This window comes from Lontra canadensis, unplaced genomic scaffold, assembly GCF_010015895.1.
Source record: "Lontra canadensis isolate GAN:19392208 unplaced genomic scaffold, GSC_riverotter_1.0 scaffold88, whole genome shotgun sequence".
Lineage (NCBI taxonomy): Eukaryota > Metazoa > Chordata > Mammalia > Carnivora > Mustelidae > Lontra > Lontra canadensis.
In genome coordinates, this window is record NW_022631082.1 from 7986877 (window position 1) to 8131055 (window position 144179).

General features: G+C 41.8%; 3 protein-coding genes and 1 pseudogene across 3 annotated transcripts in view; 2 read left to right on the top strand and 2 right to left on the bottom strand.

Moving 5' to 3' along the window:
• The first annotated feature begins 5994 nt into the window (after positions 1 to 5994).
• Positions 5995 to 53586, top strand: LOC116854198 (adhesion G protein-coupled receptor E2-like). Its single transcript, XM_032835912.1, has 19 exons — positions 5995 to 6095; positions 7798 to 7851; positions 8159 to 8278; positions 16405 to 16560; positions 19288 to 19434; positions 20129 to 20275; positions 20363 to 20409; positions 20534 to 20611; positions 21008 to 21185; positions 24146 to 24253; positions 24421 to 24644; positions 24850 to 25029; positions 26112 to 26309; positions 26589 to 26824; positions 36874 to 36940; positions 37574 to 37665; positions 39370 to 39538; positions 39622 to 39732; positions 53563 to 53586. Exons 1-19 carry the CDS (start codon positions 6026 to 6028, stop codon positions 53569 to 53571), a joined length of 2391 nt encoding a protein of 796 aa, XP_032691803.1. The 5' UTR covers positions 5995 to 6025; the 3' UTR covers positions 53572 to 53586.
• Positions 53587 to 53626: 40 nt separating this feature from the next.
• LOC116882853 lies at positions 53627 to 69736 on the top strand (annotated as a pseudogene).
• Positions 69737 to 76231: 6495 nt separating this feature from the next.
• On the bottom strand, positions 76232 to 116100 carry LOC116854210 (adhesion G protein-coupled receptor E2-like). The gene is made up of 20 exons (XM_032835930.1): positions 115942 to 116100; positions 113941 to 113994; positions 107401 to 107547; positions 105374 to 105424; positions 104952 to 105086; positions 101286 to 101441; positions 100567 to 100731; positions 100001 to 100047; positions 99789 to 99866; positions 99189 to 99366; positions 90417 to 90524; positions 90035 to 90258; positions 89652 to 89831; positions 88070 to 88267; positions 87559 to 87794; positions 78980 to 79046; positions 78501 to 78592; positions 77355 to 77523; positions 77161 to 77271; positions 76232 to 76411 (listed from the first exon to the last, which is right to left on the bottom strand). The coding sequence occupies exons 1-20, from the start codon at positions 116075 to 116077 to the stop codon at positions 76361 to 76363; spliced, it is 2583 nt and encodes an 860-aa protein (XP_032691821.1). The 5' UTR covers positions 116078 to 116100; the 3' UTR covers positions 76232 to 76360.
• A 19374-nt stretch (positions 116101 to 135474) lies between these two features.
• The window catches only part of LOC116882854 (adhesion G protein-coupled receptor E2-like), a 39771-nt gene continuing 31066 nt past the window's right edge, over positions 135475 to 144179 (bottom strand). The window contains exons 3-7 of the mRNA XM_032883483.1: positions 137552 to 137617; positions 137052 to 137143; positions 135936 to 136104; positions 135741 to 135851; positions 135475 to 135492 (exon numbers count right to left, since the gene is read on the bottom strand). Of these exons, the coding sequence (XP_032739374.1) occupies positions 135475 to 135492; positions 135741 to 135851; positions 135936 to 136104; positions 137052 to 137143; positions 137552 to 137617 (456 nt within the window). The remainder of the gene's footprint in view (positions 135493 to 135740; positions 135852 to 135935; positions 136105 to 137051; positions 137144 to 137551; positions 137618 to 144179) is intronic.

Below are 144179 nucleotides of genomic sequence, written 5' to 3' on the forward strand. Positions count from 1 at the left end.
CTGGGCCCTTGGCTGGAGAATGGTCACCTAACTGAGCTGGGGTTTCCGGTTTATGTCAACACCACTGTTTGCAGCCAACTTTCCTGCTCTAGTGCTTGGGAACTCTGCTGCTCTAGAGCACCCCCATTCTTTCTGTTACCCTGGGGATCCTGACACCATGCTGTCACACTTGGGACCACTGCTTTGCCACCTGAGCACCTTTCAGACAGGGACATCCCCCACCGGAGAAGACACTCAAAATAAATAAATAAAATAATAAATTCTGGTTTTGTGCTTTGCTGCTTATAATACTTTGCAGTGGCCTCCTTAAGAAGGCTCCCTCTCCACATGGTATCCTCTGGTATATTGCCTCAGATTCACGTTTCTGCACCTCCTACCTTACAAATAGTGATCACTTTTGTATTTGTAGAATTGCAGCAATTCTCATCTCAGCTCTCTGGTTGATTGCACAGGTATTCAGAATGATTTGATAACTCTCTAGCTGAATTCCAGGGATGAGACAAAATTAGGATTCCCTACTCTTCCACCATCTTAACTCCTCCTGTTTAATTTTAGCTGTCAGTGGACGTGTAAGTGGTTTCTTGTGTTCTAATTTGCATTTGTGTGTGTATGTGTGTGTGTCTCTGTGTGTGTGTGCGTATGTAAATAATGATGTATTAGATGGTTGCCACAATAATTCCTCCTATCCCTCAATGTACATCTCTTTTCAATGTGACTTTGCTGCTCCTCCTACCAAAAGGTAGGATTTATTTCTATACATAGTGAAGATGAGTTTGATTGTGTGACTTTCTTTGGCTAATGGAACATTATCAAACATGGTGGGAGCAGAGGCTTGAAAAACACACACTGGGGTTTGCCTTATTTTAGTTATGGCTAGAGTTTTTTTTTTTAAAGATTTTATTTATTTTGAGAAAGAGAGAGTGAGCAAGTGAGAGAGAGAGCGTACTCAAATGGTGGGAGGGGGAGAAAGAGATAACTTTATGCAGTCTCTTTATTGAGTGTACATCCTACCCCAGGGCTTGATCTCACAACTCTGAGATCATGATCTGAGCCAAAATCAGGAGCTGGACACTTAACTGAATGAGCCACCCAGGCACCCCAAGTTATCGTTAGATTCAAGAGCAAAGTGTGAAGAAGCCTATGCCAACCTCTCCTCTAGGATGAGAGACCACACGAAGAGGGTCTTGTTGATGGTGGGCACCAACCACCAGGCATGCACTTGAGGCCATCTTGGACTATCTGGCCACCGGTAAGCCTCCAGATGACTGCAGTTGTGTGAGCAGCCCTAGGTGAGACCATTAGCAGAACTGCTCAGCTGAGTTCAGCTCGGATTGCCAACTTACAGAAGTAAGAACACATAATGTAATGGACACAGAAGTTGGTATCAGAAATAGGCTGCTGCTGTAACAAAAACTTAAAATTTGTCATTGGCTTTGGAATTTGGCTGCATGAAAGCAGATACAGAGGGGTGAAGAAATTTCAGCTTAAAACATGGTAGGGGAGGGACCTCCTGCCAGGTTCTGGAAGAAGCCTATGTGGTTATGTGGTATGAGAACCATTGACAAAAATGCTATCATGGTAACTTGGGAGACAGACCATGAACTTATGGATCTGGTTGAGGAGGGAGGATTCCCTGATCTCTGATCCTACCCCCAACCTTCTTCATGACTGCCCTGTGGTGGTCCCAGAAGAGTCTGGTGGTTGGTGAGAAGCCCCTTTGTGTCTGATGCTCCCAGATTCTCCTCCCTCACACCAGCCCATACCTGGTCTTTAGCAATTAGCTAAAACTTCTAGCAGAAATCTCCACCTCTTGTCTGGTGGCACTGTCTTCATCCTGTGCTACAGGTGAGTCAGTGCGCCTATCCATCTCTCTTCTAGATTTGTGGCTAATGGTTTGTCTGTGACCTCAGCTCTCTGATGGGTTCAACGAAGTTATGTTTTTGTTGATTATTCAGCCTTTTCCTATGCTGTGGTAGTAGCATTTCCTGGCAGATTTCAACATCCAAGGTGGAAGCCAGAAACCAAGATCTTTCCTAAATCATATGTCTTTTGGGAACTTATTATTTATGATGTCACCTTCCTCTTTTCTGTAAGTTCCCTTAAAGCAGTGATCACATAGCGTTTGTTCAGTGCAACTTCCTTTAATAAAAGAACATAGGCCTTCATCATGCTTGCTGAGCCTATGTGAGTTTATAATGGAGCAGCTGCTCCCTGGTAACCCATCAGGCTGCAGGAGCCCATGCGCTGCTTCCTCTCACCAACACTGAGTCAAAGCCATGGCCTCTGAAAGTGGTTACCACCTAGCAGTCTCCACGCTGAGTGCAGACAGCACAGTGCCTGGCATTCGTGGGGAATTAACTACCAGGCACGTAGGCACTTTCTAGGCATCTGGGTCAGTTTGAGGCTGTACTTGCAGACTTAGATGGTTTCTCCTCAAATTCCTTTCCTATGTGTTACCAGGCACCTAGCGAGTCTCTCTATCCCAGTTGTTTTCTCTGCACCCTCTCTAGTTATACAAGAGAGCAATGTAACCACATGATTTCACTCATATGAGGAGTTTAAGAAACCAAACAGATGAACATAGGGGAAGGGAAGGAAAAATAAAATAAGATGAAAACAGAGAGGAAGGCAAACCATAAGAGACTGTGAACTCTAGGGCACAAACAGGGTTGCTGGAGGGGAGAGGGGTGTGGGGGGGAAGGGTTACTGGGTGATGGGCATTAAGGAAGGGACTTGAAATAATGAGCCCTTGGTGTTTCACACATATAAAAATTCATTGAGAGGGGGACTACCGATCTATGCCCTTCACACATTTCACTGAATGTGTCTTATTACCTCCACTGCCCAAATGATGTGAAAACTATTTACCCAGCTGGAGAATCTTTTCTGTTATTTTTGCTTTCCCCCCAGATTGCTTTTGTGCTATCCTGATAAATGAAAGAAAAAAAGGGAAATAAGAAATAAGACTTTATTTTTATTAGTTTCTTAGGGAAAAGAGGTCAACACTTGGGTAAAAGGACGGAGTACTTATGTGGGGATTTTTCATTTTTCTCCCCATGTGATTGCAACTGTCTCTCAGAACAATGTATTACTTAAAATATAACCCATGGGAAATTTTACTAGTTACCAAGCACATTTAGATATAGCCTTAAGAAAAACACACACTGGCAACAGGCCTCTGGGAGGAGAGGACGATATATGGCCTTGAAGCAGAGCAGCTGGGAATGCCCGGCCCGCTCAGGGAGGAATGCGGCTTGCTTGACCTTAGCTTTGTATCAGTCTCGCTCCTTTAATCATGGACCCATTATTGGGGCATAACACCAGCACTCTAGGGAGAGGACTCCTGAAAGAGGAAGCAATTTTCTTTCTTTCTTTTTTTTTTATGAAAGAGGGAAGCTTTTTTTTTTTTTTTTTTTTTAAATTTGACAGAGAGAGAGAGATCACAAGCAGGCAGAGAGGCAGGCAGAGAGAGAGAGGGGAGGAAGCAGGCTCTCCGCGGAGCAGAGAGCCCGACGCAGGGCTCGATCCCAGGACCCTGGGATCATGACCTGAGCCGAAGGCAGAGGCTTTAACCCACTGAGCCACCCAGGCGCCCCGAGGAAGCAGATTTCTATTATGGTCTAGCTCTGGGCAATGGCAGACTGAACAACTGAGGAATTTCTCCTTTAGAATTTACCCGTTCTGCTGGAGAGGTTATTGTTTCCTTCCTTCCTTCCTCCCTCCCTCCCTTCCTTCTTTCCTTCCTTTCCTTCTTCTTGTCTTTTAAAAAGATTTTATTCATTTGAGAGAGCAAACATGAGCAGAGGGGAGGGCCAGAGAGAGATGGAGAAGCAGACTCCCTGCTGAGCAGGGAGCCCTACTTGGGGGCGCTATCCAGGGACTCCAAGATCATGACCCACACCAAAGTCAGATGCTTAACCAACTGAGCCATCCAGGTGACCGAGGTTGGTTTTTAAGTTTTGCAAATGGCATCAGCAGTCTGCATATATTTTGTCTCCTTTCTGGTAGCACCTGAGGTACTTTGAGGGCTTGTGGCTGTTGGTAACTGGTTCCTCAGGGAGTCCCAGGAGATGGAGAGGAGAGGTTGAGCCCAAGACTCCATGCAAAGTGGGGGAGCCTGGTCTGGGGAGCCTCCAGAATTCTGCCAGAAAACTGGGGGCTGCAGGACCAGAGCCACCTAGTGTGGAGGCAGTGGCCATATGGATAAGAGTTGTGTTGGGGTTTGACTCCTTTCATTCACCACTCTTCTTGCCCCAGGGCTGTCTGTGCTGCTGCTCTTGCCATTGGGAGCTGCAGCCCTGAACCCTGGAGGTGAGCCTGGCCAGCTGGCTCCATGAGTGATGGAGGGTATGCCAGCCTGGGCTCTGTGTTCTTTCACTATGAAGGGAGAGCCAGGGATAGGAGGCTTATTCTGTGAATGAACCTCTTCCTCTTTCTCTGGAGATGAGAGAAACTTTCTTCCTCCTCAAATACCTAAAGTTTCCTGAATTCTTCCTTTTCCAACAGCAGCTAACCTTCCCCTCCTCCACTCTCTGGTTCCCAGCTGGCAGCTGGCATCCTGCATTCCCTGGGGCTTTTGACCACAGTTTCCATCCCCAGTGTCTGTGGTTGGAGGTGCCCTTCTGACTCCATAGCTCTCAGTGCCCCTTCCTGTTGCCGTTATGCTGATTCATATTTCCCTCTGGGGAGATCTTCAGCAATCCCATGATGGGTTGTAAAGGTACAGAGGCTTGAGGGTGTTGGAGGGGGACCTCCAAGATTGTGGGACATTCAGTCCTCAGTCCTAGGAGCAGCACAGAAGCACTTTGTCAAGAGAATATGGGCCAGAGGAAAAGTGGTGGGGAAGGGGCAGTGCTGGCATGTTGCCAGGGAGATGCAGCGTGAATATCTCTGGCTTGTAACTAGAGGGCTTGTAACTTCTGTCCCTCCCTCCCTCCCTCTTTTTCTCCCCTAACCCCCTTCTTTCCACATTCAGAGAAAAGATTATATGGGGACACAGGAAGAAAGGTGGCCATTTACAAGCCAAGAGAGAGCTCTCACCAGAAACCAACACTGCCATCACCTTGGCCTTAGAATCCAGCCTCCAGAAACAGTTTGAGAAAACAAATTTCTGTGGCTTAAACCTCCTCATTAATAACCTATTACTATGCAGCACTCACAGACTGATACACAAGAAAATGGAGAAAACAAAGAAAATGTAAAAAATGCAAACAAAGAAAATTACCATAATTCTATCACAGACACTAGTGAAATATTTGGAGGTAATTTTTCCTCATCTTTTAAAGCATATAAAGAATATTTTCTTTTATCAATGAGTGTGAATGTCAGACTGTGTTGAGTATTGCATGAACAATGAATCTTGGAACACTGAAAAAATAAAATAAGATTTAAAAAAAAATACCTACCAGGGTTTGGGGATGTTGGGGTTGCATGAGGGAGAGCTTGTGGTGATGGGATCTTTATCTGCTTTATTGCAGTGACAGTTACAGGAATCCACATGTGCGATAAAATGTCACAGAACTATAGATGTGTTGTGCTGATGTCAGTTTCTTGGTTTGCATATTTGATTATTTTTACATAAAAATACATAAATACATAAAATGTATATTTTGCAGGAAGCCAGGAGAAGGTCCTCTAGGTATTGTTTTTGAAATTTACTGTCAATCTCTGTTTACTTCAAAATAAAACTTTAGAAATAAAGAAGTCTGTGAATAGATAATCACTAGATAAAAAATGATCTGTTCAGTCTGAACCATAGACCTCTAGGGGCCAAAACACTAGAGGAATTATCTTCATAGAAAATTGTTTGTGAGGTCTTCTTATATCAAAAAGGTAGAAACCGTTGAGGCTTTCAGTAGGAATACTAGAAAGGCTGAGGAAATACTTAAAAAGAGAAGTGTGAGTTTCGGAGATGTTCATGATGGGGGAACACAGGGCAAGGAAGCATCCAGACTAGCAGTTTACCAAGTAGCTCATCTAGATAAGTAAACAGGAAGTCTTTTCAGCACACCCAGACCAAGAGCAGATGGTATCCTCCATGGCTGGGCTCACTGGTGTCTGCACCATGAGGAACGGGCATCTATGGTTGCTGCCAGGTAGGCAGAATTACAACAATGGTGATAGGACAATTAAAGCTACTCAGAAACTATCCAGTTTGAGAATTCTCTCTGCTCTTTGCTTTATTTCTAGCTTTTGCTCTATTTCTTCTTCTTTTTTTTTTTCACTCTGTAAGCATAAACAAGGAAAAAGTTTTAATGCTATTAATTATATTAAATTCTCAAAGAAGAAAGTAGGTGGAACTTATTTCTAGGGCGATTTTTAGAACTTATCAGAGCTTTCTCATTTTCTGGCCTATATGAGACCTGGTTCTCCAGAGAAACAGAACCAAGTTTTGGCATATTACATATTTGTATAAAGATGTGTATATGTGTATGTGTATGTGTGTGTGTATAGACAGATGAGAAAAATGTATTATTAGTTTAAGAAATTGTTTTATGAGATTGTTGAAGTTAGATAGTCCAAAATCTGTAGGGCAGACTGGAACCCCATGGATGTTTCCAAGGACATTGATGTTGATCTTAAGTCTGAAGTCAGAAGCAGAATTCTCTTTCTTGGAGGAGGTCAGTCTTTTTAGCGCTTAAGGTCTTCAACTGATTAGACGAGGCCCATCCAGAGTGTCTGCGTTACTGAGTCTACTGATTTCATTGTTAATCTCATTTAAATAACCACCTTCACAGCAGCATCATGCTTCCCATGAGTGGAATGACAGACTCTGACAGGTGATCAGGTGATTGCCTGTAGGACATATTCCTTCACACCTGCAGTTGTTTCCATACCATGAAGCTGGTCCAGTGACTCATCACTCAGGACCAGATTAAGAGATAAAGGGAAAGGCTGTGCCCCCAGTACACTGTAGGACAGCCAGGAGCTCACTTTGAAGGAACCAGAGAAGCCATGGATGCTGCACCTGGAGAAGCCACTTAACCAGGAGATGGTGGCTCCAACTGCTAGTGTGATAGTTCCTACCCCTCACCTGTCATCAGCTCCCTGTCTTGTGATGCTAGGGCTCCCTACCCATCCAGTATGACTGTGAGCTGGGACTCAGACTTGGAGTTGGCTGACTCCCAAACCCATGTTCTTCTTGTGTGCCCCAAAACATGTGGGTTAAACAGGGGAAAGTCATCCTGGAAGAGAAATCCTCAAGGTAGATTTCTGCCATTGCCAGAGAAAATAGGACCTGGCTATGGGCAGAGCACACCAATCTGTGGACTTTGTACTTCAAGATTTACCCTCTCCATGGTGCCTGGGTGACCCAGTCAGTTAAGCATCTGCCTTCAGCTCAGATCATGGTCCCTGGGTCCTGGGATTGAACCGTGTCAGGTTCCCTATTATGTGGGGAGTTTGCTTCTCCCTCTCTCTCTGCCCCTCCCCCAGCTTGTGCTCTCTCTACTCTCTTTAAAATAAATAAATATTTATTAAGAAAGTATTTAACCCCTCCATTGGGAGAGGCTGAAATTTCTGTGTTGTGTTCCTGACATCACCTCTGTATATTCTGTGCCCTTACCTGTAGTTCTGAGGCTCCACGATGGTGCCTGTTAGTGACTGACTCCTCAGGGAGTCTGAGGAGAGGGAGGGAAGAAGACTGGTTCTCAAATCTTCATGAATCACTAGAGCCTTGGGAGGGCCATGGGTGCAGAATCAGAGCCACTTCCTAGGATGAAATGGCCCTGAGGACAAGGGTTGAAATTGGAGCTCCATCTCATTACTTTGTCATCTGTCTGTTTTTTTCTGCTCCAGGACTCTTGATGCTGCTGCTGTTGCCATTGAGAGCTGCAGCCCAGAAGACTAGTGGTGAGTCTGCCCAGCCAACCCTACTGGTGACAGAAGCTGGGGAGTGCATGAAAGGGTCTGGGTCCTCAAATGAACAAGGGGAAAAGGGGGGCATATCTTCAGGTGAGGTTCTAGTCTTCTGGAGATAACAGAGACTATTTCTACATCCCCAAATGTCCAGAACTTTCTGTCCATTCCTCTTGCAATGGCAGCCGTCCCTCTCCTTCCTCCAACTCACCTGCTCTCCCACAGCTGGCTGCTGACTCCATCCATTTCTTGACTCCTCCTTCTGACTATGGTCTCTGTCCCCAAACCTCTACCTCTACAGATTGTGCTCGCTGGTGCCCTCCAAACTCCACATGTGTCAATGCCACTGCCTGTCGCTGCTCCCCAGGATTCATTTCGTCATCTGGGGTGATCTTCACCAGCTTATTGGAGAGTTGTGATGGTACGGGGGCTTGGGATGGTGGTGGGGCATGGAGCTGGGTGTGGAGGGAGATGTGTTCTCTCTGTGCCTCAGTTTGCTTGTCTGTAAATTGCAGACAATCATTGTACCTACCCCCCATGGATGGAGTAAGATTTAAAATTCATGTGTGTGAAGAACAGGTAAAGACTAGTACAGACCAGACTGTCAAACACAAGCTATTTATCATGGTCACTGCTATTATTACTGTGATTATTCTCATAGCACAAGGAAAGGAAGAAGTGGAAGAAACAGGAGAGAACAATCAACCAGTGCCTGGAAGATTAGACTCCATCTAGTGGGAGCTTACTGGGAATAGTTATTCCTGATACCTTTGAAAAGTTAAGAAAAAAAAATACCCTAAAATTTCCCGGTAGTTTATATAGTGGACTTATGGGTGATTTTCTTTATTTTCATTTTTTTACATTTTCTTTCTCTTCTAAGTATCCATGTTCCATTTAACATTTGGGGGAAAGTAAATTTTTAAAAAATCTTATTTTATTTAAATTCAATTAATTAACATATGTTGCATTCTTAGTTTCAGAGGTAGAGTTCAGTGATTCATCAATTGTATATAACATCCAGTGCTCATTACATCACATACCCTCCTTAATACCCATCACACATTTACCCCATCCCCACCCTCTCTCCTCCAGCAACCCTCAGTTTGTTTCTTATGATTTGTCTCTCTGACTTTATCTTGCTTTTTCTCTCCCTTCTCCTCTCCTCCTCTGTTTTTTTCTTAACTTCCACATTTGAGTGAAATCATATGATAATTATCTTTCTCTGATTTTATTTTGCTTATCATAATGCCCTCTAGTTCCATCCATGTTGTTGCAAATGACAAGATTACATTTTTTTGAGATATATCTATCATCTATCTATCTATCTATCTATCTATATCTGTCATCTATCTATCTCACATCTTTTATTATCCATTCATCTGTCAATGGACATCTGGGCTCTTTCCTTATCTTGGCTATGGGAGACACTTCTGCTATAAACATTGGGGTGCACATGCCCTTTCAGATGACTACATTCGTATCTTTGGGGTAGACCTAGTAGTACAATTGTTGGGTTGTAGGGTAGCTCTATTTTCAACTTTTTGAGGCACCTCCATACTATTTTCCAGAGTGGCTGTTGCAGCTTGCATTCCCACCAACAGTATAAGAGAGTTCCTCTTTCTCAGCCTCCTTACCAACATTTGTTTTTTCCTGAGTTGTTAATTGTAGCCATTTTGATGGGTGTGAGGTGGTATCTCATTATGGTTTTGATTTGTATTTCCCCAATGCTGAGTCATGTTGAGAATTTTTTTATATGTCTGTTGGCCATTTGTCTTCATTGGAGAAATATCTATCTGTTCATGACTTCTGCCCATTTCTTGACTGGATTATTTGTTTTTTTGGTGTTGAGTTTGATAAGTTCTTTATAGATTTTGGGCACTAACCCTTTATCTGATAAGACATTTGCAAATATCTTCTCCCATTTTGTCAGTTGTCTTTTGGTTTTGTGGACTGTTTCCTTTGCTCTGCAAAAGATTTTTATCTTGATGAAATCCTAATAATTCATTTTTGCCTTTGTTTACCCCACCTTCAGTGAATTGTCTAGAAAAAGTTGTGGCAGATGTCAAAATGTTGTTGCCTGTGTTCTCTAGGATCTTGATGGGTTCCTATCTCACATTATGTCTTTTATCCATTTTGTGTGTAGTGTCAGAAAGTGGTCCAGTTTCATTCTTCTGAATGTGGCTGTCCAATTTTCCCAACACCATTTGTTGAAGAGACTGTCTTTTTCCCATTGAATATTCTTTACTGCTTTGTCCCATTTCTGGGTTCTTTACTCTGTTCCATTGTTCTATGTGTCTGTTTTTGTGCCAGTACTATAGTGTCTTGATGATTACAGCTTTGTAATATAACCTGAGGTCAGGCATTGTGATGCCTCCAGTTTTGGTTCCCTTTTCAACATTTCTTTGGCTGTTCAGGGACTTTTTCTGGTTCAATATAAATTTTAGGATTGTTTGTTACGGCTCTGTGAAAAATGTTGATAGTATTTTGATAGGGATTGTATTGAATGTGTAGTTTGCTGTAGGTAGCATATACATTTAAACAATATTTTTCTTCCAATCTATGAGCATGGAATGTTTTTCCACTTTTTAATGTCTCCCTCAATTTCTTTCATAAGTGTTCTGTAGTTTTCAGAGTACAGATACTTTGCCTCTTTGGTTAGGTTTATTACTAGGTATCTTATGGTTTTTGGTGCCACTGTAAATGGGATGGATTCCTTAATTTATCTCTTCTTTCTCATTGTTAGTGTATAGAATTACAAGTGATTTCTCTGTATTGATTTTATATCCTGCCACTTGGCTGTATTGCTGTATGAGTTCTAGTAATTTGGGGGTGGAGTCTTTTGGGTTTTCCACATAAAGTATCATGTTATCTGTGAAGAAAGAGAGTTTGACTTCTTTGCCAATTTGGATGCCTTTTATTTCTTTTTGTTCTCTGAGTGACTGCTGAGGCTAGCACTTCATGTACTATGTTGGACAGCTGTAGTGAGAGTGGGAATCCCTGTCATGTTCCTGACCTTAAGGGGAAAGCTCTCAGGTTTTCCTTGTTGAGAATGATATTTACTGTGGGCTTTTCATATATTGCTTTTATGATATTGAGGTATGTTCCCTCTATCCCTATACCATGAAGAGTTTTAATCAAGAAAGGATCCTGTACTTTGTCAAATGCTTTTTCTGCAACCATTGAGAGGAGCATATGGTTATTCTCCTTTCTTTTACTAATCTGGTGTATCACACATTGACTGATTGATGCATATTGAACCACACTTCAGTTGAGGAATAAATCCCATTGGCTGTGGTGAATAATCCTTTAATGTACTGTTGGATCTTACTGGTTAATAGATTGGGGAGAATTTTTTTTTGGGAGAATATATATATTTTTAATTAACATATAATGTTATTATTTGCCCCAGGAGTATAGGTCTGTGAATCATCAGGTTTACACATTTTATAGCACTCACCATAGCACATACTCTCCCCAATGTCCATAACCCACCCACCCTATCCCTACCCCTTCCTCCACCTCCCAACAACCCTCAGTTTGTTTCATGAGATTAAGAGTCTCTTATGATTTGTTTCCCTCCTTACCCCCATAACCTCCCTCCCTGCCTCTCAAATTCCTCATATCAGAGAGATCATATAATTGTCTTTCTCTGATTGACTTATTTGCTTAGCATGATACATCATTGATACCCTTCCATGATATCCTTGGTATCATGGCACGATCCATTTTGAGGTATCAAGGCATGATACTCTTCCATCTATGTCATTTCAAATGGCAAGATTTTGTTTCTTTTCATGGCTGCATAGTATTCCATTGTGTATATATACACCACATCTTCTTTACCCATTCATCTGTTGATGGACATCTAGATTCTTTTCATAGTTTGGCTATTGTGGACATTGCTGCTATAAACATTCAGGTGCATGTGACCCTTTGGATCACTATATTTTTATCTTTACGGCAAAGGCAAATACCCAGTAGTGTGGTTGCTGGATCATAGGGTAGCTCTATTTCCAACTTTTTGAGGAACTTCTGTACTGTTTTCCAGAGTGGCTGCACCAGCTTGTATTCCCACCAACAGTGTAGGAGGGTTCTTGGGGAGAATTCTGTATCCATGTTTATTAGGGACGTTGGTCTTCAATTCTCCTTTTTTGGTGGGGTCTTTTTCTTGTTTTGGGATCGAGGTAATGCTGGCTTCATTAAAAGAATTTAGAAATTTTCCTTCCATTTCAACTTTTTGAAACAGCTTTAGAAGATAGGTATTATTTCTTCTTTAAATCTTTGGTAGAATTCCCAAAGGAAGATACTGGCCCTGGAGTGTTGTTCTTTGGGACATTTTTTGATTACTGTTTCAATTTCCTTGCTGGGTCTGTTCAGGTTTTCTATTTTCTTCCTGTTTCAGTTTTGGTAGTTTTTATGTTTCTAGGAATGCATCAATTTCTTCCAGTTTACTTAATTTGTTGGCGTATAGTTGCAGATAATATGTTCTTATAATTGTATTTCTTTGGTGTTGGTTGGATCAATCCTCTTTCAGTCATGATTTTATTAATTTGGGTCTTTTCTCCTTTCTTTTCCAATAGTCTAGGTATTCAAGTTTTTCAGTCTTATTAATTCTTTCAGGACTTTATCAATCATTAATTCTTTCAAAGAACCAGTTCCTAGTTTTGTTCATCTGTTCTACTGTACTTTTGGTTTCTATTTCATTCACTTCTGCTCTAATCTTTATTAATTTTCTTCTCCTGCTAGGTTTAGGCTTTACTTGATACTTTTTCTTCAGCTCTTTTAGGTGTAAGTTTAGGTTGTGTGTTTGAGCCTTTTCTTGTTTCTTGAGAAAGTCGTATAGTGCTGTGTACTTCCCTCTTAAGACCACCTTTGCAGCATCCTAAAGTTCTTGAAGAGCTGTGTTTTCATTTTCATTTGCTCCCATGTATTTTTAAAATTCTTCTTTAATTTCCTAGTTGAAACATTCATTTTTTAGTAGGATGCTCTTTAAATCCATGTATTTGTGTTTCTTCCAAATTTCCTCTTGTGATTGAATTAAGTTTTAAAGCATTATGATCTGAAGATTGGCAGGGAATAATCCTAATTGTATTGGTTGGACATGATTCTTGACCCAGTGTGTGATCTATTCTGGAGAATGTTCCATATGCACCTGAGAAGAATGAGTATGCTGTTGATTAAGGATGGAATGCTCTGTAAATGTTTGTGAAGTCCATCTGGTCCAGTGTGTCATTCAAAGCTCTTGTTTTCTTGTTGATCTTCTGCTTAGGTAATCTGTCCATTGCTTTGAGTGGAGTGTTAAAATCCCTTACTATTCTTGTATTATTATCAATGTATTTGTACAGCTTTTTATTTATTAGTTTATAAAATTGGCTACTCCCAAGTTAGGGGGATTAAATATTTAAAATTGTTATATCTTCTTCTTGGATAGACCCTTTAATTATGATATAAAGTTCTTCTTCAGATCTTATTACAGTCTTTGGTTTAAAATCTAGTCTTTATAATACAAAGTTTGCTACCATAGCTTTCTTTTGATGTCCATTAGCATGATAGATGGTTTTCCACCTCCTCAACTTTCAATCTGGAAGAGTCTTTGGGTCTAAAATGAGCCTCTGGTAGACAGACTTATGGCTAGGTCTTGCTTTTTTATCCCATCTGATACCCTGTGTCTATTGATTGGGGATTTTAGCCCATTTACATTCAGAGTAATTACTGAAAGATATGAATTTAGTGCCATTGTGTTACCTGTAAAGTCCCTTTTTCTGTGTATTGTCTCTGTTCTTTTCTGGTCTTTGTTACTTTTGGGCTCTCTCTTCACTTAAAAGATCCCCTTTAATATTTCTTGCAGGTCTGGTTTAGTGATAAAAAAAAAAAAATTTTTTTTTTTTTTTTTTTTTTTTTTTTTTTTTAGGTTTCTGTTTGTCCTGGAAGCACTTTATCTCTCCTTCTATTCTGAATGACAGCCTTGCTGGGTAAAGCCTTGGTGCATAATTTTCTCATTTAGCACCCTGAATATATCATGTCAGTCTTTTCTGGTCTGCCAGTGCTCTGTGGATAGGTCTGCTGCCAGCCTTACGTTTCTACCTTATAGGTTCAGGACTTTTTGCCCAAGGAGCTTTCAGGAATTTCTCTTTATCTCTGAAATTTGCCAGCTTCAGTATTATATGTCAAGTTGTTGACCCGTTTTTATTGATTTTGAATCCTCCTGGACTTGAATGCCTGTTTCTTTCCCCAGAATAAGGAAGTTCTCAGCTGTAAGTTGCTCAAATAACCTTCCGCTCCTCCATTTCTATTCCTCTGGGACACCAATTATTCTAACATTGTTTAGCTTTATTGCATCACTGATGTCTGGAATCCTCCCCTTGTGATCCAGTAGTTGTTTATCTCTCTTTTTTTTCAGTTTCCTTATTCTCCATAATTTAATCTTCTATAACATTGATTCTCTCTTCTGCCTCTTTTATTCTGCAGTCAGAGCATCCATCAATGATTGCATCTCATTAATAGCCTTTTTTATTTCAGCTTGATTAGATTTTAGTTCCTTTATTTCTCCAGAACCCTTTCTCTAATGTCTTCTGTGCTTTTTTCAAGCCCAGCTAGTGTCTTTATAATCATTATTTTAAATTGTAGTTCCTACATTTTTTAATATCCATATTCATTAAGTCCCTGGTAGTGACTACTGCCTTTGTTCTTTTCTTGTGGTGAGTTCTTCTGTCTTGTCATTCCTGCAAAAAGTGGTCTCTTTTTTATTTGTAGACTTGCAGCAATTCTTTTTTAAAATCTCTGGCTCATTTGCAGGTGTTCAGAATAATTTGATAGCTATGTAGCTGAATTCCAGGCAAAACGAGGGTCCCTTATTCCTCTGCCATCTTCCTCTTCTCCTTGGGAGGAAAGTAAATTTTATCATTAAAAGAAAGGTGTTGTGACTCCTGCCCAGCCCTTCTATGCCCAAGAGGTATCCCTAATGGATTCCCCTGGATTTGCATTTGTGTCTCATGGAGACTCGTGGCTGGGTGAGCATGGCAAGGAGCCCTGCTGATGGTGTGCCTAGAAACCAGCTCCTTCCTGGGAGCACATCTATCAGGTGGAGAATTTCTCATTGTCATGTCTTCCCCTCACACATGCCTCATTCCCACTTGTGCCTCACTTCACTCCACCCCACTCCACAACCATGAAGGCTGATGTCCAGCCATTGCTACCATCTAAGAAGAGAGGAGGACAGATGGGAGTGAACATGAATGTGTTAGGTATGTGTCTTCCCACATCCTGTCATGTTCTGGTGCTGACATCCATATCCTGGGTCTGTGGTCTTAGAAGGGAGGTCCACATTTAGGGCAGAAAACTGATCTGGGGGAGACCATTTGCCTGCCCTGACTCAGCATGATACCGTGAGTCCTTTCAGGCTCTAAAAGTCTTTCTGCCCCGATTGGAAGGTACAGGACCAAATAATCTGTCCTTGCATTTTGATGCATTCTTGTCTTGCTTGTTCTTATTAAACTGTTATTTATAAACCAGTGGTGTGTGGCTTCTGTTGTGTGGGTCCCTGAGCTACTCAAAGAGGACGTGGCTTAAGGGAATCTTTCCTCTCAGGTTTAGAGAGGAGGAGATAGGAGGCCAGAAAACACCCCCAGTGACTCCACTGTGAGAATCTGCATTCTACTTCTTCATTTCTTATCTCCAATGCTCTGATAAGAGGAAATTCTTCCAGGGCTGGAGGTAGCAAGACTCATCCAGAGACATCCTGGAGCATCTCTTTTTCTTTGTTTTCTAAGGTTTTACTTATTTATTTATTCGTTTGAGAGAGAGTGAGAGTGAGAGACTGCACATGAGTGGGAGGGGGAGGGGCAGTGGCAGAGGGAGAAGCAGACTCCCCACTGAGCAGGCAGCCCAATGCAGGGGTCAATCCTAGGACCCTGGGATCATGACCCGAGTTGAATGCAGATGGTTAACTGACTGAGGCATCCAAGTGTCCAAAGTGTCACTTCTAGCTCTGAGAAGGGGAATTGACTGGGACACCCAAGTGCCCATCTTGAAAATGCCTGACACTGGAGCTGGGGGAGTGCTTGATGAAGCCTGTGGGGTGTACTGAGGTCACCATGAGTAATGGGAGATGGAAGCTATCAATGGGCAGGGGCCTGACCATCTGGCTTTACCCTCAAATGGGAAAGAGTGTTACCTTAGACAGACTCTAGCCATGAAACCCTTCACTTCAGTGCCGGTAACCTTGACTGGAGCCCACCCCCAGTTCCCCAATAGTGCAAACAGAGACTCAGTGCCTCACAAGGCCTATAGAAGGGGATGCAGACCTCCTTCCAGCCCCCATGATGGCACAGCAGAGTGTCTAAGACTAGGTGCCATCAGGCCCATCTAGAGAGCAGAGATGAGCAGAGCAGTGAGCAGGTGTTTAGAATAGCAGGCTCCAGCTCATCCAGAAAACTGTGAGCTGAGTTCTGTCCAGTCTCTATGGCAGAGAAGTGCTTGAGGCCAGGGCCTCTGCCCTATGGAAACTCACAATTTGTTGAGGTGACCCTTTGTCCTGTTGTGTTCCAGATATCAACGAGTGTGGATCACTGTCAGCTGTGTCCTGTGGAGAATTTGCAGATTGCCAGAACACAGAGGGGAGCTACTACTGCATATGCATTTTAGGATATGAGCTTGCTTCTGGGGCAAGAATGTTCAAGAATGAGAGTGAGAACACATGTCAAGGTGAGAATTGACTTGTATCTTCCATCTTCTCCTCCATGAGGTTTGGTGTCACTCAGCTCACTTTCTCCAGGCACCAGAGAACATCCTACTATCCTGTCCCTTTCCAAAACTCAAGGCTCAGAACCCTATCCAGAGGGTCACTTCTGTAATTCTGAAATGTCCTCCTTGTCTATCTGGGATCTTATTTTCATAAAACAAAAAGAGAGATGGCATCAAGATACTTCAGAAGCTGAGAGCATGTGTGTTCTAATACAATATCTATCTTCTTTACCATCATCAATGACTGCCATGAAGAGTCCTGCCCCCACTGGAGCCCACATGGGTTTGGCCCCCACTAGGAGCCCTCTCAAAGCCATGGGCCCTGAGGGATCCAGGAACCCTGTCCAGAGACATGGGAAGAGGGATATTTAAGGGTGGGTTCATCTTCCCCGGTTGGCCTTGCCAACAACCCCACCTGGAGAACACACATCCTAGCACCTTGATTTGGGTTTTTGTCTGCTCTACCACCATGTACTTCCCCATGCAAGGCTTTGCCTGACTCTCCCCAGTAACTTCCATTCAACAGCCTGTGACAAATTGGATGACCAGGATCTGGGAGGCTGTTGTGTTGGTGGTGGGAAGAGTGATGTGGACTATCCCCACACACCTGGAGACTCATATGAATGGAAGAGGGTCTCATATGGACTAAATGGCAAGACAGGACACAATTGGAGACCAGAGTCCCAAGTCTGATCCTCTTACAAAGGGGTCAACCTGGGTCCCAGGTTGACTCAGACGACTTGGTGACAGAAGATTAAGGCTAAACTCCCTTGACAGGATCCACAGGTCTGTGTCCTTTCCTGGGACACAAGGCCAAGAACCTGCCACTCCTTGCCATCAGCACGTGTTCCCCATTCCAGCCACTCAGCTCTTGCCTACCTAAGGACTTGCTCAGATGTGTATTCTCAGCACTTCCTGCCAATCCAAGCATACCTTCAGAGGAATCAGAAAAGTCACCTTCATCACCCCAAAGATGCTTGGCTGAACATCAGCCCCCCACTATCCTCTTCAGCTTGGTGCCTGCTGTCTGGGTGACCCAGGACTGGCTGGCATCATCTTCATCTCCCTTCCTCTATAGAAAGCTTTTTCCTTGAGGAGCCTGGCTCAGATGTGGGTCTTGGTGCATCTCCATGGAGCTGAAGTCTCAGACAGTGTGGTTGAGAGAGCGTTGTCCTGCTAGGGTCACCGGGTTCCAAGGACAACTCAGGCAGCAAGTTGTTGCCCTGGGAAATTAGGACAAAACCATCACTGGGAGCTAAGTCCTGCTTGGGGAACACAGCATTTCCCCTGCACTTGGTTCCCAGGAAGGCCCACTCTGGACTTGTCCAAGTCCTCAGGCTGGAACACAGGTGGCCATGATGTCTTTGCCTTACCTGGGAGCTGCCCAGAGAGGCCAAGGGAGCCAGAGCTGGCAGATGAGGAGGACTTGGACCACTTCTGGCAACATCTGGAAACAACATCTGGGCTACCACGCTCACCCATCACTCATCTTCATGTGAATTAGAAAAGGCACCCACTCACTGAGGAGGAGAGAACAGAGGTTTCCAGATGCTTCTATCCCAGGAAACAGCTGCAGGCACCCATCATCCTCTCCTTCCCCCTGCAAATGTGAATGAATGTCACCAGAAACCCCGAATCTGTAAAAGCTGGGGCATCTGCACCAACACCAAGGGCAGCTACACCTGCGAGTGTCCACCCGGCTTGCAGCTCAACCCGGGCAACCTGAATCTGTGCACAGGTAGAGGCCCTAGCAGACACTGTGAGGCTGTGCTGGAGCTGGCAGATCCCGTAGCCCCAGGAGGAGGGAGAACCTCAGGTTCCTGAAACACTGGGGGTTTGCTCTGCCCAAGGATTCACCTTCCAGGAAGGTCCCACCACAGAGCAGGGAGGCCACAGGGCTTTCTGGGCCTGGGGCTCCCTTGTGGGCCTCAGTCTCTATAAGCACCCCCACACTTGCCCCTTCTAATCTGTCCCATTCTAGCAGGAAGTGTCACTTCTAGCTCTGAGAAGGAGAACCTCAGTTGCCAGCTGAGGAGGAAATGACTAAGAGCCTTGACTGGGAAGTCTAGCTCTCATGACTCAATTTCCCCTTTGCCATAGTTTTTGCCTGAAAAGGAGGATACTGTCCCTCCTGAGTTCATCTTGAAGGAAGCTGTCATAAGGAGCTTTGGGAATGGAGAGGCAGCCTTATTTTCAGGACTGGTGTATGCTCAGTGCAAGCAGTGAGGAGATGGGGAACCACGCACGGCTGGACAGGGCAGGGCTGACCCTGTGGGATCTGTTCTCATAAGGACAGGGGTGCAGCTTGGGACAGCAGTGGTGCCATTACCCCACCCACTGAGTCAACACAAGGGTAGCTCAGTGTCACAGCCTGCCTGGGTAGAGGCCCATTTTTGCCCCCTGACACCCAGTTCATCCTGCACCATATGTGAAGGGACTCAGCTTTGTCTGGAATGACACACATGGTTCTACCCTGTCCGCCTTGCAGGGATAATCTGAGATTATGGAGTTTTTACAGGAGAAGATGCTATCATAAAATTTATTTTGACTGGCTAAGTGGCTGGTACATGGTGTGTGTATGTGTGTGTGTGTCTCCTTGGTGTGACGTACTAAAGAATCTTAGAAAAGGGGCAGGCAGGATGGATGCAGTGACTGGAGGGGACTCTGACCCTCTGGCTTTGTCCTCAGATGTGAATGAATGCACGTCGGGGCAGAACCCATGCCACAGGTCCACCCACTGCCTCAACAACATTGGGGGCTACAAGTGCCGCTGCCGCCCTGGCTGGAAGCCTGTTCCTGGGTCCCCCAATGGCCCAAGCAACACTGTCTGTGAAGGTACAGAGCTCAGACGCCACATCCTGGAGACCCACACGCAGAACATCTGATCCCATATTCAGTGCACTCATAGTGGCGTTAATTATTTTGAGGCTGGAGGTGGGGGTTCTGGGAAAGGAACCAGGGTACAGAGGAGCAGGCTCCTTGGAGACCACAGACAGCAGCTAATTATCACCTCGGGCAAAGGTATTTCTATATTCACAACCTGCACATCCGTACAGGGCTCACGTGCTACATGTCAGGCTCCTCACACTTACCCTGGATGGAAAACGATTTGCTGGATGGAAAACGATTTGCTCAATGGGAAACGATTTGTAGGGGGGTGGGGGGGGGAGGGGGGGGGGGGTTCCGGGGAAGGACCTAGAATGCCCAGGAACAGGCTCCTTGGAGACCCCAGGCAGCAGCTAATTGCCACCTGGGACAAAGGTATTTCTATATTCACAACCCGCACATCTGTACATGGCTTCTCAGCCATCCGGCCTGCCTCTGTTTCCCTGCGCAGGGCTCTGCCCCGACCCTCCCTGGTGGGCTTCCATGTCATGCTCCTCACACTCCCCGTGACCCCTGCATCACTAGGATGTGGGGTCAGCAGGTGATATCACCTCCAGCCAAGGGGGGGGGGATACTAACACAGGGAAGAGGGGGCAGGACACAGAGGGGAAAGGCGTCCTGACTCCGAACTTTGTGTCCCCAGATGTGGATGAGTGCAGCTCTGAGAAGCCTTTGTGCCACGAGTCCACCGTCTGCATCAACACCGTAGGCTCGTACAAGTGCCGCTGCCGCCGGGGCTGGGAGCTCAAACCCGGATTCCAGAATAAGCAGCCCAACACCACCTGTGAAGGTATCTGGTCTGACCTGACCCCTGATCCCGCCCCCGACACACACAGACACTCTCACGCCTAATGAACTGCTGCTCTATCCCCTGCAGAGATGTCCTTCCCCACCTGGACCCCACCCCCTAGAATCAAGAGCCAGGTGAGTGGCCCCAGCAGGGACCAGGATGCAGGAATCCCTCCGCGCAGCCCACCTGATCCACCCATTCATCCCAAGCTCCCGACTCAAATGTGAGGCTCTCTGACTTGTGTCATCTCTATCCTAGCGGCTCTCCCGTTTCTTTGAAAGAGTCCAAGGTCTGGGGAGACACTTCAAGCCAGCCTTGGCTCAGGACACCATCCAGGTAAGGGCAGATCCCAGGAGAGGCAAGCTGGAGGCATCCCATAGAGACCTGGGAAGCTTTGGTCTGGGAGGAGGCAGCCCCAACATGATGGCTTCCTGTCTCAGGCCCCGCCTTTCCCAGGGTGGGTGGGGACCTGCAGGCATTCCTACTCACTGTTAGACAGCCCCCCGCACCCAGAAATGACTTTTCTTCTTGCTGTTTCTTGACATTGGGCTAATGTCACTCTTGGCATTTGTGAACAGGGTTGACTTTTGTGTGGCTGGATTCCGGGGGCAAAGACCCAGGAAATGTGATCCAGTACCACCTTCATCTACCAATGAGTCTCCAGGGTCTGTTGTCTGGGGCGGAGTGGGAAGGGTCTTCATGCTTACTAGCTCTGTGTCCCCATTCCCCCAGGACCTCATACAGGAGGTGGATGAGCTGCTCCAGACCCCCGAGGACCTGGAGGCTCTGCCCCGCTCAAAGCAGCACTGTGTGGCCACGGACCTGCTCGGTGGCCTGGAGGATGTCCTGAGAAAGCTGAGTCAGGCTCTGCCCAGTGGAACATTGACCTTCAATGCATCTGCAGGCACAGGTAAGTACTGGGGTCTGCCCCAGGCTCTGCTCTGCCTGTTCCCGCCACCTTTGCCCTGCAGCCTCACTGGACTGTGTGACCATGCTTGTATCTCAGTGTTACACTCATAAGCCAATTAAGATGGTAAATGAATAAAACTGCTAATCATACACATTTTCATTGTAATATAAAGAATGGAAATTTAATATTATTTGATATTTAAGTATACTTTGTTTTATTGAGGTAAAATTTACATGACATAAAATTCACCATTTTAAACAAAATGTACAATTCAGTGGACTTAGTACACTCACAGAGTTGTACAACCATCACCTCCATTTCTAAAATATTTTCATCACCCCAAAAGTAAATAGTGTACCCACTAAGCAGTCCCTTCTCATCTCTCTCCCAGACCCTGGCAGTCACCAGTCTGTTTTTTGTGTCTGTGGATTTCCCTATCCTGAACATTTCATAGCAATAGAATCACGCAATAGGTGATCTTATAGTCTGGTTTCTTTCACACAGCATCATGTTTTCAAGGGGAATCCCTGTTGTAGCCTGTGGCAGTAATTCTTTCCTTTTTAGGGCCGAATAATATTCCATTATTGTGGCTACAGCACCTTTTGTGTATCCATTCAGCTTTTGACTATTTTGAATAGTGTTTCTATAATATTGGTGGACAAGTTTTTGTTCGAATAACAGTTCTCAGCTCTTTGCATACCCACATAGGAGTGGAATTTCTGAATGATGAGGTGACTCTCTGTTCAACTTTTTGAGGAATGACCAAACTCCTTTTCCAAAATGGAGGCACCATTTTACATCCCCACAAGTAGCAGCAAGGGTTCCCGTATGCACAGTCTCAGCAACACTTCGTACTTACATTTTGTTTTTGTATAGCCGTTTTAGTGTATCAGGTGATATCTCATTATAGTTTTGATTTGCATTTCTCAAACGACTAATGATATTTACCATCTTTTCATGTGATTGCTGAATATTTGTGTGTGTGTATGTGTGTGTGTATTTTTTTTTTTTTTGAGAGACATCTATTCAAGTCCTTTGCATATCTTTTTAATTCATTGTTTGGCTTTTGGTTGTTGAGCTGTAAGAGTTCTTTATATATTCTATAGTAGACTGTATGAGACATGGGATTTGCTCATTTTTTCTCCCATTCCATAGACTGTCTCTCCACTTTCTCCATGGCCTTTTCACTCTTGTGAACAGATGCTTCTGTTTTGATGAAATCCCTTTCCTCTATTTTTTCTTTTGTTGGGTATGCATTTGGTGCATTCTCTAAGAATCCATTGCCAAGTTCAAGCCCATGAAGATTACACCTGTGTTTCCTCCTAACTGTTGTAGTTTAGCTTATAAATGTAGGTCTCTTACCCATTTCGATTTAGTGTTTGTGTGTTGTGTGAGGTGGGGTCCTTCTGTTCTAAGTGGAGATCAGATGTGCCCAGCACCATTTTCCAAAGAGACTTTTCTTTTGCTGCTGAAGGGTCTTGGCATCTCTTGTTGCAAATCAGTTGAGCACTCAATTGATGTGTCGGTTTATTTCCAGACTTCCAATTTTATTTTACTTGTCTGTATGTCTATCCTTATACCAGAGCCTACTGTTCTGGTTACTATAGGTTAGTACTCAGTTTTGAAATCAGGAGGTATAAATACTCCAATTTTGTTTTTCATTTTCAAGATTGTTTTGGGTATTTTTTCCCCTTGCAATGCCTTGTGAACTTGAGGACTGATTTTTCCATTTCTAAAAAAAATGTTGTTGGAATATTGATATAGATTGCATTGAATATGTAGACCTCTTTTGAAAATATTGCTATCTTAACAATATTAAGCCTTTAAAATCATGAATACAGAATGTTTTTCCAGTTACATAGGGTCCTTCATTTATTCTTTTTTTTTTGAAGATTTTATTTATTTATTTATTTATTTATCAGAGAGAGAGAGAGAGAGAGAGAGAGAGAAAGAGAGCTAGTGAGCACACAAGCAGGCAGAGTGGCAGGCAGAGGTGGAGAGAGAAGCAGGTTTCCTGCTGAGGAAGGAGCCTGATGTGGGACTCAATCCCAGGACCCTTGGATTATGACCTGAGCCAAAGGCAATGGCTTAAGCCACGGAACCACCCAGGCGTCCTTCCTTCATTTATTCTAACATATTTTTTTTGGAGTTTTCAATGTACAAGTCTTGAACCTCCTTGGGTAAATTTATTCCTAATAGTTTCTTGAAGGTTATTTTTTTTTTACATCTGTGATCACAAGAAATATTGGTCTATAGTTTCCTCCTAAAGGCTTTATGTGGTTTTGTTATCAGGGTGATGGTGGCATCATAAGATTATTCACATAGTATTCTATCCTTTCCTACATTTGGAGGGGTTTACTAAGGATATTATTAATTCTTACTTAAATAGTTGGCAGAATTCACCAGTAAAACCATCTGGTTTAGGCTTTTTATTTTGGGGATTTTTTAAAAAAATATTTTATTTATTTGTTGACAGAGGGAGAGAGAAACAGTGAGAGAGGGAACATAGCCGGGGGAGTGAGAGAGGGAGAAGCAGGTTTCCTACTGAGCAGAGAGCCCAATGTGGGGCTTGATTGCAGGACCCTGGGATCATGACCTGAGCTGATGGCAGACGCTTAATGACTGAGCCACCTGGTGTCCCTATTTTGGGGAATTTTTACCTGTTAATTATATTTCCCTGTGATAGTTAAACTTTATTAAAGTTCAACTTTATTTGTTCTTCAGTTACTTTTGTAGCTTGTTTGTCTCTCAGAATTTGTCACTTTCATCTAGGTTATGAGTTTGTTGGTGTATAGTTGCTCATAGTATTGTCTTATCCTTCGTAAATTCGGTGTGTGTGTGTGTGTGTGTGTGTGTTTGTGCGTGCACGCACGCATTTGACTACCACAACATATAGAAAGTAATGGCGTTATAGCAACCACTACAGGCAGAATTACTAACCTAACTCTTACCACTCACAGACCTGTCCCTGGAGGTGCAGGAGCAAGGACACAGAAATGTCACTTTGAGTTCAAATCAGGCGAAGATGTGGCTGAACTGGGATGTGGTGCACAAATCTGGTGACTCAGGTAATGGCTGAGATGGGAGGACGGTCACAAGATGCCCAAGGATGTAACAAACAGGGAACAGAAGATAAAAGGGAAGGGGAGATTTAGCAAGGCTACAAAGCATGCCTTTGAGGGGGAAGGGGCTCTGTTGGACACACCAAGATATTAACTTAGACCTCATCTTGCAGGTCCTTCTGTGGCGGGCCTCATCTCCACTCCAGGGATGGGCAAGTTGCTGGCAGAGGCCCTCCTGGTCCTGGAGTCTGAGAAACAGGCAGTTCTGCATGGGGCACACAAGCGTATTTTGCCAGGAGTTTCCTTGGTCCTGCTCTCAGATGTCATCTCTGCCTTTACGAACAATAAGTACACCCAGAACCTCAGCTCCCCCATCACCTTCATCTTCTCTCATCATGTGAGTGCTGGTGTCATGGGACTTTGGGTGTGGAATGAGCCTGGGTCCTGGGCACAGCCTTGCTGCCTAGCTCAGCCTTGCAGTTCTGGGTGGGGGCTCCCCCATGAGTGCATCTTTCCCCAGGAAAGCCCTTTGCAAGCCAGCTTTGGATAAGCATTTCTGAGCACCAGAAATATGAGCTCCCACCTACACTCTCTTCCTAAAGTCAGTGAGCCCTGGGCCAACACAAAAGGTGTTCTGCGTCTTCTGGGAGCACAGTCAAGGTGGCTGTGGTCATTGGTCCACTAGAGGCTGCAGGATGGTGACCACTACAGACACCAGTACCATCTGCCAGTGCACCCATCTCAGCAGCTTTGCCATTCTCATGGACCACTACGATGCACAGGTGAGAGCCCGGAGAGGGGTTGCATTCCATGCCTATTGCTCTGTAACATATTGCCTCACGTGTAAGGGCTTTAAAAAAACATAAAGTTATATCTCATGGTTACTTTGGGGCAGCAGCCGGGCATGGTGTAGCTGAGTTGTGTGTTCTGGGTCTTACAATGCACCTTAGCTGCATTTTTCTCTGAGGCTCAGGTCCTCCTGTGAGCTCCCTGGTTGCTGGCAGGATTCAGTTCTTTGCAGCCATAGGACTGGGGTTCCACTTTCTAGCTAGCTGTGAGCAGGGGACGCTGCTCAGCTACCAGGGGCTGCCTGTATCCCTTCTCTGGTAGCCCTCACACAGTGTCTCAGCATTTCTATTCAGAGGCCAGCAGGAGGAGATCTCTCATCAGAAACGCTCTCAAACTTTGAATCTTTTTCTCCAAGAAGAGCCCAGAGCTTTTGGGGGCTTACTGATTAGATCAGGCCCACCCAGGATAAGCCCCTCTTTTAGAAAAGTTTACTGATATAGGACCTGAATTCCAACTGCAAAGTCTCTTCACAACACACAAATTGGCTTTTATTTGAGAACCTGGAAGATGTGTGTACACCTTTTCTTTCTGCCGAATTAGAGCTCTACTTACCACAGGGGTCTTCGGGGCAGGAGTGCAAAGGGTTATAGAACAGAAGGTATGGTGGTGGCAGACATCAGAGGGACAGGGAAACCAACGAGTACAGGTAGATTAGCAACTATGTTTGCCTGCTCCCCTGGCCAGGTGAGCTGGTTACTTCCTCTGGATCACTGAAACAAAAATCTCATGCAGGTGACCTGTAAGTAAAACAAACCTTTGTGAGTTCTGGGGCTTTGTCTTGAGTAAGGACTCTCCTAGCCCTCAATTCTTGCAGGATCCGAATCAGGTCAGAATCCCATAGAATTCTAGCAATCCGAACCTGGAGGAATTTACCCAATAACATAACAAGTTTACCTGGGTCCTCACTCTTGATGTTGCTGTGCCAAAGTATTTTTTTAAAGAATGGAAGAGTCATTACTCAGAGCAGGAAAATGTGATGGTGATGTCCTCCTTGCTTCTCTTTGCTGGGTCCCAGGAGGAGCGTCCCGGGCTGGCTGTGATCACCCATGTGGGGCTGGGCATCTCTCTGCTGTGCCTCCTCCTGGCAGCCCTCACCTTCCTGCTGTGCAAAGCCATCCAGAACACCAGCACGTCGATCCACCTGCAGCTCTCAATCTGCCTCTTCCTGGCCCACCTGCTCTTCCTCACGGCCATCGACCAGACCAAGATCAAGGTACTGACACTGTCACTGAGGAGGCCCTGCCCTGCCCCAGGGGTGCTCAGTTCATGGAGCTGTGCTGCAATGATACCTTACCTCAAATGGCTTTGGGGCTCAAGGAAGTTTTGAAGACTAAGTAGCCTATTTCACATTGACAAAACTAGAAAGGAAACCTTTTCTTAACAACTTCTTTATACACATTAGACTTCTCCCAAGTGGCAAGATATGGGAAGGATCCTGGGGCCACCCTCCTCCCTGACAATCCCTCCTGGTGACACTTTTCTCCTCCCCCAGGTGCTGTGTGCCATCATTGCAGGTGCCCTACACTATCTCTACCTGGCCTCCTTCACCTGGATGCTGCTGGAGGGTCTGAATCTCTTCCTCACTGCACGTAACCTGACGGTGGTCAACTATTCCAGTGTGAGGAGGTTCATGAAGAAACTCATGTTCCCTGTGGGCTATGGAGTCCCAGCTATAATTGTGGCCATTTCTGCAGCATCCAGGCCTTACCTTTATGGAACTCCCATGCGGTAAATGCAAATTCCCTACATGATCATGGCCACCACTAGAACCAGAGTAGCATTTTTAAAAAATTATGCCTCAACATAATAAGAGAAGGCACATGAAGTAATAATCCTTAGGACATTTTTCTGGTAGAAAATTATAATAATTAAGTAGCATGTCCTTTAAAGCTCTGTCTTTTGAATAACAAAACCGAAGCCAAAGAAGTGCTTAGGACACCATTTAGAAAAATTAAATCTACTTCTTTGTCCAAATTCTTTAGGATGTTCCAATGTTTTTATTTGGAAAAGGAAAGGTGATTTAAATAATGAAGTAATAGATTGTATTATAGTTAAGATTTATATGGTGCTTACTTTATGGCATGCATTTTTATAACCATTTTTGTATGTGTTCTCTCTCTCAATGTTCACACTAATACTATGAAGAAAGTACAGTCATTTGACCCATTTTACAGATGAATAAACTGAGCCACAGATAGTTTAATTAGATACCCCAGGGTGCATGGCTAGTAAGTGACAGAGCTTATACTCTATTATCTTCACATTTAATACTCAGTTTCACGTTTATTAAAAAATTTAATTTTATTTTTTCAGTGTTCTAAGATTCATTGTTTATGTACCATACCCAGTGCTCCATGCAATACGTGCCCTCCTTAATACCCACCACCAGGCTCACCTAAGCCCCAATCCCTCCCCTCCAAAACCCTCAGTTTGTTTCTCAGAGGGTTTTTTTTTTTTACATTTTTATTGAAATATATTTCACATACTGTAAAATTGACCCTTTAAAACTGTACAGGCTAGTGTTTTTTAGAGCAATCACAGAACCATTGTGACAAATTAATCTTTGTGGCAATCACCACAAATGTTAATTCTGGAACACTTTCAACTCCTGCACAACACTCCCTCCTCATCCTGCTACCCACCTCCACCCCTGCCCCGGCTATCACTGATCTACCCGCTGTCTCTAGGGATCTGCCTGTTCTGGATGTTTGACGTAGATGAAATCGTACACGTGGTCTCCTGTGACTGTGTTCTTTCCCTTTGTAAGGTGCTTTCAGGGCTCACCCACATTGCTGTTGCAAGTATTGTGTCAGTTCCTCTTGGTGGTGAGATTGTTTCTCAGTTAATTTTCCATTACAATGATACTGCATTTTGTGTATGTGTCATTTAATAGGCTCTTAGATTGTTTCCAGGTTTTGCCATAATGAATGAGGCTGCCATAAATATACATGTGTAAGTTTTTGTGTGAATGTATATTTTCATTTGTTTTGGGTATATATTCACTTGTGGGATTGCTGGATCACATGGCACATCTATGTTTAACATTTGGACAAACTGCCACGCGTTTTCCTAAGTATCTGCCCCCGTTAGCATCACACAAGCAGTCTTTACGTGCGGGCTCTAATTTCTAAACATCATCAACACTTACTTTTCTACATTTTGGGGGGGGGGTGAATGTTAGCCCTCCACATGAATTTGAAGTGATATTGCATTGTGGTTTAGAGCTGCAATTTCCTACTAACTAGTGGTACCGAGCGGCATTTCCTGTTCTTATTGACCAATCTGCCTATCTTCTTTGGAGAAATGCCTTTTCAAGTCTCTTGACCATTTTTAAATTGGATTATTTGTCTTTTTATGGTTGAGGTTTTGAGTTCTTAATATATCCTGGATGCTAGTGCCTCCTTGATATGTGATTTGCAAATATTTTCTATCAACCTGTGTCTTTTCAGTTTCTCGATAATGCCCTTTAAAGCAGGAAAGTTTTTAATTTTGATGAAGTTCACTTTTTTTCTTTTGCTTATGCTTAGGATGTCACATCTAAAACCATGTACAACCTAATCTTCCTACATTCGTTTTCACCTTCTAAAATTATATGTTCGTATCTTATAAGCCCACTGACACAGTTTTGTAAGTATTGCTCTATGCAGTGATCATTTAAAACAGAAAAACAAAAGAGTTACAAACAAAAATATAGCATTTTTCATAATTTCTACATAGTTCTTTTACTGGTGCTTTCTATTTCTTTGGATTCAAGTTACAATCTAGTGTTCTTTCCTTTTTTTTTTTTTTTAAAGATATTTATTTATTTATTTGACAGACAAAGATCGCAAGTAGGCAGAGAGGCAGGCAGAGAGAGAGGAGGAAGCAGGCTTCCTGCTGAGCACAGAGCCCGATGCAGAGCTCGATCCCAGGACCTTGAGATCATGACCTGAGCCGAAGGCAGAGGCTTTAACCCACTGAGCAACCCAGGCACCCCTCTAGTGTCCTTTCCTATCAGCCTGAAGGACTTATTCAGTATTTCTTGTCGGACAGATCAGCAAGGAAGAATTATTTTTGTTTTTCTTGAAATGCCTTAATTTCTTCATTTCTTCAAGGAGAATTTAGCTGGATGTGGATGTCTTGGTTGACAATCATTTTTCTTTTTGACAATTTGAAGATATTATTCCACAGCTGTCTGACTTCCATAATCTCAGACAAGAAGGTTTTGCTCATCTTATTGAGGAGCGCTCTCTCTCTCTCTCTCTCTCTCTCTCTCTCTCTCTCGCTTTTCTTTTTTTTTTTTTGAGAATGAGAGGGAGGGGGATGGAAGGGCAGAGGGACAGAGAGAATCTTATGCAGGGTCTATGCCCAGGAAGGAGCCTGATGTGAAACTTGATCTTATGATCCTAAAATCATGATCTGAGCCGAAGTCAAGAGTTGGATGCTTAACTGAATAAACCACCCAGGAACCACTTACTGAGGATCTCTCTCTCTTTTTTTTTTACTTTTTTATTTTTTTTAAAACTACATTTTTTTCCCAAGATTTTTAAAAAAAATTATTTGACACAGAAAGAGAGGTCACAAGCAGGCAGAGAGGCAGTCAGAGAGAGAGGGAGAAGCAGGTTCCCTGCTGAGCAGGGAGCCTGATGTGGGGCTGGATCCCAGGACCCTGGGATCATGACCTGAGCTGAAGGCAGAGGATTAACCCACTGAGCCACTCAGGTGCCCCAATCTCTCTCTCTTTAATAAAGATTTTATTTATTTAATTGACAGAACAAGTGAGAGAGAACAAGCAGGGGGAGCAGCAGAGGGAGAGGGAGAAGCAGACTCCCTGCTGAGCAGGGAGCCTAATGCGGCACTCAATCCCAGGACCCTGGGATCATGACCTGAGATGAAGCAGCCCCTTAACTGAATGAGCCACCCAGGCATCCTGAGGGTCTCTTGTATGTGAAAAATCAATTTTCTCTTGCCACTAAAGATTTTGTCTTTGTCTTTGTCAGTAGGTCTATGATGTGTTTTGGTGTGGATCTCTTCGGGTTTATTCTTTTTTTTTTTAAATTTAAAAAAGATTTTATTTATTTATTTGTTTATTTATTTTTATTATGTTCAGTTAGCCATTGTGTAGCACATAATTAGTTTTTGATGTAGTGTTCCATGATTCATTAGTTACGTATAACAACTAGTGCTCATCAAAGTTCAGGGTCAGATGGCTTCCTGGGGGAATTCTACCAAACATTTAAAGAAGAAATTTTACCCATTCTACTGAAGCTGTTCTTTGAGTTTATTCTACTTGTAGTTCATTGGGCTTCTTGGATATGTAGATTGATATTTTTATTCACATTTGGAAAGTTCTAACTTCACTCTTCAAGCATTTTTCTGCCCTTTAGCTTCGTCTTCTTCTGGGACTCCATTACGTGTGTGTGTTGCACTTGGTCCTGTGTCACAAGTCTCTGAGGTTCTGTTCATTTTTCTTCATTCTATTTTCTTTCTGTTCCTCAGACAGTATAATTTCTAATGACCTATATTCAAATTTATTATTTTTTTTTCTTTTACCAGCTCCAATCTATTGTTGACCCCTTCTTTTTTTTATCACTTTTAAAATTTATTTTCAGCATAACAGTATTCATTGTTTTTGTACCACACCCAGTGCTCCACCCCTTCTGATGAATTTTTCATTTCAGTTACTGTATTTCTCATCTAGAGAATTAGTATTTGGTTCCATACATGATACCTATTGTTTCATCTATAGTCTTGATTTGGTGAGACGTTGTTGTCATATTTTCCTTTAGTTTTTAATTGTTTCTTTGTTTTCTTTTCTTTTAGAGAGAGGAAGAGAGCAAGTGTGCAAGCGTGAGTGGGCGAGGGACAGAGGGAGAGACAGAGAATCCCAAGCAGGCTCCAAACTCAGTGTGGAGCCTGCTGCAGGTCTCTATCCCATGATCCCAAGATCATGACCTGGGGCCAAATCTAGAGGCAGATGGTTGACCGAATGAGTCACCCAGGCATTCTTTCCTTTAGTTTTTTAGACATGGTTTAGTGTTTTTAATATATTTAGAATAACTGATTTAAAGACTTTATCTACAAAGTTTGAAATTTGTGCCTCTTCAGAAACATTTTCTTTTGACTGATTTTTTTCTGTCAGTTGCATGTTTTCCTGTTTCTTTGTATAGACCATACATTTTTGGTTAAACTCAATATTTTATCCTTTCTGATGGAGGCATAATATTCCATTGAATATATGGACCATTACCTTCTTTATTTATATCAATTTATAATTTATTTATATTTATTTATTTTATATATATTTATATTTATTGATTTATTTATATCATAGACTGGACTGGAGCAGATTATTTTGAGTGAAATAAGTCAAGCAGAGAGAGTCAATTATCATAGGTTTCACTTACTTGTGGAGCATAAGAAATAACATGGAGGACATTAGGAGAAGAAAAGGAAAAGTGAGTTGGGGGAAAATCGGAGGGGGAGATGAACCATGAGAGACTGTGGACTCTGAGAAACAAACTGAGGGTTTTGAAGGGGAGGTGGGTGAGGGATGTGTGAGCCTAGTGGTGGGTATTGAGGAGGGCACGTATTACATGGGGTGCTGGATGTGGTGCATAAACAATGCATCTTGGAACACTGAAAAAAAATAAAACCTCAATGTTTTAGACAATATATTGTAACACCTCTGTTATCAGATTCCTCCACCTTCCCAAAGACATTGTTGTTTCTGGTTTGTTGATGTTTTGTTTGTTTGTTTAGTGACTTTCCTGGACTAATTCTGTAGATTGGTCATTCCTTGCAGTGTGTGACTTCTGAATTCTCTGCTAGCTTTATTAAAGTTCTTATTTTTATTTTAAATTCTGGGTTCCTAGGGTGATGGTCACATCTGGGTCAGTAGAGTTTAAGGGCCACCTAATGTTTCTTCAGAACATTTACTTAATGCTTTGCATTCTTTTACAAAGGTATCTGTGTGACAAGGCATACCTTCAAACTTAAGATAGTTTACATAACAGCCTTAGTTTTCACTTTCTGATTGCACAAAACCCCAAGGTCAGTCAGAAGTGAGAGACTAGTGCTTTCTTTTTTCCCCATGCCTTTTTAAAAACATTATTTATTTATTTATTAGATAGAATATTTGGAATTATTCTTCTTTTTAAATTAATATATAATGTATTATTTGCTTCAGGGCTACAGGTCTGTGAATCATCTGTCTTACACTGTTCACAGCACTCACCATGGCACATACCCTCCCCAGTGTCCATAACCCAGCCACCCTATCCCTTCCCCAACACTTTTAATTTAAATTTAATTTAATTAAAATATAGTGTATTATTAGTTTCAGAGGTATAATTTAGTGATTCATCAGTTGTTTGTAACACTCAGTGTCATTACATCAAATTACATCAAATACATTACACCTTCCTTAATGCCCATCACCCACTTACCCACCCATCCCCCCACACACCTTCCTTCCAGCAACCCTCAGTTAAGAGTCTCTTATGGTTTGTCTCCCCTTATGATTTTGTGTTATTTTATTTTTTCCCTTCCCCAGTGTTCATCTGTTTTGTTTCTTAAATTGCACATATGAGTGAAATCATGAGGTATTTGTCTTTCTTTGACTGACTTAATTCACTTAGCATAATACTCTCTATTTGCATCCATGTCATTGTAAATGGCAAGATTCCATTCCTTTTGATGGCTGATTGATATTCCATCATATGTATAGGCCACATCTTCTTTATCCATTCACCTGCGGATGGACATCTGGGCTCTTTCCATATTTTGGCTGTTGTGGACGTCGCTGCTATAAGCATTGAGGTGCATCGCCATGACTTTTTTGAGTGAGGCATATCCTTGTGCATCCTTAGACTTAGAGGAATGTTTCAGAGGTTTTCAAAATTTGTTATGGTCCTTTGGTTCTCCAGTATTTCCTTTTAAATTGCTGGACAAATTCTTGTTGATCCCACTTAAAATCATAGGCCTAGACAGCTGGTGATGTGAGAGTAGTTTGCTATTGTATTGGTAACGCCCTAGAGTAGGCTTCCCTTTCCCTCACAAGTTCTCAGTCAAATCAAATAGCCACCACATTTAGAAAGTAAAAAGTGAGGGGACTACGAGTTAGAAAAAAGTATTGGTTGTGTTCTAGGAGAGATGATGAAGCTTTTAACGGAGCTCCCAAAAATAGATCTCTCCATTGTCTTCGGTGTTCTCTCCTTTTGGCTGCTGCACCACTGGGCTCCAAGTTAAACCTTCCCAGATTCCCTTCTCCCCAGTCTTACTGAGGTTTAGTAAGTTCTCTTGGATAGACTATATTCAATTTGTTCTGTGGTTTTGGGTAATTGCCAGAGCTTTGAAATAGGTGGTTTTCATTGTTCTGTGTGTATTTTTGTTGTTTTAAAAGAAGAGCAAGTTCCCCAAGGTCCTTACTCCTCCATCAGGAAGTCAATTCCCAGGAGCTTCACTGCTAAGCACAACATGCTACTAAAGCTTTTGTTCACCTACATCAGCTGAGCTTTTTCAGGTGTCTTTCAGGGGTACTTCAGTTCTTTCATGCCTACATTCTTCTTCTTTTTTTTAAAGGTTTTATTTATTTATTAGAGAGAGAGAAAGAGAGAGAGAAATAGCAAGAGAGGGCATGAGCAGGTGGAAGGGGCAGAAGGAAATAGAGAAGCAGGCTCTCTGATGAGTAGTCAGTCCAATGCTGGGCTCCATCCCAGGACCCTGAGATCATGACCTGAATCAAAGGCAGATGCTTAACTGACTGAACCTTCGAGGCTCCCCTTGCTAATTTTCTTTTTAGTCTATACTTCAGTATAGACTTTGGTTGTCCTGAAATGGACTTGCACACTCTCTAGTGTTCTGAAAGGCTCTGCTCATTCTCTACTTTATCCTAATGTAGGATCAAAAGTGAATTTTGTCACTGTGTATCCATAAAACCTTCAGCAACAGTCCTAATCTCTCTATGCATTAGTTACCGATCTGTGATCATAAGAGAACATCTAATTTGTGCTGTTGTTAAAATTAAATTGAATAACTTAACAACCAGAGACAAATAACTCAGTTTAGAAATGGGCAAAATAGAGAAGTCAGTTGGGGGAAATCAGAGGGGGAGATGAACCATGAGAGACTGTGGACTCTGAGAAACAAACTGAGGGTTTTGGAGGGGAAGGGGTGGGGGGATGGGCGAGCCTGGTGCTGGGTATTAAAGAGGGCACCTATTGCATGGAGCACTGGGTGTGATGCATAAACAATAAATATTGGAACACTGAAAAAGATAAAATAAAATTTAGATTAAAAAAAGAGGGGGGATGCAAGATGGCAGAGAAGTAGGAGGCGCTGTTTCAACCAGTCCCCTAAATTGAGTGGATTATCTACCAAAGAACTCTGATCACCCATGAAATAAGCCTGAGATTAGAATTATACACTTCTGGATCTCTACAGGGGCAGAAGACACCAGTGGACAGGTAAGGCAGAGTGGGAACATTGGACTGATATCAGAAGATAAACGAAAGGGGGAGAGAGCCACTAGAATCGACCCATTGGAAAGTAATACACCCCAATAGGAGAGTGCCCTGTGATTGGAGACCAGCATTAACTTGGAGTCTGGTTGAAAGCACTCAAAAAGAGCAAAAGATCTTAAGGGGAAATTGGTGGAATCCGGCGGTTAGGGACAGGGGCTTAAGCCCATGGACCCAGGATGGCCACTGCTGGTGCTGAGCCAGAGAGAGTGCAGTGAAGAAGTCAGGCATTGGTCCCTGAGCTGCAGGCTCATGTGAGAATGTCTGGGTGGCGGTGCGCTTGAGAGAGTCTGGTGTGGACACCAGCCAGCGCTCTCTAGAATCACAGCCTTTTGCACTCTGCACACGCACTGCGTGAACAGGGTCTGAGTTGCGTTCCACACCCTCCCCTGAGAGAGGTCCGTGCAGGCACTAGCCAGTGCTCTCTAGGACTGGCAAGAGTCTGAACACTCCCAGCCAGGGCCAGCAGAAAATCTCAGTGTGCTCTCTCTGGTTGGGACCTCTCTGGCTGTCTGGACTTGCCCAGACAGCAGCGGCACAGGTAGCCACTGGAAGCCAGATCCCTGGACTAGTACTTCTCGTGGTTTTGGTAACACTGGGGTAGAAGCGGGAGCTCCTGCAACCCCTGACACTGTGACTGGGGACGTGCTCTGCTGGCAGCAGAGGGGGAGTTTATGTGCTCTGGAGCACCCAGAGGGGAACAGATTGAGGCTTCTCTCTGAGACGGAGGTCTGGGTTCAGTTTGCTTTCCTCTAAACCTCCAAAGAACTGCCAAAAGCTGCCAAAGGGAGAAAAAAAAATGGACAAAATAAGGGTGGTTGTCTGGCTCAGTTGTTGGAGCATGTGATATTGGGTTGTGAGATCGAGCCTGTGGGGAGTAGCAATTAAAGAAATAAAAAACTGGAAAAATGGACAAAACATTTTAATAGACACATTTCTAAAGAAGATGTGTAATTGACCAATTAGCACATGAAAAGATGTTCAACAACCTCGGTCATTAGGAAAACGCAAGTCAAAAACCACAATTAAGATATTAATGTATACCCATTAGTGGAAATGGTTAAGACAGACAAAGTGCTTGCAAGGATGTGGAAAATTTGGAACACTCACACATTGCTGGTTGGAATGTAAAATGGTGCAACCACTTGGGAACATAGTTTGACAATTTCTCACAGGTTTAATATACAGCTACCACATGCTAGGCATATACCCAAGACAAATGGAAACATGTTCCCACAAAAACTTGTACATGAATGCTCATAACAGCATTATTCAAAATTGGAAACAACTGGAATGTCCATCAACTGAAGAATGGATGAACAAAATGTGACATATCCATCCAGCAGAATATGACTAAGCTATGAAAAAGAGTAAGGAATATTACTCATCCATAAAAACATGTTGCACTGTGAACGAACTTTGTGAGCTTGATACTAACTGAAAGAATCCAGTCATGAAAGACCACATACTGCACAATACCACACATATAAAATGTTCAGAACAGGCAAATCCATCAAGTGAGACAGCAGAGTAATGGTGCTCTGGGTGGGATGGGGAGTGGAGTGTGTGGAGGTGAGAAAATGTGACTGCTGATGTGAGTGAAGTTTCTCTTTGAGGAGTTGAAAATGTCCTAAAGTTAGATGTTGGTACTGGTTGCACAACTCTGTGAATATTCTAAAGATCACTGAGCTGTATAGTATAAATGGGTGAACTTTATGGTATGTAAAATATAACTCAATAAAACCATGAAAACTTTCAATACTAAGTTGGTAGGTTTGGCAGTCGATGGAAATCAATTCAAATGAACAGTGCAAGAAAGGCTCCTTAAAGCATGTTAGGTTCATAGGACTCTCAAAATCTGCTAACACATTTGTAGTCTTCTTTGCTTCAACACTGCTTATCTCAGTAACATCATTCAATGTCAGTATCTTAGATGAAAATATAGTTTCCTTAGGAAATCTTCCTTAATGATCCTAATCCCTCAGACTCCAAACTAAGCATGACATCCAATGATACATTCTCACAGTCTCATACTTTTGTTTTATTGTTACAGTATGTCTAATTTTGTGTCTCATGCTCCATGTGAGATTTGTGGGTTTTACAACCATGTTTACTTTCTTTACCACTGTATCTTCAGAGTCAATGACAGAACCTGTCATGAAAGAGTCACTCAACATTTGTTGATGAATGAATGAATGAATGAATGAATTTATGTAGTAGTTCTATATTCCTAAGGACTAATGCATTTTTTTTTTTTTACATCTCTCTCTTGCTCAGCTGCTGGCTCCACACAGGAAAGAGATTTATATGGAGCTTCCTTGGACCAGTTTGTGCCATATTCTCTGTGAGTGATGACATCACAGCATCCTTAATGCTTAACCGGGGGTCATTAGAAAAGCAGAACGGGACTGGAAGAGATTATGCTGAGTGAAATAAGTCAAGCAGAGAGAGTCAATTATCATATGGTTTCACTTATTTGTGGAGCATAACAAATAGCATGGAGGACAAGGGGAGATGGAGAGAAGGGAGTTGAGGGAAATTGGAAGGGGAGATGAATCATGAGAGACTACGGACTCTGAAAAACAATCTGAGCATTTTGAAGGGGTGGGGGGTGGGAGGTTGGGGGAACCAGGTGGTGGGTATTAGAGGGCACGTATTGCATGGAGCACTGGGTGTGGTGCAAAAACAATGAATACTGTTACGCTGAAAAGAAATAAAAAATAAAAACACCCCTAATTTAAAAAAAATGTAAAAAAAAAAAAAAAGAAAAGCAGAATTTTAAGAGGGGTGACAGGAGCAGGCAGGTCCCTGATTGTCACAGCACTGTTTGGTTTTCTAAGACTGCTCCTAAAACTACAACCTCTAACACTGTTGCTTGATATGGAAATGACTTAAATGTGGAATTGATGTTGCATAGGCTAAGATACTGGTCACAGACTGAAATTTTATTCAGTAAAGCTTCTGTGGTTTCCTGAAGGTCAATTTAGTTTTCTGTCTGATGACCCTCTGGATTTTGAAAAGCAAATTGTCATCCCTCAACAGTGATGTATCCACCCTCCAGAACACAAGGTAAGATCTAGAAGAGAGTGACAACCGCACAAACATGTGTGGTCCTAAGGACAAAGCCGTGTGCCTCAGCAGCCCCTGACACTTCTTTGCAGGGTCTGCTGAAGGGACCTAGAGTAGAGAGATGCAGTTGTCCTTTTATGGCAGCTGGCTCAGATTCAGTGGTGTGCTGCTGAAAACCTGGCCAAAATGTTCTATTCTTTTTTTTTTTCCAGAGAGAGAGCATGAGAGTGTGGGGGAGGGGAGGGCTGAGGGAGAGCGAGAGGGAATTTTTCAGCAGGCTGTATGCTCAATGTGGAGCCTGACATGGGGCTCGATCCCACAACCCTGAGATTATGACCTGAGCTGAAATCAAGGGATGGACTCTTAATGGACTGAGGCACCCAACACCCCTGTTCTATTTTTAACCCCAATTTTTAATTCCCTCAGCAACAGGAAGAATTGGCATTGGTTAATAAACATTCTTTGGACTTTTGCCAGCAAAATTCTTATGACAAATGTGCAGGGAACATTTATGTTCCAATGAAGCACTTAGAAAAACCTGTGACTGCTTTCACAACCCAGCCTAGACTTCCACACCCTACTCTTGGTTGGGGTTCCTTCTGATCCCTCTTCCATTCCTCTCTATGGAGAATTCAAATAGTCAATGCCAAATCTTCTGAGAGGCTTCAGCAGTCCTTTGCTCCAGCAACCTTTGTGGAAATTTTTGCTTTTTCTTCCATATTCTTCTTATTATCCTTTCCAAATGAAAATAGAAATCTTCCTTGGCTAATCGATTTATTTATTTATTTATTTATTTATTTATTTATTTATTTATAATTATGTTAATCACCATATAGTTCATCATTAGTTTTTTTGCCTTTTTTATTATTTTATTTTTCCAGTGTTCCCGATTCATTGTTTTTAAAAGAAATTATTTATTCTTTTTAAAAAATTTTTATTTATTCTTTTAATTTCTTTTCAGTGTTCCAGAATTCATTGTTTATACACCACACCCAGTGCTCCATTCAACATTAGTTTTTGATATTTCCACGATTCATTGTTTGTGTATAACATCAAGTTCTCCATGTAATCCATGCCCTCCTTAATACCCATCATTAGCCATCAGGGAAATTCAAATTAAAACCACTTTGAGATACCACCTTACACCAGTTAGAATGGCAAAAATTGACAAGTCTAATTGAATTTAAATTAAAAACAAGGATGGTTTATAAAAAAACTTCCAGAAAATAGAAATATTGTTTTTGATATTTTTTGTAATTTTAAATTTTTTATTATGTTCAGTTAGTGACTGTATAGTACACCATTTGTTTTTGATGTGTTCAGTGATTCACTAGTTGCCTATAACACCCAGTTGCCTCTGTTATTTTTTAGTGCCCAGGTCCCAGCACAGAGCCTGATGAAAAATAACTCCTCAATAGCGTTGAATGAATGAAATTCAGGATCTCCATGGAGCATTATAAAAGTTTTGAAACTTACATTATGAAGTATCTCTATCCTCCTCATTCCAAATCAAAACTCCACCCTGGTGCCTTGTGGGGTTTTTTCTCTAGTGGATCACAGATTGTAAAGATCAAAGCTGATCACCAGTTAGTCTGAGAACTGAGCACCAGCAGGGGAAGAAAGGAGAATCCATGGCTAAAGATGAGAGTGGTTGTCATTTTATTGCCCTGGGTGCATCTTGACTTCCTTTCTCATCCTACCCAGAATGCTGACATTTAAAACCACAGCTCAACTCATCATCTTGGGCTGCACATGGTGCCTGGGCATTCTGCAGGTGGGTCCAGCTGCCCATGTCATGGCTTACCTCTTCACCATCATCAACAGCCTGCAGGGCTTCTTCATCTTCTTGGTGTATTGCCTCCTCAGCCAGCAGGTACCATTGCCCATTCCCACCCAAGATTCCTCCCATCCTTACTCTCCTCAGGGAGCTGACCCAAGCATGCTTTGCCTCTGCAGGTCCGGGAACAATACAAGAAATGGTTCAAAGGGATCAGGAATAGAAGAGCTGAGTCTGAGAAATACACACTGTCCAGCAAGGCCATGTCTGATTCTTCCAGACGCAGCACGGTAAGGTCAAGCATTGCTCCTAGAGCACTTCACTAAGTGATCTGCTTGAGTATATGCTTGTCACACTGAACAACTTTAGTGTGTAGAAGATGATGCCCTAGGGTGGCTCACACTTGGTTTGCTTTTTACTCTTTATCTATTAATTTAATGTTAGTAATTTAGCTGTTAATTAATTATTAACTTTTGGACTGCTCTATGAAGACAGTGCTTTCACTTGATCTTTGGATCCCATCATTTGTGTCTTCTCAGTTATCTTTAATTATTAGCAATGGCCTTTTTTTAAAGGTTTGTTTAAGAATATATTTTGCGGGTGCCTGGGTGGCTCAGTGTGTTAAAGCCTCTGCCTTCGGCTCAGGTCATGATCCCAGGATCCTGGGATCAAGCCCCACTTTGGGCTCTCTGCTCTCCAGGGAGCCTTCTTCCTCCTCCTCTCTCTGCCTGCCTCTCTGCCTACTTGTGATCTCTATGTCAAATAAATAAATGAAATATTAAAAAAATATATTTTCCTGCTTAGGGAACTGTGTTCATCTTACCTCTTACACATCAACACTCTCACAAAACACCTGCTATTTGGCAGGCATGGCTACTAAGTAAATAAGAATCAGTGATCTGAAGTGGCGATGCACATTCAACTCAGGCCACAGTATCCTTTCCTTTTCTGGTACACCCATCTATCTCTCATAGTCACTGAGAGCAAGTCTCAGAAAGGCAATCATGGGGGCGGTTGATGTATGCATTTAGAAATTAAACAGAAGTGTTAGCCAGCATTTTGGACTTTGTTATAAGAATGCCTGATATTTCCAGCATCCTCCAGCCACTGGGAAACCAGGAAGAAAAAGCAGTACTGACATGGGAAAATTTGTGGGGATGGAACCACACTTACTGGCTCAGATTGAACCGAGTTCTCTACCTGTGGTTTCTCACCTCTTCCATTTTCTGTTAAAGACTCCCCTGAGTCTCTCTTCCCATCTAAAGGAGCCTACTCTGCTGCCAGAAAGTTCTCCTGCATGACTTTGTTCACCCAAACTCCATTAGCACTGGTTCTGCCACTGAATCTTCTGTGTTCTCCCCCTTTCTCAACAAATGTTCTCCTCACCTGTTTCACAGAGAAAATTGGAGTCTTTATGATGACACCTTGTGAACTGTATGCCATTGGCCATACCAACCAAATATCAGCATGCATCCTGTCCACATTTCTAGATAATTACTGTAGGTTTTTATGTTCCTCTAGGAAGAGTGCTTCCACCTGCTCTTTGGATCCCGTCCTTCATACCTTATCACGTATCTTTAAGTTATTGTTCACATATTTTCCTCCTGTCTCTCCCCTTCCCTGTGGCACCATCTCAATAGTATTCCTCTCATAGTCATGGAAACACGTTTAGTTTTCTTCTATCTTAAAAACATATACTACTTGCCTCCCCTTTAGCTACCAGCCAAGAATTGATTTTTCTGTCTCCATTTCCTTGCCTAAAACTTACTCCCTTTCCCCCTAACCCTTGCAAATATGGTTTCTTCCCCCATTATGCCACCCAAACAAACATCTCTTAGACCTACAGTGATCTCCATGTCCCTAAAAGTTTTCTCAGCAATGTCTGACATCCTTTCTCACAAAACACTTCATCCTTATGCCGTGTAGGTTCTACTCACACACCCTTCCATGTCATTCTTCCATTCTCTCTAACTTTCCCCTCTTTGTTTCCTTTATAGTTCCATTGAATGGATCAGCTCCAGAACAACTTCAGTCATCATTAAATTCTTTCCTCCTAGACAATAGCATCTGTTTTTTAGATTAGTTACCACTAAACACAAATGACAGCCATGTATATTTCTCTAGCTCTGATCTCTGAGATCTAGAGTATTTCCAGGTTCTTATTTCTTATGTCTTGAAGACACCTGAGCCTCCCAGTAGAAGACTTGCAATCTCTAACACAATTTAATTATTTCTCATGACGTCTTTCTCTCTCTTGATGGTACTCCATCATCCTGTGACACTAATCAGATCACAAAAGTTACTCTCAACAATGATTTTATTTCCTACCACAGCCTATCCATTATCCATTCCTTACCATTTTTATCTTCTCTATATGTCTTCAGTCTGTCCTGCTGGCTCAGCCTTCATCACCCCTCGTTAGAAGGCTGCCATCTTTATTTGGCTGAGCAACTGCTGTATCCTAAATGACCACCCCTTTCTACTCTTGTCAGCTTCTCATGCATACTTTACACACAATTCAGAGGGACCTTTTCAAAACACAAATAAAATAAAGTCACTCCTTTTTAAAAAAAATTATGTTCAGTTAGCCACTCTATAGTACATCATTAGTTTTTGATATAGTGTTCAATGATTCATTAGTTGTATATAACACCCAGTGCTCATCACAATACACGCCTTCCTTAATACCTGTCACCCTGCATGCTCAGAGTGGAGTCTGCTTGAGTTTCTCTCTCTTCTCCCTCTTCCCCCTTACTGCACTCTCTTTCTAAAACAAATAGTTTATCTTTGCTGCTATGAACATTAGGGTTCATGTGCCCCTTCTTTTCACTACATCTGTATTTTTGAGGCAAATACCTAGTATTGCAATTGCTAGCTTGTACGGTAGCTCTATTTGTAATGTCTTGAAGAACCTCCATACTGTTTCCCAGAGTTATATGCAACTAATGAATTGTTGAACACTATATCAAAAACTAATGATATACCATTTGCTGGCTGATTAAACATAATAAAAAATAAATAATTAAACCTTTTTAAAAAAGCATAAACATTTATCTTACAGATCTAGAAGTTCGGAGTTTTAAATGGGTCTTATGGGAGTAAAATCAAGGGGTCAGGAGAGTTGAGTTCTTTCTGGAGACTCTAGGAGAGTTTTTAATTTCTCACCTTTTCCAGCACCTAGAGTCTGCCTGCTTTCCTTAAATCATATCCCCTTGCTCACTGCAGTATCTTTAAATCTCTCTCGCTCTCATTCTCTCTCCCCTGCTTTTGTCAGTTGTATCTCCTTTCCTGACTTTGACTCTCTTGCCACCCTCTTTCCCTTAAAAAGACTTTAGTCATTGTACTGCCTCACTTCCCATCTAAGATACTTAACTTAATTTTATCTCGAAGTCCATTTTTTTTCCATGCATAGTGACATGTTCACAGGATCCAGAGATGAGAATGTGGGCATCTTTGGGAGAATCATTACTCTGTCTACTGTACATAGTTTTGGTTTGCCTGTTGTAGAACTACTAACATCTGCCTGGTATTATTGTGTTTGAGTAAATATCAACCCCTCTCTCCTGAGATGTTCTTCACAGTGGAGAAAGAGAATTTCTGTGAGAAAAATAGCATCAGATAGCCAAGGAAGGTGTCTAAAATGCAAGTCATCTGATCAGCTGTTTCTACTGTCGATGAGCAAATGACCAAGCAAATCCATTCCTTAGTGTAGTTGTATTTTCTCCTGTCTTGTAAAATTTGGTTCCTCTGGTGTTTAAAGATATAGGAGTATCTATTACTCATCCTGGCATGTCTTCTCTGGCTTCCTGAAGACTTGTTCAAGAAAAACGCAATAGTTCCTCTTACATTCAGTTCTGAGTAATTTCACATAGCATCATTTTTATAAACTTATTGTGTAGAGATAAGCATGTGAAGTTGTCTAACTCAAACACCAGAAATCACACTAAGCTTTCTATAGACCCAGGAACAAATAACTCATATTGAGAATGGAAAGGATAAGGGGGGAAAAAGGAGAATTAGTTTTTTTCCTTTACATTTTAGGTAATGACAACATGTAACATTTCCAATCTTGTGTTAATTTCCCACCTACCCTCTTTCATTTCTCTACACATAAAGCAGCATTTCACAAACCTTGAAGCAGAGGGATCAGGACATACATCTTGAAAGAGACAGATCATTTTTTTTCTTTAGCACATTTCATTGTTCTTATCTTCTGTAACTTGGGGGATAAGATTTGTAGGGAGACAGAACTTCTGGGGAAGACCAGGGTCTCACCAAATGTGATATAGTATGGCCTTTTGATCTTCCTCTGACATATTCACTTGGCAAGGTAATTTTTTGATTGAAGGGTTCATTAAATTTATTATTTATTTTTTCAGAGGAAACTTTAAAAAATTTATTTATTTAGAAGGAGAGAGTGAACATGAGTGGGAGGGGCAGAGGGAGAGGGAGAGAGAATCTCAAGCAGACTCTACAATTAGCATGAAACCCAACGTTGGGTTCATTTGTACAAACCTCTTTGTGACCTGAGCTGAAACCAAGGGTCAGACATGTAACTGACTGAACCACCCAGATGTCCCAAAGGAATCTTTAGAATTATCTTTGTGTAGTCTTTTATAACATTTCTAAATATTATTTTTTCTAGGTTAATTAAAAAATGTCTTGAGTTATATCCTCTTATCCCATGGAAAATTGCAACTGTTATTCTCTGAGCCACTGAGAGGATAAACAAGGCTTTGTTGTCTGTGTTTCAAGAAATTCACCATGTCAACAATGTGAAAGAAGTCAACAATGTTTGAGATCAAGATCTGCATAATCTGGAATTTTTCTGTGTCCTTCTTTGTGATCAGAAAACTTTCAACATATAAAGGGCCATATGTGGCCCAATTTCTTGGTCACTTTGGGTTACATGCTTTTCTGAAACCTCTCCTTCCTACAAAGACTTTTCCAGATACTGAACATCTAAGTGCTGGAATACTTATCTCAGCGTGTTTTCCTACCAAAAACATCCATAGGAATGGAAAATTTCATACCATAGTATGGATTTTGAAATTTCTTGTTTTGTGTTTAATTAATCACTCATTCAAAGATATTGATTTCTCGCTTGGTCTAAGGCAGAGACCAAAAGAGACTCAGGTTTTGCCTTCATGGAGATTTCAGGGGGGAAACAAAGTGATTTTTGCAGCTAGAGTTGACTCCCAGGTGGAAAGATTCATATAAATCAGAATTCTATTATTGGACAATTGAAGTATAATCCGTTTCACAGACACCATCTAGTTTCATCCTTACATGATGATACAGATAGTTTGAAAACTCAGATCATGATATGTATGTTTTAGTCTTTGTGGGCCAGTGTATTAGTCAGGGTTGTCCAGAGAAATAGAACCAACAGGACACACACACACACACACACACACACACACACACACACTTTTATGAAGTGATTTACAATGAGGTATGGACTCACATGATTATGGAGCTAACTCCCACAGTCTGCTGTCTGCAAGCTGGAGACACAGAAAGATGTTGGTGTAGGATGAAGTCTGGGAGGACAAAAGCTGATGGTGTAGTTCCATTCTGGGTCTAAAGGCCTGAGAACCAGGTATGATGATTATCAAAGATGGATATTCCAGTGAAACCACCAGGCTGAATTAACTCCACCTTCTTGCACTTTTTTATTTTATTTAGGCCCTCAAGGGAATGGATGATACCCATCCACATTGGAGAGGGCCTTCTGTTTTACCCAGTACAAGTCAAATGCTTATCCCTTCTGGAAACACCCTCACAGATTCACCCAGAATTCATTTTTAACCAGCGTATCTTGCATCCTGTGGCCCTATCAAGTTGACACACAAAATTGACCACCATGGATAGACTCTAGAGCAACAATTTAAATCTGCCATTGTAGCATGAAATTCTATGTAATGAACGATCATGACTGTGTTTTAGAAAAATTAATTAATTAAAAAAATTAACATATAGTGTATTATTTGCCCCAGGGGCATAGGTCTGTGAGTCATCAAGCTTACATATTTCACAGCACTCACTATAGCACTACCCTCCTCAATGTCCATAACCCAGCCACCGTATCTCTCCCCACCACCACCCAGCAGCCCTCGGTTTGTTTTGTGAGATTAAGAGTCTCTTATGGTTTGTCTCCCTCCTGAACCCATCTTGTTTCATTTTTTCCTCTCCCTATCCCCATGACCCCCTGCTCTGCCTCTCAAGTTCCTCATATCAGAGAGATCATATGATAATTGTCTTTCTCTGATTGACTTATTTAGCTCAGCATAATGCCCCCTAGTTCCATGCACGTCATTGCAAATGGTCAGATTTCATTTCTTTCGATGGCTGCATAGCATTCCATCATATATATCCACCACATCTTCTTTATCCATTCATCTGTTGATGGAAATGTAGGTTCTTCCCATAGTTTGGCTATTGTGGACATTGCTGCTCTATTTGGGTGCATTTGCCCCTTCAGATCATTACAATTGTATTTTTAGGATAAATACCTAATAGTGTGGTTGCTGGGTCATAAAGTAGCTCTGTTTTAACTTTTTTAGGAGCCTCCATAATGTTTTCCAGAGTGGCTGCATCAGCTTGTATTCCCACCAATGGTGTGGGAGTGTTCCCCATTCTCCACATCCTCCCCAACATCTGTCATTTCCTGACTTGTTCATTTTAGCCATTCTTACTGGTGTGAGGTGGTATCTCATTGTGGGTTTGATTTGTATTTCCCTGATGCCAACTGATGTTGAGCATTTTTTCATGTGTCTGTTGGCCACCTGGATGTCTTCTTTGCAGAAATGTCTGTTCATCCTCTTACACTGTTGGTGGGAATGCAAATTGGTGCAGCCACTTTGGAAAGCAGTGTGGAGATTCCTTAAGAAATTAAAAATAGAGCTTCCCTATGACCCTGCCATTGCACTACTGGGTATTTACCCCAAAGATACAGATGTAGTGAAAAGAAGGGCCATCTGTACCCCAATGTTCATAGCAGCAAGGGCCACGGTCGCCAAACTGTGGAAAGAACCAAGATGCCCTTCAACGGATGAATGGATAAGGAAGATGTGGTCCATATATGCTATGGCATATTATGCCTCTATCAGAAAGGATGAATCCCCAACTTTTGTAGCAACATGGACGGGACTGGAAGAGATTATGCTGAATGAAATAAGTCAAGCAGAGAGAGTCAATCACTATATGGTTTTGCTTATTTGTGGAGCATAAGAAATAACACAGAGGACATAGGGAGATGGAGAGGAGAAGGGAGTTGAGGGAAATTGGAAGGGGAGGTGAACCATGAGAGACTATGGACTCTGAAAAACAATCTGAGGGTTTTGAAGGGGCCGGGGGTAGGAGGTTGGGGGAGCCAGGTGGTGGGTATTATGGAAGGCACATATGGCATGGAGCACTGGGTGTAGTGCATAAACAATGAATTCTGTTACACTGAAAAGACATAAAAAAATAAGGTTAAATACAAAGATGGCATAAAATATGACTCTAACAATGAAAATTTAAAAAGATTTTTAAAAAAAGGTATTGATAAGATAAAATAGTTAAAAACATTAAAAGAATAAGGAGGAAAAGTTAAAAGAGCAGACTAAGAAAAAAATAAAATAAAAAAATTAACTTTGAAAGACTAAAGGATTGTGGGGAAAAAGGCCATGGATTCTATGTGTTGTTTTGTCCTTAGCTCTGGAGTTCTGCAGTTCTCATTGACTGTGCACTTGGTCATGGCTGGATGTTCTTGCTGATCTGATCTTCTGTGGGAGGGGCCCATTGCAGTGATTCTCAAATGTCTTTGCTGGAGGTGGAATTGCACCACCCTTGCCAGGGGCCAGGCTGTGTAATCTGCTTGGGTTTGCTCTTGGGAGCTTTTGTTCCCTGAACGTTTTCCATTCTGCACTTGGAGGGCGGCCTCCCAGTCTCCAACCCCATAGGAGCCAAGAGCTCAGGGCCCTACTCCTCAGTGTGCCCTAAGAGAAAAGCAGTCAATCCCTCCCTTCTCCCTGGTCTCTGGCCACAATCTGTGGTCACCCAGCCTGTGACTGAGCATTTCTATCTCTGGTGCACAGCCCCATTTGGAGTCTCCAAACCCAGCAGATTCCTGCTGTGCCTTCCTGTGCCACTCCTCCCAGAGGAGGGAGGAGGAAGTCTCTCTGGATCTGCCACTTGCAGGTTCTCTGCTCAAAGAGCAGTGGCCTGACTGTGCTTTGAATCATGGCTTAAGGTAACCCCAAACTGAGAGCTCACTTCTCAGCTCCATGTCTGTAGCTGGCTTCTCCACTCCGACACCTGGAAGCTCTGCCACACTCAGACACCCCTGGCCTTTCTGTGACCCATGGGTCCTGAGACCACACTGTACCTGTGAGGTCTCCACTCCTGCTTAGCTTATCTGATGTCCCTCCGTGGAGCAGACTTCTAAAAGTTCTGATTTTGTGCTCCATGAAAATTCTACCAATTGTCGGGAGCTGGTGCTTTTCCTTATGGTCTATCTTCCTGTCATTTTGGATTCACTTCTCTGCCTGTCCTAACTTCCAGAAGGTGGTTGATTTTCTGTTCCTAGAATTGCTGCTCTTCTTCTCTTCTATCTCCTGTTGAGTTTGTAGGTGTTTATCATGGTTTGATAACTACCTAGCTGAACTCCTGCGACATAATGATATTTCAGTCTCCTACTCCTCTGCCATCAGGCTTCCTCTCCTGTTGGGAGATTTTTGTTTATTGCTCCAATTTCTTTGCTGCTTTGGGTCTGTTCGTGTTTTCTATTCTTTCCTGTTTCAGTTTTGGTAATTTATATGTGTTTAGGAATGCATCCATTTCTTCCAGATTGCCCATTTTGTTGGTATATAGTTGCTCATAAAGTGTTCTTAAAATTGTTTGTATTTCCTTGGTGTTGGTCATGATCGCTCCTCTTTTATTCATGATTTTATCAGTATAGGCTCTTTCTCTTTTCCTTTTTTATAAGTCTGGCTAGGGATTTATCTATTGTATGAGTTATTTCACAGAATGAGCTTCTGGTTTTGTTGATCTGTTTTACTGTTCTTTTGGTTTCTATTTCATTGATTTCTGCTCTAATCTTTATTATTTTTCTTCTCCTGCTTGGCTTAAGCTTTATTTTTTTATTATTTTTTTATCATTTTTTAAAATTTATTTTCAACATAACAGTATTCATTGTTTTTGTACCACACCCAGTGCTCCATGCAATCCGTGCCCTCTCCAATACCCACCACCTGGTTCCCCTAACCCCCCACCCCCCCAGCTCTTCAAACCCTTCAGATGATTTTTCAGAGTCCATAGTCTCTCATTGTTCACCTCCCCTTCCAATTTCCCCCAACTCCCTTCTCCTAACTCCCCATGTCCTCCATGCTATTTGTTATGTTCCACAAATAAGTGAAACCATAAGATAATTGACTCTCTCTGCTTGACTTATTTCACTCAGCATAATCTCTTCCAGTCCCGTCCATGTTGCTACAAAAGTTGGGGATTCATCCTTTCTGATGGAGGCATAATACTCCATAGTGTATATGGACCGCATCTTCCTTATCCATTCGTCCGTTGAAGGGCATCTTGGTTCTTTCCACAGTTTGGCAACCGTGGCCATTGCTGCTATAAACATTGAGGTACAGATGGCCCTTCTTTTCACCAAATCTGTATCTTTGGGGTAAATACCCAGTAGTGCAATGGCAGGGTCATAGGGAAGCTCTCTTTTTAATTTCTTGAGGAATCTCCACACTGTTCTCCAAAGTGGCTGCACCAACTTTCATTCCCACCAACAGTGTAAGAGGGTTCCCCTTTCTCCACATCCCCTCCAACACATGTTGTTTCCTGTCTTGCTAATTTTGGCCATTCTAACTGGTGTAAGGTGATATCTCAATATGGTTTTAATTTGAATCTCCCTGATGGCTAGTGATGATGAACATTTTTTCATGTGTCTGATAGCCATTTGTATGTCTTCATTGGAGAAGTGTCTGTTCATATCTTCTGCCCATTTTTTGATATGATTGTCTGTTTTGTGTGTGTTGAGTTTGAGGAGTTCTTTATAGATCCTGGATATCAATCTTTTGTCTGTACTGTCATTTGCAAATATCTTCTCCCATTCCGTGGGTTGCCTCTTTGTTTTCTTGACTGTTTCCATTGCTGTGCAGAAGCTTTTGATTTTGATGAAGTCCCAAAAGTTTATTTTGGCTTTTGTTTCCTTTACCTTTGGAGACATATCTTGAAAGAAGTTGCTGTGGCTGATATCGAAGAGGTTACTTCCTATGTTCTCCTCTAGGATTCTGATGGATTCCTGTCTCACGTTGAGGTCTTTTATCCATTTTGAGTTTATCTTTGTGTACATTGTAAGAGAATGGTCAAGTTTCATTCTTCTACATATAGCTGTCCAGTTTTCCCAGCACCATTTATTGAAGAGACTGTCTTTTTTCCACTGTATATTTTTTCCTGTTTTGTCGAAGATTAACTGACCATAGAGTTGAGGGTCCATATCTGGGCTCTCTACTCTGTTCCACTGGTCTATGTGTCTGTTTTTATGCCAGTACCATGCTGTCTTGGTGATCACAGCTTTGTAGTAAAGCTTGAAATCAGGTAACGTGATAACCCCAGTTTTATTTTTGTTTTTCAACATTTCCTTAGCGATTCGGGGTCTCTTCTGGTTCCATACAAATTTTTGGATTATTTGCTCCAGCTCTTTGAAGAATACCGGTGGAATTTTGATTGGAATGGCATTAAAAGTATAGATTGCTCTAGGCAGTATAGACATTTTAACAATGTTTATTCTTCCAATCCAAGAGCATGGAATAGTCTTCCATGGCTTAAGCTTTATTTGCTGTTCTTTCTGTTCAAGGAGTCCTTCTGACTCCATATCTTTCAGTGCCCCTTTCTGTTGTTGTTATCCAGATTCATATTTCCATCTGGGGAGATCTTTAGCAATCCCATGATATGTTGTAAAGGTACCGAGGCTTGAAGATGGTGGAGGGGCCCGTCCAAGATTGTGTGGGCATCTGGAGTCCTCAGTCCTGGGAGCAGCAAAGAAGCCATTTTTCAAGGAAATGCAGGAAAGAGGAAGAGTGAACAGGGCAGTGCTCAAGTTGTTTCTGGGGCATGCAGAGGGAGAAGTTCTGTCTTTGTAACTAGAGGACTTGAGTGATCTCTCTCTCTTTCCCTCCATCCTCCCTCTCTTTCTCTCTCTCTTACTTATTCTTTCTCTCTCTCTCTCCCCTCCCCCCTTCTGTCCACATCCAGAGGAAAGTCATAGGAGGACACAGGTAGCAGGCAGCCAACTATAAGCCAAGTGAGATCTCTCAGCTGAAACCAACCCTGCAAGCACCTTGACCTGGGAATCCAGTCTCCAGGAACAATTTGAAAAGCAATTTTCATGGTTTAAGCCAACTCATTAGTACTATATTATTATGGTAGCACTTGCTGATTAATATATATGGAAATGGAGAAAATGAAGAAAATGTAAAAAATGTAAAGAAAAATCATAATTCTACCACAGAGACTAGTGAAATATTTGGAGGTATGTTTAAATATAATGAATAAATATAAATGAAATATTTGGAGATATGTTATCTTTTAAAACATATCAGGAATATTTTCTCATCAATGAACATGAATCTCAGACTGTGTTGAGTATTGCTGAAAAGTAAAAACAACTTGGTTCTAGAACTGCCAGGGTTTAGGGATGTTGGCGTTGCATGAGGGAGAACTTTGTGGTGATGGGATCTTTATCTACTTTATTGCAGTGACAGTTACAGGAATCTACACATGTGATAAGATGTCAAAGAGGTATACATGCACATTGTGTTCATGTCAGTTTCTTGGTTTACATATTTGACTATTGTTACATAAAAATACGTATATACATGAAATGCATCTTTTGCAGGAAGCCAGGGGAAGGGTTTCTAGGAATTGTTTTTGAGACTTCCTGTCAATCTATGTTTATTTTAAAATAAAATCTTAAAAGAGGAAGTCTGTGAATAGATAATCATTAGATAAAAAACTATCTGTTCACTCTGAACCACAGACCTCACAGGGGCCAAAACACCACTGAAATTGTTCTTCATGTTTGGAGGTCTTCCTACATAAAAAAGAAAGAAAAAACTGCAAGGAGGCTTTCAGGAGGAATACTAGTAATGCTAAGGAAATACTTAAAAAGAGAAGTGTGAGTTTCAGAGATGTTCATGATGGGGAAAACAGGGGAAAGAAACATCCAGACCAGCAGGTTACTGCACAGCTCATCTAAGTTCATCCAATGATGAAGTATATTTTAAGTCAGACTTAAAGCACAAAGTCTTTTAGTACACCCAGACCAAGACCAGATGGCATTCTCCATGGCTGGGCTCACTAGGCACTATGAGGAACAGGCATCTGTGGTTGCTTCCAGGTAGGCAGAATTATAACAATGGTGATAGGGCAACTAAAGCTACCTGGGAACTCTATCCCTTTTGAGAATTGCTCTGTTCTTTGCTTTATTTCTGATTTTTTGCTCTATTTCTGGTTTTCCCACTGTCTCTGTAAGGGAGAGAAGGAAGAGATTTTAAGAATGGTATTAACTCAGTTCTATCAAGTTCTCAAAGAAAAAGTAGGCAGAACTTATTTCTAGGGCAACCGTGGGGACTTGTCAGGGCTTTCTAATTTTTGGGCCTATATGCGACCTAGTTCTCCAGAGAAACTGAACCAAGTTTGGTATATGTACATATATGTATAGAGATTATATATGTATCTCTCTCTCTCTCTCTCTCTGTGTGTGTGTGTGCGCAGACAGATAAGAAAAATGTGTTAGTTTAAGAAATTGGTTTAGGAGATTGTTGAAGTTCGGAAGCCAAAATCTGTAGGGCATTCTGGAACCCCAGGGATGTTTCCAGGGACATTGATGTTGATCTCAAGTCTGACGTCAGTCTGGAAGCAGAATTCTTTTTCTTAGAGGAGGTCAATCTTTTTTCCTCCTGAGGTCTTCAACTGATTAGATGAGGCCCTTCCAGAATATCTGCTTTACTCAGAATCTATTGATTTCACTGTTAATCTCATTTAAAGAACCACCTTCACAGCAGCATCATGCCTCCCATGAGTGGAATGACAGACTTTAACAGGTGATCAGATGGTTGCCTGTAGGACAGATTCCTTCACACCTGCAGTGGTTTCCATACCATGAAGCCTGTCTGGTGACCCATCACTCATGACCAGACTGTGAGATAAAGGGAAAGGCTGTGCGCTTGGTGCACCATTGGACAGCCAGGATGTCACTTTGAAGGAACTACAGAAGCCATGGGTGTTGTGCCTGGAGAGGCCACTTAACCAGGAGATGGTGGCGGAACTGCCAATGCCATTGTTCACACCCCTCACCTGTCATTAGCTTCTCCTCTCATGATTCCAACGCTCCCTGCCTGGCCAATACCACCATGAGGTTGGACTCAGACTTGGGGCTGGCTGACTCCCAAACCCATGTTCTTCTTGTGTGCTCCAAAACATGTGGGTTCAACAGGAGGGAGTGATCCTGGAAAGAATTCCTCCAGGCAGGCAGATTTTGCCATTGCCAGAGAGCAAAGACCTGGCTATGGGCATAGCACACCAATCTGTAGACCTTGTGCTTCAAGACTTACCCCCTCTGGGGCACCTGTGTGGCTCAGTTGGTTAAGCGTCTGCCTTTGGTATGGTCATGATCCCTGGGTCCTAGGATCCAGTCCCCAGTCAGGGTCCTTGCTCAGTGAGGAGTCTGCTTCTCCTTTTCTCTCTGCCTCTTCCCCTCTCCCACCTTGTGCTCTTTCTTCTCTGTCTCAAATAAATACATATTTCTTCAAAAAATATTTACCCCTCCATAAGGAGAAGCTGGAATTTCTAATTTATGCCCCTGACATCACCTGTGTATATTCTGTCCCCTTACCTATAGCACTGAAGCTCCATGTTGGTATCTGTTAGTGACTGACTCAGGGAGTTTGGGGAGAGGGAGGGAAGAGGACTGGTCTTCAAATCTTCATAAATTACTAGAGCTTTGGGAGAGCCATGGGCTGCAGCATCAGAGCCACCTTCCAGGATGCAGTGGCCATGAGGACAAGGATTGAAACTGGAGCTCCATCTCATCTCTTTGTCATCTCTCTGTTTTTTTTCTGTCCCAGGACTCTTGATGCTGCTGCTGTTACCATTGGGAGCTTCAGCCCAGAAGACTAGTGGTGAGTCTGCCCAGCCAACCCTACTGGTGACACAAGCTGGGGAGTGCATGCTGGAGCCTGGGTTCTTCCACCAACAAGGGTGGAAAGGGAAGTATATTCTTCAAGTGAGGTTCTGGTCTTCAGGTGATTAAAAAAACCCCACTTCCAACTCCCCAAATGTTTAGAGTTTTCTGTTTTTCCTCTTTCAATGGCAGCCATCCCTCTTCTTCCTTCACCTCCTCTCCTCTGCTCCTAGACACACAGTTGGTAGCTGGCTCCCTCCATTTCTTGAGCGTTCTGACTGTCTTTGTCCCCACAGCCTCTGCCTCCCCAGATGGTGCCCTCCAAAATCCACATGTGTCAATGTCACTGCCTGTAGCTGTTCCCCAGGATTCAGTTCTTTGTTTGGGGACATCTTTGCCAGCTTGTTGGACACTTGTGATGGTACAGGGGTTTGGGGTGGTGGAGGGGCATGGAGATGGTGGAGGGAGGTGATGGGGAGAAGATGTCTTCTCTATGGCTCAGTTTGCTTGTCTGTAGATTGGGGATAATCACTGTACCTACCCTACATTGTTGGAATGAGATTTAAAATTTTTGTGTGTAGGGGCGCCTGGGTGGCTCAGGGGGTTAAGGCCTCTGCCTTCAGCTCAGGTCATGATCTCAGGGTCCTGGGATTGAGCCCCACATCCGGCTCTCTGCTCGTCAAGGAGCCTGCTTCCTCCTCTCTCTCTCTGCCTACTTGTGATCTTTATCTGTCAAATAAATAAATAAAATCTTAATTTTTTTTTTGTGTGTGTAAAGAATAAGTAAAGAGTAGTATAGAGCAGATCATCAAAAACAAGCTATTATCACGGTCACTTCCATTATTACTATGATTAGTCTCATAGCATAAGGAAAGGGGAGAGTAGTGGAAGCAACAGGAGGGAAAAAACACCCAGGCCCTTGAATCTCAGCCCCTCCTCTTAGCTTGAGCTCACCCAGAATATTTATTCTTAATACATTTGAAAAGATAGGAAAAAAATACCCTAAAATTTCCCAGTAGTCTGTGTAGTGGACTTATGACTGATTTTCTTTGTTTTCTTTTTTTTTTAAATTTTTAATATTTTATTTTTTTTGGTTTTCTTTTTTTTCCCATATTTTATTTGTCTTCTAAGTATCCGTGTGTCATTTGATATTTAGGGGAGGGGGAAAATAAATCTTATTAAGAAAAAAGGCAGTGTCGTGACTCTCATCCTGCCCCTCCAAGCTTGAGAGGTGTCCCAAATGGATCCCCGTGCATTTGTGTGTGTGTCTTATGGAGACTTGTGGCTGGGTGAACATGGTGAGGAGACATGGTTGGTATGACTGGATCTCAGTTCCTTTCTGGGACCACACATGTCAGGCTGAGAATTTCTCATCATCATGTCTTCCCCTCCCGCACACCTCATTCCCACCTGTCCCCCACTCCACTCCACCCCACCTAATGGCCTTGAAGACAAGTGTCCAGTCACTGCCACCATCTTAGAAAAGAGGAGGGCAGTCCTACTGTCCATATGGGAGTGAACATGAATGCATCCAGTGTGCATCTTCTCACATCTTGTCATGTTCTGGTGCTCACACCCACATCCTGAGCCTATGGTCTTAGAAGGTATGTCCATGAGTTTGAGGGGTGGACTAGTTGCCTGCCCTGAACCAGAATGAAGCCAAGAGTCCTTTCAGGCTCTAAAAGTCTTTGGTTCCCTGTTGAGAATGTACAGGAGAAAACATTCTTTCCCTGCCTTTTGATACATTCTTGTCTTGCTTGTTCTTATTAAACTGTTATTTTCAACCAGTGATGTGTAGCCCTTGCTATGTAGGTCCCTGAGCTGTTCAAAGGGGACCTGACTCATGGAACTCTTTCCTTTCTTGTTTAGAGAACAGGGAGAGAAACACCCCCACTCACTCAACTGTGAGAACCTGCATTTTGTGTTCTCATTTCATATCTGTGATGACTTAGATAAGAGAAACTTCCTCCAGAGTTGGAGGCAGCAAGACTCTTCCAGAGACATCCTGGGCATCTTTTTTTTTCTTTTCTAAGATTTTATTTATTTATTTGAGAGAGAGAGAGAGAGAGAAAGCACATGGGGGAGGGGCAGAGGAGGAGGTAGAAACAGACGTCCCATTGAGCAGGAAACCCAATGTGTAGCTTGACTCCAGGACCCTGGGATCATGACCTGAGCCAAAGGCAGACTCTTTTTTTTTCTTCTTTTATTTATTTATTTATTTTAAATAATTTTTTGAATTTATTTTCAGCATAACAGTTTTCATTGTTTTTGTACCACATCCAGTGCTCCATGCAATCCGTGCCCTCTCTAATACCCACCACCTGGTTCCTCCAACCTCCCACCCCCCACCTCTTCAAACCCTTCAGATTGTTTTTCAGAGTCCATAGTCTCTCATTGTTCACCTCCCCTTCCAATTTCCCCCAACTCCCTTCTCCTAACTCCCCATGTCCTCCATGCTATTTATTATGCTCCACAAATAAGTGAAACCATAGATAATTGATTCTCTCTGCTTGACTTATTTCACTCAGCATAATCTCTTCCACTCCCGTCCATGTTGCTACAAAAGTTGGGTATTCCTCCTTTCTGATGGAGGCATAATACTCCATAGTGTATATGGACCACATCTTCCTTATCCATTCGTCCGTTGAAGGGCATCTTGGTTCTTTCCACAGTTTGGCAACCGTGGCCATTGCTGCTATAAACATTGGGGGTACAGATGGCCCTTCTTTTCACTACATCTGTATCCAAGGCAGACTCTTAACTGAGGCACCCAGGCTCCCCATGAGGCATTTTGAAAATGCTTGACACTGGAGCTGGAGGAGTACTCGATGAGGACTCAGGGGTGTACTTGGACCTCTGAGAGTAATGGGAGGTGGAGGCTTTCAGTAGGCAGGGACCTGACCACCTGGTTTTACCCTCAGGTGTGAAAGAGTGTTACTCTGGACAGACTCTAGCCCTGACTCCCTTCACTGACTCAGGGGTTTTCAGTGCCACTGTCACCCTGACTAGAGCCCACCCTCAGGTCCCCAATAGTGCAAGCAGAGACTCAATGCCTCTGTCTATCCCCACGAAACCTGAGGAAGAAGGTGCTGACCCCTTCCAGCCCCCATGATGGCAGAGCAGAGTGAATCTCGGTGTCCTCACACCCAGCCAGAGAGCAGAGGTGAGCAGAATAGTGAGCAGGTGCTCGGAGCACCTGGCTTCAGTTCATACAGCAAACTGTGAGCTGAGTTCTGTCCAGTCTCTATGGCAGAGTGGGGCTGGAAGCCAGGGTCTCTGCCCTATGGGAACTCACAATATGTTGAGGTGACCCTTTGCCCTGTTGTGTTCCAGATGTCAACGAGGGTAGATCACCGTCAGCAGTGTCCTGTGGAAAATTTGCAGATTGCCAGAACACAGAGGGGAGCTACTACTGCACATGCATTCCAGGATATGAACTTGCTTCTGGGGCAAGAATGTTCAGGAATGAGAGTGAGAACATGTGTGAAGGTAAGAATTCCCTTGTGTCTTCCATCTCCTCCTCCATGAGGTTTGGGATCACTCAGCACACTTTCTCCAGTCATCAGAGAACATCCTGGAATCTTGTCCCCTTCTAAATCTTAAGGCTCAGAACCTTATGCAGAGGGTCACTTATGCAATTTTGGAATATACTCCTTGCCCATCTGGCATCTTATTTTCATAAAGCAAATGAAAGAGATGGCATCAACATACTTCACAAGCTGAGAGGATGTGTCTTCCAACACATCATCCATCTTCTTCACCATCATCAATAACTGCCATGAAGAGTCCTGTCTCCACTGGGAGACCTCTTAGGCCCCTGGGTCCAGAAATATGGGAGGAGGGAGATTTAAGGGTGGGCCCAACTTCCCCAGCTGGCTCTCCCCTGGCCAACAACCCCACCTGGAGAAGACATGTCCTGGCATCTTGACTTGGGTTTTTGTCTGCTCTGCCTCCATGTATTTCCCCATGCAAGTCTCTGCCCAACTCTCCCTAATAATTTTTATTCACCAACCTGTGGGAAATCAGATGGCTACGATCTGATAGATTGTTCTTCTGGGGGGCAGGAAGGCTGATATGGACCACCCCACCACCACTTGGAGATTCAGGTGAATGGAAGAGGATCCCATCTGAACAAAATGGCAAGAGAGGGCATAATTGGGGACCATTGCCCCAAGCTTGATTCTCTTCCAAGGGGGTCAACCCAGGTCCCATGTCAACTCAGACCACTTGGGGACAGATTATGGAGGCTGAGCCCGTTTGGCAGGGCCCATAGCCTGTGTCCTTTGTTGGGATATGGGGCCAAGAACACAGAAACCCCTGCCTCCCCTCACCATTATCACCTGTCCCACATTCCAGCCACTTGGCCCTTGCCAACCTATACCCTGCTCAGATGTGGATTCTTGCCACTTCCTGCCAGTCCAAGCATGCCTTCATGGGAATCAGAAAAAGTTACGTTCATCACCCCAAGGCCACTTGGCTGAACATCAGCCCCCACTGTCCTCCTCAGCTTGGTGCCCACTGTCTGGGTGGCCCAGGACTGGTTAGAATAATTTTCATTCTCTCTTCTTCTATAGATGGGTTTCTCCTTTAGGAGCCTGGCTCAGGTGTGGGTCTTGGTGCATCTCCATGGAGCTGGAGTCTCAGATATAGTGTGGATGAGAGAACACTGTCCTGCAAGGGTCCCCGGGATTCCAAGGGCAATGCAGGCAGCAAGCAGTTGCCCTGGAAATTAGGATAAAATCCATCACTGGGAGCCAAGATGTTCCTGCTTGGGGATCACAGTATTCCCTTGCACTTGGATCCCAGGAAGGCCCACCCTGGACTTGTCCAAGTCCTCAGGCTATAACACAAGTGGCCATGATGTCCCTGTTCTACCATCCAGCTTCCCAGAGAGTCTGAGGGAACAAGAGCTGGCAGATGGAGAGGACTTGGACCACTTCTGACAACATCTGGACAACAGAATATCGGGTTTGGGCCATGCCAGGCTATGATATGGCTTGGTGTTCTATGCCGGGAGGCAAAGTGGTCCTTCCTATGGGGAGACACAAGCATAACCTCTGCGCCAAGTGATGAGTTCATGGAGAACTTGCCATAGATTTGAATTTAGGTCTTTCCGTAAGACTAAGGAACATGGCCCCTGGGATTCCCATGTGAAATGTTATATTTTAACCCCATTTTTGAAAGGGGTAAAATTTGATCTTTCAAACTAAAAAAATTTAGTGTTAGAAGTGCTTTATATAACAGAAATCAGTGGCTTTCTTATACACTAAAAATGAAAATACAGAAAGGGAAATTAGAGAATCAATTCCATTTGCGATGGCACCAAGAACCATAAGATACCTGGGAATAAACCTAATCAAAGAGGTAAAGGATCTGTGCTCGAGGAACTACAGAACACTCATGAAAGAAATTGAAGAAGACACAAAAAGATGGAAGACCATTCCATGCTCTTGGATTGGAAGAACAAATATTGTTAAAATGTCTCTACTGCCTGGAGCAATCTATACTTTTAATGCCATTCCAATCAAAATTCCGCTGGTATTTTTTAAAGAGCTGGAGCAAATAATCCAAAAATTTGTATGGAATCAGAAGAGACCCCGAATCACTAAGGAAATGTTGAAAAACAAAAATAAAACTGGCGGCATCACGTTACCTGATTTTAAGCTTTACTACAAAGCTGTGATCACCAAGACAGCATGGTACTGGCATAAAAACAGACACATAGACCAGTGGAACAGAGTAGAGAGCCCAGATATGGACCCTCAACTCTATGGTCAGTTAATCTTCGACAAAATAGGAAAAAATATACAGTGGAAAAAAGACAGCCCCTTTAATAAATGGTGCTGGGAAAACTGAACAGCTATATGTAGAAGAATGAAACTCGACCATTCTCTTACAACGTACACAAAGATAAACTCAAAATGGATAAAAGACCTCAACGTGAGACAGGAATCCATCAGAATCCTAGAGGAGAACATAGGAAGTAACCTCTTCGATATCAGCCACAGCAACTTCTTTCAAGATATGTCTCCAAAGGCAAAGGAAACAAAAGCGAAGATGAACTTCTGGGACTTCATCAAGATCAAAAGCTTCTGCACAGCAAAGGAAACAGTCAAAAAAACAAAGAGGCAACCCACGGAATGGGGGGAGATATTTGCAAATGACAGTAGAGACAAAAGGTTGATATCCAGGATCTATAAAGAACTCCTCAAACTCAACACACACAAAACAGATAATCATATCAAAAAATGGGCAGAAGATAAGAACAGACACTTCTCCAATGAAGACATACAAATGGCTATCAGACACATGAAAAAATGTTCATCATCACTAGCCATCAGGGAGATTCAAATTAAAACCACATTGAGATACCACTTTACACCAGTTAGAATAGCCAGAATTAGCAAGACAGGAAACAACATGTGTTGGAGAGGATGTGGAGAAAGGGGAACCCTCTTCCACTGTTGGTGGGAATGCAAGTTGGTGCAGCCACTTTGGAGAACAGTGTGGAGATTCCTCAAGAAATTAAAAATAGAGCTTCCCTATGACCCTGCCATTGCACTACTGGGTATTTACCCCAAAGATACAGATTTGGTGAAAAGAAGGGCCATCTGTACCCCAATGTATACAGCAACAATGGCCACGGTCGCCAAACTGTGGAAAGAACCAAGATGCCCTTCAACGGACGAATGGATAAGGAAGATGTGGTCCATATACACTATGGAGTATTATGCCTCCATCAGAAAGGATGAATACCCAACTTTTGTAGCAATATGGATGGGACTGGAAGAGATTATGCTGAGTGAAATAAGTCAAGCAGAGAGAGTCAATTAATGGTTTCACTTATTTGTGGAGCATAACAAATAGCATGGAGGACAAGGGGAGATGGAGAGGAGAGGGGAGTTGAGGGAAATTGGAAGGGGAGGTGAACCATGAGCTATGGACTCTGAAAAACAATCTGAGGGTTTTGAAGGGGCGGGGGGTGGGAGGTTGGGGGAGCCAGGTGGTGAGTATTAGGGAGGGCACGTATTGCATGGAGCACTGGGTGTGGTGCAAAAACAATGAATACTGTAATGCTGAAAAGAAATAAAAAAAATTAATTAAAAAAAAGAAGTGCTTTATATAACTGTGAGGAGGGATCTGGGTTATTTAGACCTATACAGAACATCTGGGCCATCATGCTTGCCCATAGGACGCATCCATGTGAATTAGAAAAGGCACCCACTGGGGAGGAGAAAACAGAGGCTTCCAGATGCTTCTATCCCAGGAAACAGCTGCAGGCACCCATCACCCTCTCCTTCCCTGCAGATGTGGACGAATGTCAGTAGCAACCCCGAATCTGTAAAAAGCTTGGCATCTGCATCAACACCCAGGGCAGTTACACCTGTGAGTGTCTGGCCGGCTTGCAGCTCAACCCGGGCAACCTGAATTTGTGCACAGGTAGAGGCCCTGGAAGATGCTGTAATGCTGCACTGGAGCTGGGGAGGGGCCGAGGCAGATCTGGCATCCCCAGGGGGAGGGAGAAGATCCTCAGGTTCCCAAAACACCAGGAGGTTTGCTCCGCCCAAGGAGTCACCTCTCAGCAAGGTCCCATCACAGAGCAGGGAGACCACAGGGCCTTCTAAGCCTGGGTTCTCTTGTGGAGCCCCCAGCCTCTTTGTACACCCCCCACACTTGCCCTCCTCATCTGTCCCATTCCAGCAGGAAGTGTCACTTCTAGCTCTGAGAAGCAGAACCTGAGTCCCAATATGAGGAGGAAATGAGTAAGAGCCTTGATTGGGAAGTTCAGCTCCCATGACTCAGTTTCCCTCTTTGCCTTAGTTTTGCCTGAAAAACGGGGAGAGTGTCCCTGCTGAGCTCATCTTGAAGGAAGCTGCCAAAGGAGCTTTGGCAGTGGTGGCAGCACTTTCAGGAATGGTGCGTGCTCATTGCAGGCAGTGAGGAGATGGAACCAGCTGGGCAGGGCAGGGCTGACCCTCTGGGATTGACAGGAGTGAAGCTGGGGACTGCAGTGGTGCCATTACCCCACTCGCTGAGTCAACACAGTAGCAGCTCAGTGTCACAGCCTCCCTGGGTAGAGGTGCTTTGCAGCCTCCACCATCCTCCTGGCCTCAACACCCAGTCCATCCCTTACCGTATGTGAGGGGACTCAGCTTTGTCTGGAATGACTCACACACATGGTTCTACCTTGTCCACCTTGAAGGGACATCTGAGATTATGAAGTTTTAATAAGGGAGTTGGGGGAAATTGGAAGGGGAGGTGAACAATGAGAGACTATGGACTCTGAAAAACAATCTGAAGGGTTTGAAGAGGTGGGGGAGTGGGAAGTTGGGGGAACTAGGTGGTGGGTATTAGAGAGGGCACGGATTGCATGGAGCACTGGGTGTGGTACAAAAACAATGAATACTGTTATGCTGAAAATAAATAAAAAAAATAAAAAAAAATAAAAATGCTATCATAAAGTTGTATCTTGACAGGCTAGGTGACTGGTACATGGCGTGTGTGTGTGTGTGTGTGTGTGTGTGTGTCCTTGGTGTGAAGTACTAAGGAATCTGAGAGAAGGGCAGGATGGGTACAGTGAATGGAGGGGACACTGACCCTCTGGCTTTGTCCTTAGATGTGAATGAATGCACATCAGGGCAGAACCCATGCCACAGCTCCACCAGCTCAACAACATTGGGGGCTATGCGTGCCACTGCCGCCCTGGCTGGAAGCCTGTTCCTGGGTCCCCAAATGGCCCAAACAAGGTACAGAGGTACAGAGTGAAGGTACAGAGCTCAGACGCCACACCCTGGAAACCCACACTCAGAACATCAGATCCCATATTCAGTGGCACCCACACAAACCAAGCAGAATGAATCCTGGGTGCCCTGCTGTGCCAGGTGTTAATTCTTTTGAGGCTGGATGGGAAACAATGGAGGGGAGTTCCAGGGAAGGAGCGGGGGTGCCAAGGAGCAGGTACTTGGAGACCCCAGACAGCAGCTAATTAGTACCTGGGACAAAGGTATTTCCATATTCACAACCTGCACATTCTCATAGGGCTAAGTGTCCAGCCTCCCCACACTTCCCATGACCCTTGTATCATCAGGATGTGGGGTCAGTAGGTGTTATGACCTCCAGTCAAGGGGGATACTAACACAGGGAAAAGGGGCAGGGCATGGAGAGAAAGGGGTCTTGACTCCCATCTTTGTGTTCCCAGATGTGGATGAGTGCAGCTCCACGCAGCCTACGATGTGCCACAAGTCCACCGTCTGCATTAACACTGCATTAACACTGGCTCTTACAAGTGCTGCTGACCCCAGGGCTGGGCACCCAGACCTGGATTCCAGAATAAACATCTGAACACCACCTGTGAAGGTACCTGGTCTGACCTGACCCAAGACCCTGCCCCTGACACACACGGACACTCTCATGCCTAATGAACTGCTGCTCTATCCCTTGCAGAGATGTCCTTCCCCACCTGGACCCAACCCCCTGGCATCAAGAGCCAGGTGAGTGGCCCCAGCAGGGACAGGAGGTAGGAATCACGCAGCGTGCATGATCCACCTCAAGCTCCTCCACCCACACTTTAGCCTCTCTGACCGGTCTCATCTCTATCCTAGAGACTCTCTTGTTTCTTTGAAAGAGTCCAAGATCTGGGGAGAGACTTCAAGCCAGCCTTGGCTCAGGACACCATCTAGGTAAAGGCACATCCCAGGAGAGGCAACCTGGAGGCATCCCATAGAGGCCTGGGAGGAAGCAGCCCCAGCACAAGGGCTTCCTATTTGAGGCTCCATCTCTTCCAGGGTGGGTAGGAAGAGCAGACACACAGGTATTTGTACTTACTGTAGACACACCCTACACCCAGAAATGACTTTTCTTCTTACTGTTTCTGGACATTGGGCTAATGTCACTCTTGGCATTTGTGAATAGTGTGTGAATAGGCTTCTGTGTGGGTGAATTCCAGGGGCAAAGACCCAGGGAATGTGATCGAGTACCACCTTCATCTACCAATGAGTCTCCAGGGTCTGTTGTCTGGGGCGGAGTGGGAAGGGTCTTCATGCTCACTAGCTCTGTGTCCCCATTCCCCCAGGACCTCATACAGAAGGTGGATGAGCTGCTCCAGACCCCTGAAGACCTGGAGGCTCTGCCCCGCTCAGAGCAGCACTGTGTGGCCACGAACCTGCTTGGTGGCCTGGGGGATGTCCTGAGAAGGCTGAGCCAGGCTCTGCCCAGTGGAACATTGACCTTCAATGCATCTGCAGGCACAGGTAAGTACTGGGGTCTGCCCCAGGCTCTGTTCTGTCTGTTTCTGCCACCTTTGTCCCGAAGCCTCACTGGAATGTGTGACCATGCTTGTACCTCAGTGTTATAAACCTGTGTCTGTATTGTCATAAATCAATTAAGAGTTTAAAAATAAATGAATAAAACTCTAAATCATGCACTTTTAAAATAAATTATCAGCAGATGATATAATTATAATGAAGAATTTAAGATAACAAAATAGAAACATCTTCAAAAGGTGACAATTTGTTAAATTTTGAAAAATATAAATTTAGTATTATTTGATAGTTAAGTGTGATTTTTTTTTTTTGTTGAGTTAAAATTCACATAACTAAAACTCACCATTTTAAACAAACTATGGACTCTGAAAAACAATCTGAGGGTTTTGAAGGGGTGGGGGGTGGGAGGTTGGGGGAACCAGGTGGTGGGTATTGGAGAGGGCATGGATTGCATAGAGCGCTGGGTGTGATGCAAAAACAATGAATACTGTTACGCTGAAAATAAAAAAAAAATTCTTGACACTTAGTACACTCACAAAGTTGTACAACCATCACCTTCATTTCTAAAATATTTTCATCACCCCAAAAGTAAATAGTATACCCACTCTGTACCCACTAGTCCCTTCTCATCTCTCTCCCAGACCCTGGCAGTCACCAGTCTGTTTTTTGTGTTTGTGGATTTCCCTATCCTGAACATTTCATAGCAATAGAATCACGCAATAGGTGATCTTATAGTCTGGTTTCTTTCACACAGCATCATGTTTTCAAGGGGAATCCCTGTTGTAGCCTGTGGCAGTAATTCTTTCCTTTTTAGGGTCGAATAATATTCCATTATTGTGGCTACAGCACCTTTTGTGTATCCATTCAGTTTTTGACTATTTTGAATAGTGTTTCTATAATATTGGTGGACAAGTTTTTGTTCGAATAACAGTTCTCAGCTCTTTGCATACCCACATAGGAGTGGAATTTCTGAATGATGAGGTGACTCTCTGTTCAACTTTTTGAGGAATGACCAAACTCTTTCTCCAAAATGGAGGCATCATTTTACATCCCCACAAGCAATACACAAGGGTTCCCATATCCACATTCTCAACAATACCTGGTATTTACATTTTGTTTCCTTATTCTCCTTCTAGTGTATGTCAGGTGATATCTCATTATGCTTTTGATTTGCATTTCCCAAATGACTAATGATATTTAACATCTTGTCATGTGATTCTTAAATATTCGTGTATATGTATATATTTTTAAAGAAACATCTATTCAAGCCCTTTGCCTATTTTTTTAAAATAATTTTTTATTTTTTAAATTTCTTTTCAGTGTACCAGAATTCATTGTTTATGCACCACACCCAGTGCTCCATGCAATATGTGCCCTCCATAATACCCACACCAGGCTCACCCAATTTTTAAAATTCATTGTTTGGCTTTTGGTTGTTGAGCTGTAAGAGTTCTTTAGGTATTCTCTAGTAGACTGTGTGAGACATGGGATTTGCTAAGTTTTTCTCACATTCCATACATCGTCTTAGCACTTTCTCCATGGTCTTTTCACTCTAATGAACAGATGCTTCTGTTTTGATAAAATCAGTTTTCTCTACTTTTTCTTTTGTTGAGTGTACATTTGGTGTCTTCTTTAAGAATCCATTGCCAAATCCAAGGCCATGAAGATTACACCTGTGTTTCCTCCTAATTGTTCTAGTTTTAGCTCATAAATGTAGGGCTTTAACCAATTTTGAGTTAATGTTTGTTTGTAGCGTGAGTTGCAGTTCCTTCTACTGCAAGTGGAGATCTAAACATGCAAACACCATTTGCTAAAGAGATTTTTCTTTTTCCAATGAAGGGTCTTGGCATCCCTTGTAGGCAATCAATTGGTCACAGATGCATGAGTTCACTTCTGGACTTTCAATTTTATTTTATTTGTCTGTATGTCAGTGGTTATGTCAGTACCCTACTGTTCTGATTACCATTGGTTAATAGTCAGTTTTGAAATCAGGAGATGTAAGTACTCCAATTTTGTTTTTCGTTTTCAAGAGTGTTTTGGGTATTTGGGCTTTTTAAAATGCCCTGTGAATTTTAGGATGGATTTTTTCATTTCTAAAAAAAATGTTGGAATATTGATAGGGATTGCAATAAATCTGTATACCTCTTTGGGAAATATTACCATCTTAATAAAATTAAGCCTTTTAAACCATGAATGTAGAATGTTTTCCCAGTTACTCAGGGCCCTTAATTTATTCCAACATGTTTTTCTCTTTAGTTTTCTGTTACAAGTCTTGAACTTCCTCAAGTAAATTTATTCGTAATACTTTGTTGAAGATTTTTTTACATCTATGTTCATAAGAAATATTGGTCTATAGTTTTCTCCTAATAACTTTGTCTGTTTTTTTCTTTAAATTAAGGTGATGGTGGATTCATAAGATTATTTAGGTAGTCTTCTTTCATTTTCTATTTTTGGAAATTTTACACAGGATTGTTATTAATTCTTACTTAAAAGATTGGCAGAATTCACAAATAAAGACATCTGGCTTAGGCTTTTCATTTTGGGGGATTTTTTTCTGAGTCATTATCTTTGCCTGCGATAAGTCTGTTCAGCTTTATTTATTCTCAGTTACTTTTGTAGTATGTGTGTCTCCTGGAACTTGTCACTTTCATTTAGGTTATTCAATTTGTTTGTATAGAATTGCTTATACTATTTTCTTAAAATTCTTTGTAAATTCAGTGGTGTGTGTGTGTGTGTGTGTGTGTGTGTGTGTGTGTGTTTGTTTGTAAAGACATATAAAAAGTAATGGTATATACCAACTACTACAGACAGAATTACTAACCTGACTCCCTTCTGTAATTCCTAGAACTTACACTCTTGTCCCTGGAGGTGTGGGAACAAGGAGATAGGAGTGTCACTTTGAGACAGAATCAGGCAAAGATGCTGCTGAACTGGGATGTCGTGCACAAATCTGGTGACTCAGGTAATAGCTGAGATGGGAGGAAGGTCAAAAGATGCCCAAGGATGTGACAAACAGGGAACTGAAGATTAAAGAGGTGTGGATAATGGAGCCACAGAGTCCATCGGAGGAGGAAGGGCCCCTGTTGGCACCCCAAGGTATCGACATTTGCCTTGTCCTGCAGGTCCTTCTATGGTGGGTCTTGTCTCCACTCCGGGGATGGGCAGGTTGCTGGCTGAGGCTCCCGTGGTCCTGAAGTCTGAGAAACAGGCAGTTCTGCATGGGGCACACAAGGGCGTGTTGCCAGAAGTCTCCTCTGTCCTGCTTTCAGATGTCATCTCTGCCTTTATAAGCAAAAAGGACACGAGAACCTCAGCTGCCCCATCACCTTCATCTTCTACCATGTGAGTGCTGGTGGCTTGGAGCTGTGGGTATGGAAGGAGCCTGGGTCCTGGGCACAGACTTATTGCCTAGCTCAGCCTTGATTGAAGTTCTGGGGGCTGTTTCATGGGTGCATCATTCCCCTGGGAAAGCACTTTGCAAGCCAGCTTTGGATAAACATTTCTGAGCACTAGAACCACCAGTTCCTACCTACACTCTGTTCCTACAGTCAGTGACCCCTGGGCCAACACAAAAGGTGTTCTGCATCTTCTGGGAGCACAGTCAGGATGGCTGTGGTCATTGGTCCACCAGAGGCTGCAGGATGGTGACCACTGGAGAAACCAGCACCACCTGCCAGTGCACCCATCTCAGCAGCTTTGCCGTTCTCATGGCCTACTACGATGCACAGGTGAGAGCCCGGAGAGGGGCTGCATTCCATGCCTATTGCTCTGTAACATATTTCCCTACATGTAGGGGCTTTAAAAAGTAGAAATTTATATCTTGTGGTTTCTTCAGGGCAGAAGTTGGGCAGGGTATAGCTGAGTTGTGTGCTCAGGGTCTTCAAGCCTGAAATCAGCCAGACCTGCATTCTCCTCTGAGGCTCAGGGTTCTCCTGGGAGCTTCCTGGTTGCTGGGAGGATTCAGTTCCTTGCAGTTATAAAACTGGGGTTTCACATTTATTTATTTAAATTTTTTCAATTTTAATTAAATTAGCCAAAATACAGTACATCATTAGTATTTGGTGTACTGTTCAATGATACATTAGTTGTGTATAACAGCCAGTGCTCATCACATCACATGCCCTCCTTAATGCCCATCACCCACTTACCCTAACCCCCCACCCACCTCCCTTCCAACAGCCTTCAGTTTGTTTCCCAAAGTCAACGGTCTCTCATGGTTTGTCTTTATAGCTAGCTGTAGCAGGGGACCATGCTCAGCTCCTAGGGACTAATGCATTCCTCTTGCAGATCCTCACACAGTGTTTCAGCATTTCTATCCAGACACCAGCAGAAGGAGCTCCCGCACTGTAAAGGCTCTCAAGCTTTAAATCTTTTTCTTCAGGAAGAGCCCAGAGCTTTTGAGGGTTCACTGACCTGACCAGACCCACCCAGGATAAAACCCCTCTCTTAGTAAACTGGACCTGGATTCCATCTGCAAAATCCTTTCACAGAACCACAAATTGGCCTTTATCTGAAAACCTGGAAGAAGGTGTATGTATACCTTCTCTCACTGCCAAGTTAGAGTTCTGCTTACCACAGAGGACAGGAGTGCTCAGGGGTTATAGAATGTGAGATTTGGTGGTGGCAGAGGTCAGAGGGACAGGAAAGCCAGTGAGTACAGGTAGATTAGGAACCATGTTTTCCTGCTTCCCTGGCCGAGTGAGCTGGTTACTGCCTCTGAATCATCAAAACCAAAATTTCACACAGGTGACCTGTAATGTAAAACAAACTCTTGTGAGTTCTGGGATTTGTCTTGAGTAAGGACACTTTTATTCCTTGATTCTTGCAGGATCTGAATTAATTAGGTCAGAATGCTATAGAATTATAACATTCTGAACCTGGATAACATAACAAATTAACTTGCTTCCTCCATTCTTGATGTTGCTATGTCAAGTAACTAACTAACTAACTAACTAACTAACTAAATTAGATAGATAGATAGATGATGGATAGATGGATGATAAATAGATAGATGATAGATAGATAGATAGATAGATAGATAGATAGTCATTATGCAAGAACAGGAAAATGTGACTGTGAGGTCCTCTTTGCTTGTCTTTGCTCGGTCCCAGGAGGAGTAGACTGGGCTGGCTGTGATCACCTATGTGGGGCTGGGCCTCTCTCTGCTGTGCATTCTCCTGGCAGCCCTCACCTTCCTGCTGTGCAAAGTCATCCAGAACACCAGCATCTCGATCCACCTGCAGCTCTCAATCTGCCTCTTCCTGGTCAACCTGCTCTTCCTCACCACCATCGATGGGACTGAGATTAAGGTACTGACACTGTCACAGAGGAGCCCCTGCCCTGCCCAAGGGTGCTCAGTTCATGGAACCATGTTGCAATGATACCTTAATAAAATGGCTTTGGGTCCTGGGGAGGAGGTTAAATGGCTAAGTAGTCTATTTCACATTGGCACAACTAGACGAGAAACTTTCCCTCTACAATTCCTTTATAACTCCTTTATACATATGAGAGTTCTCCCAAGTGGAAAGATATGGGAAGGGTCCTGGGGCCACCCTCCTCCCTGACAATCCCTCCTCGTGACACCTTTCTTCTGCCCTAGGTGCTCTGTGCCATCATCGCGGGTGCCCTACACTATCTCTACCTGGCCTCCTTCTCCTGGATGCTGCTGGAAGGTCTGCAACTCCTCCTCACTGCACGCAACCTGACAGTGGTCAACTACTCCAGTGTGAGCAGGTTCATGAAGTGGCTCATGTTCCCTGTGGGCTATGGAGTCCCGGCTATAATTGTGGCCATTTCTGCAGCATCCAGGTCTCAACTTTATGGAACACCCACCCGGTAAATGCAAATTCCCTACATGATCATGGCCACCACTAGAACCAGAGTAGTATGTATATATGTATGTATTACATATATATATATATATGTATGTGTATATATATATATACATATATATATATAATTTTTTAAAATTAATTTTATTTTTTTTAAACATATAATATATTTTTATCCCCAGGGGTAAGGTCTGTGAATCTCCAGGTTTACACATTTCACAGCACTCACCATAGCACATACCCTCCACAATGTCCATAACACCATCCTCCCTCTCCCAAACCCCCTCCCCCCATCAACCCTCAGTTTGTTTTGTGAGATTAAGAGTCACTTATGGTTTGTCTCCCTCCCAATCCCATCTTGTTTAATTTATATTTATTTTTTATTATGTTATTTTTTCCCTTGGAAAACCATTAAATTTAGTTATTATTCGAGGTTTGTTTAAGGATTTAAAATGTTTTTTATTCTTTTAAAATTTCTTTTCAGTGTTCTAGAATTCATTGTTTATTTTATTATGTTATGTTAGTCACCATACAGTACTTCATTAGTTTTGATGTAGTATTCCATGATTCATTATTTGCGTATAACACCCAGTGCTCATTGCAGTACATGCCCTCCTTAATACCCATCACCAGGCTAACCTATCCACCTACCCCTCTCCACTCTGAAACTCTCAGTTTGTTTCCCAGAGTCTGTAGTCTCTCATGGCTCAACTCCTCCTTCTTTTTTACACTTTTCCTTTCCTTCCTCTAATGTCCTCCATGTTATTCCTTATGCTTCACAAGTCAAGTGAAACCATATGATAATTGACTCTCTGCTTGACTTATTTCACTCAGTATAATCTCCTCCAGTCCCATCCATGTTGATACAAAAGTTGGGTATTCATCCTTTCTGATGGTTGAGTAATATGTCATTGTGTATATGGACCACATCTTTTTTAAAAAATTCCTTTCAATGTTCCAGAATTCATTATTTATGCACCATACACAGTGCTCCATGCAATACGTGCCCTCCATAATACCCACCACCAGGCTCACCCAAACTCCCACCCCTCTCCACCCAAAACCCTCAGTTTATTTCTCAGAGTCCACAGTCTCTCATGGTTTGTCTCCCCCTCCAATTTCCCCCAACTCACTTCTCCTCTTTATCTCCCCATGTCCTCCATGTTATTCCTTATGCTCCACAAATAAGCAAAACCATACACATCTTCTTTATCCATTCATCTGCTGAAGGGTTTCTCAGCTCCTTCCACAGTTTGGCGATTGTGACCATTGCTGCTATGAACATTGTACAGATGCCCCTTCTTTTCACTACATCTGTATCTTCAGGGTAAATACCTAGTAGTGCAATTGCTTGGTCATAGGGTAGCTCTATTTTTTTATTAATCATTTTTTAAATTTATTTTCAGCATAACAGTATTCATTGTTTTTGTAGGGTAGCTCTATTTTTAAGTTTGTAAGGAACCTCCACAATATTTTCCAGAGTAGCTGCACCAACTTGCATTCCCACCAACAGTGTAAGAGGGTTCCCCTTTCTCCAAAACTTCTCCAACATTTGTTGTTTTTTGCTTTGTCAATTTTTTAAGTGGCTGACTCTTGATTTCAGTTCAGGTCATTATCTGAGGGGTTGTGGGATCAAGCCCTGAATTGGGTGCTGAGCTCAGTGCACAGTCTGCTTGTCCCACTCCCTCTGCTCCTCCCCTCCTGCCCTAGCTTGTGTGCTTTCTCTGTCTCTCTCAAATAAATAAACAAATAAAATCTTAAAAAAGATTCATTCACAAAGTTAGTTTTGTGCAGAGGTGAAATCATTCTATCTGGACATCTAGGAATTTATGAGGGTACATATCTTTAATGATATAATAACTAATTAATAACTTTTCTGACACCTGTTTTTTCCTGATACCTTTTATTTACCATTTTAAACATAGAGAGAATTTGGAAAAATGATACAATAAACACTTATACTCTCCATCAAGAGTCAACAATTGTTAACATAGTGCCACATTAAAATGCTTTTCTCAATTTATTTCCACACATGGATACATTTCCTTGCTAAAACATATGACACTCAGTGGTAGACATCATGACACTTCATTCTTCAATCCTTCGTCAATAAATATTTGTGAATTCAAGGAATGTTCTCTATATAACTACAATACTATCACTATACCCAAGAAAATTAACAAAAATTTCATAATAAGTTTCAATGTCTGATACATATTCAAATATCCTAATTGCCTCCAAAATGTCATGGATAGCTGTTTATTTGAACCAGAACTCCACTAAAATTGACATTGAATTTGTTTGTAATGTCACTTCCATTTCTTCTTTTAAGTATTAACTAGAGTTGACTCAGAGGCTGAAAGATATCTATAATACATGTGTCTATAGCTGGATAAATGAAATACAAACCATTTTACAGACACATCTTATTTCCTTCTCACATGATGATGCAGATAGTTTGAAAACTCAGATGATGACATGTATATTTTAGGCTTTGTGGGCCAGTCAGGGTTGTCCAGAGGAATAGAACCAACAGGACACACACACACACGTACACACACACACACACACACACACACACGTTTTTATGCAGGGATTTATAATGAGGTATTGGCTCACATGATTATGCAGCTAAGTTCCACAGTCTGCTGTATGCAAGCTGGAGACCCAGAAAAGATGGTGGTGTAGTTTGAAGGCCTGAGATATGATGCTGTAGATTACACTGTGTGTCTGAAGGCCTAAGTACTGGGTGTGTGGAGGCTAGAAGATAGATGTCCCAGTCAAACCATCAGGTTGAGTTAATTCAACCTTCCTCTATGTTTTCATTTTATTTAGGCCCTCAAGGGACAGGATGATGCCCATCCACATTGGAGAGGGCCTTCTGTTTTACTCAGTCCAACTCAAATGCTAATCCCTTCTGGAAACACCCTTACAGATTCACCCAGAATTCATTTCTAACCAGCTATCTGACATCCTGTGGCCCAGTCAAGTTGACATATGAAATTAAGCATCATAGCTAAAATCTATAATGACAATTTAACTCTGCCATTGGAGCATTAGAACTGCTATAGACACTCATAAATGATTGATGATCATGACTATGTTTTAATAAAACTTTATTTTTGGAAGTTATGTGATGTTAACATTCATTATGTGACGTTAACATGACATGAAATATTCTTCTTCTTTTGATATTTTTTTCACTTTTTTAAAAATGTAGAGACTCTTCTTACCTTGTAGGGTGTACAAAACCAGGCAGTGAGCCAGATTTGGCCCATGAGCTGTAGTTTGTTGAGCTATATCCAGGATGTTCTGGGGAGCTCTTTATCCCACATCAGTTAATGTTATAAGTACTTATTCTTTTTTTTATTATGTTAGTCACCATACAGCACATCATTAGTTTTTGATGTAGTGTTCCACATTTCATTGTTTGCGCATAATACCCAGTGCTCCATGTAATTTGTGCCCTACTTAATACCCATTACCAGGCTCACCTATCCCCCCTCACACTTCCTCTCTGAAACCCTCAGTTTGTTTCATGGAGCCCATAGTCTCTCATGGTCCATCTCTCCCTTTGATTTTCCCCTCTTCAGTTTTCCCGTCCTCCTCCTAGTTTCCTTATGTTCCACAAATAGGTGAAACCATATGATAATTGACTTTCTCTGCTTGACTTATTTCACTCAGCATAATCTCCTCCAATCCCATCCAGGTTGATACAAAAGTTGGGTATTCATCCTTTCTGATGGCTGAGTAATATTCCTTTATGTATATGGACCACATCTTCTTTATCCAGTCATCTGTTGAAGGGCATCTTGGCTCGTTCTACATTTTGGTTATTGTGGACATTGCTGCTATGAACATTGGAGTGCATATGGCCCTTCTTTTCACTACATCTGTATCTTTGGGGTAAATACCCAGTAGTGCAATTGCTGGGTCATAGGGTAGCTCTATTTTTAAGTTTGTGAGGAATCTCCACACTGTTTTCCAAAATGGCTGCACCAACTTGCATTCCCACCAACAGTGTAAGAGGGTTCCCCTTTCTCCAAAATTTCTCCAACATTTGTTGTTTCTTGCCTTGCCAATTTTTAAGTAGCTGACTCTTGATTTCAGTTCAGGTCATTATCTGAGGGGTTGTGGGATCAAGCCCTGAATTGGGCTCTGAGCTCAGTGTACAGTCTGCTTTTCCCACTCCCTTTGCTCCTCCCCTCCTGTCCCAGCTTGTGTGCTTTCTCTCTCTCTCTCTAATTAATAAAATCTTAAAAAACATTCATTCGCAAAGTTAGTTTTGTGCATATACAAAAGCATTCTATCTGGACATCTAGGAATTTATGAGGGTATATACTTTATGAATTAATAACTAATTGAGATATATATATATATATATATATATACACACACACACACACACTTTTCTAACACCTTTTATTTACCATTTTAAACATAGAGAGAATTTGGAAAAATGATACAATAAACACTCATATTCTCCAACAAGAGTCAACAATTGTTAACATAGTTACACATTAAAACACTTTTCTCAATTTATTTCCACACATGGATACATTTTTTTGCTAAAACATATGATACTCAGTAGTAGACATCATGACACTTCATTCTTCAATCCTTCTTCAACAAATATTTGTGAATTCAAGGAATGTTCTCTATATAACCACAATACTGTCACTATAACCAAGAAAATTAACAAAAATTTCATAATAACTTTCAATGTCTGATACATAATCAAATTATCCCAATTGCTTCCAAAATGTCATGGATAGCTGTTTATTTGAACCAGAACTCCACTAAAATTGACACTGAATTTGTTTGTAATGTCACTTCCATTTCTTTTTTTAAGTATTAAAATATATTTATATATTTATTTCAATTTATTATTTTATTTTATTTTTTCAATGTTCCAAGATTCACTGTTTATGTACCATACCCAGGGCTCCATGCAGTATGTGCCCTCCTTGATACCCACCACCAGGCTTTCATTTCTTTTAATGTAGAGCAGCCTCTAGTCACTTTTAACAATGAAATTGATTTTAGAAGAGGCCAGGCCAATTGTCTTGTTGAATGCCTGCATTCAGGATTTGCCTGACGGTTTCTTCATGATGTCATTTAAATTGTTTTGTCTTCTGTATTTTGTATATATTGAAAGTTAAGTCTAAAATTACAGAGACCAGCAAGCTTCTTCTATAAAGGGCCAGGTAGCAAATATTTTTAGCTTTGTATCCTTACAGCCTCTGTCACAACTCAACTCTGACATTGTAGCATGAAAGCAGCCTAGACAATGAATGTGTATGGCTGTGTCCCAATAAAAGTTTATTAACAAAAACAGGCATCTCCCTGCATTTGGCTGGAATGTTATACTTTGCAAATTCACAGCCTGAAGTTTGGATTAGATTTCAATTAGAGTGATTTGCTAATAATTCTTTTTTTTACTAAAAATGGGATGTTGTAACCTCATGACATATCGGGAGATACATAAAGTCAGTTTGCCCACCACTGATGATATTAAGCTTCATCATTAGTTTCCGATGGTGGCTGTCAGATCTCCATGTTGCCAATGTACACTTTGTCCCTTGTAAATAATTGGTAGTCTGTGAGGTGATTCTTTGAATCTGTGGTCCCACCCTGTTCTCCAAAGACTTTCACTCAATGTTTTCAGTGGCCACTTATGGGATATTGGAAGAATCATGCTCCTCTTCTTCTTCTTTTTTTTTTTTTTGAATCATGCTCTTCTAATTCTGTTGTATTTTCTGCATATATTCGATGGTCTTTTAAAGTATCACTATGGACTCATGGTTAAATTATTTAAAACACAATCATGTACGGTCATTTTCTTTGCTGTTCAAATTGATACAGAATTGGTCAAAGGGAGCCCTCAGGAAGTTTCTTATAGGTGTAACTTCTCTGGATTTAGATTTGGCTTAGACTACATGATGAGAGTGAAATAATATGTTATCTATAAATACATCTCACAAAATGTGCAATAGCCATATACACCTTTTCCCAGAACTCAACTTATAAAGATGCAGAGACTCTAGTCCCCTAGCTCTGATTTTATTCTGATGAAACCTTCCCTTCCCACATTTAAATTCTGTGAAATCAGGAATTGGATCTCCTTGATCTATTCCCAGCACATATTTTTGGAATGACTAAATTAGTAAGTCTTTAGAAATGGAGAGTGAAGAAGTTGAGGCATGTATGTATGGGGACCAACTGATCTACTTTGCCTGTAACCAAAGTGTTTCCTGGGATATAATATTTCCAGTACTTAAACCAGAAAAGTCTTGAGCAACTGGGATTAGTTGTTTATACTACATGCAGGTATGTGAATATTAGTTTCCACTCTTATTTCATTTCAGGAAAGTCCATTGAGGCTGTTTTTCCTTGTTATATATCATTAACCTGAGGAAGAATTTTTGTAGAAGAGATTTCTACTGAGGTATTGGGTAATAGCTCCTGATTATACTGGGAGTGAGATGAGCATGCTGTATGTGCCAGAAAACTAAAAGTCTCCAGCAACTGAATATCAAATGTTTACTGCTTACTTTCTCTCACAAGTGGTGCCAAGAAGAGTTATTTGTGATAAACATGAAAAAGCATCTTTTATACTCTGTCCAAAGGATGGCAGCCAGCATTTTCTTCATTTTCTAAGAGACAAGTTCGTCAGGCTTAGCTGTTCATTATAATTCTCCTAAGAAGGAAGGTATAAACATGATTTTATGTTAGAAGGTGCATGATGTGCACAGAAAACTACAAAATATTATCGGAAGAAGTCTAAGAAGAGAAAAGGTTTTGTAAATCTGAACATACAAATTATTGGTACAATTCACATTGCCAGGATCTCTCCTCTGCCTTCTGTGATTCTCTAGTGAGGTTTTGCAGGGTTTGTGTATTTGGAAATACTAGGAATGAAAGCAGACTTTGAAGAAAAGTCTCCAATCCATCCTAATATTTATTTCACTTGAGTTTTGTGACTATATTTACACATATTTATTGTTTGTCATATACAGGGCTGGTGTGGAATGATGAGGTATAAAGGATGTGCAGTGACTACGTGCAGCGTGTGCACCAGGGGTACAGATCTTTATTCCTGATTACTTGGTCGATCACAACATTGTTCTCTACTTACAGGTACGTTGTATCTTGCTCCTAAGTACAGTTAAAAAGGGAATGTACCCATGACACACTAAGTGATATTCTACATTGTGGGGAAAGAGGACAGTCATGTGCAAGGGTCAACATGAGCATAGAAAGTGAGTGAAAGTATAGGAAGACTTCCTTTCAAGATAGGGAAGTGTCTTCAAGTGAGTTCAGGTGAAAAGCAAGTGTAAATCATCATAGAGCATCTCCTGCTGTATACCCAGGTTGTCAGTGAAGTAGGCATGAGCTTCTCAAGAGGACTGGTTAGTGAAGTGCTCTGGGAACACTGGATAATCTTACCACACTGTGTTTGGAGTCGTCAGACATGGTCCCACTTGAGAGAGTGTACTTCTCAGACTCAGCTTTGGTTTTTCCGACCCCTTTGAACCAGTTCTTGTATTGTTCCCGGACCTGTAGAGACAAAACATGCTTGGGTCAGCTCACTGAAGGGAGTGAGCATAGGAAGGGTCCTGGGTGGGAATGGGCAGTAGTACCTGCTGGCTCAGGATGCAGTACACCAGGAAGATGAAGACGCCCTGCAGGCTGTTGATGATAGTGAAGAGGTAAGCCATGACATGGGCAGCTGGACCCACCTGAAGGATGCCCAGACACCACGTGCAGCCCAAGATGAGCAGCTGAGCTGTGGCTTTAAATGTCAGCATCCTGGGTAGGAGGAGGAAGGAGGTCAGGATGCATCCAGAACAACACAACCAGGGCTGGTTTCATGTCCACTCCATGATGCTTCTGACTGAATTGTGATCAACTTTGACCTTTGTTGTCAATGTTTCCCTAAAGAGAAACACTATTTGGGTCCAAGATGGCATTTGACTAGGGCTGAGGTTAATGGTGACACTCGAGAATGTGAGTTTCGAAAAGATCATGATGTTTCATGAAGATCCCTAATTTTATTCAACTGACATTACTGAGAATATTCTATGCACCTGGCTCTAGGCTGGGGCTATGGCCTTCAAAACAACAAAGTATAAGATTTCTGTTCTCAGAGACCTTAAAATCTGGTGGAAAGACAAGAACAAATGATCACTTATAACATTTGCGAAGTGAGGTACTTCTTTCCATCCAGGGCTATTCCTGTCCTCATCCTCTCCATGAACTGAGCCAGGATATGCTTTGCCCGGAATAGAGGCCATTGATTCTGTGTAAAGTTGAGGAAAGCAAAGGACATCCCCAAACTCTTAGAGGATGTGATATGTGGATGACAAAACCGATTTCACCAGGTGCAAGAGAAGGGGGACAGCAGAGGGCAGAGCATGCATGAAGGCATGAGTTGGTAGGGTGTGCGGGTTCTGAAAACTGTTATGTGATTTCCTGAGCATGTTATAAAGATATGAATGTTCAGAGGATTTTTTTTCATGGATCACTGATAGCAATCTCTGCTTGTCAGAACAAAGTCATTTCTCTCTGCAGCTGAAGTAGTTTGTTGTTGAGGGTATGCACAGATGGAATGTTTTTGGTATGGGTGTCAGCAGCAAACCACAGAATCTGAGCTGGCAGCCAAGGAGGATTGCTGCCCTTCTCTTTTCCAGTCCCCTCAGGAGTCCTGTGAAGAGACACCAGAGCCTTGGAGGCAGGAGGACAATGTTCTTTCTGGGGCATGGTATGCCCCTGTGACCCATCCTCACCTTGTGTTCTGGAGGGTGGACACGTCACTGTTGAGTGAGGAGAGCTTGTTTTTCACAATCCAGAAGGTCATCAGAAAGAAAACCAAATTAATCTGCAGAAAACCCACAGGCATTTTAACTACAGTCCACACTTGGAAAACCTTCTTCCTAGTTCATCCAGCTGCTAATGTGGCAGGGAAAAAGCTTTTGTGTTTCATAACAGTCCTAGAGAAGCAGACCAAACACCCCCTAAATCAGGCCCATGTTTGTCCTGTTACTTCAGTGACCACTTCAATTGAGTTTGCATGGGAATTCCAAATTGTAGCACTGAAAGTGCTACGTTTGATTCCTGGTTTTACAGTGGGAATTCCCACCTCCTGGGAGCCCCTCATCAGTCCTGGAATGATTGCTCACCCTGCCTTTCACCCGCCTGATACACCTGGTCTTTGAATGACCCTCAGCTGGGCAGGTGGGCTGCTCTGATGTCATCCATTACTCACAGAGAAGATGGTGCAGACGGGGCCAAGGAAGGTCCATATGAATCCTTTGTCTGTGTGGAGCCAGCATCTAAGAGAAAGATGGGAAGAGATTCAAGAAAATATTGGCTTTCCTGGATAAAAGATTTATAAATAAATATACCCCCAATGTTTCCTCCTGCCTTCTTCATCATCATTATTATTGCTTTTTTTTGTGTATAAACATTTACATACCCTCCTAGTCAATTTTAAGTACACAATACTTAACTACTGTTAGGGAAAACCACTATGTAATATAGATCTTCTAAACTTATTTATTTTGCAGAACTACAACTTTGTATATGCCTTTGATGGAGGCAATAGTTTCATGAGTATTAGCCCCAAACTTAACAGGTTGTGTACACTAATTACATACAGTGTTTTACATGTCAGTCACACCTTAATAAAGTGGTGTTCAAAAAAAGATAAGTTCCTTTCATAAAGCTTTCTTATGTCTTGGCACTCAGACATACTAGCAGAAATAAATATAATTTTTAAAAAGAAAATAGCAGTATTGATCTATAAATTAATTTATGGGTTTTTTTTTGGCTAAGTCTTGAGTGTCTCCTCTGTGTCAGGGTCTGTGCTTGGCTCTGAAGATTGGCTGGGATTAGGGTGGAGTGGTCTCAGTCCTCAGGGAGACATCAGCGAGGTGGGAGAGTCAACAATTAGTAGACAAAATCATGGTAATTAATTTTATGATCAAATATGAAGAGCTATGAGGATATGTAGCTGGATCCATAACTTAGTCTGGGATATAGGAGATCCAGATAGTCAGGAAGTGTTTCTCTGGAAGAAGTGACTTGTATTTAAGGTGAAATATGAGTGGTGAGTGGGTATGGACAGGTGAAAATTTTGGACCATGCAAGAAGTGAGTGAAAAAACCCAAATTAGACAAAACAGTGAGCCTGCTCCAGCCATAAGGCTCATGTGTGTTACATAACTTATAACTCACAAGGACACAGGTACTCACACACTCACGGATGAGGCATCTCAAGGCCACACTGAGAGCAAGGACTGCAACTGCCCCTCAGAACAATGTATTACTTAAAATATAACTCATGGGAAATTTTACTAGTTACCAAGCACATTTAGATATAGCCTTAAGAAAAACACATACTGGCAATAGGCCTCTGGGGGAGAGGACGATATACAGCCTTGAAGCTGAGCAGCTGGGAATGCCCAGCCCACTCAGGGCAGAACGCCGCCTGCTTCATTTTTCTGTTATCTCCCCTTTTCTCCCGGAGAGCACCTATGGCTACTTAGATAAGTCCTTTGAATGTATTTGTTCAACTATAAACTTTACACTTCTTGTACAGACATATTTTGCCCTCCTTCTTGTTTATCTACAAGACATGTGACTAATGTTTGGCCTTCTTCCGCTCTTCTGTTGGTTACTGTTTTTAATCTAATAAAAGTGAGACTGAGGAGTTGTTCGGGGCAACAGTCTTTTCTAGTCTTGTCCCCTGCTCCCTTTCTCTTGCAGCTGACTTGTTTGTGCCTCATTCTTCTCCCGTTCGTGGACAGGAAGTGGCAAGTGGCACCCGAACAAGGACCAGAAACGAAACAGGAGAAGAAGCCCCGACGTGAGTTTTTGCACGGCCGTGCCTTTTTCCCGCTGGTGAGCTGTGGGTATGGGTAATGTAGAGAGCACAAATGATTATCGCCCGCATGTTTGCTTACTGAGACGGCTCCTAAAGGCGGGAGGAGCGAAAGTCAGCGAGGGCCAATTTACGGAGCTTTTAAAGGTGATTAAAGAACCTTACTCCTGGTTCCCTGTATTAGGGACTTTAGATTTACAAACATGGGAAAAGGTAGGTCATGAGTTAAAACTTTTGCACGCTAAGGGAAAACCAATTCCAATTACCATGTGGTCTACTTGGACCCTCATTCGCTCCGTGTTGGAGCCTTTTCGAAGCCCTGATTCGGAGAGCGGTAATGAATGTTCGGAGAAACTAAGAAGAGGAAGCTGAACGTGCCAGCCGGGAGGAGAAAGACATGCCTAAGGCCGTCAGAGAGGAGCATAGAAAGGAGGAATCTCCTCCTCCTCCAGTAACAGAACAAAAGGTGCAAATGGCAGCGCCACTGTCGGTTCCCCCATCCTATAAGAAGGCCCCATTTAGGGAAAATGATGAAAAATACACGCTATCAGCCGTTGGAAAAGGCCTCCTTGAAGCACAGCGAGCAGGAGACCTAGATGCCTTACACTTTAATCTCCCGGTTATTATTAGACAACATGGCCCTCCGGGACATGATCCTAACAACCCTAATGGTATCTAGGAGGCCAGGCATGAGCCATTTCCCTTCAAATTATTGAAGGAGCTAAAACGAGCAGCACAAAACTATGGAGTGAATTCTCCGTTTACAACGGGAATCACTCAAGGCATCGCAGAAGGCAATCGACCGATTCCGATTGATTGGTCCTTGTTAGCAAAAACAGTTCTCTCTTCAAGCGAGTTCTTACAATTTAAAACACGGTGGCAAGAGCATGCAGAAACAGCAGCTGGGCAGAGCTAGTAATGTTCCTATTTCCACGGAGCAGCCCATGGGTGTTGGGCTGTGGGCCCAGGTGCAAGACCAGGTACAAATGAACGATCAAGCTGTTGAGCAGCTCCAGGGTCGTCGTTTGAGAGCCTGATAGTGCTGGATTAGATATCCCCATTCCCAAAGATTATCTTTTAATGCCCACCCAGCTTCCCATTAAAATTCCAACTAGTATTTATGGCCCTTTACCAAAGGGGACCACTGGGTTACTTTTGGGGAGATCTAGCCTTACTTCAAAGGGAGTACTAGTTCACACCAGCATTACTCATTCAGATTATACTGGTGAAATTTCAGTGATGTTAACTACTGTGGCTCCATACCATTTTCAAAAAGGAGACTGCATTGCCCAGTTGTTACTTTTACTCTATCTCCAGGGTCCATCTAAAAACAAACAAAGAAACTCCAATGGGTTTGGAAATACTGGAAAAACTGGAGCATATTTAACGGAGAAAATTTATCAAGATAGACCAATTTGTCATCTTAAAATACAGGGAAAAGAATTTTCAGGTCTAATTGATACTGAACTGATGTCTCGATCATGAGCTCATTACATTGGCCTAAAAAATGGCCATATAATTCCTCTTCTGTTGCTATTACAGGATTAGGACAGGCTGGCAATGTGTGTCAAAGCTCCAATATTCTTTTCTGTGAAGGACCTAAGGGTCAAAAGGGTTATCTACAGCCATATATTGTAGACTTACCCATTAACCTTTGGGGGTGAGATTTACTAAGTCAATGGGAAACCTCTCTGGTTATACCTTCCCCTAAGGGGGATTTCCAGAGTTTTCACTGAGGGCCACTGCTCCTGAACCCATTAAGTTAAATTGGAAGAATGACCAACCTATTTGGGTGGAGCAGTGGCCCTTAACACAAGAGAAATTACTTACTTTGCAAACCCTAGTAGAGAAACAGATAAAAAAAGGACATACTGAAGAATCTCACAGTCCTTGGAATTCATCAGTTTTTGTTATTAAGAAAAATCAGGAAAATGGAAACTTTTAACAGACCTGCATGCAGTTAATTCTGCTATCCAACCCATGGGGTCTCTCCAACTTGGATTGCCTTTGCCTAATCTAGTCCCACGTGAATGGCCAATAATTATCATAGATTTACAGGATTGCTTTTATACTCTACCACTTGCTAAGGAAGACTGTCCCTGTTTTGCTTTCACTATTCCCAGTGTAAATTTAAAAGAACCAGCCAAACGATATTAATGGAAAGTTCTTCCACAAAAAATGTTAAATAGCCCCACTATCTTTCAGGAGTATGTGGCAAAAGTTATACAGCCAGTTAGAAATCAATTTTCACAAATTTATCTTATCCATTATATGGATGATATATTATGTGCAGCCTGTAACAATGTGCAATTGCAGGATACATTCAGAATGCTTCAGTTGCAATTGGAAAAATACAAACTAATTACAGCTCCAAAAAAAATACAAGTCACCACACCTTTCTCATATTTGGGGTTCATCATGGACAGGACCTCAGTTAAACCACAAAAGTTCAAATCCATAGAGATAAAATTAAAACCTTGAATGATTTACAAACCTTATTGGGAGACATTAATTGGATAAGACCTAAAATTGGAATTCCCACTTATGCTTTACAGCATCTATTTGCCTCTTTAAAGGGAGATCCCAATTTAAACAGCCCTAGGACCCTATCAAAAGAGGCCTTAAAAGAATTACAATTTGTTGAAAGCCAGATTCATTCAATACAAACGGATAGAGTCCAACCTGAAATACCATTAGATCTTTTCATTTTTCATACCCCACATACACCCACTGGGTTAATTATTCAGGAAAAACTAATTATAAAATGGATTTTTCTCCCAAATAATACTATTAAAACACTCACTACCTATATAGACCAGATTGGCAGTATTATTCAATTAGGAAGAAAAAGGACTCAGCAAATACAGGAGTATGATCCACAGGTTATTGTTCTGCCTTTATATAATACACAAATTGAAACGGCATTCCAAAATAATTTAAATTGGCAAATTGTCCTTAGTGGCTTTACTGGAAACACTTCTTTTCATTATCCCTCTTTACCTGTTGTTTCCTTTTTAAAACATACTGCTTTTGTCCTTCCTAAAATTACTTCTAAAAACCCAATAACAGGTGCCCCTTCTTAATTTCTGGTGGCTCTGTCAAAGGTAAAGCTTGTTATTATGGTCCTACTTCGAAGGTCATATCTAATACCGGTCTCTCAGCACAAAACTAAGAATTAATGACGGTTGTTGCATTGTTTCAAGACGTTTCTTCTGCATTTAATCTGTTATCTAACTCTTTATCTATAGTGTATGTTTTAAAACATATCAAAACTACTACTGTTTCTACATCTGATGTACAACGCTGACTCTCATCATGGCAGCCGCAAGTCTTCCTGGATGTTATACACAAATAAATAACTTTACTTACTGAGCTTATATACCCAATCCTCCCCTGCTCCGTCCAGTAGAATGGGGAGAAGATATAATACCAATTTATTTGAATGCCTCAAAATGGGTACCTGGAATTTTGGATCCTAGATTGCCACTATTGCCCTTAGAGGAGGGCACAAATATTAATCTTACTTTAGGATATCAAAATAGGCCAATATGTATCGGCAATCATTCCAGTTGTCTTATCACTGATGATCAAAGATGATTGGTGAACTTTCCTACTGATAATTATCTGACTAAAGTTCAGTTACATTTACTCTCTACTAAGGGATTCCTTGCCTATAAATATTGGGGTCCTAACTATAACACAGTAGCACCCCCTATTCCCAAATACAAACTACCACAAATGTGGTCTGATGAGGAAATTCACCCTTTATGGGAGGGTTTTCGAGCTTCTCACCCCAGTATTGTTATTAATGATTCTTATGGAATTGTATGGGACTAGTCCCCTAAGGGGATGGCAGTCACCAATTGCACTGGGAGACCCTGCTCCTCTCATTGAAATTTAAAATGGCAAGTTTTTTGATGATCTCATTTCACCACAAACCTTAACCTCAGGAGATGAGCCTCTGGTCTGGCTTGGGCAAGGACTTTCTATACCATCCCCTTTTGTTAATTATCATAAAAAACAAAAAAAATATGGAAGGTCACCACCGCTTTAAATCACATAAGAGTTTGGAACGGCTCTTACATTTATCAGTCTAATAACTATGCATTCTCTTTTTTCCTAATGAATGAAGAATGAATAAAAGCTTGTGTTAGAGATCCCTATGTTTTTGTTATTGGAAAAATGACTTTTGATCATAGCAATAGAAAGATAAACTGTCTCAGAAGTAAAATGTTCACTTGTGTAGATGAGAATGTTTATACAGATAATTCTATCATTCTCATAACTAGAAGAAGAATAGGCATTTGGTTACCGGTGAAACACCATCGTGTTTGGGAAAGCGCTCCAGTTATGCATGTACTTTTAACAGTTTTAAAGGACTGGGTCCATAGAACAAAAAGATGTCTTGGGTTGCTTATAACAACTATTTTAGGAGTTATAGCCATTACTGCTACAGCTACCACTGCAGAAATAGCCTTGCATCAAACTGTACAAACCACACAATTTGTACAAAAGTGGCACGAGAATGCTAGCAAAGCTTGGAATCAACAAATAATCATAGATCAAAAATTTAGAAGAAAGTATCTCTGATTTAGAAGCAGCCATGATATATAGAGGAGATGATCTTCAAAATATAAAGCTTAGACTTCATATTTTATGTGACTGGAATGTTTCTTCCTTCTGTGTTACTCCCCATGATTATAATGAATCAGAAATATCATGGAGCAAAATTCGCCATCATATTACTAATCATTATGGTGATAATCTAACTTTAGATATTAGACAACTTCAAGATACTATTCAAAACATTACTCACTCATCATTACAATCAGTTCCAAAAATGAGTTTTACTAAAAAAAATAACGGTATTCTGTCTAATTAAAACCCTTTTATTTGGATCAAACAAACTGGTCTCAGTGTTATAGATGGAATGATTATTCTTTTTATTGCTACAATCTTTTTATGCTTAATCCTCTGATACACGCGAAATCCCTCCAATGACTGAAAAATCAAGAAGCTGCAAAATCAACTTTTCTACTTCTTCACAAACAAAAAGGGGGAAATGCAACTGCCCCTCAGAACAATGTATTACTTAAAATATAACTCATGGGAAATTTTACTAGTTACCAAGCACATTTAGATATAGCCTTAAGAAAAACACATACTGGCAACAGGCCTCTGGGGGAGAGCATGATATATGGCCTTGAAGCTGAGCAGCTGGGGATGCCTGATAGCTCAGGGTGGAATGCCACCTGCTTCATTTTTCCGTTATCTCCCCTTTTCCCCTGGAGAGCACCTGTGGCTACTTAGATAAGTCCTTTGAATATGCTTGTTCAACTATAAACTTTATACTGCTTGTACAGACATATTTTGCCCTCCTTGTTTATCTACAAGACATATGACTAATGATTGGCCTTCTTCGGCTCTCCTGTTGGTTACTGTTTCTATCTAATAAAAGTGAGACTGAGTTGTTCAGGGCAACAGTCTTTTCTGCTGTTGTCCCCTGCTCCCTTTCTCTTGCAACTGACTTGTTTGTGCCTCATTCTTCTCCCGTTTGCTGATAGGAAGTGGCAAAGGACAGAGCTGGACTTTATCCTCAGTGAGATGGGAGGTGTGAAGATGGGGAAAGGGTCAGATGGACCGAGCAGGAAGCATCAAAGGGAAGCTTCAAAGGTAGGTGTTGGCAAAGCAGGCAGCTTCTGCCTCCTCTTGAAAGTGGGTTTTACTGGAACACACACTCATCCCTCCCAAACTGTCTATGGTCTTGTTTATGTTCTGAAGACAGAGCTGAGTAATTGCCGCAGAGACCATAGGACCCACAAAGCTGGAAATATTGATTATCTGGCCATTTATGGAAAAAGTTTGCTGATATTTATGCTTAACTCCTTAGGAAGGCCAGATGGCCAGTGCTCGCTGATGCAGCTGAGCTCTCGTGTCATCAGGATAGGCACATAGTGTGAGTGCCAGACTGGATGTGGCCCCAGTTCTGCCACCACCCAGCTGTGTGACCTTGGCCATGTTAGTTAATCTCCTTGTGCCTCAGTTCCTCATCTGTCACATGGCCCAATACCAGTTTCTACTGCACAGGTTGTTGGGGGATGATTTGAGCTGACATATGAAAAATATTTAGAAAAGTGATTGTATATCAGAAGTGATTTCTAAATCTTGGCTGTTGTTACAGTTATTTTGTCTTCCAAATGACCCTCTGTTTCCTTTAAAATTAGGATATAGAAGGAGTTTACACAAATGAGTGCCATCTCATCATTTCAGTTTTGCTTTCTAGATTTAAAACTGTCCCCTCAGTTAATGCAATGAATACTGTATTAATATGTATTTACTAATACATAAGATGCTATTTATATTACAGGCTATAGTCATTAATATAATTTAGTTATTTATGTAATATACACTTAATATTTAAAATAATTATATCTGAAAGATTAAAGAGTCACCTCATTTATCTTAACTAGATCAATTTGTAATTATTAAACATCATTAATATTATATTAGTGTATAGTTAATAACATAAAGCATATTATTTAAATAGATAATTATTTACTATTTTATATTAGTGTATAGTTAATAACATAATGCATTATATAACTTAAATAATTATTAACACATTTTATAATTAACATTTAAAACAATTATATCTAAAGAACTAAATGAGCCTGGTGGTGGGTATTATGGAGAGCACACATTGCATGGAGCACTGCATGTGGTGCATAAACAATGAATTCTGGAACACTGAAAAGAAATAAAAAAAAAAGAAAGATTCTCCTCCCAAACTAAAAAAAAAAAAAAAAGAGCAATTCAATGAACACAATCTTCCACCAGGTAGAAGTCCTTGGAGTGGTCACTGACTCCTCTGTCTATCATGTTCTGGTGGAATTAAATAGCTATTGATTCTATGATGGCCATTGTCATGCTAGAGAAGATGAGGATGTGGGAATTTGTGTTTACCGGGTGGGTGTTCCGTACAGGTGAGGCCTAGATGCAGCAGAAATGGCCACAATTATAGCTGGGACTCCATAGCCCACAGGGAACATGAACTTCTTCATGATACTGCTCACACTGGAGTAGTTGACCACCGTCAGGTTACGTGCAGTGAGGAAGAGATTCAGACCCTCCAGCAGCATCCAGGTGAAGGAGGCCAGGTAGAGATAGTGTAGGGCACCAGCAATGATGGCACACAGCACCTGGGGGAGGAGAATGGTGTCACCAGGAAGGATCATCGAGGAGGAATGTGACCCCAGGACCTGTCCCATACTTTGCCATGAAGGAGCGTTCATGTATATGGTCAAGTTGTTGGAAGAGGGTTTGTCTTCTAATTAATTAGTCAGTGTGAAATAGTCTACTTACTCTCTAACCTCCCCAGAGCCCAATGTCATTTCATTAAGGTGTCAGTGCAGCATGGCTCCATGAACTGGGTACCCCTAGGGCAGCAGGAGCTCCTCTGTGACAGTGTCAATACCTTGATCTCAGTCCGGTCAATGGCCATGAGGAAGAGCAGGTGGGCCAGGAGGAGGCAGATTGAGAGCTGCAGGTGGAGCGAGGTGCTGGTGTTCTGGATGGTTTTGCACAGCAGGAAGGTGAGGGATGCCAGGAGGAGGCAGAGCAGAGAGAGGCCCAGCCCCAGGTATGTGATCACAGCCAGCCCGGGATCCTTCTCCTGGGATCCAGCAAAGAGAAGCAAAAAGGACATCATAGTCACATTTCCCTAAATCTTCCATCTAAAATTTTTAAATTTAATTTTAATTTTTGGTGTAGCCAAATCAGGAAAGAAGGAGGAAGGTAAACTTGTTATGTTATTGGATAAATTCCTACAGGTTTAGAATGCTAGAATTTTATGGAAATATGAATTGATTAACTCAGACCTTGGAAGAATTGAGGAATAAGAGTCCTTACTTAAGGCAGAACCCAGGGGAGCACCTGCGTGGCTCAGTGGGTTAAAGCCTCTGCCTTTGGCTCAGGTCATGATCCCAGGGTCCTGGGATCAAGCCCCACATTGGGTTCTCTGCTCAGCAGGGAGCCTGCTTCCCTCTCTCTCTCTGCCTACTTGTGATCTCTGTCTGTCAAATAAAGAAATAAAATCTTAAAAAAAAAGAACCCAGGAACTCACAAAGGTTTATTTTACTTTACACATCAGGTAAGGAAGTCTTTGATGTGGTGATCCAGAGGAAGTAACTCACCTGGCTAAGGGAGCAGGCAAGCATTGTTCCTAACTCACCTGTACTGACTGGCTTTCTTGGCCCCTTTGCCTCTGCTATCACCAAATCTTCCTTTCTACAGCTCCTGAGAGCCACTTTCTACAGACTTCCTGTCCTGAAGACCCCTGTCATAAGCAGAAATCTAATTTGTCAATAATAGGTGTACACACACTTTCTTCTGGATTTTCAGTTAAATGCCATTTTAGGTGCTGCTGTGAAGGGATTATGCTGATGGAATTCAGATCCTATGTCTCTGAGAGGGAGTTTATTGTGGGTGGGCCTGGTCTAATCAAGTTAGCTCTTAAAAGCTCTGGGCTCTTGGAGAAAAATGAGTTGAAGTTTGAGAGCAATTGTGGTCAGGGAGCTCCTCCTGCTCATCTCTGAATAGAAATGCTGAGATGGATTGCATGGAGCACTGGGTGTGGTACAAAAACAATGAATACTGTTATGCTGAAAATAAATTTAAAAAATGATTAAAAAGAAAAAAGAAATGCTGAGACGCTGTGTGAGGGCTGCCAGAGAAGGAATGCATGCAGCCCCGAGGAGCTGAGCAAGGTCCCCTGCTCACAGCTACCCAGAAAGTGGAATCCCAGCCCTATGACTGCAAAGAACTGAATCCTGCCAGCAACCAGGGAGCTCCCAGGAGGACCCTGAGCCACAGAGGACAATGCAGCTCTGGTCAATTTCAGGCTTGTAAGACTCAGAACAGACAACTCAGCCCCACCATGCCCAAGATGCCCCAAACAAACCACAGATATAAATTTCTGTTTATTTAAAGCCCCTACACATAAGGAAACATGTTACAGAGCAATAGGCATGGAATGCAGCCCCTTCCAGGGCTCTCACCTGCACATCATAGTGGGCCATGAGGACAGCAAAGCTGCTGAGATGGGTGCACTGGCAGGTGGTGCTGGTGTCTTCAGTGGTCACCATCCTGCATCCTGTGGTGGACCAATGACCATATCCATCCAGACTGTGCTCCCAGAAGACGCAGAACACCTTTTGCATTGGCCCAGGGGTCACTGACTGCAGGAAGAGAATGTAGGTAGGAACTGGTGGTTCTGGTGTTCAGAAATGCTTATCCAAAGCTGGCTCGCAAAGGAATTTCCTGAGGAATGATGCACCCATGGGGCAACCCCCTGAAACCTCAAGACTGAGCTAGGCAGCAAGGCTGTGCCCAGGACCTAGGCTCATTCCACACCCACAGCCTATCTCACCCCAACACTCACATGGTGAGAGAAGATGAAGGTGATGGGGGAGCTGAGGTTCTGGGTGTCCTTGTTGCTCATAAATGCAGAGATGACATCTGAGAGCAGGACAGAGGAGACTTCTGGCAACACGCCCTTGTGTGCCCCATGCAGAACTGCCTGTTTCTCAGGCTCCAGGACCAGGGGGGCCTCCACCAGCAACTTGCCCATCCCTGGAGTGGAGATGAGGCCCACCACAGAAGGACCTGCAGGATGAGGCCAATATTGATACCTTGGGGTGCCAATAGGGCCCCTTCCTCCTCAGATGGACTCTTTGTGGCTCCACTAGACCCCCGTTTCCCTTTAATTTTATGTTTCCTGTTTGTCACATCCTTGGGCATCTTCCTCTCATTTCAGCCATTACCTGAGTCCTCAGATTCATGCACCACATCCCAGTTCAGCATCATCTTCACCTGATTCTGACTCAAGATGACAGTTTTATCTCCTTGCTCCCGCACCTTCAGGGACAGGTCTATGAGATTCCAAAGTTGTGTAAGGGAGATAGATTAGTATTTGTGACAGTAGTGGTTGATATAATACCATTCTATGTGTGTATATATGATGTATGTATAAAAATATTTCATGTATTACCTAAATCTATAATATAAATACTTTATATGTAATATAAATACATACAGAAGTCATATATAGTATAAAATATAATGTTGAATATTATATAATTTATAGAATGCACATATAATATATGCATATAATATAACATATGAATGTTCTAGATCTAATATATATTATATATTAATAATAGTATTATTTGACACACATAATAACAATATTGCACATATTTGGTATACATAATAATTTTATATATGTGTAAAATTTGAATTTATCAAGTGTTATAAGAAAATATTATCAGCAATTATTCGACAGTAGGTTAGATAACCTAGAAGAAATGAGAAAATTCCTAAACAGTCACAAAACTACTAAAACTGACTTTTTAAAAAATTAAGTTTAATTAGCCAACATATCATAACATGTCATTAGTAAAACTGACTTTAGAAGAAACAGAAAATCAGGACAGACCTGCAGTAGGTAGAGACATTGTGTTGTTTATCAAAACCTTCCCTGAACAAAAAGCTCACGTTAGATGGTTTTGCTGCTGAATTCCATTTAAGGATGATATCATCCATTTAAATGACTAATCTTTTATAAACTCCTCCATAAAGTAAAATAAAATAAAGTAAAATAATATAGGAAGAAATACTACCTATAAGGCCACCATTACCCTGCAAACAAAACTAGATAAAGACATCACAAGAAAAAAAAAAAAACTATAGACCAATCTTTTATGAACATAGATGCTGAAAGAGTCAACAAAATATACGGAATAATTTTATTCAAGGGAGCTCAAGACTTGTACATAGAAAACTGTTAACTGTGTTTATGGATGGGTGACTCAATATTGTTATGATGGCAAGAGTCCCTGCAGAGATTTACAGAATCAGTGCCATCCCTATCAGGATTCCAAAGCAATTTTAGATATTTAAGTAGTTGTGGAAATGAAAAAGCTCAACCTAAAATTCACTTGAAGATGAAAAAAAAAAGGAGTACTTAATCTCCTAATTTCAAGACTGACTACCAACTTACAATAATCAGAACAGGAGGGCATTGGCATAAGGATAGGCATACAGATCAGTAAAATAGAGTTTAAAGTCCAGAAAGAAACCCATGCATCTATGGTTAAATAATTTCCAATAACTGGTGCCAAGACCCTTCAGTGGAAAAAGAAAAGTCTCTGTAACAAATGGTCCTGACACATCTGGCTATCCACACACAAAAGAAGGAAGCTGGAAACCTACTTCATACAACACACAAAAATTAGTTCAAAACGGGTCAAAGACCTACATTAAAATTTTTTTAACTGGGTATTTATCCCAAAGATACAGATATAGTGAAAAGAAGGGCCATCTGTACCCCAATGTTCATAGTAGCCATGGCCACAGTCGCCAAACTGTGGAAAGAAACAAGATGCCCTTCAACAGACAAATGGATAAGGAAGATGTGGTCCATATATACTATGGAGTATTATACCTCCATCAGAAAGGATGAATACCCAACTTTGTATCAACATGGACAGGACTGGAAGAGACTATGCTGAGTTAAATAAGTCAAGCAGAAGAGTCCATTATCATATGGTTTCCCTTATTTGTGGAGCATAACAAATAACATGGATGAGATGGGGAGATGGAGAGGAGAAGGGAGTTGGGGGAAATTGGAGGGGGAGATGAACTACGAAAGACTATGGACTCTGAAAAACAATCTGAGGGTTTTGGCAGGTTCTGGGATAGGAGGTTGGGTGAGCCTGGTGGTGGGTATTATGGAGGGCACGTATTGCATGGAACACTGGGTGTGGTACATAAACAGTGAATTCCAGTACACTGAAAAGAAATTAAAAAATAAATAAAAATTAAAAGTTTTTTAGAATTTATTTTATTTTTAAATTAAAAGTCAATTAATTAACATATAGTGTGTTAGTTTCAGCAGTAGAATTCAGTGATTCATCAATTGTGTGTAATATCCAGTTCTCATTACATCAAGTGCCCTCCTAATGCCCATCATCCAGTTATCCAATCAAAAAATTGCAAATGACAGTACAGACAAAAGATTGATATCCAGGATCTATAAAGAACTCCTCAAACTCAACACACACAAAACAGACAATCATATCAAAAAATGGGCAGAAGATATGAACAGACACTTCTCCAATGAAGACATACAAATGGCTATCAGACACATGAAAAAATGTTCATCATCACTAGCCATCAGGGAGATTCAAATTAAAACCACATTGAGATACCACCTTACACCAGTTAGAATGGCCAAAATTAGCAAGACAGGAAACAACATGTGTTGGAGAGGATGTGGAGAAAGAGGAACTCTCTTGCACTGTTGGTGGGAATGCAAGTTGGTGCAGCCACTTTGGAGAACAGTGTGGAGATTCCTCAAGAAATTAAAAATAGAGCTTCCCTATGACCCTGCAATTGCACTACTGGGGATTTACCACAAAGATACAGATGGAGTGAAAAGAAGGGCCATCTGTACCCCAATGTTTATAGCAGCAATGGCCACGGTCGCCAAACAGTGGAAAGAACCAAGATGCCCTTCAACGGATGAATGGATAAGGAAGATGTGGTCCATATACACTATGGAGTATGATGCCTCCATCAGAAAGGATGAATACCCAACTTTTGCAGCAACATGGATGGGACTGGAAGAGATTATGCTGAGTGAAATAAGTCAAGCTGAGAGAGTCAATTATCATATGGTTTCACTTATTTGTGGAGCATAACAAATAGCATGGAGTACATGCGGAGTTAGGAGAAGGGAGTTGGGGGAAATTGGAAGGGGAGGTGAACAATGAGAGACTATGGACTCTGAAAAACAATCTGAAGGGTTTGAAGAGGTGGGGTGGTGGGAGGTTGGGGTAACCAGGTGGTGGGTATTAGAGAGGGCACGGACTGCATGGAGCACTGGGTGTGGTCCAAAAACAATAAATACTGTTATGCTGAAAATAAATTACAAAAATGATTACCCCCCCAAAAAAAACAACAAAAATAAATAAAAATTAAACAAAAACAAAAACATGTGATCCAATATTCATAGTAGTACTATTCTCAATAATCAGAAGGTGGCAATAAGCTAAATGTCCATCAGTGGATGAAGGGTGAAATAAAAGGTGCTGCATCCATGTGCAATGGAATATTATACAGCCATAAAAATAATGAAACACCTATAGATGCTACAACATGGATTAGACTTGAAAACATTATGCTAGGTGGAAGAAGACACATATTAAGCAACACAGTGTATGAGTCTCTCTATATGAAATGTCCAGAATAGGCACATCCATAGTGACAGAAAACAAACCAGTGGTGTCTAGGGGCTGGGGGAGGGGAGGAATGAGGAATGACTCCTGAGCAGGAGTACAATATTTGCATCAAGGGTGACGAAAATATTTTAGAAATAGAGGCAATGATTGCAACTCTGTGAATATACTAAATGTCACTGAATGGGGGCACCTGCATGGCTTAGTGGGATGAGCATGGGACACTTGGTTTTGTTCAGGTGATGATTTCAGGGTCATGGGATCGAGGCCCGCCTTGGGCTTGTGCTCAGCAGGAGTTTGCTTGAGGTTTCTCTCTCCTTCCTCAGCCCCTCCCCTCTGTTCTTACTCTCTCTGTTTATAAAATCAATCAATCAATCAATCTTAGAAAAATAAATGCCACTGCATAGTATGTTTTGCTTAAAATGGTGAATTTTATGGACATGAATTAAAACACATAAAACACTTAAATATCAGATAATATTAAATTCATATTATTCCAAGTTATATAAATTGTTTTCTTGAGAAGCCATTTCTATTTTATCTTAAATTCTTCTTTATCATCAATTCCTATGTTCATAATTTATTCTTTATTAACATGTATATTATTTATAGTTTTATTTATTTATTTATTTATTTTTAATTTTTCAGTGTTCTAAGATTCATTGTTTATGCACCACACGCAGTGCTCCATGTAATACCTGCCCTCCTTAATACCTACCACCAGGGTCACCCAACCCCTCACCTCCTCCCTTCCAAAACCCTCAGTTTGTTTCTCAGAGTCCAAAGTCTCTCATGTTTCATCTCCCCCTCTGATTTCCCCCAATTCACTTTTCCTTTAATTCTCCTAATGTCCCAGATGTTATTCCTTATGCTCCACAAGTTAAGTGAAGCCATATGATAATTGACTCTCTCTGCTTGACTTATTACACTAAGTGTAATCTCCAGTCCTGATGTTTGATACAAAAGTTGGGTATTCATCCTTTCTGATGGAGGCATAATATTCCAATGTATATATGGACCATATCTTAATTATCCATTTGTCTGTTAAAGGGCATCTTGGTTCTTTCCACAGTTTGGCGACTGTGGCCACTGCTGCTATGAACATTGGGGTACAGATGTTCTTTTCAATGCATCTGTATTCGGGGTAAATACCCAGTAGTGCAATTGCAGGGTCATAGGGTAGCTCAATTTTTTAATTTCTTAGGAATCTCCACACTGTTTTCCAAAGTGGCACACCAACTTGCATTCCCACCAATAGTGTAAGAGGGTTCCCCCTTCTCCACCTTCTGTCTAACACTTGTTGTTTCCTGTCCTGATAATTTTGGCCATTCTAACTGGGGTAAGGTGGTATCCCAATCAGGTTTTGATTTGAATATCCCTGATGGCTAATGATGATGAAAATTTTTTCATGTGTCATTGGCCATTTGTATGTCTTCTTATTTTTTTTTAAATTTCTTTTCAGCGTAACATTATTCATTGTTTTTGCAACACACACAGTGCTCCATGCAATACGTGCCCTCCTTAATACCCACCACCTGGCTCCCCCAACCTCTCATCCCCCACCCCTTCAAAACCCTCAGGTTGTTTTTCAGAGTCCATAGTCTCTCATTGTTCACCTCCCCTTCCAATTTCCCCCAACTCCCTTCTCCTCTCCATCACCCCATCTCCTCCATGTTATTTGTTATGCTCCACAAATAAGTGAAACCATATGATAATTGACTCTCTCAGCTTGACTTATTTCACTCAGCATAATCTCTCCCAGTACCGTCCATGTTGCTACAAAAGTTGGGTATTCATCCTTTCTGATGGAGGCATAATACTCCATAGTGTATATGGACCACATCTTCCTTATCCATTCATCTGTTGAAGAGCATCTTGATTCTTTGTACAGTTTGGCAACCGTGGCCATTGCTGCTATAAACATTGGGGTACAGATGGACCTTCTTTTCACTCCATCTGTATCTTTGGGGTAAATACCCAGTAGTGCAATGGCAGGGTCATAGGGAAGCTCTATTTTTAATTTCTTGAGGAATCTCCACACTGTTCTCCAAAGAGGCTGCACCAACTTGCATTCCCACCGACAGTGGAAGAGGGTTCCCCTTTCTCCACATCCTCTCCAACATATGTTGTTTCCTGTCTTGCTAAATTTTGGCCATTCTAACTGGTGTAAGGTGGTATCTCAATGTGGTTTTAATTTGAATCTCCCTGATGGCTAGTGATGATGAACATTTTTTCATGTGTCTGATAGCCATTTGTATGTCTTCATTGGAGAAGTGTCTGTTCTTATCTTCTGCCAATTTTTTGATATGATTGTCTGTTTTGTGTGTGTTGAGTTTGAGGAGTTCTTTATAGATCCTGGATATCAACCTTTTGTCTGTACTGTCATTTGCAAATGGCTTCTCCCATTCCGTGGGTTGCCTCTTTGATTTGTTGACTGTTTCCTTTGCTGTGCAGAAGCTTTTGATCTTGATGAAGTCCCAAAAATTCATTTTTGCTTTTGTTTCCTTTGCCTTTGGAGACATATCTTGAAAGAAGTTGCTGTGGTTGACTACTAGAACTCATACAGCAATTCAGTAACGTGGCAGAATACAAAGTCAATGTACAGAAATCAGTTGCTTTCTTATACACTAACAATGAAAATACAGAAAGGGAAATTAGAGAATCGATTCCATTTACTATAGCACCGAGAACCATAAGATACCTGGGAATAAACCTAACCAAAGAGGTAAAGGATCTGTACTCGAGGAACTACAGAACACTCATGAAAGAAATTGAAGAAGACACAAAAAGATGGAAGACCATTCCATGTTCTTGGATCAGAAGAATAAACATTGTTAAAATGTCTATACTGCCTAGAGCAATCTATACTTTTAATGCCATATCGATCAAAATTCCACCGGTATTTTTCAAAGAGCAGGAGCAAACAATCCTAAAATTTGTATGGAATTGGAAGAGACCCCGAATCGCTAAGGAAATGTGAAAAACAAATGTAAAACTGGGGGCATCACGTTACCTGATTTCAAGCTTTACTACAAAGCTGTGATCACCAAGACAGCATGGTACTGGCATAAAAACAGACACATAGACCAGTGGAACAGAGTAGAGAGCCCAGATATGGACCCTCAACTCTATGGTCAAATAATCTTCGACAAAACAGGGAAAAATATACAGTGGAAAAAAGACAGCCCCTTTAATAAATGGTGCTGGAAAAACTGGACAGCTATATGCAGAAGAATGAAACTCGACCATTCTCTTACACCGTACACAAAGATAAACTCGAAATGGATAAAAGACCTCAACGTGAGACAGGAATCCATCAGAATCCTAGAGGAGAACGTATGCAGTAACTTCTTCAATATCAGCCACAGCAACTTCTTTCAAGATATGTCTCCAAAGGCAAAGGAAACAAAAGCAAAAATGAACTTTTGGGACTTCATCAATATCAAAAGCTTCTGCACAGAAAAGGAAACAGTCAAGAAAACAAAGAGGCAACCCACGGAATGGGAGAAGATATTTGCAAAGGACAGTACAGACAAAAGGTTGATATCCATTTGTATGTCTTCTTTGGAGAAGTGTCTGTTCATGTCTTCTATTTTTTGATGTGATTATCTGTTTTGTGTGTGTTGAGTTGTAGGATTTCTTTATAGATCTTGAATATCAAACCTTTGTTTGTAGTGTCATTTGTGAATATCTCCTCCCATTCTGTGGGTTGCCTCTTTGTTTTGTTGACTGTTTTCTTTGCTGTGGAGAAGATTTTCATCTTGATGAAGTCCCAAAAGTTCATTTTTGCTTTTGTTTCTTTTGTCTTTAGAGACATGTCATGAAAGAAGTTGCTGTGGCCAATGTCAAAGAGATTACTGCCTATGTTATTCTCTGGAATTTTGATAGATTCCTGCCTCATGTTGAGGCCTTTCATTCATTTTGAGTTTAACTTTGTAATGGTGTAAGAGAATGGTCCAGTTTCATTCTTCTATACATAGGTATCCAATTTTTCCAGCACCATTTATTGAAGAGACTGTCTTTTCCCCACTGGATATTTTTTCCTGCTTTGTTGATTATTTGAGCATAGATTTTCATTTCTTGTTTTGTTGAGATACAATTGACATTAGTTTTATCTTTACAACATAATGATTTGTTATTTATTTATATTGGAAAATGATCACCACAGGAAGCCTTGTTAATTTCTGGCACCACAAATAGTTATAAATTATTTTTCCTGAGATGAGAACTTCCTAGATTTAAATTTTTTATCAACATATGATATATTATTTGCTCCAGGGGTACAGGTCTGTGATTCATCAGGCTAACACATTTCACAGCACTCACCATAGCACATACCCTCCCTAATGTGCATGACCAAGCCACCCTATCTCTACGCCCCCACCCCCAGCAACGCTGTTTGTTTTGTGAGATTAAGAGTCTCTTATGGTTTGCCTCCTTCCTAATCCCATCTTGTTGAAATTTTTCCTTCCCTAACCCCCACCACCCCCACTCTGCCTCTCAAATTACTCATATCACAGAGATTATATGATAATTGTCCCTATCTGATTGACTTATTTCACTCAGCATAACACCCTCTAGTTCCTTTCATGTCATTTCAAATGGCAAGATTTCATTTCTTTTGATGGCTGCATAGTATTCCATCATATATATATATACCATATCTTCTTTATCCATTCATCTGTTGATTGACATCTAGTCTCTTTCCATAGTTTGGCTATTGTGGACATTGGTGCTATAAACGTTTGGGTGCATGTGCCCATTCGGATCACTACATTTGTATCTTTAGGGTAAATACCCAGTAGTGTGATTGCTGTGCCATAGGGTAGCTCTATTTTCAACGTTTTGGTCAAGATTTACTCTTGTAGCAACTTTGAAATACGTAACATAGTATTATTTACTATAGTCACATGGTACCTTACATACCATCACTTATTTATTTTATATCTTTTGACCCCCTTCACCCATTTGGCCTACTGACCTACCCCCACACACCTCACAAGCACCCCACTAACCCCCATCTATGGCAACCACCCATCTGTACTTATGAGCTCGTGTTTGTGTTTCATTTATTTATTTTTTTAAGATTCCACATATAAGTGAGATCACCCGGAATTTGTCCTTCTCTGACTTATTTTACTTAGCATAATTTATTTATTTCTTTTTAATCACTTATTTTAATTTGTTTATGAGTATAATACTGAGATACAAGCATGGTCACACACTCCACTGAGGCTGGGGAACAAATGTGGGAGAACAGGCAGAGCAGAGCCTGGGGCAGACCCCAGTACTTACCTGTGCCTGCAGATGCATTGAAGGTCAATGTCCCATTGGGCAGGGCCTGACTTAGGTTTCTCAGCACGTTCTCCAGGCCAGCAAGCAGGTTCGTGGCCACACAGTGTTGCTTTGAGCGGGGCAGGGCCTCCAGGTCCTCAGGGGTCTGCAGCAGCTCATCCACCCCCTGTACAACATCCTGGGGGAGAGCAGACACCGAAGTAGTGCATCATGGGCCAGACAGACTGCATGAAGAGGCTGTCCACTTAGCCTCAAAGTAAAGGTCCTAGAGACTATCTGTTTGGGGGAAAAGGTGACACTGTTTGGGATTTCCTGGGATTGCCCCTGGAATCCAGCCACTCACGGTCAATCCTGTTCTTGAATGCCAAGGATGACATAAATCCAATTTCCAGAAAAGTAAGATGAAAGGTTGTTAGTCGGTGCAGGTGGGTGTCTAATGGTGAGTACAAATACCTGGATGTCTGCTCTTCCCACCCACCTCGGGAGAAGCAGTGCCTCAGGGAGGCCACCGTTGTGTTGGGGGTGACTCTTTCCACACCAAGATTCTCCTGGGCCTTTATGAGATGCCTCCAACTTGTCTCCCCTGGATTCTGACCTTACCTGGATGGTGTCCTGGACAAAGGCTGGTATGAAATTTCTGCCCAGATCTTCGAATCTTTTAAAGAAGCGGGAGAGTCTCTGGGGAGAGGGAAGATGAGGAAGTCAGAGATCCTCAATGTGGGTGTGGAATCTTGGGGAAAATGGCAACCAGGAGGGGTGGGGGACTTTGAGGAAGGATTTCCTGTCTCCTAGTCCCTGCTGGGGCCACTCACCCGGCTCTTGATTCCACGGGGTGGGGTCCAGGTGGGGAAAAAGATGCCTGCAGGGGACAATAGCAGCTCATTAGGTGTGAAAGCATGTGTGTGTGTGTGTGTGTGTGTGTGTGTGTGTGTGTGTGTGTTAGGGGAAGGGGCCTGGGGTCAGGTCAGGCCAAGGACTTTCCAAGGTGGTCATTTGGTTATTCAGGGACCCTAGTTTGGGTATAGAAGCATCAGGAAGACCTCACTGACTCCTCCCTGGTTACTGGGTGCCTTTTCTTATTCACACCGAGGTGTGCTATGGGTGAATGTGGTGCCCAGATGCTCAGCTGCCCAGATATGGATGGAATTGGCCTGAATTCTCCCTGTCTTCAGCTCCAGTTCTCTCAGCTTCCCTGGGCAGCTTTTAGCCAGGGTGGGGACAACATGGCAATATGTGTCCCAGCCTGAGCATTTGGACAAAGACCAGAGTGGGTCTTCTCGGGAACCACATTCAGGGAATATACCACATTTCCCAACCAGGATGCTGTCTGGCTCCCAGTGACAGCTTTTGTTTTAATTTCCTCAGGGCAGCTGCTCACCTGCTTGTCCCCGATATCTCCCACTGCTATCTGGTCTAGATGGGAGCCCCTTCTCATCACCCAATTCTCCACGTTTGTATGGGGGTGCCTCCATGTTATTCTGCTTAGACTCCACACAACATCCTTCTGGATCCTGGTCATCTGGTCTTCTCTCAGGATCAGGAACTGAAATTATTTGGGAGAGTCGGGGTAAGCCTTGTGCAGGGAGACAGACAGAGGCCAAGCATCTGAGAAGGGAGTTCAGGATTCTGAAATTGTTGGCCAGGGAGAGCACAGACCCAGGAAACAGGCCCTCCCATCTTCCCCTTGTAGTGTTTCTGGATGGGGTCCCTGGGTCCAACATGGCCCAAAAGATCTGAGAGTTTTCCTGGCATGGCCAAACCCAAGTGGGCTCTGGTGGGAAAGGTCTCATCCTCGCAGTCACTGATGATGGTGAAGTGGAGGGATTTTCCACTAGAAAGTGTGCTGTGAGCTACTGAAATATATTGAGTGCCATCTTTTTTTTTTTTAAATGTCACAAAAGTAAAATGCCAAAGAGCAAGGGGGATTCTTTGAACTTCCATAAGTGACCCTCTACAGAGGTTTCTGAGCCTTTGGGTTCAATGAGGTACTGATGTCTGGGTAGGTGCTGAAGATGGTTCTCTGATGCCTGGAGAAAGAGCGCTGAGTGACTCCAAACCTCATGGAGGAGGAGATGGAAGACACAAGTGAATTCTTACCTTGGCATGTGTTCTCACTCTCATTCCTGAATGTTCTTGCCCCAGAAATAAGCTTGTAACCTGGAATGCATGTGCAGTAGTAGCTCCCCTCTGTGTTCTGGCAGTCTGCAAATTTCCCACAGGACACTGTCGAGGAGGGACCACACTCGTTGATGTCTGGAAAACAATAGGGCAAAGGGTCACCTCCCAAAGATGTGAGTTCCCATAGGGCAGAGACCCTGGCCTCCAGCCTGACTCAGCCATAGGTACTGGAGAGAACTCAGCTTGCAGGTGGCATTCCTGGGGCAGGTCTGAGCTGGAGACAGCTGCTCCAAATGCCTGCTCACTGCTCCACTCATCTTTGCTCTCTGGCTGGGCCTGAGGGCACCTAGATTCAGATACTCTGCTGTGCCATCATCATCTTCCATGCTGGAAGGAGGTCAGCATACCCTTCTGCAGGTGTTGTGGGGTGGACTGAGGCACTGAATCTCTGCTTGCACTATTGGGGATCTGGGGGTGGGCTCCAGTTAGTGTGACAGTGGCACTGAAGGCCACTCTCGATGCTGAGTCAGTGAAGGGAGTCATGGCTGGAGTCTGTGCAGAGTAACACTCTTTCCTACGTGAGGGTAAAGCCAAGTGGTCTGGCCACTGCTCGTTGGCAGCTTCCACCTCCCATTACTCACGGTGGCCCAAGATACCCCCAGAGTCCTCATCACCCACTGCCTCAGGCTCCCAATGTCAGGTACTTTTATTATCCCCAGGATATTTCTGTGGAAGTTATACTATCTCTGCTTCTGAAGGAGGTCCCCTCTTGTCAGAGACATTGGGAGTGTGAAATGAAGCTGCACAAACTTCCTCAAAGCGGAGTCATTGGTGATGTCTTCTGGCATCTTATCTCTCCCTATTTTTTAAACATGACTGAAAAGATGTCTGTTAGGCAGGTTCTCTTTGAGTAGCTCAGGGAGCTAGGGCTGGACACTGTCAGCTAAAAATAGCAACAGTTTTATAAGAACCATGGACATCAAAATGGAGGCACAGAATATTTGGTCCTGTACATTCCAAAACATTCAAAGTTTCTTCTCTGCACCTGTGGACATTCCTTCTAAGACCCCAGACTAGGCTGTGGGTGTCAGCACCAGGACACGACAGGATGTTGGAAGACACACACCTGATGCATTCATGTTCACCCCCACCTGTGCAATGGGACTGCCCTCCTCTCTTCTCAGATGGAGACAATGGCAAGAGAACTATCTCCAGTGTTGTGGGTTGGGGCGGAGTTGAGTGGGGGTTGATTGAGAAGGAGGCGCAAGGTGTGGAAGGCATGAGGACAGGAAACTCCTCAACCAGACAGACATGCTTCCAGAAAGGAGCTTAGAAGTTACATTAGTGGTAGGATCTCCTTGTCATACTCACTCAGTCAGCAGTCTCCATAAAACACACATGCAAATGCACCAAAGCTGGCTAATAGTCACAACATCTCTTTTTAAAAGTCTGATAGCATCTTTTCCCCAAGTACTAAATGACACACGGATCATAGAAAATATTAAAAATGAGAAAATATGAAAAAGAAAATATGAAAAATGAGAACAAAGAAAATCCACCTGCAAGTCCACCATATATGGACTACTGGAAGATTTAGGATACTTTTTTCCTAAGCTTTTCAAACATACTAGGAACATTGTCCTTTATTATCAATAAATGTGCATCTAAGATGATTTAGTAGATGTAGAATATTTCATGGTGTGAAAATTGTTTATTTCCCCTTTTCTCCACTAATTTTCTTTTTGTGGTAAAATGCCCATAACATATCATATACCATGTTAACCATACTTAAGTCATGTAAATTTCTTTTTAAAATCTTGCATTGTTGAAGAATAAAAACTCTTCTGTTTTAGACGTTGATCTAGGTTCTACAATCTTATAATTTTGATTTGGATAAATCAATCTCTTTGATCCCAATTATGATCATTTAAAAAATGAATCCATAAAATCCATAGAAAAAAAAAGTCTTTGAAATCAGTCTCAACACAGATTGTTTGGATTTGACTACAGAAAACAAAGATAAAGAAGGGGGAATATGCCAAACCAGAAAGCTTTTGTAAAGCAAAGGAAACTATCAATAAAATGAAAAGGCAATCTATAATTTAGGAGAAAATATTCACAAATCATATATCTGAAAAGTGATTAACATCCAAAAAATATATAAAGGACTCACTCAACACAATAGAAAAAACCTAAACAATCCAATTTAAAAAATGGGTAGAGATCTGAATAGACATTTTCCACAGAAGACATACAAATGGCCAACAGGTATATGAAAAAGTACCCAACATCACTCATCGTCATGGAAATGTGAATCCAAACCATAAGGTGGTATCATCTCACACCTGTTGGAATGGCAATTATAAAAAAAGATAAGGAATTGCAAGTATTGGTGAGGATGTGGGCAAAAGAGAACCTTGTTCCCTATTGGAGGGAATGCAAATTAGTGCAACCACTGTGGGAAAAAGTCTGGAGGTTCCTCAAAAAAATTAAAAACAGAACTACTAAAAAAACCAAAACAAAACAAAACAAAAAAACAGAACTACTGTATGATGCAACAATTACACTCCTGGGTATTTATTTGAAGGAAACAAAAACACTAACTTGGAAAGATATCTGCATCACAGCATTTATAACAGGCAAGTTCATTGCAGCATTTATGACAGGCAAGGTAGGGAAACAAAATGTTTCTATCAACGCATGAGTGGATGATGGAAAGTGGTGTAGGTACACAGGGGACTATCATTCAGCCATAAAAGTCATTTGCAACAACACAGATGGATCTTGAGGGCATTATGCTGAGTGAGATATGCCAGAGAGAGAAGGACAAATGCCATATGATTTCACTTATATGTGGAATCTAAAAAGAAACTAACAAAACAGAACTCAGAACAGAGGAATGTAGGTGGGAAATAAAAACCGTGCTAGCTCATGGAACACTACATCAAAAACTAATGATATACTGTATGGTGACTAATGTAACATAATAAAACAAAAACAAAACACAAAAAAAACCACCCAAAAAACAAGCCATGTTAGTTCTGCTTGCCTCATGGGGCTTCTGTGAGGAGTGAGGTGGGAAACCATGACCATGAAGGGGCAGGAGTTCCCAGTGAGCTTATGCTAGGAGACCCTGAGCTTCCAGGCTGCTTCCTCCTGCTGCTTCCATTACTCTTCCCTTTCCCTGTGCTATGAGTATAATCACAGTGATAACAGCAGTGACCATGATAGTAGCTTGTGTCTGACAGTCTGCTCTGTACTAGTCTTTACCAGTTCTTCACACATATGAATTTTAAATCTTACTCCATCCATGGAGGGTAGGTACAATGATTGTCCCCAATTTACAGACAAGCAAACTGAGGCAGAGAGAGGAGGAATAATTTCCTACATGTCAGATGTAATCAGCAGTGAGCTGGGCTTTGAACCCATGTAGCTCAGCTCTGCTGTGTAAGCTCTCAACACTCTACCTACTGATCATGAAAACCAGATTGTCCACTTCCCTTGTACTCCCCCTGCCCTGTCACCTCTCTCTTTTCCTTGATGAAGTGCTGGGTGCTGTTCTCAGTGAGGCTGAGGGCTTGGGAATGCCCCACCATCTCTCAACCCCTGGGCAACTTGCCCCTCCACCACCCCAAGTCCCTGTACCATCACAACTCTCCGACAGGCTGGTGAAGATCACCCCAGATGACGAAATGAATCCTGGGGAGCAGCGACAGGCAGTGGCATTGACACACGTGGATTTTGGAGGGCACCACTGGGCACAGTCTGTGGGGGCAGAGACTGAGGAGATGAAGACCACAGTCAGAGGGTTCAAGAAATGAAGGGAGCCGGATACTAGCTGAGGGTCCAGGGATAGAGCAAGGGGGGTGGGTAGGGAAGGGATTGCTATTACTGGAAAAGCTCAGAAAACCAGGGAGGTGGAATCAGCTTCTTGTATACCCAGAAAGCATCCGTGAGCCTTACTTGTGAATAAGCTCCCTTCCCTACCTCTTGTTGGTGAGAAAACCCAGACACCAGAATTCACTCCCCAGCTTATGCCTCCAGTGGGATAGGCTGGGCAGCCTCACCATTCTGCTTCTGTGCAGGCCTCAGTGTCAACAGCAGCATCACCAAGATCCCTGGGACAGAAAAGCAGATGACACAGGGAGAGTCAACCCCAGTTTCAACCCATGACTGCCTGGTCATTGCCTTCTGCAGCCCATGACTTTCCAGCAGGATCCATGAGGCTCCTCTACTGCACACAGTGCCAAAACTCAGTCTGCATCCCCTCCATCTCCCTGGATTCCCCAAGAAGTCAGTCAAGAATAACCACAAGGAAAACCTTCATGGAACCCCAGGTGCTACAAGTTAAGGGGACAGAGTATACATGGACAGCTGATGTCAGTGACACAACATAGAAATTGAAACCTCTTCCAAAGGAGGGGAGAAAATCTTGAAGGAGAAACTCTTCCAATCCATGTGTCTTGCCCTTATATAGGTTCTTTGTTCTCTGGCAATAGCAGAAATCTGCTTGGAGAAGGCCTGCTTTCTCTTCCTTGGCGAATGTGGCCTTTTCTATTTCACATGGATTATCTTATGAGATAAGAGTGTGGCTAGATGTTCTGTTGTCCAGATGTGGATGGAACTGGTCCAAGTCCTCTCAGTCTGTCAGGCCTGGTGCCCTCAGATTTCCTGGGTGACTCCTAAAGGGGTGGGGACATCACAGCTACCCAACCTGAGGATTTGAACAAGTCCAGAGTGGGCCTTCCTGGGAACCAAGTGCAGGGGAAATGCTATGTACCCAACCAGGAACTGTCATGGCTTCCAGCATTGGCCTTTGTCCTGACATTTCCTGGTTAGATTCTCACTGCCTGCGTAATTCTTGGAATCCCAGCTGTCCTGGCAGACAGCATGCTCCCATCCACGTTAACTCTGAGACTCCAGCTCCACGGAGATGGGCAAAACCCACACCTGAGCCAGGCCCTTTAAGGGGCTTGAGGGCAAGAGTCAAGAGAATGAAGGTGAAGCTGGACAGGCAGCGTCACCTGGACAGTGGCCACCAGGGCTGTGGTAGAGAGTGTGGCTGACATTCAGTCAGGCAGCTTTGGGGCAGTGAAGTTTCCTTTTCTGATCCAGATGATGGAATCTCTGTACTAAAAGATGGTGGTGAGAATATGCAACTGATCAAGGCCAGTGTGGATGAGGGCAAGGTGGCTGGAGAACCAAGCAGGTGTTGATGGGTGAGAGGTGGCCGATGCTTCTGTCTTCTTGGCCCTTGGACTCCCACCAGTGATATAGACCTGTGGGCATTGCCAAATGGGGCTCACCCTCCATCTTCTGTCTCTGAGTGTTCTGGGTTAACCGAGGCCTGGGTTGGCCTCCTTGGAAGAGAGTTAGGACTCTGCAGTGGTCCCCTCTCTTTCCATCTGGTCCAGATGGAAGTCTCTTCCATTCACCTAAATCCCAGAGTGTGTGTAGGGTGGTCCATATCACTCTGCCCATCCCCATACAACATCTTCCAGGTCCCAGTCACCTGAGTTGCCTATAGGCCTATAAACTAAAATTGTCAAGGAGGTTCAGGGCAGAGCTTGCAGGGGGAATTAAAGCTGGAAGGCCAAGAAGCCAGTTCACCATGTCAAGAAGCGTCTTCTCCAGGTGGAGTTATTGGCTAGGGGAAGGGCTGGCCAGGAAAGTTGTGCTAACCCTCGAATCTTCCCCCTTCCTACAATTCTGGACAGGGTTCCCAGGTCCATCCTGGTGTGACCAAGTCTGTGTGGATTCTGGGGCGGGGGGCGGTGGGCAAGGAAGGTCTCATCCTGTCCACCACTGATGAAGCAGAAGAAGACGGATATTACACTGAAACATAATGTGCTGTGAGCTTGTGAAGTTTCCTGAATGCCACCCCTTTGTTTTCTGAAAATAAAGTGCCATGTGGGAAGGGAAGAGGTTCCAAAATTGTGTGAGTGGCACTTTGTGGAGGTATCAGAGCCTTGGGGTTTGGAGAGGGATAGAACTCAGATAGGTGCCCAGATCAGCTCTCTGATGCTTGGAAAGGTGAGCTTAGTGACCCCAAACCTCATGGATGGGGAGATAGAAGGTGCAAAGTCTTTCTTACTTTGACACATGTTCTCACTCTCATTCCTGAATGCTGTCTCAGAAAAGAACTTCTGTTTTAGGTCACAGATGCAGTACTCGTCGTCCATCCTCTGGCAGTCAGCATAGGCTGCACAGGACTTTCTCAACAGTTCACACATGTCGATGTCTAGAATACAAGACAAAGGATCATGTCCCAAAGGAATCCGTTCCCACAAGGCAGAGACCCTGGCCTCCAGCCTGACTCAGCCATAGGTACTGGAGAGAACTCAGCTTGCAGGTGGCATTCCTGGGGCAGGTCTGAGCTAGAGACAGCTGCTCCAGAAAGCCTGCTCACTGCTCTGCTCATCTCTGCTCTCTGGCTGGGTATGAGGGCCCCTAGATTCAGACATTCTGCTGTGCCATCATAGGGGCTGGAAGGAGGTCAGCATACCCTTCTGCAGATGTGGCGTGGACCGAGGCACTGAGTCTCTGCTTGCACTATTGGGGACCTGAGGGTGGGCTCCAGTTAGTGTGACAGTGGCACTGAAGGCCACTCTCAATGCTGAGTCAGTGAAGGGAGTCATGCCTGGAATCTGTCTAGAGTAACACTCTTTCCTACCTGAGGGTAAAGCCAGATGGTCTGGCCACTACCCATTGGCAGTTTCCACTTCCCATTACTCAACGGTGGCCCAAGTTCACCCCAGAGTCCTCCTCATCCACTGTCCCAGGCTCCCAATGTCAGGAATTTTCAAGAAGCCTGAGGATGTCTCTGGAGGAGTCTTGCTATCTCCAGCCCTGGAGGAAGTTTCTCTTATCAGAGCCCGTCACACATATGAAATGAGGAAGCAGCATGCAGATTCTCACAGCTGAGTCACTGGGGGAGGGGGGCGTTGGTCTGGTCTCTTACCTCTCCCTCTTCTCTACACATGAGAGGAAAGAGTTTCATGAGCCAGGGTCACTGAGCATCTCAGGGACCCAGAGAGCAGGGGCTCTGACTCATCCCTGGCTAAAAATAACAGTTGAATGAGAACTAGCAAGTCAAGAATGCATCAAAATGCAGGGACAGAATGTTCGTTCCTGTACCTTCCAAACAGGGCAACAAAACTTTAGAGCCTGAAAGAACTCATGGAATCATGCAGAGTCAGGGCAGGCAACTGGGTCCCCCAGAGCAGAGTGTCCTACCTGAACTTATGGATGTCCCTTCTAAGGCCCCAGACCAGGCTGTGGGTGTCAGCACCAAGACATGACAGGATGTGGGAAGACACACACACACATGATGCATTCGTGTTCACCCCCATCTGGGCAATGGGACAGCCCTCCTTTCTTCTCAGATGGTGGCAATAGCTGGACACCTGCCTTCAAGGTCGTTGGGTGGCATGGAGTCAAGTGGGGACAGGAGGGAATGAGGTGTGCATGAGGGGAAGACATGATATGAGAAATCTTCAACCGACAGGCGTGCTCCCAGGAAGGAGCTGGGATCCTGGTGCACCATCAGCAGGGCTCGTCACCATGCTCACCCAGCCATGAGTCTCCATGAGACACACATGCACAAACGCAGGGGGATCCATTAGGGATACCTCTCGGGCATAGAGGGGCTGGGCGGGAGTCCCAACACCACCTTTTATTCCATGGTAAATTAACTTTCCCCCAAATATTAAATGACAGATGGATACTTAGAAGGACAAAGAAAATGTAAAAAAATGAAAACAAAGAAAACCACGTATAAGTCCACTACACAGACTACTGGTATTTTTAGGGTATTTTTTCTTTTCTTCTCAAAAATATTAGAAAATTTTCCTTTTCTTTTCAATAGATATGCATCTAAGACTATTTTGAGTACCTGAAAATATTTCATGTAAAATATTCATGTAAAATGTTTTTTGAGGCAAACTTTAGTTTTAGCTTCATTTATTCAAATTGTATTTATTTTCACCTTAAAGGAAAATCAATTTTTGTTTTCTTAAAGATTTTTATTTTGTTTATTTGACAGAGAGAGAAAGAGAGGGAGAGAGCACAAACAAGGGAAGAAGCAGTCAGAAGGAGAAGGAGAAGCAGACTTCTCACTAAGCAAGGATCCTGATGCGGGGCTTGATCCCAGAATCCTGGGATCAAGACCTGAGCTGAAGGCAGATGTTCAACTGACTGAGCCACTCAGATGACCCAATTTTTTGTTTTTCTGATTTGAGAAAAATAGTTGATTTTCTTTATAAGAATGAAATTTCTTTCTTTCTTTCCTTCTTTCTCAATATATTTTAACAACTGTGTTGTTTTAAATTTAAGGTTATTTCACCAGTTCATTATTAGTATTTATTTGTTTATTACTATTATTATTATTTATCATATCACACGCCCTCTTTAATTCCCATCACCCAGTTACCCCATCTGCCCGCCCACCTCCCTTTCTGCAACCCTTAGTTTGCTTCCTGGAGTCAAGAGTCTCATATGATTTGTCTGCCTCAATGATTTCTTCCCATTCAGTCTTCCCTCCCTTCCCCTATCATCTTCTGCACTATTCTTTATGTTCCACATATGAGTGAGACCATATGATAATTAGGTATCTCTGATTGAGTTATTTCTTTTTAAGTTAAAATTGTTACCTTTATTTAAATGTTTTGAAACGATATTCAGATATAACAAGATTTTTAAAAGCATACCCTTCTAAGTTTGTATCATTTCTTAAGCAGATACGTAGTATAATTTAATTCTTGGATTTTGAAAATATTTTTAAAAGAAAGTTTATTTGAGAGAGAGAGCGAGAGCGAGAGCGAGAGATCGAGAGAGCAGGGGGAGGGGCAGAGGGAGAGGGAGACAAGCTGATTCCCTGCTGAGCAGTCGGCTTATCTCCCTTTCCCTTGGGGTTCTATCCTAGGACCCTCAGATCACAACTCTGAAATCAAGAGTCAGGTTTTTAACTGACTGAGCCACCCAGGTACCCTGAAAGTTTACTTAAGTATCCTTAAAAATAGTTAAAAAATACTTAAAAATAAGTTTACTTAAAAATACTTAAAAATAAGTATACTTAAAAAGTGTAAGTATACTTAAAAAGTATAAGTATACTTTAAAAAAGTATACTTAAATTCTCAGCATAGTAGAAAAAACCTACAGGTAACATCATACTGAGTAGAGAAGAACTGAATGATTTTCCCCTATCAGGAAAAAGACAAGGTTTGCAAATTTTTTCTAGTAACGATTTAGAAAAAATAACCTAGGTTATAATAAAGCCATCGAGTCCTCAAGTCTCATTTTCTGTTGAGCCGAATTGTTCAAGTTCGTGTAAGCTATTATTTTAGAGTATAAATGTGTATGTCTTTAATGTTGAATTCTTTGTATAAATAATACAATTGAAATGTAGCATTAGAATACTATTTCCATTTGCAGTAAATCTTGTCCATATTTTTTCCATCAGCCCTRATAAAGTTMAGAGAATTGCAGAGCTATTTATAAGGGAAAAAAATATTTCAGGGGCAAAATAAATGATTTAAATAGTGCTAAACAATACTATCTTATTTTCTTGCATAGGGCTCTTTAGCTTATTTTTTTTGTTGTTGTTGTTTATTGCAGCATTATTACAATAGCCAATATATGTAGCAACCTGTGTACCTGTCAACAGATGAGTGGATAAGGGACATGTGGTACATACACAATAGGATGTTACAGAGCCATAAAGTGGATGAGATTATGCCATTTGAGACAATATGAATGGACCTAGAGAGTATTATGTTAAGTGAAATAAGATTGAGAAAGAAAAATACCATATGATATCACTCATAAATGATATCTAAAAAAACCCCCAAACGAATAAAACAAAGACGCAAACAAAAAGCAGAATCAGACCTATAAATACAGAAAGCAAACTGATGGTTCCCAAATGAGAGTGGGGCCGGGGTTTGGGTGAAGGGGAGTGGGAAATGCATGCTATCAATTATGGAATGAATAAATCATGGGAAGAAAAGACACAACATAAGGAATATAATAGCAATCTGTTGATTTATGGGGGCAGATTGTAGCTATACTTGTAGTGAACATAGCATAATGTATAAATTTGTCTAATCATTATGTTGTACATCTGAAACTAATGTAACATTGCATGTCCAATATACTCAAATATAAAAGACTTTAGAAATATTTTCTTTCTTTTTTAAGATACATTTTCATTGAAGTATAATTAACATAGAGTGTTATATTAGTTTCAGATGTACAACACAATGATTTAACAGTTCTAAACATTTCTTGGTGCTCACCATGGTAAATGTAGTCATCACTTGTCACCAAACAATATTATTATAGTATTATTGACTATATTCCCTATGCTGTGCTCCTCATCTCTATGACTTATTTATTTTATAGCTGGAAGTTTGTAACTCTTAATCTCATTTATCTATTTTGCCCATCCCCCTGCCACTTCCCCCTGGCAATCACCAGGTTTCTCTCTGTATTTAAGAGTCTGGTTTTATTTTATATTTTATATTCAACATATATGTGGAATCATACAGTATTTGTCTCTTTCAGACTGACTTATTGCACTTGATGGTATGCCTTGTAGGCCCATTCATGTTGTCGCAGATGACAAGATCTCTTTTTTATGGGTGAGTAATATTCCATCGCCAATGGATGCCACATAGATGATGGATACCATAGATGAAATGGTTTATTTACCATTTCATCTATGGATGAACACTTGAGTTTCCTCCACATCTTGGCCATTGTAAATAATGTTGCAATAAATGTTGGTGCATCTATCTTTTTGAATTAGTGTTCTTGCTTTCTTTGAGTAAATACCCAGTAGTGAAATCACTGGATCATATGGTGTTTCCATTTTTAATTTTCTGAGGAACCTCCATACTGTTTTCCACAGTGGCTGCACCAATTTACATTCCTACTAACAGTGCACAAGGTTTCCTTTTTCTCCACATCCTCACCAATACTTAAAAACACCTTAGTTTTATATCTGGACATGCTTCTATCACTTTATTCGTTGTAAGACTTTGGATAAACCACTTGATCTCTTTGAGCCTAAATTTGGTAATTTAAGAAATGATGCTACCCAGAAATCATGAAATTCACAGAAGAAAATGGGGAGTAGTCTTTTTGACATTGGTGTAGGCAGTGATTTTTTGGACTTGACACCAAAAACAAAGACAACAAAAGCAAAAATAGACCAGTGAGACCATATCAAACTAAAAACTTCTGTACAGTAAGGGAAAGCATCAACAAAATGAAAAGCCTATCGACAATTTGTGAGAAACTATTTGCAAATTATATTATCACATAAAGGATTAACATCAAAAATACCTAAAGAATTCATACAACTCAATAGCCACCTCACAAATAATATTATTATTAGTCAATTTTAAGATGGGTAGAAGACCTGAATATATATTTTTCCAAAGATGACCTCCAAACAGCCAAGAGGTACATGAAAATGTACTCAACACCACTAATCATCAGGAAAATGTAAATCAAAACCACAATGAGATATTACCTCCCACTTGTCAGAATGGCTGTTATAAAAAAGACAAGAAATAACAACTTTTGGTGAGGGTGTGGGAAAAAGGGAAATTTGTGCATTGTTGGAGAAAATTTAAATTAGGAAGCCAGGATCCTGAGGGGATAGGAGTTCCTGGTGGGCTCATGCCAGGAGAAAGCCCTGAGCTTTCAGGCCATCAGTATTTCTTCTCTCCTATTGCTTCCACTTCTCTCCCCTTTCTTTCTGCTATGAGAATAATCACAGCTATAACAGCAGTGACCATGATGATAGCTTGTGTTTGACAGTCTGCTCTGAACTAGTCTTTACCTGTTCTTTATACATGTGAATTTTAAATCTTACTCCATCCATGAGGGGTAGGTACAATGATTGTCCCCAATTTACAGACAAGCAAACTGAGGCAGAGTGAGGAGAAATAATTTCCTACATGTCAGATGTAATCAGCAGTGAGCTGGACTTTGAACCCACGTAGCTCAGCTCTGCTGTGTAAGCTCTCAACACTCTACCTACTGATCATGAAAACCTTCCACTTCCCTCATACTCCCCCTGCCCTGTCACCTCTCTCTTTTCCTAGATGAAGTGCTGGGTGCTACTCTCAGTGAGGCTGAGGGCTTAGGATGCTCCACCATCTCTCATATCTGTTTCCCTGGCTCTCCAACACCCCATGCCCCTATACCATCAAAGCTCTCCAACAGGCTGGTGAAGATCTCAGATGAAGAACTGAATCCCAGGGAACAGCGACAGGTGGTGGCATTGGCCCATGCAGAGTTCATAGGGCACCAGGGAGCACAGGTGTGGGGGAACTAGCAGTCAGGATGGAGACCACAGCCAGAAGTTTCACAGAATTGGATGAAGTCAGCTGCCAGCTAAGAGTCCATGAGTAGAGCAGGGGAAGGTAGGGAAGGGATGGCTGCCATCAAAAGAGGAATGGACCAAAGACTGGACATTTGGAGAGGAAGAAATAGTTTGTCTTATCTCGAGAAGACCATCTTGGAGCTTCACTTGGAGAATAAGCCTCCTTTTCCCCTTGTCAGTGTAGAAACCAGACCCAGCATATGCACTCCTTAGCTTATGTCACTAAGTCTGCAGACTCACCTCTACTGTACTGTGCTGAAGCTCCCAATGTCAACAGCAGCAGCATCAAAAGTCCTACAGCAGAAAAAAAAAAACAGTGAGAGAACAAAGGGAGGAGAGTGGAGTTCCAATTTCAACTCCTGGTGGCATGGTCATTGCCTCCTAGGGATGTGGCTCTCCACCATGCAGCTCACAGCTTTCCAGCGGCATCCATAAGACTCTTGCACCTTATGCAAAATTGAGGACCAGCCCTATTACCTCCCTCTCCCTAGATTCCATAAGGAGTCAGTCACTAATGGACACCATCCTCATGGAATCTCAGTGTTACAGGTAAGGGGACAAAATATACACAGACAGCTGATATCAGGGACACAACTTAGAAATTACGGACTCTGCTGATGGAGGGGATAAATCTTGAAGCACAAAGTCCACGGATTGGTGTGTTCTGCCCATAGCCAGGTCCTTTGTTCTCTGACAATGGTAGAAATCTACCTTGAGTATTTCTCTTAGAGGATTATTACTCCTTGTTTAACCCACATATTTTGGGGCACACAAGAGGATCATGGGTTTGGGAGTCAGCCAGCCCCAAGTTTGAGTCCAGCTTACAGTAGTATTGGCGAGGCAGGAAGCCCAGGAAACACAGGAGGGGAAGCTGATGATAAGTGAGGGGTAAGAACTAAGGCGCCAGCAGGTAGAGCCACCATCTCCTGGTTAAGTGGTCTCTCCAGGTACAGTGCCCATGGCTTCTACGGTTCATAACAAGTGAGCTCCTGGCCATCCTACAGTGCATTGAGGGCACAGCCTTTCCCTTTATCTCCTAGGCTGGTCCTAAGTGATGAGTCACTGGACAGGCTTCATGGTATCAAAACCACTACAAGTGTGAGGGGACTACTCTACAGGCAGTCACCTGCCCACCTATTAGAGTTTCATTCCATTCATGGGAGGTAATGAACTCTATGAAAAATCTTTCCATATCTCAGTGCCATCATAGGATTTTCTAAAATGTGCCCAGCATTAAAAATAATCATGTTCCACACATCAGATGATAAGAAATATGACTATTTTCACAAAAACAAGGGAACAAATTACAACCAACAAGGACAATATATAAGGAACACAACTTGTTATGTAACAGGTATTATCCTAACCATTGAGGGAAATAAAGACCAATCAGCATTAAGCTGTCCTTTCTATTATGCACCGTTATTGCCCTTTCAACCATTCCATGACCCACACAAAGCCCATGGACTAAAGGATGATGTTTTTCTTAGTTCATTAGAATTTTCAGAGGATTTTGTTATGTACCCTTGTGAAAAAAAATAGTATAGGTGGTATGGGGTTAATTTCATGTATCAATTTGGTTGGACCCTGATATTTGGTCAAACACCTGATGGGCAGATGTTTTTTAAATGAGATTAATAATTAAATCAGTAGACTCAGAGTAAAGCAGATTATCCTCCATAATGTGAGTGGACCTCATCTAATCAGTTGAGGACCTCAGAAGAAAAAAGACTGCACTCCTCTGAGGAAGAGGTAATTCTGTTTTCAGAATGACTTCAGACTTGAGATGTAACATCAAGTCAGTCTGCTGGCCTGCCGTACAGAGTATCAATTTCCCAACCTCCACAATTGCATGAACCAAGTCCTTAAAATAAACGAATCTCTCTTTCTCTCCTTCACCACCTTTCTCTCTCTCTCTCTCACACACACAAACACACACACACACACACAGATACAGACACATATTATATTGGTTCTCTTTCTCTGAAGAAACTGGGCCAATATAGCTGATAAAATGAGAAATCTCTGTTGGATTGTCTCCAGGAGTAAGTTTTACTCTTTTTCTCCTTTGAGACTAGATATAAATGAGCCAACATCCTTCATAAAATCTCTTCTCTTTGTCCTTTAGAGAGAAAGTGAGAAAACAAAACAGATTATCAAGAACATAGAATATTCGCTAACTGGATAGAGAGTTACCAGACAGCTTTAGTTATCTGTCATTATTGTTATAATTCTACCTACCTGGCAACAGTAGATTTTTGTTTCTCATGATGCAGACAACTGTGAGCCCAGGCACAGAGGACGTCTTGTCTTGGTCTGTGTGTATTACAAAGACCTCCTGTTTCAAGTTTGACTTGGGCTCCAGAGGGACTGCCATAGGAAACCACCAGTCTGGATCCTTTGTTTCCTGAGACTGTCTTGTGATTAACTTCTCAGAAACTTCACTTCTATTTTTTAAGTATTTGCATAGCATTAGTGGTGTTTGTACTGAAAGCCTCCTTGAAGGTTTTTTTTTTCTATAAATTTTTTTTATTAATTTCTTTTCAGTGTAACAGAATTCATTGTTTATGCACCACACTCAGTGCTCCATGCCATATGTGCCCTCCACAATACCCACCACCTGGCTCCCCCACCCTCCCACCCTCTGCCCCTTCAAAACCCTCAGATTGTTTTTGAGTCCATAGTCTCTCATGGTTCATCTCCCCTTCCAATTTCCCTCATCTCCCTTCTCCTCTCCATCCCCATATGTCCTCCTTGTTATTTGTTATGCTACACAAATAAGTGAAACCATATGATAATTGACTCTCTCTGCTTGACTTATTTCACTCAGCATAATGTCTTCCAGTCCTGTCCATGTTGCTACAAAAGTTGGGTATTCATCCTTTCTGATGGAGGCATAATACTCCATAGTGCATATGGACCACATCTTCCTTATCCATTCGTCTGTTGAAGGGCATCTTGGTTCTTGAAGGTGGTTTTTAAATCTTTGTGGTATAAGAAGATGTGATCTTCTGTATTATAAGAACTTCCCAACATGAGGAATTACTCTGCTCATCTTTCTACCCCATGAAGACTTTGGATCAGAGTCAACAGAATTCATTATTTAGTATCTGTGAAAAGATAATTTTTTAAAAATCAATTTATTTATACAATTTATTAATTTTATTTAAATTCAATTAGCCAACTTTTAGTACATCATTAGTTTTTAATATAATGTTCAATGATATATTAGTTGCATAAAACACACTGTGCTTATTTATTTTAGAGAGAGAGAGAGAGAGAGAAAGCAAGTGAGAGAGAATGTGAGTGGGGGGAAGGGCAGAGGGGAGGGAGGGAGAGAATCTCATGCAGACTCGCTGCTCAGGAGAGAACCCCCTGCAACGTGGGGTCTGATTCCAAAACCAAAGATCATGGCCTGAGCAGAAATCAGAGTTGGATGCTTAACAAACTGAGCCCCCCACGTGCCCCTAAAAGACAATTTTATTGAGGTACAATTGCCATATAGCACTATATTAGTTTTAGGTATACAACGTAATGATTTGATATTTGTATATATTGTGAAATAATCACTACAATATATCTACTTGACATCCATTACCATACATAGTTACAAATTTCATGTGTGTGTGTGTGTGTGTGTGAGCGTGTGTGATGAGAACTTTTTAAAAAATTTTATTTTATTTTTTCAGTGTTACAAGATTGATTGTTTATGCACCACACCCAGTGCTCCATGCAATATGTGCCCTCCTTAAGTGATGAGAACTTTTAAGATCTTTTCTGTTAACAAGTTTCAAATATGCAATATGATATTATTAATTGTAGTTACCACGCTGTACTTTACATCCCCATGACTTATTTATTTTGTACCTGGATGAATAATATTCATATATGTATATATAATATTCCATTGTATACATATGGACAACACATTTTCTTTACCCATTCATTCATGCCATGAAAATGTGCTACATTCCACTGGCATCCATGATTTTTTTTTAAATTTAATTTTATTTTTTCAGTGTTCCAAGATTGATTGCTTTTTGTTTTTTTAAAATTTTTTATTTCTTTTCAGCGTAACAGTATTCATTGTTTTTGCACCACACCCAGTGCTCCATGCAAACTGTGCCCTCTCCAATACCCACCACCTGGTTACCCCAACCTCCAACCTCCCGCCACTCCAAAACCCTCAGATTGTTTTTCAGAGTCCATATTCTCTCATGGCTCACCTCCCCTTCCAACTTCCCTCAACGCCCTTCTCCTCTCCATCTCCCCTTGTCCTCCATGCTATTTGTTATGCTCCACAAATAAGTGAAACCATATGATAATAGACTCTCTCTGCTTAAATTATTTCACTCAGCATAATCTCTTCCAGTCCCGTCCATGTTGCTACAAAAGTTGGGTATTCATCCTTTCTGATGGAGGCATAATATTCCATAGTGTATATGGACCACATCTTCCTTATCCATTCATCTGTTGAAGGGCATCTTGGTTTTTTCCAGTTTGGCGACCGTGGCCATTGCTGCTTATGAGCATTGGGGTACAGATGCCCCTTCTTTTCACCCAATCTGTATCTTTGGGGTAAATACCCAGTAGTGCAATTGCAGGGTCATAGGGAAGCTCTATTTTAAATTTCCTGAGGAATCTCCACACAGTTCTCTAAAGTGGCTGCACCAACTTGCATTCCCACCAACAGTGTAAGAGGGTTCCCTTTTATCTATCCTCTCCAAAACATGTTCTTTCCTGTCTTGCTAATTTTGGCTATTCTAAGTGGTGTCAGGTGGTATCTCAATGTGGTTTTAATTTGAATCTCCCTGATGGCTAGTGATGATGAACATTTTTTCATGTGTCTGATAGACATTTGTATGTCTGCTCATATCCTCTCCCCTTTTTTCATGTTTCTGATAGCCATTTGTATGTCTGTTCATATCCTCTGCCCATTTTTTAAATATGATTATCTATTTTTTTGTGTGTTGAATTTGAGTAGTTCTTTATAGATCCTGGATATCAACCTTTTGTCTGTACTGTCATTTGCAAATATCTTCTCCCATTCTGTGGGTTGCCTCTTTGTTTTGTTGACTGTTTCCTTTGCTGTGCAGAAGCTTTTGATCTTGATGAAGTCCCAAAATTTCATTTTCGCTTTTGTTTCCTTTGTCTTTGGAGACATATTTTGAAAGAAGTTGCTGTGGCTGATATCAAAGAGGTTACTGCCTATGTTCTCCTCTAGGATTCTGATGGATTCCTGTCTCATGTTGAGGTCTTTTATCCATTTTGAGTTTATCTTTGTGTACGGTGTAAGAGAATGGTCAAGTTTCATTCTTCTGCATATAGCTGTCCAGTTTTCCCAGCACCATTTATTGAAGAGACTGTCTTTTTTCCACTGTATATTTTTTCCTGTTTTGTTGAAGATTATTGTCCATAGAGTTGAGGGTCCATATCTGGGCTCTCTACTCTGTTCCACTGGCCTATGTGTCTGTTTTTATGCCAGTACCACACTGTCTTGGTGATCACAGCTTTGTAGTAAAGGTTAAAATCATGTAACGTGATGCCCCCAGTTTTATTTTTCTTTTTCAATATTTCCTTAGTTATTCGGGGTCTCTTCTGATTCCATACAAATTTTTGAATTATTTGCTTCAGCTCTTTGAAAAATACTGGTGGAGTTTTGATCAGAATGGCATTAAAAGTATAGATTGCTCAAGGCAGTAGAGACATTTTAACAATGTTTATTCTTCCGATCCTGGAGCATGGAATGGTCTTCCATCTTTTTGTGTCTTCTTCAATTTCTTTCATGAGTGTTCTGTAGTTCCTCGAGTACAGATCCTTTACCTCTTTGGTTAGGTTTATTCCCAGGTATCTTACAGTTCTTGGTGCTATAGTAAAGGGAATCGATTCTCTAATTTCCCTTTCTGTATTTTCATTGTTAGTGTATAAGAAAGCCACTGATTTCTGTACGTTGACTTTGTATCATGCCACGTTACTGAATTGCTTTATGAGTTCTAGTAGTTTGGGGGTAGAGTGTTTTGGGTTTTCTATATAAAGAATCACATCATCTGTGAAGAGAGAGAGTTTGACTTCTTCATTGCTAATTTGGATACCTTTTATTTCTCTTTGTTGTCTGATTGCTGTTGCCAGGACTTCTAATACTATGTTGAACAAGAGTGGTGAGAGTGGGCATCCTTGTTGTGTTCCTGATCTCAACGGGAAGGCTGCAAGCTTTTTCCCATTGAGGATGATATTTGCTGTGGGTTTTTCATAGATAGATTTGATGACTTTCAGGAATGTTCCCTCTATCTCTATACTTTGAAGTGTTTTAATCAGGAACAGATGCTGGATTTTGTCAAATGCTTTTCTGCATCAATTGAGAGGACCATGTGGTTCTTCTCTCTTTTCTTATTAATTTGTTCTATCACATTGATTGATTTGCAAATGTTGAACCATCCTTGTGTAGCCCAGGAATGAATCCCACCTGGTCATGGTGGATAATCTTTTGAATGTGCTGTTGGATCCTGTTTGCTAGGATCTTGTTGAGAATCTTAGCATCCATATTCATCAGTGATATTGGTCTGAAATTCTCCTTTTTGGTAGGGTCTTTGCCTGGTTTGGGGATCCGGGTAATGCTGGCTTCATAAAAAGGGTCTGGAAGTTTTCCTTCTGCTTCAATTTTTTGAAACAGCTTCAGGAGAATAGGTGTTATTTCTTCTTTGAAAGTTTGGTAGAATTCCCCAGGGAATCCTTCAGGTCCTGGGCTCTTGTTTTTTGGGAGGTTTTTGATCACTGCTTCAATCTCGTTACTAGATATCGTTCTATTTAGGTTGTCGATTTCTTCCTGGTTCAATTTTGGGAGTTTACAGTTTTCCAGGAATGCTCCATTTCATCTAGGTTGCTTAGCTTATTGGCATATAACTGTTGATAATAACTTCTTATGATTGTTTCTACTTCCTTGGTGTTAGTTGTGATCTCTCCCTTTTCATTCATAATTTTATTAATTTGGGCTTTCTCTCTTTTCTTTTGGGTTATTGTTGCCAATGGTTTATTGATCTTATTGATTCTTTCAAATAACCTGCTTCTAGTTTCATTGATACATTCTACTATATCTCTGGTTTCTCCTCTTTGATCTCTGCTCTAATCTTGATTAATTCCCTTCTTAGAGTGGAGTTGGTTTGATTTGTTATTGATCTACAGTTCTTTAAGGTGTAGAGACAGCTGGTATATTCTGGATTTTTCAATTTTTTTGAGGGAGGCTTAGATGGCTATGTATTTCCCCCTTAGGACTTCCTTTGCAGTATCCCATGTTTTGGACCGAAGTGTCTTCATTCTCATTGGTTTCCATGAATTGTTTCAGTTCTTCTTTGATCTCCTGGTTGATCCAAGCATTCTTAAGCAAGGTGGTCTTTAGCTTCCAGGTGTTTGAGTTCCTTCTGAACTTTTCCTTGTGATTGAACTCCAGTTTCAAAGCATTGTGATCTGAGAATATGCAGGGAATTATCTCAGTCTTTTGGTATTGGTTGAGTCCTGATTTGTGACCCAGAATGTGGTCTATTCTGGAGAAGGTTCCATGTGCAGTTGAGAAGAATGAGTATTCTGTTGTTTTAGGGTGGAATGTTCTGTATATATCTATGAGGTCCATCTGGTCCAATGTGTCATTCAATGCTCTTGTTTCTTTATTGATTTTCTGCTTCGATGATCTATCTATTTCTGAGAGAGACATGTTAACATCTCCTACTATTAATGTATTCATGTCAATATGACTATCTTGATTAACAGTTTTCTTATGTAATTGGCTGCTCCCATATTGGGGCCACAGATATTTACAATTGTTAGATCATCTTGGTGGATAGTCCCTTTAAGAATGATGTAGTGTCCTTCTGTATGTCTGACTACAGTCTTTAGTTTAAAATCTAATTTATCTGATATGAGAATCGCTACCCCAGCCTTCTTTTGAGGCCCATTGGCATGAAAGATGCTTCTCCATCCCTTCAGTTTCAGTCTGGGTGTATCTTTAGGTTCAAAATGGGACATACAATTGCTATCAGACACATGAAAAAATGTTCATCATCATTAGCCATCAGAGAGATTCAAATGAAAACCACATTGAGATATCACCTTACACCAGTTAGAATGGCCAAAATTAGCAAGACAGGAAACAACATGTGTTGGAGGGGATGTGGAGAAAGGGGAACTCTCTTGAACTGTTGGTGGGAATGCACGTTGGTGCAGCCTCTTTGGAGAACAGTGTGGAGATTCCTCAAGAAATTAAAAATAGAACTTCCTTATGACCCTGCAATTGCACTACTGGGTATTTACCCCAAAGATACAGATGGAGTGAAAAGAAGGGCCATCTGTACCCCAATGTTTATAGCAGCAATGACCACGGTTGCCAAACTGTGGAAAGAACCAAGATGCCCTTCAACGGACGAATGGATAAGGAAGATGTGGTCCATATACACTATGGAGTATTATGCCTCCATCAAAAGGATGAATCCCCAACTTTTGTAGCAACATGGATGGGACTGGAAGAGATTATGCTGAATGAAATAAGTCAAGCAGAGAGAGTCAATTATCATATGGTTTCACTTATTTGTGGAGCATAACAAATAGCATGGAGGGCATGGGGAGTTAGGAGAAGGCAGTTGGGGGAAATTGGAAGGGGAGGTGAACAATGAGTGACTATGGACTCTGAAAAACAATCTGAAGGGTTTGAAGAGGTGGGGGGCTGGGAGGTTGGGGGAACCAGGTGGTGGGTATTGGAGAGGGCATGGACTTCATAGAGCACTGGGTGTGGTACAAAAACAATGAATACTGTTATGCTGAAAATAAATTAAAAAATGATAAAAAATTAGAATTATGTAGTGTCCTTCTGTATCTCTGACTACAGTCTTTAGTTTAAAATCTAATTTATCTGATATGAGAATCGCTATCCCAGCCTCCTTTTGAGGCCCATTGGCATGAAAGATGTTTCTCCATCCCTTCACTTTCAGTCTGTGTGTATCATTGGGTTCAAAATGGGTCTCTTGTAGATAACATATGGATGGGTCCTGTCGTTTTATCCAATCTGCAACCCTGTGTCATTTTATGGGTGCATTTATGCCATTCACATTGAGAGTGATTTTTTATAGATACGTTTTTATTGACATCGTGTTACCTTTGAAGTCTTTCTTTCTGTAGATTGTCTTTATATATTTCTGTTCAATGCTATTACTAGGATTTTTCCTCTTTTATAGTACCCCCTTTAATATTTCCTGTAGTGTTGGCTTGGTGGTTGCATAGTCTTTTAAGACTTTCCATTCTTGGAAACTCTTTATCTCTCCATCCATTTTGAATGTCAGTCTTGCTGGATAAAGTATTCTTGGCTGCATGTTCTTCTCATTTAGTGCCCTGAATATATCTTGCCAGCCCTTTCTGGCTTGCCAGGTCTCTGTGGACAAGTCTGACATTATTCTGATGGGCTTTCCTCTGTAAGTAAGGAGCCTCTTTTTCCTAGTGGCTTTCAAGAGATTATACCTACAATTATGATTCCTCAATTTGACTATCAGGTGCCTTGATGGTTTTTTTTGGAATCTATAATCTTGGGTGGAGACCATTCAGCCTCTAGTACATGAATGCTGGTTCCATTTGCGAGATTGGGAAAATTTTCATGAAGAACTTGTTCCACTATATCTTCTAGACTTCTTTCTTTCTCCTCCCCTTCAGGGATTCCAATCATTCTGACGTTGGAACATTTCATGGCATCATTTATTTCCCTGATTCTGTTTTCGTGGCTTCTAATCTGTTTGTTCCAGGCTTCCTCCTGATCCTTTCTCTCTATCTGTTTGTCCTCCAGATCACTAATTCTATCTTCTGTCTCAGTTACCCTAGCTTTGAGAGAATTTAGATTAGATTGGAACTCATTGAGAGCATTGTGAACCTCATCCCTGGAGGCTTTCAGTTCTACCCTAACATTGTGAACATCTTCCCTGGTGTCTTTCAGTTCTGCCCTAATCAATTCTGTTTGGTCATCCATGGCTTTCTCCAACCTAGCTATTGCCTGGATTTTTGTTAGCCTGAATTCTCTTTCCGACACATTGTCTATGTTGATAGCCATTAGCTCTGTTGCAGAAGGCCCATCTTCTGTATTTTTCTTTTGTTTTGCATTCCTCCTCCTAGTCATTTTGGTGAGAGATGACTGAACGGATGTAGCTGGATGTATCGACCGTGGTGCAATCAAGGTGCACCCTGGAACACTTCTGAGCAATCAGCATTCCCCACCCTAATGAGAGAAAAATGAAAAGAAAAAGAAAAAAAAAGAGAGAGAGAGAGAGACAGGAAAAAAAGGGAAGATAAAAGAGAAGGTTCAGCCCAAATGGGCCCCAAGGTAAGATTTATGAAGTATACAAACAAGAACACTGACAAAAGTATATGACAAGAGAAAAAAAAATATATAGGCAAATAAAGGAAGAACCTCGTCAAAAATAACCCCAAGTATAAGATTTATATACTATCAGGACAAACATAAGAACACAGAAACACTGGTGGAAGAAAAAATGGGAGAGTGGTTAAATATTCTCAGTGTGGGCAAGGAAGTTTGTTTTGATTCTTCCTGGATGTATCTTGATATCTTTGTTAAAGGACTCAACTTTTCTAAGATAAAGGGGGATCAAAAATTGGTTTACCTATAGTGGTAGCATTGATTGGGGAAAGGGGATTACTTTGAAGTTTAATTCTATATGAATATTAGAAAATAAAAATAAAAAAAGGAATAAACTAGACTAAACTAAACTAAAATTTAAAAAGAAATTAAGAAAATAGAAATGCAGAAGAAAAACACAGGTGTATGTATCAAAAAGTTCAGGTTAGAAGGTTATTTTGGAATTTGATGTACTGGACATCTCACTGTGATGGTAAATAGGTTAAAAATTATCTACAAAAAAGCAAAGTGAACCAGAATAGTGGGAACGAGTTAAAAATAAAAGTTGTATCTATGAAGTAGTGGTGGTTGTTCTCTCGTAGTCTTTTTTTTTTTTTTTCTTTCCTGGTTGGTTTTCTGGGGGAGGGGCCTGCCATGTGGGTTTTCAGTCAATGATGTTCTCTGAGTTAAGTCCTCCTGCCCCTCAAGGGGGTGGGCTCTGAGGAAACCGTTTTTTTCAGGCTTTTGTTCTCTGGAGGTTTTTATGTTTGTTCATTTTTTTTTTCTCTTGTCTTGACCGCTTTTGATGGTTTTTGTAGGTTTAGAGGAAAGTAAACTGCACCCTGACCTCCCTTTCAGAGATAAGCCTCAGTCTGGTCCCCTGTGGGTGCTGCAGAGCACATATAAAGTCCCCCTTGGCCATTGGCAGAGCAGGTTCCGAGTTGCAGTCCCTGGGGATGCAGGATCTTCTGCTTGTACCCAAAACCATAGCAGTGGTGGCTGTCTGGGCAGCTCCAGACCACAGAGGGGTTCCAAGCAGCGATTGCACACTGAGATTTTCCTGCTGGCACAGCCTGGGAGTGCCTGGTCTTTCTGGGTGTAAGAGCGCCTGGCTTGCGCACACCTCTCTCAGGGGAGGGTGTGGGTCATGCATGCATTTCAGGCTCTGATACAATGGCGTGGGTCCGAGAGCACCAGGCTGGGCCTTCGAGCACCTCTCTCAGGGGAGCGTGAGTGGCACACACATCTCAGGCTCTGTTAGCAGGGTAGGCATTCTGCCATCTGGCGAGGCTCCCAGCCCCTCACAGGAGCCGGACCCCACGCATTCTCAGTCGTGCTTGTGGCTCAGGGACCAGGACCTGGTTTCTCCGCTGCACTCTCTGGCTCAGCACCAGGGGAGGCTGTCCTGGGTCTGGACACTTAAGCCCCTGTCCCTAGCTGCCCCAATTCTCACAATTTCCCCCCTGCGATCCTTTGCTCTTTTTGAGTGCTTTCAACCAGTCTCCAAGTTAATGCTGGTCCCCAGATGCAGGGCACTCTCATATTAGGGGTATTACTTTCCAACCAGTCGCCTCTGGTGGCTCCCTCCCCCTTTTGTTTATCTTCCGATCTGAGTCTGACATTCCCACTCCACTTTACCTGCCCACTGGTGTCTTCTGGCCCTGTAGAGATCCAGACATGTATAATTCTGATCTCAGGCTGATTTCATGGTGATCGGAGTTCTTTGGTAGGTAATCAGCTCACTTTAGGGTACAGGTTGAAATGGCGCCTCTTCCTACTTCTCCTGCCATCTTGTCCTCTGATATTTCCCTTCTTTTGTCCCCATTCTGCTAGTAAGCCTGTCCAGTAGAGTTTTTGTAAGGGCCTATTCAGCCAAAGCAGCCCCACCCTGGTTGAACTTTCATTTTATTGTAAAACTTAAATTGACTCCTCCCGCCCCCAGGGGAACTTACTTAAAAGCAAGTCCGGGAAACCAGTCCCAGGTAACAAAGTCCAAGTACAAGGGTGGGTCAGGCCAGGTGGAGGTATTCAATCAGTGGGGGTGCATACTGTCCCCTAGCTACCAAGGAGTATGGGTCCCTGTCCTTTGGGAGCCTTTTGGTGCCAATCCTAACCAAGATGTGATAGGCTAAATCAAATGTCTACTAGGGCAAATTGTAATTCAATTGGTCACCTAGCATCACTGTGGAGTTTCCTGTGTGTGTCACAATCTCACTGGCCACCTGTGTGTGGCCAGGCACAACCACATGGCCTTTGCTCTATAAAAGTTAGTCTGGAAAGCAGGGAGGGGTCGTCGTCCTCTCTGGAGGGGCGGCCCCGACTGGTCTGTTTGTCGGTTGGTATGATTCTTGATGCTTGGCACGAAATAAAGCTTTACTTGACCTTTGCTTTGTATCAGTCTCACTCCTTTAATCACGGACCCGTTGTTGGGGTACCCAATTTTGGGAGACCCAACAGTTTTCATTTCACTTTTTGCATTTTTCAGGCTAAATTTCCATTAGGTCTTTGTAATCATCTGTTTCTTTATCCAAGTTATCTTTTCTTTTCTAAGACTTATTATTTTTTTTTTCATTTGTTTCAGAAAAGTTTGCTTGTAATTACTCATTAGAACATTTTTTTATGGTGGTTGCTGTAAGATATTTGACAGATAATTCTAACATATGTGTCATCTCAAGTTGAGGTTTTCCTGGTTCTTGGTATGACACTGATTTCTTAAATTGTATCCTTGGTCTTTATAGTATTGTGTTTTGAAAGTAGATTTTATTAAACTCTTCTGTTTTGGAAGACTCTTCTGACATTATGCTGGGAGTTGGGGGAAGAGTGGCCATGTTGTTGCTGGCAAGTAAGGGTGGGAATGAATTCCCTCTCAGCCTGCTGACACTACTGTGTTGGAGGGGTACCTTGTTCCTGGTGGAGTTGGAAGTTCTCCCTCAATGCCAAGCCTCTGTGTACATCACCCTGATGTGGGATTGTAGGGATGCCTTGTTACTGCTCCCCACATGGCCTCTTCTGACACAATGGAAGTCCCAGCTCCTTCTCTGCCACAAACCCAAGGGATGGGAAGGAACGCTTCATCACAGCTGGGCAAGGGTAGAGGTCTGGGCTTCCAGACAAGATCTTTGCTGAGGAAAGGAAGCATAGGGTCAGTTTTTCTCTGCTTTTTGGTTGGAATAGGGAAGTTACTGCTGAAATACTTTCTGTTTTGCCAGGAGCACCCTTTCCTGGTCCTTTGGATAGGGAGAACTGGCTTTTCTCAGGGACATTTTTTTGTTGTCTGCGCCTGTTGACATTTCTGGGCTGCCAGCCTCTTTGGTTCCAAGCCTGGGATAGATGAAGCCAAACTAAAGCTTGTGGGACTCACCACAGCAGAGTTTTTTGGGTCCCAAGGTCCCTGTTCTATCTTCCTTCCCTGTATCTTTGAGTGGTGTTTTTGTTTTGTATAAAATTACTTATATATAATTTAGCTGAAGTTACGTTTTTAAAATAAAGGTTTTCCTACTATGTACTTTGTTGAGAAACTTACTCTTTAGTCAACAATATTTGGAGAGGTTTTACATGTCATTATATATAGATCCATGTCTTTCTTTTCAGCTGCTGTTGTATATATGTAGATTAGAAATTTATTTTGCTTTTCTCCTTTTTAATGCACATTTAGATGGCCTCCTATTTCCCATCGCTAAAATAATGCTGCAGTGAATGTCTCAACAATACTATAAGGAGAACATTTTTAAATTTTCTTAGACTAGGTGACTTCTACACTGGATTACAGAGCATATATATTTTACATTGTAATAAATTCTGCAACTCTTCTATGTAATGTGATTGTATCAAATTATCCAGGTGCCATAGGAGAGGATCAATTTTCCACATGCAATCAACACTACTGCTATCACATCTTTTTTAATTTTTCATTTTTAACATGAATAATTTTGTTGATCTGTGGCTTAAGCGACCCCTAGGCTCTTGTTAATCATTTATCTCATTTAGAAAGAAATTAATAGAAGAAAGACACAGGAATTTAAAATTGTCAGGAAGGCATGTCCATTATATATTGTGGACAGGAAAAAGATCAAAGAGTTCAAGAATATAAGCCAGTCTCTCTGAAGGATGGACAGGTTCTTTTATTGATAGAATGACACAACCAGTTTAGATGATCTGTAAAAGACATTTCAACTTTATAATTCTAAGTTTCTATTTAATTATTAGGTGGCTTAGGGTCTACAGATGTCTTGGAATCTTAAAATTATGTATTATCAAATTATCAAAACATTATCAAATGTTTTCATTTATCTTAATATATGAATTAGTATCTCATTAACAGTGTTGCAATTTTTATGTCTTTGTATTTTCACAGTCATCTCTGTGAATTATATACTCCTGTATTTTGCATGCCTTATTTTATTCACTGTATTTTTCTTTTCTTTTTTTTTAAATATTTTATTTATTTGACAGAGAGAGATCACAAGTAGGCAGAGAGGCAGGCAGAGAGAGAGGGGGAAATAGGCTCCCTGCTGAGCGCAGAGACCGATGCAGGGCTAGATCCCAGGACCCTGAGACCATGACCTGAACCAAAGGCAGAGACTTAACCCACTGAGCCACCCAGGCACCCCCACTTTATTTTTCTTACTGACTTTAAGGTATTAAGAATACATATGTGTGTATATATGTATCTATATCTATGTATCTTTTGTTAAATAATTCAAAAATTTTTTATTGTATCATGCGCATTCAGACTCTGAATATGATGACTTCTGTCAGCATAAATATTTTTTCCCCCCTGAAAACCTCATCACCTGCTTTATTTTTGGAGAAGGGTAAAGGAAGAAGAGAAAATATTCACTTGAATTTGAGGGGCAGCTAAATTGGAAGGGAAACCACCAACAATTTTAGGCCTCTAAGGTTATTCTGGTAAATAAGGGAATATTGAAATTTCCTACTTTGAAAAGTCAAGAGATAAATATTATTGCAGAGCAAGAACATCCATTTTTCACAGGTATAAAAGAATAAAGAACAACAAACACAATAGCAACAGATGGAGTTTTAACGGAGGAAATAAGGCCAAATTTCTCCTTTCAAGTACAAAATTTTAATTAAAATATGTTAATAAATCAAAATTATATTCCCTCTTTTTTTAAAAAATCTTATTCTTTAATCTCTCTCTCTTTTTAAATCCAAGTTTAATTTATTGTTATTAGATTCAACAAACATAAAATCTACATTTCAGTAGATATAATCAGAAGAAACATAACCAAAAGGGAAAGAAGAATTACAAAGAACTGTAAAACTAAACACGTTTAGAAGTGTGAGCACTGGGTGTGGTGCAAAAACAATGAATACTGTTATGCTGAAAATAAATAAATAAATAAATAAATAGAAATTATTCTATTTCCAAAATTAAAAAAAAAGTGTATACACAGGCAATTAATATGGAGAATTATTAACACAATTTTTATTGTTATTTCACAATACTAAAGAGTGTGTATAGAAATAGTGATGTTCCATATGAAATGCCTATTCACACAATTTATTTATTTATTTTTTTACTCAATGTGATAGTTGAAGTGACCAGCCCAAGATCAAGTGTCACATGCTCGACCGACGGAGCCAGCCAGGTACCCATGTCATAATCCCTCTTGATTCACCCTTGTCTTGTTCTTAACAGGAGCTCTAGTAACCAGAAGAACAGATTGTAATCAGATACAATCCAGCCGCCCCTTCCAAACTGGACTCTGATGGCTAATAGACTGGCCTATCTCATGACTTCCCCAGGGATGGGACTCTGCAAACAAGTTGGCAGGTGGGACAGACACTGAAGGTGCATCAGTCAAATAGTCACCTACTGTAGTGGGTCCTGGATGACTTGACCACCCTGTGCACTGTACGGCTTTGGGGGGTATCTTGGAAAACCCATGCAACTTGATGATTCTGCATATCCATGCTCACATGGATAACGAGCAGCGTAAATATCAATCCTATTACAATCATAATAAAGATGAGCTTGAGGGTGGTATCACCATAAACTTACAATTTCATTTTGGGCCAGGTTTTCAATTATTGACTATATGCATTTTGCTTTAATCTTGCCTAGGAGATTGCCCCTCATTTTCCAATATTCTAATAATTTTAGTAGATTTTAATATGCCTGGAATTTGTTCAGTAAATAATTTGTCCTAAATGAATAGCCTGTTGTCCTTACACAATTTATTGAGGAAATCTGGGACTTCCCTGACTTCACATGCAATACTTCACACACTGATTTGAAATGTCATTTTTATGAAACGTTACATTGCTATATGTGACTTGTCCTTTATTTTGATTCATAGACACAATTTCTATTCCCGGAACAATACCACACATTAAGAAATGCCATGGTTTTGTTTTTATAGATGTTATGAGGCAATTTCTGTGTTTTATGTCCAATAAATTTAAATCTGGGCTTGAATAAAGAGACAAGTTACTTAGAAGGACTATTGCAGCAGGGAGAAGTTTCTGATCTCAGAAATCGATGAGCATCTCAAAATACAGAAAAATGTTTTTATTTTATAGGGTAAAGGAGGAAGCAGACAGAATAAGCAGCATTTTTGGAGGGGAAGCTGGACAAATAAGGGGAAATCATCAGTGTGTTGTGACAAAAAGAGGATCTTGCTGTGGTCAGCTAATTCCCAGGAAAGGTTGATGGGGAGGGCATGTTCCACTTTTTTCATATTTGCTCAGATTTGAGGGTAAGCAGAATTCAGGGGCCTGTAGGAAAGAGAGAGGCCTGTTTAATGTTTGGTCAAGACAAAGTAGAAAGTAGAAATAGGCCATTGTGAGCACCTGTTCACCTATTCTTCAAGTGAACTGTCACTTCTGTCACATTTTTTCTTCTATGTACACTTTATGGCTAGTTTACTAAATTCCACAAACATGTCTTGGGACATGTTTTATTGTCAATGCATTGACTGATGAGTTTGGAAATAATAAGTTCTTTTTTTTTTCTTTTTAAAAATATTTTATCCATTTATTTGTGTGTGAGAGAGAGAGCACACAGGAAGAGAGCAGAAGCAGAGGGAGGAAGGGCAGAAGGAGAGGGACAATCAGACTCCCACTGAGCAGGAAGCCAGGCATGGGGCTGGATCCCAGGACCCTGGGGTCATGACCTGAGCTGAAGGCAGATGCTTAACCAACTGAGCCGCCCAGGCACCATAGAATTCATAGACTTTGTGGGACTGAAAAATTATAACTAAGAGTAAATATGCCTCAGTATTTTTTTTTTGTAGTTTAGTTTTTTCTTTTTTTAAAATTTAATTTAATTTTTTCAGTGTTCCAAGATTCATTGTTTATGCACCACACCCAGTGCCCCATGCAATACATGTCCTCTTTAATACCCACCACCAGGCCCTCCCAAGCCCCCATTCCCCTTCCCCTCTAAAAACCTCAGTTTGTTTCTCAAGTCCACAGTCTCTCATGGTTTGGAAACAATGACTTATTAATAATATTAAGACTTCCTCACCCCACCAACGTAACTCTTTCTCTAGGTTATGGTTTCTTATTTTACACTTGACAGTTTTCTTCTTGAGAAACTACATGCATTTCTTGTAGGATGGTTCTCAGGTACTTAGAAGTTTTAGTTTTAAATTTTATTTTATTTTTAAATTAATTAATTAATTAATTTTATTTAAACTTTTAAATTTTATTATGTTATGTTAGTCACCGTACAACACATCATTAGTTTTTGATGTAGTGTTCCATGATTCATTGTTTGCATATAACACCCAGTGCTCCATGCAATATTTTCCCTCCTTAATACCCAACACTGGGCTTTTGCATTTTAAAGTTGTTTTTCCTTTGATAGGAAAACCATTGCATCTTGAATGTTGACCTTGCTATCTGGATGTGATTGAACTGTCAGTATTTTCCAGTGAATTCTCCTAAGCTTTCTCAGAAGGCAATCATGACTTCTCTAAATAATGACTGCTTTATGTCTTTCTTTCTGGTACCTCTTCTTTCATCTGTACCTCTTCTTTCATCTGTACCTCTTCTTTTGTCTGTACCTCTTCTTTTTTGTTTCCATTCCATGGGGTTGAGCTTGGAGGTAGCATAAAGAATTGTGACCCAATTCAGGTATGGACTTTCAAAGTATTTTGAAGTGAGTATTTAACATGGGTACCATGAGATTGCTCCCAAGTCCTGATTCCTAAACAAAGGTAAAGGTCCTATGGCTACTCACTCAGATTCCACAGCTTAAGAAGAGATACCAGATGTTCCATATACATCAGGAATTTCAAGAAGTGTTGTGGGCAGAGAACTAATTAAGATTTAGAGTTAGAATATGTCATACCTTATATTTTGCTTTTTAGTAATGGTATTCTTGCCTTTATCAGGAAAGGGCACCTTATTTAAAACACTTAAAAATATATTTTTTAAAAAATTATTTATTTTTTTGAGAGAGAGAGAATGAGAGAGAGAGAGAGAGCATGAGGGAGGGAAGGTCAGCGGGAGAAGCAGCCTCCTTATTGAGCAGGGAGCCCCAGGTGGCACTCAGTCCTGTGACTCCAGGATTATGATCTGAGCCAAACACAATCATTTAACCAACTTGCCCACCCAGGTGCCCTAAAACTTTGTTTTTGATAACAAGTAAAAACATGCATACATTTTGTTAAAAACATAACACTACAAACACAAGAGATATCTGACTGATCTTCACTTTGACCTAACCTCCCTTGAATAAGTATTCTCTAATATCAACAAATTATAATTTGTTCTGCCAAACTAGAATCTATAACTTAATTATGAAAAGTTAGATAAGAGTATATCTGTATAAACATAAAACTGTGAATAATTCTAAGGTTTTAGAATTTTACAGTATTGTGCTATGAATACCTAACCACTTGTACATGGAGATTTTTCCATGTCAACATGGGTAGAAGTGATTTGGTCTTTGTGTCTGTCAACTGACATTCCTTAAAACCAAAATAACTTTTCATTTCCAATTGATGGTTCACTTGAGTGGCTTGTGCTTTTCTGCCTTCCAATGCTTCAGTAAACACACTTAGGTCACCATGCCTTTTGGGCTCTTTGGGCTTTGAGGCTTTTAAGAGCAGAGAAGATGGCATGCACTCCCCTGGATGAAGAAGAATTTCCTTAGCTGGGTCTCAGCCCTTTGTGGTTGATTCCTGGAAGTTGGAAACCTTAGAATCTGGGAACTGGAAGTTTGTGACTACAGGAGGCTGGGTACCAGAACCCCTTGCTTCCTGTACCTGAATATCCAAGACCATTAATCTGCCATAAGTGGAATTGAAATTTCAGTATTGGGTGGCCAGGAATCCAGGAACATGGTCAGTAATCCAAGGCTTGGGTGTTGGGAAGTCTATGAAGCTGGGAAAGTAGGAATTCTGCATGTGGGATATATGAGAAATTGGAAGAATGGGCTGGAAATGAATTGGAGAGAGTCAGAGAATGGTGGAGACTTTTGTGGGCCAGAGGGATGAGCCAGAATGGTTGAGGGGTCCTGATGAGAGAAGGTGTGGGCCCGATGGTGAGAAGAGGGGTGGGGTCATGGAGGAGCTAGGTGGGAGAAATTGGAAGCCGTGCTGGAAAGAGTCAGGTAGAATACTGAGAGGGCTTTGAAATGAGGAAGCTAAGACATATGATATAAAATAGTTTATCCACAGTGTAATAAACAGCAAATATCTTTGGAAACAGCTGAATATTTGAACTCAGCCCAATACAAACTGAATTTCCCAGCTGCTAAAACATCCTGAGTGTGCTAGAAGGTCAGTCTGGGATTTCTGTTTGGGACTTTGTTTTGTAGGTTTTTTTTTTTTTTGTGGGGAGGGACTTGTTTTTTTGGGGGAATTTGCATGTTGGGAATAGTACTGTATACTGTCTGCTTCAGGAAGCAGCTAGGGACTTCCACATAGTGAAGTGAGATCATATTGCCATATTGCGGGTGACTGGATGTTGTTCACTCTTCTTCTTTACCTAGATCCAAAGGAAAGTCTATGTCTTGTGGAGGATTAATGGTTTCTAGGGAAAAAGATTGCTTGGAAAGTAACTGATATGGAAAATATAAACACACCAAGAAAAGTTGTGCATTACCCCCATAATCTGGAGAAGGCCCTTCTAGATGTGAACACTTTAAAGTGAAAAGTAGATAGTTATCTACGTCATGTGAATTTCTTTCTTGTGCTTTTCATCAACTAAGAATTTTCTTTTTATTTTTCTACCACAAATATGTGAATATTCTCTTTTTAAATAATGTTAACAATGTATATACACAGCAAAATAGGAAATTTCTCCCCCATATCCCATGGCTGACTCCTCCAATACACAGGAATGATGTACACTTTGAAATGTACTCATTAACTTTCCTAAACATACAAATCTACATACATCATAAAATCTTGAGATTCTTATGAAATCTATGAGAACAGAAGTGTTTTTAGAATGAAGTCAGGTAGCATAGTTGAAATATAAAGGAGATGAAGAAAGCTCAGGTAGAAAGTTAGCAAGTTTTCCAGGGAATGTGGAGTCATAGAAGCCATCTGGGGTTCTTTCAAAATGGAGGAGGCAAACAGCATCCCGTCCTCCCAAGATTACCAAGTGCTGCCAAGAAACCCAAGAGGACTGAAAGATATTAAAAGTGGAGAACATTGGAGGCCTAAGAGATAGCTCTTTTGGTAGAATGATGGAGGTAAAATCTAGGTTTGAACATCTGGAGGAAGAAGAAGGAGGAATCAAATATATAACATTAATACTTTAGACTCAGAGATTTAACATGTTGCCATGCAGCTGGAAAGGATGTTATTGAGGACTTGAGACCAAATATATTAGAGAGAAAATGTGTGATCAGTAATGTCAACTTATTGAGAAGCCAGGAGAAGTGAAGGTGGAGGGATTAGCCATAAAAGGCAGAAAGCATATTTTGTCTATCTGTGGCGACAAGGTAGAATGAGACAAAGAACAAGATGCCAAATGGCTGGTGTTTTTGGGAGTTCAGAATTCTTCCTGCTGACTCATGTTTTCTATATGAAGAAGTCAGTAAGAACATCTGCTGGGAAGAGGAAAGAGTTTGAAGGATGAGGTTTTGATGAGTGAACAGTTTTAGAAGGAGGACAAGCAAGTGGGGCAGAGATGGGCAGATGACTTTCCAGGGAGGGTGGGGGGGCACTGAAGTTGGGGAAAAGTAAGGGAGGCTGAAGACCTTGCATAATTAACATAAACCCTCTGAGTCTAACTTTCTTTCCAGAGTGACCTGGAATAAAGAATGGGCGGTGACTGTGCAGTTTGTGCATTACTGCTCCAGATCATTAATTCCTAATTATTTAGCTGACCAAGCCTCGCTCTCCACTTATAAGTATCTGCCTTTTGTATATTCTAACCAAGTACAATTAGAAACCATATGCAACATGTCACACAAAGTGGATGTTCTACAATTTCCGGGAAAGAGGACTGTTTTGTGCAAGGGTCAATGTGAGCATAGAACCTCAGTGAGTGTAAATATAGGAAGACCTCTTTTTAAGACAGGAAAGTGACTTCAGGTATGTCCCAGGGTAAACTAAGTGTGTACCATCCAAGAGCATTGCCTGCTATATACCCAGGTTGTCCAGTGAGGCAGGCATGAGCTTCTTAAGAGGACTCGTTAGTGAAGTGCTCTGGGAACACTGCATAATCTTACCACATTGTGTTTGGAGGCATCAGATACGGTCCCGCTTGAGAGCATGTACTTCTTAGACTCAGCTTTCATTTTCCTGATCCCTTTGAAGCATTTCTTGTATTGCTCCTGGACCTATAGAGGCAGAGCATGCCTGGGTCAGCTCACTGAAGGGAGTGAGGAAAGTAAGGGTCCTGGGTAGGAACTGGAAAGTAGTACCTGCTGACTGAGAATGCAGTACACCAGGAAGATGTAGATGCCCTGCAGGCTGTTGATGATAGTGAAGAGATAAGCCATGGCATGGGCAGCTGGACCCACCTGCAGGATGCTCAGACACCACGTGCAGCCCAAGATGAGCAGCTGAGCTGTGGCTTTAAATGTCAGCATCCTGGGTAGGAGGAGGAAGGAGTTCAGGATGCATCCAGAACAACACAACCAGGGCTGGTTTCATGTTCACTCCATGATGCTTCTGACTGAGTTGTGATCAATGTTGACCTTTATTGTCAATGATTCCCTAAAGAGAAACACTATTTGGGTCCAAGATGGCACTCAAGAATGTGAGTTTCAAAAAGATCATGATGTTTCATGAAGATCCCTAATTTTGATCAACTGAGTACATTACTGAGAATGTTCCATGCACCTGGATGTAGGCTGGGACTAGGGCATTCAAAACAACAAAGAACAAGACCTCTGTTCTTACAGACCTTAAAGTCTGGTGGAAAGACAAGAACAAATGATCACTTATAACATTTGCAAAGTGAGGTACTTCTTTCCATCCAGGGCTATTCCTGTCCTCACCCTCTCCATGAACTGAGCCAGGATATGCTTTGCCCAGAATAGAGGCATTGATTCTGTGTAAAGTTGAGGAAATCAGAGGACATGCCCAAACTCTTAGATGATGTGATTTAAGAATGATGAAGCTGAATCCACCAGGTGCAAGAGAAGAGGAAAGCAGAGGGCAGAGAATGCATGAAGGTGTGGGCATGATGGCATGTGCTGGTTCTGAAAACTGTTATGTTATTTCTTGAGTGTGTTATAAGGATATGAATGTTCATAGGATCTTTTTCATAGGTCCCTGACAGAAATCTCTGCTTGTCAGAACAAAGTCAATTCTCTCTGTAGCTGAAGTAGTTTGTTTTTGAGGTTGTGCACAGATGGAATGTTTTTGGTATGGGTGTCAGCAGCAAACCACAGAATCTGAGCTGGCTGCCAAGGAGGGTTGCTGCCCTTCTATCTTCCAGTCCTCTCAAGAGTCTTGTGAAGAGACACTGGATCCTTGGAGGCATAAGGACAATGTTGTCTGGGCCATGGTGTACACCTGTGACCCATCCTCACCTTGTGTTCTGGAGGGTGAACACGTCGCTGTTGAGTGAGGAGAGCTTGTTTTTCACAATACAGAAGTTCATCAGAAAGAAAACCAAATTAATCTGCAGAAAACCCACAGGCATTTTAACTACACTCCACATTTGGAAAACCTTCATCCTAGCTCATCCAGCTGCTAATGTGGCAGGGAAGAAGCTTTTGTGTTTCATAACAGTCCTAGAGAAGCAGACCAAACACCCCCTAAATCAAGCCCATGTTTATCATGTAACTTCAGTGACCACTTCAATTCAGTTTCCATGGGAATTCCAAATTTTAGTGCTGAAAGTGCTACGTTTCAGAGAACACCTGATTCTTGGTTTTACAGTGGGAATTCCCACCTCTTGGGAGCCCCTCATCTGTCCAGGGCCAACTGGAATGATTGCTCACCCAGTCTGTCAGCCTCCTGATACACCTGGTCTTTGAATGACCCTCAGCTGGGCAGGTGGGCTGCTCTGGTGTCATCCATTACTCACAGAGAAGATGGCGCAGATGGGGCCAAGGAAGGTACATATGAATCCTTTGCTGTGTGGAGCCAGCATCTAAGAAAAAGAATGGAAGAGATGCAAGAAAACATGGGCCTTTATGGATAAAGGATTGATAAATAAACATACCATTCCCTTCCTAATGTTTCTTCCTGCCTCCTTCATCATTGCTATTAATTAGTATTATTTTACTGTTGCTGTTGTGTAAGAACATTGAACATAAGATCTATCCTCATAACAGAATTTCAGCATACAATACAGTACTATCAGCTATAGTCACAATGGTTGATAATTGAAATCTCAATCCTATTTATCTTATAATACTGAAACTTTGTATATGTCTTTGATAGTGGTCATGGTTCTATGGGTGTATACTTATCCCCAAAAGCATTAGGTTGTATACATTTCAGTATGTTCAGCTCATTCCGTGTGAAGCATTCTGTAATAATGTTATTACATTATTACATAGAAATTTATGTATATAAATTTATGTATATAAATTTCTTTCAAGGAGCTCTTTTAAGTCTTAGCCTTCAGAAATGTTGGCAGAAATAAGTGAAATTAAAAAAAAAGGTTTTATTTATTTTTTCAATTTTTTTTCAGTGTTCCAGAATTCATTGTTTATGTGCCACACCCAGTGCTCCATGCATTACATGCTCTCCATAATACCCATCACCAGGCTCAGCCAACCTCCCACCTCTCTTCTCTCCAAACCCTCAGATTGTTTCTCAGAGTCCACAGTCTCTCATGGTTCATCTCCCCCTCCAGTTTCCCCCAACTCCCTTCTCCTCTCCATCTCCCCATGTCCTTTGTTTACTCCTTATGCTCCACAAATAAGCAAAACCTTACGATAATTGACTCTCTGCTTGACTTAAGAAATAAGTGAATTTTTGCCAGCATTTCTGAAGACCAAGGCTTAAAAGAGCTCCTTGAAAGGAATTTATGTTTCTTAAAAACAACTTTATTACAGAATGGTTCACATGGAATAAGCTGAACATACCAAAAAGTGTTGGCAGAAATGATTTTTTCCTGCAATTGCATTATTAGACATTTATCCCAAAGATACAGATGTAGTGAAAATAAGGGCCATCTGTACCCCAATGTTTATAGCAGCAATGGCCACAGTCGCCAAATTGTGGAAAGAACCAAGGTGTCCTTCAGTGGATGAATGGATAAGGAAGATGTGGTCCATATACACTACGGAGTATTATGTCTCCATCAGAAAGGATGAATACCCAACTTTTGTAACAACATGGATAAGACTGGAGGAGATTATGCTGAGTGAGATAAGTCAAGCAGAGGGAGTCAATTATTACATGGTTTCACTTATTTTTGGAGCATAAGGAATAACATTGAGGACATGGGGAGAAGAGGAAAAGTGAGTTGGGGTAAATTGGAGAGGGAAATGAACCTTGAGAGACTGTGGGCTCTGAGAAACAAACTGAGGGTTTTGGAGGGGATTGGGGTAGGAAGGTGGGTGAGCCTGGTGGTGGGTATTATGGAGGGCAGGTATTGCATGGAACACTGGGTGTGGTGCATAAACAATGAATTCTGGAACACTGAAAAGAAATTTAAAAATAAATAAAAAAGAAAAAAGTTATCAAATCAGTAAAAATATATTTTGGACAAATATGAAGTATAACCTCTGTGTCAGGATCTGTAGTTGGCTCTGAAGACCCAGATGTGATTAGGGTAGAGTGGTCTCAGCCCTCAGGGAGACACCAATGAAGTTGGAGGATCAACAATTAGAGAATAGACAACATCAAGATGATTAACTTTATGATCATATATGAGGAGCTGTGAGGAAATGGGTTGGATCCATAATCTACTTGTATAGGAGATCCCAATAGTTGGAAGAAGTTTCCCTGAAGGAACTGAAATTTTTTTGCTTTTGTTTGTTATTTGAAAATTTTTACTTAAATTCGATATAGCATATACTATATTGGTGGTTGTAGAGGTAGAATTTAGTGATTCATCAGTTTCATAAAACACCCAGTGAACATTACTTCAAGTGCCCTCCTTAATGCCTATCATCTAAGTACCCCATACTCCCATGGATCTCCCCTCCAGCAGCCCTAGGTCTGTTTCCTATAGTTAGGTTTCAGAGAGGGTCAAATGGACCTAGCAGGAAGCATCAATGGGAAGATTCAAAGGTAGGTGTTGGCAAAGAAAGCAGTTGCTGCTTACTCCTGTAAGTGGGTTTTACTGGAACGACACTTATCTCTCCAGAATTGTCTATGGCCTTGTTTATGTTCTGAGGACAGAGCTGAGTGGTTGCCACAGAGACCATAGGACCCACAAATCTGGGAATATTGATTATCTGGCCATTTATGGAAAAAGTTTGCTGACCTTTATGCTTAACTCCGTGGGGAGTCTAGATGGCCAGGGCTTGCTGATGCAGCTGAGCACTTGTGTCATCAAGATAGGCACATAGTGTGAGTTCCAGACTGGATGGGACTCCATTTCTGCCACCAACCAGCTGTGTAACCTCAACCACGTTAGTTAATCTCCTTATGCCTCAGTTCCTCATCTGTCACATGGTCCAATACCAGTTTTTACTGCACAGGTTGTTGGAGGGATGATTTGTGCTGACAGATGAAAAATATTTAGTACAGTGATTATACATCAGATGTGATTTTTGAATCTTCGCTGTGGTCATAGTTATTTTGCCATCCAAATGACCATTTGTTTATTTTAAAATTAGGATAGAGGACAAATTTACAGAAATCATTGTCTGCCTTTATGTCAATTTTGTTTTCTGGATTTTAAAAGAACCCCCTCAATTAATACAATGAATATTTTATTAATAGGAATATACTAATATATGAGATTCAATTAATATTTACTAATACATAGTCATCAATATAATATACACTGAATATTTAAAATATTTGAAGAATAGAGAACCTAGAAATGGATGCTCAACTCTATGGTCAATTGATTTTTCAACAAAGTGGGAAAGAATATCCAGTGGAAAAGGGACAGTCTCTTCAGCAAACTGTGTTGGGAAAATTGGATAGCTACATGCAGAGGAATGAATGTGGACCAGTTTCTTACACCAGACACAAAGACAAGCTCAAAGTGGATGACAGACCTAAATGTGAGATGAAATTGATCAAAATCCTAGAGAAGAACACAAGCAGAAACTTTTTTGATCCAAGCCATGGCAACTTCTTGCTAGATACATCTCCAAAGGCAATGGAAACAAAAGCAAAAATGAACTATTGGGACTTTATCAAGATAAAAAGCATTTTGCACAGCAAAGGAAACAACAAAACTGAAAGGCAACCTAGGCAATGGGAGAAAATATTTGCAAATGTCTTATTAGATAAAAGGCTAGTAGCCAAAATCTACAAAGAACTTATCAAACTCAAAACCCAAGAAACAGAGAATCCAGTCAAGAAATGGGCAGAAAACATGAACAGGCATTTCTCCAATGAAGACATACAAATGGCCAACAGACACATTAAAAAAAAAATGCTCCACATCACTTGTCATCAGGGAAATACAAATCAAACCCACAATGAGATACCACCTCACACTGGTCATAATGTCTAAAATTAACAACTCAGGAAACAACAGAGTTGGTGAGGATGGGAAGAAAGGGGAACCCATTTACACTGTTGGTGGGAATACAAGCTGGTGCAGCAACTCTGGAAAACAGTATAGTGGTTCCTCAAAAAGTTAAAAATAGAGCTACCCTATGACTCAGCAATTGTACTACTGGGTATTTATCCAAGGGATACAAACATAGTGATTCAAAGGGGCACTAGTATCCCAATGTTTATAGCAACAATGTCCATAATAGCCAAACTATGGAAAGAGCTCTGATGTCCACTGAAGGATGAGTGGATAAGGTAGAGGTGGTATACATATATATACAATGGAATATTACTCAATCATTGAAAAGAATGAAATTTTGTCATTTGCACCAACATGGATGTAACGAGGGTATTATGCTAAGTGAAATAAGTCAGTCAGAGAAAGACTAATACCATATGATTTCAGTCATATGTGGAATTTAGGAAAAAAAAAACAGATGAACATAGAGTAGGGGAAAGAGAAGTAAAATAAGATAAAAGTAGAGAGGGAGGCAAACCATGAGACTACAAGAAACAAACTACAAGAAACAAACTGAAGGGGAGGGAGACAAGATGCTGGAGAAGTAGAAGGTGCTTTTTCAAGTGGTCTCCTAAAGTGAGCTGATTACCTACCAAAGAACTCTGATCACCCATGAAATCAGCCTGAGATTAGAATTATACACTTTTGGATCTCTACGGGGGCAGAAGACAGGTAAAGTGGAGTGGGAACATTGGGCTGATATCAGAAGATAAACAAAAGGGGGGGGGAGCCACCAGAAGGGACCCATTGGAAAGTAAAACCCCAAGACGAGAGTGCACTGTGATTGGGGACCAGCATTAACTTGGAGTCTGCTTGAAAGCACTCAAAAGGAACATAAAATCTTAAGAAAAAATTGACAGAATTGGGAGGTTAGGGACAGGGACTTAAGCCCATGGATCCAGGAAGGCCACTGGAGTTGAGGAACCAGAGAGTGCAGCGAAGAAGCCAGGTCTTGGTCCCTGAGCCACTGGTGTGCCTGAGAGCGTCTGGGTGGCAGTGCCCATGAGGGAATCTGGTGTGGATGCCAGCCTGCACTCTCTAGAAACACAGCCTTTTGCACTCTACATGCGCACTGTGAGACCAGGGTCTAAGTCGCGCTTCATACCCTCCCATGAGAGAGGTCCTTGCAGGCACTAACTGGTGCTCTCTAGGACCAGGAGATTCTGAACACTTCCACCCTGGGCCAGCATGAAAATCTCAGTGTGCTATTTCTGGTTGGGACCTCTCTGGCGGTCTGGACCTGCCCAGAGAGCCACAGCTAGTATTTCTTGTGGTTTTGGGTACAATAGGGAGTTCCTGTGACCCCAGAGAGCGTGACTGGGGATGTGTTCTGCCAGTGGCAGAGGGGGAATTTATGTGCTCTGGAGTACCCAGAGGGGAATGGACTGAGGATTTTCTCCGAGATGGAGGTCTGGGTGCAGTTTGCTTTCCTCCAAACCTCCAAAGAACTGCCAAAAACCCCCAAGGGGAGAAACAAATGAAAAAACAAACAAACAACCAAATAAACCAAAAAAACCCTCCAGAGAATGAAAGCCTGAAAAACCAGTTTCATCAGCCCAAACCCTTGATGGGGTTGGGGGACTCAACTCTAGCAAGACTCCCTGAACAACCATGTGGCAGAAAGCCAGGCAAAAAACAAAACAAAACAAACAAAACGAAACAAAAAAACCCCCCCAAACTACCAAAAAACAAGAGGACAAATACCACTACTTCATATATACAACTTCTATTTTTAACTCGATCCCACTATTCTTGCTCTTTTCATTTTTTAATATAATTTTTAAACTATTTATCATCACAATGAGATATTCAGTACATCAAATTCCATAATAACCTTTTAAGTTGAACTTTTTTGATACATATACCTGTGTTTTTCTTCTGCTTTTCTACTTTTTTATTTTATATTTATATTTTTATTTTTTTAATAAATTTTTTAAAAGATTTTACTTATTTGACAGAGTTCACAAGTAGACAGAGAAGCAGGCAGAGAGAGAGGGGGAAGCAGGCTCCCCACTGAGCAGACAGCCCAATGTGGGGCTTGATCCCAGGACCCTGGGATCATGACCTGAATCGAAGGCAGAGGCTTTAACCCACTGAGCCACCCAGGCACCCCCCTTTTTAATATTCATATAGAGATAAGCTTCAAAGTAATCCCCTTTCCCAAATCAATGCTATCCCTATGTAAACCAGTGTTAATCCCCTTTTATCTCAGGCAAGTTGAGTCCTTTAACAAAGATATCAAGATACATCCAGGAAGAATGAAAATAACCTTCCTCTGGGGCCCATTCAGGCTGAGTCTTCTCTTTTCTTTTTTTTTTCCTGTCTCTCTCTCTCTTTTTCCTTTCTCTTTCTTTTTGGTGGGGACTCTTGATTTCTCAGAAGTGTTCCAGGGTGCACCTTGCCTGCACCATGGTTGATACGTTCAGCTACACATCCGTTCAGCCATCTCTCCCAAAATTACTAGGAGGAGGAATGCCCAAGAGAGGAAAAATTCAGAGACTGGTACCTCTCCATCACAGCTATTGGATATGGACATAAACAGTATGTCAGAAAGGGAATTCAGTCTAACAATTATCCAGGCAATAGCTAGGTTGGAGAAAACCTTTGATGACAAAATGGAATTGATCAGGGCAGAAGCGAAAGCCACCAGGGATGATGTTAACAATGCTCTCAATGAGTTACAATCTAATCTAAATTCTCTAACAGCTAGGGTAACTGAGACAGAAGATAGAATTAGTGATCTGGAGGACAAACTGATAGAGAAAAAGGATCAGGAGGAAGCCTGGAACAAACAGCTTTGAAGCCATGAAAATAGAATTAGGGAAATAAATGGTGCCATGAAACTGGAATTACTGGAATCCCTGAGGGGGAGGAGAAAGAAAGAAGACTAAAAGATATAGTTGAACAAATTCTCCATGAAAATTTTCCCAATCTCACAAATGGAACCAGAGTTCATGTACTAGAGGCAGAATAGTCTTCCCCCAAGATCATAGAATCT

Bases quoted from the DNA above. Each gene is read 5' to 3' on its own strand.
- LOC116854198 (XM_032835912.1), top strand. From the start codon at position 6,026: ATGGTATCCTCCATGGCTGGGCTCACTGGTGTCTGCACCATGAGGAAC. The intron at 7,852-8,158 runs GTGAGTCTGCCC...CTACCTCTACAG, and splicing joins TGCAGCCCAGAAGACTAGTG to ATTGTGCTCGCTGGTGCCCT. The intron at 26,825-36,873 runs GTAAATGCAAAT...TCTCTTGCTCAG, and splicing joins CTTTATGGAACTCCCATGCG to CTGCTGGCTCCACACAGGAA.
- LOC116854210 (XM_032835930.1), bottom strand. From the start codon at position 116,077: ATGGCAGTCCCTCTGGAGCCCAAGTCAAACTTGAAACAGGAGGTCTTT. The intron at 105,087-105,373 runs GTGAGGCTGCCC...TCATCTCCTCAG, and splicing joins GCCTGCACAGAAGCAGAATG to TCTCTGCCCCCACAGACTGT. The intron at 79,047-87,558 runs GTAAACACAAAT...TCTTTCTCTTAG, and splicing joins CTGTACGGAACACCCACCCG to ATGCTGGCTCCACACAGACA.